The 141516-nt window shown below is 42.8% G+C and overlaps 9 protein-coding genes across 16 annotated transcripts in view; 6 read left to right on the top strand and 3 right to left on the bottom strand.

The window, feature by feature from the left end:
- LOC139578420 (inhibitor of growth protein 5-like) overlaps positions 1–3377 on the bottom strand; it is a 5279-nt gene extending 1902 nt beyond the window's left edge. Inside the window, exons 1-7 of one of the 3 annotated variants that reach the window (XM_071405982.1) lie at positions 2904–3377; positions 1452–1523; positions 1144–1310; positions 928–1039; positions 739–838; positions 510–645; positions 20–193 (exon numbers count right to left, since the gene is read on the bottom strand). In XM_071405982.1, the coding sequence (XP_071262083.1) occupies positions 137–193; positions 510–645; positions 739–838; positions 928–1039; positions 1144–1310; positions 1452–1523; positions 2904–2940 (681 nt within the window). In that variant the 5' untranslated portion in view covers positions 2941–3377 and the 3' untranslated portion in view covers positions 20–136. Of the gene's footprint in view, positions 1–19; positions 194–509; positions 646–738; positions 839–927; positions 1040–1143; positions 1311–1451; positions 1524–1743; positions 1923–2903 lie in introns of those variants that run through there. The other 2 variants (XM_071405981.1, XM_071405983.1) reach the window with 2 other exon arrangements.
- A 13303-nt stretch (positions 3378–16680) lies between these two features.
- On the top strand, positions 16681–25226 carry plekhb2 (pleckstrin homology domain containing, family B (evectins) member 2). 2 transcript variants are annotated; one of them, XM_071405979.1, is made up of 8 exons: positions 16681–16836; positions 17119–17167; positions 17505–17657; positions 17859–17961; positions 18070–18109; positions 21581–21667; positions 23407–23524; positions 23719–25226. In XM_071405979.1, exons 2-8 carry the CDS (start codon positions 17131–17133, stop codon positions 23862–23864), a joined length of 684 nt encoding a protein of 227 aa, XP_071262080.1. In that variant the 5' UTR covers positions 16681–16836; positions 17119–17130; the 3' UTR covers positions 23865–25226. The 2 variants fall into 2 exon arrangements, with proteins under 2 accessions (XP_071262080.1, XP_071262081.1); XM_071405980.1 differs by lacking the exon at positions 17119–17167 and having other exon boundaries at positions 16699–16836.
- Positions 25227–29470: 4244 nt separating this feature from the next.
- LOC139578416 (vacuolar protein sorting-associated protein 4B-like) lies at positions 29471–35064 on the bottom strand. Its single transcript, XM_071405973.1, has 11 exons — positions 34665–35064; positions 34173–34284; positions 33670–33820; positions 33442–33503; positions 32107–32226; positions 31816–31972; positions 31509–31657; positions 31184–31265; positions 30765–30984; positions 30435–30575; positions 29471–30339 (listed from the first exon to the last, which is right to left on the bottom strand). The coding sequence occupies exons 1-11, from the start codon at positions 34683–34685 to the stop codon at positions 30238–30240; spliced, it is 1317 nt and encodes a 438-aa protein (XP_071262074.1). The 5' UTR covers positions 34686–35064; the 3' UTR covers positions 29471–30237.
- Positions 35065–35347: 283 nt separating this feature from the next.
- Positions 35348–40733, bottom strand: LOC139578418 (ankyrin repeat domain-containing protein 29-like). Of its 3 annotated transcripts, none has more exons than XM_071405975.1 (10): positions 40486–40717; positions 38856–38966; positions 38164–38262; positions 37808–37906; positions 37545–37643; positions 36989–37087; positions 36748–36846; positions 36470–36565; positions 36199–36297; positions 35348–36084 (listed from the first exon to the last, which is right to left on the bottom strand). In XM_071405975.1, the coding sequence occupies exons 1-10, from the start codon at positions 40495–40497 to the stop codon at positions 36001–36003; spliced, it is 897 nt and encodes a 298-aa protein (XP_071262076.1). In that variant the 5' UTR covers positions 40498–40717; the 3' UTR covers positions 35348–36000. The 3 variants fall into 3 exon arrangements, with proteins under 3 accessions (XP_071262076.1, XP_071262079.1, XP_071262078.1); XM_071405978.1 differs by having other exon boundaries at positions 38797–38966; positions 40486–40710; XM_071405977.1 differs by lacking the exon at positions 36199–36297 and having other exon boundaries at positions 40486–40733.
- Positions 40734–45295: 4562 nt separating this feature from the next.
- Positions 45296–47786, top strand: cts12 (cathepsin 12). Its single transcript, XM_071405974.1, has 8 exons — positions 45296–45429; positions 45636–45787; positions 45993–46115; positions 46386–46550; positions 46646–46867; positions 46984–47152; positions 47322–47427; positions 47562–47786. The coding sequence occupies exons 1-8, from the start codon at positions 45399–45401 to the stop codon at positions 47659–47661; spliced, it is 1068 nt and encodes a 355-aa protein (XP_071262075.1). The 5' UTR covers positions 45296–45398; the 3' UTR covers positions 47662–47786.
- Positions 47787–48520: 734 nt separating this feature from the next.
- Positions 48521–67734, top strand: lama3 (laminin, alpha 3). The gene is made up of 38 exons (XM_071405972.1): positions 48521–48824; positions 54002–54115; positions 54669–54781; positions 54926–55009; positions 55123–55220; positions 55415–55459; positions 55599–55747; positions 55853–55963; positions 56063–56174; positions 56609–56782; positions 56960–57156; positions 57328–57444; positions 57538–57692; positions 57810–57951; positions 58079–58178; positions 58488–58604; positions 58745–58909; positions 59120–59271; positions 59480–59686; positions 59843–59991; positions 60109–60268; positions 60438–60562; positions 60751–60913; positions 61191–61295; positions 61376–61518; positions 61623–61740; positions 61838–61978; positions 62142–62272; positions 62412–62543; positions 62917–63061; positions 63372–63493; positions 63645–63825; positions 64011–64166; positions 64357–64519; positions 64645–64775; positions 66499–66592; positions 66720–66839; positions 67002–67734. The coding sequence occupies exons 1-38, from the start codon at positions 48579–48581 to the stop codon at positions 67145–67147; spliced, it is 5223 nt and encodes a 1740-aa protein (XP_071262073.1). The 5' UTR covers positions 48521–48578; the 3' UTR covers positions 67148–67734.
- Positions 67735–68430: 696 nt separating this feature from the next.
- Positions 68431–94132, top strand: LOC139578414 (tetratricopeptide repeat protein 39C). 2 transcript variants are annotated; one of them, XM_071405970.1, is made up of 15 exons: positions 68431–69172; positions 71768–71816; positions 72845–72973; positions 73866–73980; positions 74206–74566; positions 77535–77585; positions 88794–88962; positions 89760–89853; positions 89985–90092; positions 90204–90313; positions 90429–90552; positions 90904–91001; positions 91137–91241; positions 91369–91407; positions 91530–94132. In XM_071405970.1, exons 1-15 carry the CDS (start codon positions 69030–69032, stop codon positions 91617–91619), a joined length of 1785 nt encoding a protein of 594 aa, XP_071262071.1. In that variant the 5' UTR covers positions 68431–69029; the 3' UTR covers positions 91620–94132. The 2 variants fall into 2 exon arrangements, with proteins under 2 accessions (XP_071262071.1, XP_071262072.1); XM_071405971.1 differs by lacking the exon at positions 77535–77585 and having other exon boundaries at positions 68434–69172.
- A 349-nt stretch (positions 94133–94481) lies between these two features.
- On the top strand, positions 94482–98101 carry LOC139578413 (uncharacterized). Of its 2 annotated transcripts, XM_071405969.1 has the most exons (3): positions 94482–95152; positions 95252–97094; positions 97280–98101. In XM_071405969.1, the coding sequence occupies exons 2-3, from the start codon at positions 95888–95890 to the stop codon at positions 97912–97914; spliced, it is 1842 nt and encodes a 613-aa protein (XP_071262070.1). In that variant the 5' UTR covers positions 94482–95152; positions 95252–95887; the 3' UTR covers positions 97915–98101. The 2 variants fall into 2 exon arrangements, with proteins under 2 accessions (XP_071262070.1, XP_071262069.1); XM_071405968.1 differs by having other exon boundaries at positions 94482–97094.
- Positions 98102–104139: 6038 nt separating this feature from the next.
- Positions 104140–124198, top strand: LOC139578412 (oxysterol-binding protein-related protein 1-like). The gene is made up of 17 exons (XM_071405965.1): positions 104140–104282; positions 106449–106530; positions 107235–107341; positions 112806–112968; positions 113636–113816; positions 115665–115740; positions 118406–118540; positions 118734–118831; positions 118924–119106; positions 119236–119343; positions 119465–119554; positions 119690–119813; positions 122044–122157; positions 122326–122449; positions 122559–122649; positions 122900–122920; positions 123253–124198. Exons 1-17 carry the CDS (start codon positions 104175–104177, stop codon positions 123353–123355), a joined length of 1908 nt encoding a protein of 635 aa, XP_071262066.1. The 5' UTR covers positions 104140–104174; the 3' UTR covers positions 123356–124198.
- The last annotated feature ends 17318 nt before the right edge of the window (positions 124199–141516 follow it).

Raw genomic sequence — 141516 nt, 5'->3', positions numbered from 1 at the left:
GATTGGCTGGAAAAGGGATAGCTCTTTCAGGAAATCAATGATCATATAGCAATAAACTTGACACTCTTAAAGAGACAGTGTACAATTTTCTATATAATGCACCTCAATAAGTAGTGCTTTTACACAATGTAGAAACCTAAAATCCCTTTTGGCTTTGTAGTAAGGTCAACAAGTGAAACCACTCAATTGGACACAGACAAATTACAGCATTTGGTATGAAAACAACATTAAAATGTAGAAACCTAATCAATATTTTAACTTTTATGATATACAAATGTCTTTACAGGGTTAGAACATTAGTTTTATAGGGCATAAAAGTAACTAGAAATTCATATATACCTAATTTAGGCTATATCTCAATCAATTAAATATTTTCTGGTGCTCCTACATTTTATGTTGTTCTCCTAACTAAGGAATATTTTTTATTTTTTATTATGAGTCCCGAGAATACCACTAATTTAAAAGCATTCTTTGAATAACAAGACAACCAATACCCAATAAAAACTTACATCAGGGTTATCACATCCAATCATCTCTCCATATGACACTTGATGGCACAAGCAGTATGTTGGCTCATTGGGATCAACTGGCATGTCCAAAACATCTGACGGTTGCATTGGCAGGAGAGCAGAACTCAATCCTGGGCTACAGACGTTAACAGATGGTAAATTATATTAAGGGAGTGAGAACCAGGCAGACGCACGTAAATAGTACTTGCTTGTACAACCTTTTCAATACCTATTTTTAAGCTTTTTCTTCTTGGGAGAATCCTCATCCGATGATTTCCTGCCTCTCCCCTTGGGTCCTCGCTTCTCCCTCAGTCCCTGACCTTCACCCTCTGAAGCAGATATTCACAGCAATGGAAGTTAGTTTACCTGTTGTAAATGTGCTGTAGAAGTATTTCCCACCAACAGTCTCCCTGCTTACTCTTTAACCCTCTTCCTTCTGGACTTTCATAGCCGCTCACTTCCAGCTTCTCCTTCAGCTCATTCTCAAATCGGGCCAGGTCTGCATCCAGCCTGCGGATATGCTTGTCCACCTATGACATGCAGACAATTAGATTGGTTTTGCATTATCTATTGACCAATAGTGAAAGTATTGACACATCTTTATGTACTCATATGCCAGGTTTGGAGCACTGACCATTTCATATGTCTGCATTGCAAGCTGCACTTTGTCATCGCTGAACTCTTTGCACTTGCTGTAAGCACTCTGGATCTTCTGCAGGTGCTCAACCCTCTGTTCCGAAGCCAAGTTCCTTACACTTGAGATGTACTCCTCTGCCAGCTTGTCGATCTCTCCTTTTTTCTCTACACAATTGCAGAAACATTTTTATACTGGATAATGAAAGATGCTGAACTATACAATACTGATGGGGCATGAAACCATGTGGTAAATCAAGTGATCAAAACAAATAACATTTTAAATGTGTTTCTTGTGTAGTATTGTACCTTCAGTTCTATTGTCCAGGTCCTGCATCAGTGTAAAGTTTCTCTGTAGTTCACAAGGCAGATTCTCAATACCTGGGGGAATGTATCATGATTGTTAAAAGCAGTCATTCAGTAACTACAATAGTTCATCATAAGAACAAAATACGATTTGATGGTAACACAGAGCTGACAGCTCATGGCTCTTTGCAGAATTTTGGCGATGCTTTCCATTGCCTTTACTGCATAGCCACGCACATTTACATAGGGAAAAAACCTCAACGTCCCTTGTATGCCACGAATTTAGAATAATTACTCTGCCGATTGTCCGCGGGATTGGTCCTTCAGCTGGTGGAAATTTTTGACAAAATATCCACAGGAAAGTATTATTAAAAGGACTTCGAAAAACACAGGTCCATCTGTGGCTATCAATATTTGTTTGCTCGTGACCAAACCAACGTCTTGCAGGTGTTTACATGATGTTGCGCATGTGGCAGGGAATATAAATGTCAAGGCAGGACATGTACTCTAAAAAGTCTGAATATAACATTTCGACCAGTGGAAGGTCCAACCACAGACAACCAGTATAGTAAATTCAACATCCTCTCTTGTTAAGAAACTTTCCAAGTTTTTGCAGTGCTTTGTTTCAGACTTTACCAATAATTGGTATTCACTCTTATTTATTAGGCAAATGGTTCTTGTATTTATTTTCTACACTGAATGCAGTCTGATGAGCGTTACCAAATAACAGGTGGCCACATCAAAATTGATAATATTAGCTGGATCATGACATCTGTACTACCAAATAACTTCAACCTAAATGTTTTCCTGGGAAACAAGATAATGTTTAAAGGTTGGCGGAAGTGAGACCCAGTTAGTGAAACTGTGCTTGTGACGCACTTTTAAATTAAACATCGCGGCCCGTGTATACTTGCCTCCGGGCAGAAAACGAGGTCGCGTCACGGCCAGCTAACTAGAGCAAAGTACATTTTAGGATCATGGCCAACAGACCCTAAATAAGTTACACGTAGCCGTTTAGCTAACTAGAACACCACCTTATTGTTGGCTTCCTACTAACGTTACTAGTAGCTAAATAGGCTGAAAACAGCCCTCATTGTTTTAGTTTTTTTAACCCCTTTTCTCTACAATTTATGCAATTGCTAGTTAGTCTTGTTCCATCCTTGTAACGTTAACTCACAAACGTTAGATAAGGTCAACAATTTAAAACATTTAATCGAACCTACAACTCCAATGACCTAGCGAGTTACTAGACTGCTAACAAAAACAAAGCCAGTCTGCTAGCTAGTTTTAACGTTAGTCATGCCGAAAACATAACGTTAATATCAATACTAGACAACTTGCTTGGCTATAACGTCGCTAGCTAAGAAATTCAAGACGGAAAAACTCAAGATTGGAAATGTATTAAGACAATTTACACAACTGATCAAATTAAGTTAGCTAACGGTAGATACTCACTGTCAAGGTAATGTTCCAGGTATATTGCCGTCGCCATCTTTTCACTGTTAGTTTACAGGGCTAGCAAGTAACGTTAGCTAAACATTTAAGCAAATTTTTCCTAACTACAGTTAGCTAGCATATGCTGCGTTCATAACCAAGTAGGAAGGTGATAATGACTAATGTAGTGTTGCGTTAATACAAGTTGGATACATTCACGTGATTTGAAAAACAAGCTGTGTCAACCGTAAACTACAAGTACAACTAGCTATCATGCTTATAAAACAAATTAGTGTTCAAAACCCATATTAATAGATAGCTTTTTTTATAAATAATGTTTTGTTATTACAAAAATGTCAAACGCTAATATTAAGGTAATGTCTTCGTATGTGACATCAGAGGTCAAATTGTGGGAGAAGTTCATGGTGCGTTCATGACATCGGTGATCTCCAGGTCGGAAAGTCGTAGCTCTAGAAAGATGGCCGAGTTTCCGACTTTGATTCCGAGTTGGATGACCGTTCAAATAGATTTTTCCAGTCGGAGCTTGTTTTTTGTTGTTGTTGTTTTAGTTCCCAGTTGTCTTGAATGCTCGGAAGTCGGAGATTTCAGAGTTACCAGTTGCTTTGAATGCAGCATTAGGGCACGTACAGCTAAGGCGACATTGGGGAGAATTTAAAAGATATATATATATATGGTGTATAGCTTTCATATCAGTGATTATTGGACACAGTCAAGAAACTGCATGAATGTAGGTCCATTATCATTTCTACACAGTTTCGATTTGGTTTCAGTCAAAAAATATGTACAGCACCAGTCAAAAGTTTGGACACACCTATTCATTCAAGGGTTTTTCTTAATTTTTTACATTGTAGAATAATAGTGAAGACATTAAAACTATGAAATAACACATGGAATCATGTAGTGACCAAAAAAGTGTTAAACAATTCAAAATATATTTTATATTTGAGATTCTTCAAAGTAGCCACCCTTTGCCTTGACGACAGCTTTGCACACACTTGGCATTCTCTCAACCAGCTTCACCTGGAATGCTTTCTCAACAGTTTTGAAGGAATTCCCACATATGCTGAGCACTCACTGGCTGCTTTTCCTTCACTCTGCGGTCCAACTCATCCCAAACAATCTCAAATTGGGTTGAGATTTGGTGATTTGATGCAGCACTCCATTACTATCCTTCTCGGTCAAATAGCCCGTACACAGCCTGGAGGTGTATTGGGTCATTGTCCTGTTGAAAAACAAATGAAAGTCCCATTAAGCGCAAAACCGATGGGATGGTGTATCGCTGCAGAATTCTGTGGTAGCCATGCTGGTTAAGTGTGCCTTGAATTCTAAATAAATCACAGACAGTGTCACCAGCAAAGCATCCCCACACCATAACACCACCTCCTCCATGCTACACAGTGGGAATCACACATGCAGAGATCATCCGTTCACCTACTCTGGGTCTCACAAAGACACAGTGGTTGGAACCAAAAATCTCAAATTTGGACTCATCAGAACAAAGGACAGATTTCCACCGGTCTAATGTCCATTGCTCGTGTTTCTTGGCCTATGCAAGTCTCTTCTTCTTATTGGTGTCCTTTAGTAGTGGTTTCTTTGCAGCATTTTGACCATGAAGGCCTGATTCACGCAGTCTCCTCTGAACAGTTGATGTTGAGATGTGTCTGTTACTTGAACTCTGTGAAGCATTTATTTGGCCTGCAGTTTTTGAGGCTGGTAACTCAAATTAACTTATCCTCTGCAGCAGAGGTAACTCTGGGTCTTCCTTTCCTGTGGCGGTCCTCATGAGAGCCAGTTTCATCATAGCGCTTGATAGTTTTTGCGACTGCACTTGAAGAAACTTTCCGGATTGATTGACCTTCATGTCTTAAACTAATGATGGACTGTTGTTTCTCTTTGCTTATTTGAGCTGTTCTTGCTATAATATGGACTTGGTCTTTTACCAAATAGGGCTGTCTTCTGTATACCACCCCTACTTTGTCACAACACAACTGATTGGCTCAAGTGCATTAAGAAGGAAAGAAATTTCACAAATTAACTTTTAACAAGGTACACCTGTAAATTGAAATGCATTCCAGGTAATTACCTCATGAAGCTGGTTGAGATAATGCCAAAAGTGTGCAATGCTGTTATCAAGGCAAAGGGTGGCTACTTTGAAGAATCTGAAATATACCAAATATTTTGATTTGTTTAACACTTTCTTGGTTACTACATGATTCCATATGTGTTATTTCATAGTTTATGTCTTCACTATTATTCTACAATGTAGAAAATAGTTTTTAAAAACTTTGGAAAAACTTGAATGAGTAGGTGTCCAAACTTTTGACTGGTACTGTATTTCAAATGTATAAATGTTTTACTCATACCACCTGCAGGCTAGACAGGACCCCTCGCAGACCGGATCCTTAACGCCACTGTTCTAGCCAATGAGAGGTCAGATATATGTGTGACTAAGAGGCACAAACAACTCAGATATAAAATAGTTTTTCTTAAAGTCTCCGGAATTTCACGTGTATTACACTTATATCAGTACACTTGTAACAACCTGAGCATTATGAAACTTCTATAAGATCAAATAAGCCTCACGTATCAAATTAGCAACTCACTTTTATCTTGACCCATACAAAAACTCCTCACGTTTATTTTCGCGCAGACAGATTTTGGGCGGAGTCGACCCTTGCTTCACCTCTTCCTCTCTGGGAGAAAACAGAGCTCAGGGATGATGCTGCGTTCAAAACACGTATATTTGAAGTTATCAGAAACTCCTAGTTCCCAGTGGGACATTTTCACTTCAACAACTCCAAGTGGGAAACTTCTTTCACCTTTTGAACCAAAAGATGACAATATTCATTTTTTACAATTACAACCTTATATCAATATTGATAATGTAGCTAGTTTGACCATATTGTCAATGTTAAAGAAATTCTCCAGTACTTTTGTATACTTTTTAGCCAGTAGTTCTGAAAGTAGCACTCACTGAGCCAAAAGTGTTCCCCGAAAATTGCCTGCAATGGTTGGAACCGGTTCAAGGAACAGTACTGAAAACAAGAAAATAACTAAATTATTTGTGGAACAGAACCGAAAACGAAGATGATCTGTACTGTTCCGGAACAGAATGGTTATTTAAAAGCATGGGAACCGGTTAATAATGTCATTTTATGTTCTGGGCATTTATTCCTTGTCCAACAAAAATTGTACAAAGCACCTGTGCAAAGCCCTCATTCTGTCACCCAAAAACATATTCCAGCATCTGCCTGCCAGCAATCCTTTTTAAACCTCTAATTTATTTTTTATTTTTTTTACATTTAACTCAACATTAAATTACTTTACCGATGGATAGAGCAGCTTGCTATGGAGCGGGCGAACTATGTACATGCATTGCACAGACAAGTGTAGTGTAGAGTGCGACATGCGAGTGAGGAGAGCGCTGGGCATGAAGCACTGGGCATCTTGTTGTTATTTATTTTACTTCACCTTTATTTAACCAGGTAGGCCAGTTGAGAACAAGTTCTCATTTACAACTGCGACCTGGCCAGGATAAAGCAAAGCAGTGCAACAAAAACAACAACACAGAGTTACACATAAACAAACGTAGTCAATAACACAAAAGAAAATAAAAAAAGAAAATCTATGTACAGTGTGTGCAAATGCTGAAGAGTAGGGAGGTAGGCAATAAATAGGCCCTAGAGGTGAAAATAATTACAATTTAGCATTAATACTGGAGTGATAGATGTGCAGATGATGTTCAAGTAGAGATACTGGGGTGCAAGAGGGTAAGTAATAATATGGGGATGAGGTAGTCGGGTGTGCTATTTACAGATTGGCTGTGTACAGGTACAGTGATCGGTAAGCTGCTCAGACAGCTGATGCTTAAAGTTCGAGAGGGAGATATAAGACTCCAGCTTCAGAGATTTTTGCAATTCGTTCCAGTCATTGGCAGCAGAGAACTGGAAGGAAAGGCAGCCAAAGGAAGGGTTGGCTTTGGGGATGACCAGTGCAATATACCTGCTGGAGCGGGTGCTACGGGTGGGTGTTGCTATGGTGACCAGTGAGCTGAGATAAGGCGGGGCTTTACCTAGCAAAGACTTATAGATGACCTGGAGCCAGTGGGTTTGGCGACAGATATGTAGTGAGGGCCAGCCAACGAGAGCATACAGTTCGCCGTGGTGGGTAGTATATGGGGCTTTGGTGATAAAACGGATGGCACTGTGATAGACTACATCCAGTTTGCTGAGTAGAGTGTTGGGGGCTATTTTGTAAATCACCTAGCCGAAGTCAAGGGTCGTCGGTAGGATAGTCCGTTTTACGAGGGTATGTTTGGCGGCATGAGTGAAGGAGGCTTTGTTTCAAAATAGGAAGCCGATTCTAGATTTAATTTTGGATTGGAGATGCTTAATGTAAGTCTGGAAGGAGAGTTTACACCTAGGTGTTTGTAGTTGTCCACATATTCTAGGTCAGAACCGTCCAGAGTAGTGATGCTAGTCGGCCCGAGGGTGCGGGCAGCAATCGGTTGAAGAGCATGCACTTAGTTTTACTAGCATTTGAAAGCAGTTGGAGGCCACGGAAGGAATGTTGTATGGCGTTGAAGCTCGTTTGGAGGTTTGTTAGCACAGTGTCCAAAGAAGGGCCAGATGTATACAGAATGGTGTCGTCTGCATAGAGGTGGTTCAGAGAATCACCAGCAGCAAGAGCGACATCATTGATATATACAGAGAAAAGAGTCAGCCTGAGAATTGAACCCTGTGGCACCCCCATAGAGACTGGCAGAGGTCCGGACAACAGGCCCTCCGATTTGACACACTGAACTCTATCTGGGAAGTATTTGGTGAACCAGGCGAGGCAGTCATTTGAGAAGCCAAGGCTAATGAGTCTGACGATAAGAATGCGGTGATTGACAGAGTCGAAAGTTATGACATGCATTATCTGAATTAGGCCCACAGATTTATATCTACGGAAGTGCGGCTTTTATAAAGGACCTTTGAATGACGTGGAACTTCAGAGAGTTGGCTTAACAAACGTTGGACCAGAGCTAGCCCTTGATCATGACTCAGTTCCATTACATTACACATAATGCCGCCTAGATTTTGAGAGCTAGACCAGAGCTAGCACCAGAATTGAAATAAAAACACGTCTTACCTTCTTGTAGTAAATGAATCCAATGTGAAACATGATAACTATAGTATCCTTAACTATACTGAAATATAAACGCAACATGTAAAGTGTTGGTCCCATGTTTCATGAGCTTAAATAAAAGCCATTTATGGTTTAAAAAATTTACTCTGCAAAAAAGGCTGAGGCCACCATGGCATTAGCTATCGCTGAACACTGTTCCATGCTGGAATGTGATCACATTGGAGAAGCATGTAGAGCTGCTTTCTCAGACTCCAATGCTGCTACCCACTTCCAAAATGCACAGGACAAAGTGCACAGAAATGATTAATGGTGTTCTAGCACCATACTTTCTGAAAAAGTTGGTCGCAGATGTGGGTGACCAGCGTTTCAGCCTCCTCCTCGATGAGTCCACGGATGTAAGTGTTTCTAAGTACCTGGGGGTTGTGATAAGGTACTTTAGTGACACCAAGCAGACAATTGTACCAACCTTTCTGGGGCTTGTTGAGTTGGAGGGAGGAGATGCCAAATCTATAGCCCGTGTGCTGTTGTGGCTTTCCTTGAAAGGTGTTGTCTTAAAAAAGAGAAACTCCTGGGGATAGGGACTGACAATATCTCTGTTATGATGGGATTAACAATGGGGTCCATAAAGTTCTGAAGGAGGAGTATGGCCTCGAATATCTGGTTCTTATTCGCTGTGTGTGCCACTCTCTGCAGCTTGCTATAAGTCATGCTTCCAATGACACCATCCCCCGTAGTGTGGAGTACTTGGTACGAGAGACTTATAACTGGTTTTCAGTGTCTCCAAAGCACAAGGAGGCCTACAAGGCCATATATGAGACCATCAACTGTGGGGAGAAACCTTTACAGATAACCAAGGTGTGTGCCACACGTTGGCTCTCCATTGAACCCGCGGTTTCACGCATTTTGGATCAGTGGGAGGAGCTTAGGCTGCATTTCGCAGTCACCAAGTTCAGTGAACACTGCTACATGGCTGAGGTTTTATACTCCATGTACAGTGATCCTCAAAACATATTGTATCTGACTTTTTTGAAGTCAGTGCTGGGTGAGGTACAGTTGGCCATCAAGGCTTTTGAGGGAGAGCAAGTAAATCCTCTTAAGCTACTTGACAGCTTGGTTAGCCTGATCAAGTCTGTGAGCAGCAGGGTGCTGAATCCACTGGCAAATGTTGATGTACTCAAAGGGCCAATACATGGATACATCAGTCCCAAACCGTACCTTGGTTACCTTTTTGAGTCAAAGGCAGCTGAGCTCCACCTTGCGCCTGAGGATGAAAACAATGTCCGAAAGCGGTGTGTAGCCTTCACCATCTCCCTCACTAATGAGTTGAGGGTGAGACTACCTGACAACATCGAAGCATTGCAGTACATGTCAGTTTTCAATGTGGAGGAAACTCTAAAGCACAATAAGAGCCCTGGAGAAATAGAAAAAATAGCCAAGCTCCTTGGCTACTCCCCTGCAGAGATAGACAAGATTGTCCAGCAATGGCATGCCATCCATCTTAGTAAATGGAATGAGACAAAAACACACTGGGCTTCTGGAGTGAGATTTGGAAGTTCAGGGATGCAGCTGATATCAACCCGTTTCAAGAACTTGCCATGGCTGCTGTGTCTGTGTTGTCCTTGCCACACTCGAATGCTGAAGCCGAGAGAGTATTCAGCCAGATGAGTGTGGTAAAAAGCAAACTTAGAAATCGGATGTCCTTGCAGACCCTTAACTCCATCCTGTACATTCGATATGTACTGAAGCTGTCTGGTGAGGCTTGCACCAGCTGCCTGATAATGTTTTGCAGCTTTTTGGCACATCAGCTGTTTACTCATTTAAGTCAGCTCCCTCAGTTGCTGAACCTGCCACAGAGAGCCTTGACCAAAATGACGATGACCCACTCTTTCTGTGAGCCAGCACAGCCTGTGTGTGTGTGGAGGGGGGTCTGGGGAAAAAAACAATTAACCTGAATTAGGGCCAGACTAGTTAACATAATTTTCTCACATTGCCATTGACAGTTTTTTCTATTGTCTCTTTTTGGTCCATTTAGATTGTTAATGTAGATTGTATACATAAAAATGTAAAAAAAATTATGGTTAAAAATATTCATGTTTTACTGTGACTTGTTGTAGGCTCCTAAGTGGACCATAAGGTTAAAAACCAAACCAAATTAAGAAAACTAAACTCAAAAATAAAAAACGAAGTAACTCCGCCAGAGTGTCTCTTTTGGGTCACTTTTGCCGGTCCCAAGCCCGGATAAAGGAGGAGGGTTGGAATTGTGACATACAAAAAAAACAAGAATCGACAGAAGAAAGTTAATTTGTAGTTCTAAACATATTTAGGGTGTTTTTTACTCAGCGTCCATCACAATTACATGCACATGGCCAATTATGCAAATTAGGCGATGACGTCATTTAGCGACTTCTAGCGACTTTTAGGACAGCCAACAGCTACTTTCCTTACTGAGTAGTTGGCAACACTGATTTCAGCTGGCAGGCAGGCAGACACTGGAATAAGTTTCTGAGTGACAGTGAGGGCTTTGCATAGGTGCTATGTTGCGTTTTTTTGTGAGACTGGGAGAAAAAAATCCCGGAACGTAAAATAGCGTTTTTAACAGGTTCGTATAAATCACTTTCGTTCTCGGTTCTGTTCCTCTAAAAAAATAGTTATTTTCTGGTTTTCTGTTCTGTTCCTTGAACATGTTACAATCCCTGATGTATAGGCCTGCGCCTCCCATCTGAAGCATACGTTACTGTAGTCAAAGCTAACTAAAAAGCAGCATTCCCCAAGTGAGGATGGCTTTCACTTCAGCAGTAATACATTTACTTCTTTGAGGAAAAGATCATGATCATTAGAATGCAAATTACGGACTCCTCTTTAAATCTGCGTATTCCTCCAAAGCTCAGCTGTCCTGAGTCTGCACAACTCTGCCAGGACCTAGGATCAAGAGAGACACTTAAGTGTTTTAGTACTATATCTCTTGACACAATGATGAAAATAATCATGGCCTCTAAACCTTCAAGCTGCATACTGGACCCTATTCCAACTAAACTACTTAAAGAGCTGCTTCATGTGCTTGGTCCTCCTATGTTGAACATAATAAACGGCTCTCTATCCACCGGATGTGTACCAAACTCACTAAAAGTGGCAGTAATAAAGCCTCTCTTGAAAAAGCCAAACCTTGACCCAGAAAATATTTAAAAAACTATCGGCCTATATTGAATCTTCCATTCCTCTCAAAAATTTTAGAAAAAGCTGTTGCGCAGCAACTCACTGCCTTCCTGAAGACAAACAATGTATACGAAATGCTTCAGTCTGGTTTTATACCCCATCATAGCACTGAGACTGCACTTGTGAAGGTGGTAAATGACCTTTTAATGGCGTCAGACCGAGGCTCTGCATCTGTCCTCGTGCTACTAGACCTTAGTGCTGCCTTTGATACCATCGATCACCACATTCTTCTGGAGAGATTGGAAACCCAAATTGGTCTACACGGACAAGTTCTGGCCTGGTTTAGATCTTATCTGTCGGAAAGATATCAGTTTGTCTCTGTGAATGGTTTGTCCTCTGACAAATCAACTGTACATTTCGGTGTTCAAGGTTCCGTTTTAGGACCACTATTGTTTTCACTATATATTTTACCTCTTGGGGATGTCATTCGAAAACATAATGTTAACTTTCACTGCTATGCGGATGACACACAGCTGTACATTTCAATGAAACATGGTGAAGCCCCAAAATTGCCCTCGCTAGAAGCCTGTGTTTCAGACATAAGGAAGTGGATGGCTGCAAACTTTCTACTTTTAAACTCGGACAAAACAGAGATGCTTGTTCTAGGTCCCAAAAAACAAAGAGATCTTCTGTTGAATCTGACAATTAATCTTGATGGTTGTAAAGTCGTCTCAAATAAAACTGTGAAGGACCTCGGCGCTACTCTGGACCCTGATCTCTCTTTTGACGAATATATCAAGACTGTTTCAAGGACAGCTTTTTTCCATCTACGTAACATTGCAAAAATCAGACATTTTCTGTCCAAAAATGATGCAGAAAAATTAATCCATGCTTTTGTTACTTCTAGGTTAGACTACTGCAATGCTCTACTTTCCGGCTACCCGGATAAAGCACTAAATAAACTTCAGTTAGTGCTAAATACGGCTGCTAGAATCCTGACTAGAACCAACATTTTTTATCATATTACTCCAGTGCTAGCTTCCTTACACTGGCTTCCTGTTAAGGCAAGGGCTGATTTCAAGGTTTTACTGTTAACCTACAAAGCGTTACATGGGCTTGCTCCTACCTATCTTTCCGAGTTGGTCCTGCCATACATACCTACACGTACGCTACGGTCACAAGACGCAGGCCTCCTAATTGTCCCTACAATTTCTAAGCAAACAGCTGGAGGCAGGGCTTTCTCCTATAGATCTCAATTTTTATGGAATGGTCTGCCTACCCATGTGAGAGACGTAGACTCGGTCTCAACCTTTAAGTCTTTACTGAAGACTTATCTCTTCAGTGGGTCATATGATTGAATGTAGTCTGGCCCAGGAGTGTGAAGGTGAACGGAAAGGCTCTGGAGCAACGAACCGCCCTTGCTGTCTCTGCCTGGCCGGTTCCCCTCTCTCCACTGGGATTCTCTGCCTCTAACCCTATTACAGGGGCTGAGTCACTGGCTTACTGGTGCTCTTTCATGCCGTCCCTAGGAGGGGTGCATCACTTGAGGGGTGCATCACTTGAGGGGGTTGAGTCACTGACGTGATCTTCCTGTCTGGGTTGGCGCTCCCCCTTGGGTTGTGCCGTGGCGGAGATCTTTGTGGGCTATACTCGGCCTTGTCTCAGGATGGTAAGTTGGTGGTTGAAGATATCCCTCTAGTGGTGTGGGGGCTGTGCTTTGGCAAAGTGGGTGGGGTTATATTCTTCCTGTTTGGCCCTGTCCGGTGGTATCATCGGATGGGGCCACAGTATCTCCTGACCCCTCCTGTCTCAGCCTCCAGTATTTATGCTGCAGTAGTTTATGTGTCGGGGGGCTAGGGTCAGTTTGTTATATCTGGAGTACTTCTCCTGTCTTATCCGGTGTCCTGTGTGAATTTAAGTATGCTCTCTCTAATTCTCTCTTTCTTTCTCTCTCTTGGAGGACCTGAGCCCTAGGACCATGCCGCAGGACGACCTGGCATGATGACTCCTTGCTGTCCCCAGTCCACCTGGCCGTGCTGCTGCTCCAGTTTCAACTGTTCTGCCTGCGGCTATGGAACCCTGACCTGTTCACCGGACATGCTACCTGTCCCAGACCTGCTGTTTTCAACTCTCTAGAGACCGCAGGAGCGGTAGAGATACTCTTAATGATCGGCTATGAAAAGCCAACTGACATTTACTCCTGAGGTGCTGACTTGCCGCACCCTCGACAACTACTGTGATTATTATTATTTGACCATGCTGGTCATTTATGAACATTTGAACATCTTGGCCATGTTCTGTTATAATCTCCACCCGGCACAGCCAGAAGAGGACTGCCCACCCCTCATAGCCTGGTTCCTCTCTAGGTTTCTTCCTAGGTTTTGGCCTTTCTATGGAGTTTTTCCTAGCCACCGTGCTTCTACACCTGCATTGCTTGCTGTTTGGGGTTTTAGGCTGGGTTTCTGTACAGCACTTTGAGATATCAGCTGATGTACGAAGGGCTATATAAATAAATTTTATTTTGATTTGATTTAGTCTACTGATGACGTTACAAGTGTAATTCCAAAATTAGGGAGAGATGTTTAATTAGAGAAGAATGGATTTACTTTTTCAATGCTAGTTAAGGAATACTACAGTTATCAAGTTTCACATCAGATTTATTAACTACAAAAAGGTAAGACGTGTTTGTAATTATAGTGCTGCTCTGCACACAACATGCTTGTTAGCCCAACTAGGAAATTCAAAGACATTCAAAATTCCTTCATAAAAACCGATCCTCCGTAAATTTAATTCTGTGGGCCTATTTCTAGTAATGCATGTCATAACAAGATGCCCAGCACTTCAAGTCGAGCTTCCTCTATCCTCACCCTCAATTTCAGTTGCATCTCGCGCCCTACGTGACTGGCAGCATAGTGTTTGTCTTTCATTACAATTAAACCATTCTGTTACAGCAAAATAGAATTTGCTCTTAATTACTTATCTATGCAGATTAAATCGAGTACCCACTCCCCAGCAAACTGTTCTAGCTGCACTGATTGGTAAAGTAATTCAATGTCGAGTTAAATGTTTTTTTTTTATTTAAAATTATTTTTTAGAGGTTTAAAAAATATTAGAAAGAAAACGATATAAACCGCTACTTTTTTTGGTTGGAACCGGTTCAGAACTTTATTTTGCTGGTCGGAACAAAATAAATAAATAATGGTTTTGTTCAGAACTAAACGGTTGGAAAATAACTTAGGTTCCAAACCTTGCTACATCACATAAAATCAGCAAAAAAAGAAAAGTCCCTTTTTCAGGACCCTGTCTTTCAAATATAATTTGTAAAAATCCAAATAACTTCACAGATCTTCATTGTAAAGGATTTTAACACTGTTACCCATGCTTGTTCAATGAACCATACACAATTAATGAACATGAACCTGTGGAACGGTCATTAAGACACTAACAGCTTACAGATGGTAGGCAATTAAGGTCACAGTTATGAAAACTTAGGACACTAAAGAGGCCTTTCTACTGACTCTGAAAAACACCAAAAGAAAGATGTCCAGGGTCAATGCTCATCTGCGTGAACGTGCCTTAGGCATGCTGCAAGGAGGCATGAGGACTGAAGATGTGGCCAGGGCAATAAATTGCAACGTCCGTACTGTGAGATGCCTAAGACAGCGCTACAGGGAGACAGGATGGACAGCTGATCGTCCTCGCAGTGGCAGACCACGTGTAACATCACCTGCACAGGATCGTTACATCCGAACATCACACCTGCGGGACAGGTACAGGATGGCAACAACAACTGCCCGAGTTACACCAGGAACGTACAATCCCTCCATCAGTGCTCAGACTATCCGCAATAGGCTGAGAGAGGCTGGACTGAGGACTTGTAGGCCTGTTGTAAGGCAGGTCCTCACCAGACATCACCGGCAACAACGTCGCCCATGGGCACAAACCCACCGTCGCTGGACCAGACAGGACTGGCAAAAAGTGCTCTTCACTGACGAGTCGTGGTTTTGTCTCACCAGGGGTGATGGTCGGATTCGTGTTTATTGTCGAAGGAATGAGCGTTACACCGAGGCCTGTACTCTGGAGCGGGATCGATTTGGAGGTGGAGGGTCTGTCAAGGTCTGGGGCGGTGTGTCACAGCATCATCGGACTGAGCTTGTTGTCATTGCAGGCAATCTCAATGCTGTGCGTTACAGGGAAAACATCCACCTCCTTCACGTGGTACCCTTCTTGCAGGCTCATCCTGACATGACCCTCCAGCATGACAATGCCAGAAGCCATACTGCTCGTTCTGTGCAAGATTTCCTGCAAGACAGGAATGTCAGTGTTCTGCCATGGCCAGCGAAGAGCCCGGATCTCAATCCCATTGAGCACATCTGGGACCCGTTGGATCGGAGGGTGAGGGCTAGGGCCATTCCCCCCAGAAATGTCCGGGAACTTGCAGGTGCTTTGGTGGAAGAATGGGGTAACATCTCACATCAAGAACTGGCAAATCTGGTGCAGTCCATGAGGAGGAGATGCACTGCAATACTTAATGCAGCTGGTGGCCACACCAGATACTGACTGTTACTTTTGATTTTGACCTCACCCCCCCTTTGTTCAGGGACACATTATTCCATTTCTGTTAGTCACATGTCTGTGGAACTTGTTCAATTTATATCTCAGTTGTTGAATCTTGTTATATTCATACAAATATTTACACATGTTAAGTTTGCTGAAAATAAACGCACTGAGAGGACGTTTCTTTTTTTTTTGCTGAGTTTATGTGCACCAAGTCATTGCTCAATCGATCTGCTCTGTGTGCATCTTGCTAGCTGTTACTCAAATGGCGAGGGACTGAAGCTCATTGCCTAGAACTCAAATTGCTAGGGGGCTGGCTCACGTGTAGGAAAATGTAGGGGAAATGGCGGAGCACAGCTTCCAAAAAAGGAGTCGCTTTCAAACTAGGATTTTGTGGCTAATTGTATTAAAACAGTAATTCTGCATGTATGAACTACACATTAACACATCCATCCCAAAGCGGGAGTTTAAAAAATACTAAGTAGTCACCGAAATTCCGGAGCATGTAGTTAAGCAAGCTAGCTAACTATATTATTAGCAATGTTGGCTAACTTATCAAACTAAAATCTTACTGATATAAGAATTGTTTCAACTTCAAAAACACTTGAACACAATCATGTCGGATGTCTGACTTCTCAGTTTCCCATTTCGAACAAGCACGCAACGTCACCTATTGATTATTTCCCCACTAGTAATTAAGAGTTGGAGGGCCTTTTAAGTGGATTTTTCCCTGTCATGTGTTAAATACCACCTTCCCCACTTGGTTATGAACACAGCATTCATTAGCTGAACATTAGCTACAGACATTCATAATTCATGACATCCTAGATTTTCTTTGGCTCAAAAGATACAGATTTGATCATATCCTTATGATTGGATAACTTTAGGGTTTGGCTCCTTTATATTTTAAAAGTAAAGACAATCACGACTTATTATTGTAACATTACAGGGAACGAATAATATGATTGTTTATCGTGGCTTCAATTCCCAGCATTCTAATTAAGGACCAGTCAGCTGATATTGATGATGTCATTCAAAACAAGACAGTTAACTTTTGTCCTCTCAGGGCTTTGAAAAGGACGTTCCACAAGAGGTAATTTAATTACAGATATGGCATGTGTAGCTAGTCATATTATAATCGACAGTAATATGGTCCGAATAAGCTTCAAAGCATAGTTTACCAAAGGGTCAAATGCCAACGTAAATAGATTCGGTCAGCTAACGTTAGTTAGCATACCAGGCACTAGTGTAGGCAGTGAGTGTTACGATGGTTTAGCTAAACTAGCTATTAGATATGATAGCTAAATAGATTTCGCTATATCCAGTAAGCATTTTTTGTTGGTGTTTCCAAATGTTTATAATTGCTTATTTTCAGAGTAACCTAACGATGTCGATTGTGAAAAGTGGCTTCCTCCATCGGCAGAGTGAGTGGAGCTGTAGCTAACGTTAGCTGTACACTGTCACTAGTGCAGTACACAAGTCTGTCACAAACCTGGAGTGTAATCATTACTCCAAACGTTTTGTAACGAAAACTGGCGTTTCTATTGGACATATTCATGTAGGTTCCTCCCTGTTTTCTGAACATGTTCAATAGAACTGCTAGTTTTCGTTGCAGAAATGTTTTCTATAGTTTTCTTCCTGACACTTCACAGAATTTCGTCATGTAGTTTTTCCATACCACCATGGGCTCATTGCTCTTTGGGGCTTAGACCTGTGTTTGCACAAGTGCTAAGAGTATTTAAATATAATGAAATGATACAGGCACTATTCTGCGGCGGTGGAAGAGGAACTGGTTTGATCTGTGGTCTGATGGGCGGCTGGTTTTCTATGATGACCAGCACCGGCGAGATATGGAGGATGAGATCCACATGAGAGTGGACTGCATTAACATTCGCAGTGCAACTGCATGTCAAGGTACTTGACTACCTACATCTGCTATACTTTTCTATCCAATCCTCTCAACTCGCAATAGGACCCCCCCCCCCCCCCCCAGCAAACTTAAGATGAATGCTCTAACTGTAAGTCACCCTGCATAAGAGCGTCTACTTAATGACAAAAATGTATCCACACCAACCCATCAACCAACAGTTACATCCACCTTTTCACTGTCCACAGATCTAAACCCTCCAGAGGGCAGAAGTCGAGATGCCCTACTCCAGATAGTCTGCAGAGATGGACGGGTTATCAGCATTTGTGGAGACAGTGCAGATGATGCACTGTAAGACATCTCTCCCATTGTAATCAATATGACTGTGATTAGTTGTGTGTATATGGGTTAGCCTGCTGAAAACTCAAGTTTATTCTTGTTTTCCCATTGTTGTTTCAGGGCATGGACCATGGCTCTCCAGGATGCCAGAATCAGCTCTGTGAGTTTCTGCTGGTCTGCAAAGACCCTCTGCCTGCATATCCTAGTCTACTTATGGACAGTATTATAGCTCAGGTCTTAATATAGAGTATCAGTCAAAAGTTTGGACAGACCTACTCATTCCAGGGTTTTTCTTTATTTTTCCTATTTTTTACGTTGTAGAATAGTAGCGAAGACATCAAAACTATGAAGTAACACATGGAATAATGTAGTAACCAAAAAAGTGTTAACTTGTGGCTGCAGGGGCAGTATTGAGTAGCTTGGATGAAAGGTGCCCAGAGTAAACGGCCTACTCCTCAGTCATAGTTGCTAATATATGCATATTAGTATTGGATAGAAAACACTCGGAAGTTTCTAAAACTGTTTGAATTATGTCTGTGAGTATAACAGAACTCATATGGCAGGCAAAAACCTGAGAAAAAATCCAAACAGGAAGTGGAAATTATTAGGCTGGTCGATTTTCAACCAAGATCCCATTGAAATCACAGCGAGATATGAATGAGTTTTCACTTCCTACGGCTTCCACTAGATGTCAACAGTCTGTAGAAGGAAGAGGAATTAGTCAAGTCTGCCATGACCTGACCATGCTTTCACCATGCGCGTTCACATAAGAGGGAGCTCTGTTCCATCGCTCATCAGAAGTCAATGTAATTCTCCGGTTGGAACGTTATTCAAGATTTATGTTAACAACATTCTAAAGATTGTTTCAATACATCGTTTGACATGTTTCTACTGACTGTTACTGAACTTTTGGACATTTCGTCAGCTTTTAGGGAACGCGCTTCGTGACTTTGGAATTGTTTACCAAACGCGCTAACAAAAGTATCTAATTGGACATAAATAACAGACATTATCGAACAAATCAAGCATTTATTATGGACCTGGGATTCCTGGGTGTGCATTCTGATGAAGATCATCAAAGGTAAGGAAACATTTATCATGTAAGTTCTGATTTCTGTTGACTCCAACATGGCGGCTAATTTGACTATTGTTCTGAGCGCCGTCTCAGATTATTGCATGGTTTGCTTTTTCCGTAAAGTTTTTTTGAAATCTGACACAGAGGTTGCATTAAGGAGAGGTATATCTATAATTCCATGTGTATAACTTGTATTATCATCTACATTTATGATGAGTATTTCTATTGAAATGTTGTGGTTATGCAAAATTACTGGATGTTTTTGGAACTAGTGAATGTAATGCGCCAATGTAAACTCCGATTTTTTTTATATAAATATGAACTTTATCAAACAGAACATACATGTATTGTGTAACATGAAGTCCTATGAGTGTCATCTGATGAAGATCATCAAAGGTTAGTGATTAATTTTATCTCTATTTATGCTTTTTTTTTTTACTCCTATCTTTGGCTGGAAAAATGGCTGTGCTTATTGTGGTTTGGTGTGACCTAACATAATCGTTTGTGGTGCTTTCGCTGAAAAGCATATTTGAAATTGGACGCTTTGGTGGGATTAACAACATGATTACCTTTAAAATGGTATAAGACACATGTATGTCTGAGGAATTTTAATTATGAGATTTGTGTTTTTTGAATTTGGCGCCCTGCACTTTCACTGGCTGTTGTCATATCGATCCCGTTACTGGGATTGCAGCCCTAAGAAGTTTTAAACCAATCAAAATATATTTTATATTTGATCATCTTCAAAGTAGCCACCCTTTGCCTTGACAGGTTTTCAAACTCTTGGCATTTTCTCAACCAGCTTCATGAGGTTGTCACCTGGAATGTGTTTCAATTAACAGGTGTGCCTTGTTAAAAGTTAATTTGTGGAATTTCTTTCCTTAATGCGCTTGAGCCAATCAGTTGTTGTGACAGGGTAGGGGTGGTATACAGAAGATTGCCCTATTTGGTAAAAGACCAATTCCATATTATGGCAAGAACAGCTCAAATAAGCAAAGAGAATCGACAGTCCATCATTACTTGTAACACATGAAAGTCAGTCAATCAGGAACATTTTAAGAACTTGAAGTTTCTTCAAGTGCAGTCGCAAAAACCATCAAGCGCTATGATTTACATTTACATTTTAGTCATTTAGCAGTCGCTCTTATCCAGAGCGACTTACAGTAGAGCGCATACATTTTATTACATTTTTACATACTGAGACAAGGATATCCCTACCGGCCAAGAGCAGACGCTCTTATCCAGAGCGACTTACAGTAGAGTGCATACATTTTATTACATTTTTACATACTGAGACAAGGATATCCCTACCGGCCAAACCCTCCCTACCGGCCAAACCCTCCCTAACCCGGACGACGCTATGCCAATTGTGCGTCGCCCCACGGATCTCCCGGTTGCGGCCGGCTGCGACAGAGCCTGGGCGCGAACCCAGCCCAGCCTGGGCGCGAACCCAGAGACTCTGGTGGCGCAGCTAGCACTGCGATGCAGTGCCCTAGACCACTGCGCCACCCGGGAGATGATGAAACTGGCTCTCACGAGGACCGCCACAGGAAAGGAAGATCCATAGTTACCTCTGCTGCAGAGCATAATTTCATTAGTTAACTGCACCTCAGATTGAAGCCCAAATAAATGCTTCACAGAGGTCAAGTAACAGACACATCTCAACATCAACTGTTCATAGGAGACTGCGTGAATCAGGCCTTCATGGTCGAATTGCTGCAAAGAAACCACTACTAAAGTACACAAATAAGAAGAGTGCTCAGCATATGTGGGAACTCCTTAAAGACTGTTGGATAAGCATTCCAGGTGAAGCTGGTTGAGAGAATGTCAAGAGTGCAAAGCTCTTTGAAGAATCTCAAATATAAAACGTATTTTGATTTAATACTTTTTTTGGTTACTAAATCAAATCAAATTTTATTAGTCACATGCGCCGACTACAACAGGTGTAGACCTTACAGTGAAATGCTTACTTACAAGCCCCTAACCAACAATGCAGTTTAATAATATATTTAATTACAGATAAGAACAAGCAAAAACTACATGATTCCATGTGTGTTATTTCATAGTTTTGATGTTTTCACTATTATTCTACAATGTAAAAAATAAAGAAAAACCCTTGAATGAGTTGGTGTGTTCAAACTTTTGACTGGTACTGTATATCTATCCAACTGCAATTATAAACTAACATATAGCTTATTATTCACAAGAAACTGGGATGTGAACACAATGCATAGGAGAGTAATATTGTGATACTAACAGTGATGTGAAATATAGGGAATGGTGTTAAGAGACAAGCGGTTTGTCCCCAGACCCAACACACACAGCACTGTCATGCCAAATGTGTAAATAATCTATAGAATGTGTGTGTAAAGTAGTCTACATTTCATACTAAGCACTATTATTTATTTGCTCTCGACTGTCATATCAAAGTTAATTGTTTTTCAAACACCATGGCTGCGTTTACACGGCCAGCCCAATTCTGATATTTATTTTTGAGTAGGTGTGTGTAAACATTTGACTGGTACTGTGTGTATGTGTATATCTCTATATTTTTAGGTGGTCGCACCTCCTCAGATTGGCTTTGCGCAGCAAATTGTTGCTTCTGCCCCTCCTCCATATTCTGAATATGGTCCTCCACCTCCGGTACGTATGTGAGCCTGCTGCCTAGACTTTACGTTTGTAAATATGCTTTGAGCAGTCTAGTGCCTTCAGAAAGTATTAATACCGCTTTACTTACTCCATATTTTGTTGTGTTACAGCCTGAATTCAATCTACACGCAATACCCCTTAATGACAGTGAACAGTTGGTTTTTAGACATTTTTGCATATTTATTGAAAATAAAATACAGAAATATCTCATAAGTATTCACACCCAAGTCAATACTTTGTAGAAGCACCTTTGGCAGCGATTATAGCCATGAGTCTTTCTGGGTAAGTCTGAGGTTTCCACACCTGGATTGTGCAACATTTGCCCATTTATTCTTTAAAAATTATTCAAGCTCTACCAAATTGGTTGCTAGACAACCAATTTCAGGTCTTGCCATAGATTTTCTAGTAGATTTAAGTCAAACTGTAACTCGGCCACTCAGGAACATTGACTGCCTTCTTTGTAAGCAAGTCCGGTGAAGATTTGGCCGTGTGTTTTAGGGTATTGTCTTGCTGAAAGGTGAATTCATCTCCCAGTGTCTGGTAGAAGGCAGACTGAACCAGATTTTTTTCCAGGATTTTGCTTGTGTTTAGCTCTATTTCTTTTTTTTTAATAAAAATAAAAAAAACACCCCAGTCCTTAACAATTACATGCATACCCATAACATGATGCAGTCAACACTATGCTTGAAAATATAGAGCGATACTCAGTGTTGTATTGGATTTGCCCAAAACATAACACTTTGTATTCAGAACTAATAGTTCATTGCTTTGCCACATTTTTTTTTTGCAGTATTACTTTAGTTAGTGCCTTGTTGCAAACATGATGCATGTTTTTGAGTATTTTTTATTCTGTGCAGGCTTCCTTCTTTTCACTCTTGTCAGTTAGGTTAGTATTGTGGAGTAACTATAATGTTGTTGATCCATCTTCAGTTTTCTCCAATCACAGCCATTAAACTATAACTGTTTTTTAAAATCACCATTGGCCTCATGGTGAAATCCTGAGCGCGTTCTTCCTCTCCGGCAACTAAGTTAGGAAGGACGCCTGTATCTTTGTAGTGACTGGGTGTATTGAGACAACATCCAAAGTGTAATTAATAACTTCACTATCAAAGGGTTATTCAATGTCTGCCTTTAAAAAAAGAAAATGTACTTGTATTTTTTTTTTTAAAGCCCATCTACCAATAGGTGCCCTTCTTTGAGACATTGGAAAACGTCCCTGGTCTTTGTGGTTGAATCTGTGTTTGAAATTCACTGCTCAACTGAAGGACCTTACAATTATCTGTATGTGTTGGGTACAGAGATGAGGTAGTCATTCAAAAATCATGTTAAACACTATTGCACACAGTGAGTCCATGCAACTTATTATGTGACTTGTTAAGCAAATTGCCATAACAAAGGGGTTGAATACTTATTGTCTTGAGACGTTTCAGCTTTTCACATGTTTTTCATTTATAAAAAATAAAACATAATTCCACTTTGACATTATGGGGTATTGTGTGTTGGCCCGTGACAACAAATCTACATGTAATCAATTTTACCTTCAAGCTGTAACACAACCAAATATGGAAAAAAGTAAAGGGGTGTGAACTTTCTGAAGGCACTGTAACATGGTGTTTATGCTATATATTGTGGTTTTGGATAAATGTATATGGCTTGCATCAGTTCTCTAGATACCAGGGCAGTAGTGGTAGTCTCCCCAATAGTGACACAAGTGATTTCTGCCTTTCCAACAGGTTTATGTTCCAGACGCTTATGGAGGGTATGCCCCAGCTCCTCCTGTCCATGGCACACAGATCATTTACTCAGCTGATGGGCAGCCCTATGCTGTTGCATACCCCTATCAATACCAAGGTACGCACAGGGTGAATTCACACTTTTTTTTCGTTTGCATGCTCCCGAAGGAATGTCAAAGTTACGTTGATAATCACATTTAATTAAATGTTCCTTTGTTCTTTTAATGGATGTAATCTTTCAGTTACTATTTTGCAATATAGCTTTTTTCCACCATTCTAACTGCAGTTAATGTTTCCCACCATGATTTGTAGGAGCATATCCTATGAGGAATCCCCAAGGGATGAATCAGGTTATTGTTCACGAGCGTCAACGTGACGATGGAGGAGACGTGGCTCTCAGCATGCTTGCTGGAGCTGCGACTGGATTGGCTCTTGGCTCTCTCTTCTCTGTCTTCTAGTGTCTTCATAGGAACCGCTTACAACGATACCCACCCCCAACTGACACACACCGTTCCCACATGTTGGTAGCACTGCAACTTCATCTCTGTAGCCATGTGACAGAGATGGAGGAGTTAAATGTATGTGATGGTTGGGCTTTGTTCACCTATGACGCATGATTGTGATGTGCCAGTAAATTACTCCATTTGTGTCCTTACCAAAACTTTTGATGTATTAATGCTCTAGCACTTTCTATTAGGCACAGTAGCTATTATGCAGCTTGCCTCTTCTTTTGTTTGTACTGTCTGTCCTTTTGTTTGAAACACGAATGTACTTTTGAATAAACGCAAATGATAATTGGATATTCTAACGCACAGTTGAAGGAAAGGTTTTGAGAGAGATATTAAATATCTTTTCAGGTCTAGCAAATTTCAAGTGTTCTGATGTCCCATGTAGTAGAGTGGCCAATAAGAATGTGGAAAAGAGTGTCGTGGCACCTGCCTGAGCGCGTAGGCTACATTTCTTTGTTCCTTTGAGGGTTGAGCATCCTGATTCTTCACCTAAAACCTGTCTTACATCCAATGTGCTTTTGTGAGGGTTTTCCACTTTATCTTTGTAATTTTACTCACCTTCATATGTTTCTTGATTATTGTCATTCCTTTAACATGGTAGGATATTAGATATAATTTAAGGGGAAGTGAACATGGGATTTGTTTTCTTCTTTTCTACAGTCCTTATTGTTTTGTTTTCCTATTACTCCATTGTCAGCGTTAAACCATGTATTTTATTTTATCTCACGTTTGAATGGACTTTCAGGAGATGCATGTGTTTGTTAGGGTATGCACAAGCATCATCAGTTTAATCGCTGCTACAACAGAGAACTGAAAGATACTCCTTGACATTTTAATTGTTTTGAATTTACTCACACTCCCAAAATGATTTTTTAAAATATTTAACTTTTTCCTGTTACTGATATTAATGGCATATTTGACTGATTACATTGTGCTCTTTGGTTAAGTGGATAAGTTACTAGTTAAATAATTGAGTGGCCTCATTGTTTTTTATCACTGAACACATCATAGAGACTGGTTTCTCACCTATTAACCTTTTATATTCAATTTCAAAGTCTTACATTTCATTCAAAGTTATGCCACCTTGTATAGACATTTGGAATACTAGGTTGTTTCCTCTTTTGACATGAAAGTTGTATACAGTAATTTATGATATAGGATATTTATTTGATATCAAATGAAGTAAAAATCATTATACCTTACATTTCAAATGGGAAACATGCTTTGTTATGCAGAATTAATGAATTGTTTATTGCTCTTCAGTGATGTATGACATTTTAACCATTATGTATTAAATTATCATTCAATTCACGTTTGAAACTATATGTAAATCCTAGCAACTTCTGAGTTCCACCTTGGCTCAAGGGAAGCCGCTTGATGTCACATGGGCTGCGTTTACACAGACAGCCCAATTCTGATCTCTTTTCCAGTAATTGGTCTTTTGACTGGTCATTTGACCAATCACATCAGATCTTTTCCATATCTGATTGGTCAAAATACCAATTACTGAAAATAAATATCAGAATTGGGCTGCCTGTGTAAACGCAGCCATGGTGTTTGAAAAACAATTAACTTTGATATGACAGTCGAGAGCAAATAAATAATAGTGCTTAGTTAGTATGAAATGTAGACTACACGCACATTCCTTAGATTATTTACACATTTGACATGACAGTGCTGTGTGTGTTGGGTCTGGGGACAAACTGCTTGTCTCTTAACACCGTTCCCTATATTTCACATCACTGTTAGTATCATAATATTACTCTCCTATGCATTGTGTTTACATCCCAGTTTCTTGTGAATGATAAGCTGTATGTCAGTTTATAATTGCAGTTGGATATATATACAGTACCAGTCAAAAGTTTGGACACACCTACTCATTCAAGGGTTATTCCTTATTTTTACTATTTTCTACATTGTAGAATAATAGTGAAGACATCAACACTATGAAATAACACATATGGAATCATCTAGTAACCAAAAAAGTGTTAAACAAATCAAAATATATTTGATATTCTTCAAAGTAGCCACCCTTTGCCTTGATGACAGGTTTGCATGCTTGGCATTCTCTCAACCAGCTTCATGAGGTAGTCACCTGGAATGCGTTTCAATTAACAGGTGTGCCTTGTTAAATGTTAATTTGTGGAATTTCTTTCCTTAATGCATTTGAGCCAATCGGTTGTGTTGTGACAAGGTTGGGGTGGTATATAGAATACAGCCCTATTTGGCAAAAGACCAACTCCATATTATGGAAAGAACAGCTCAAATAAGCAAAGAGAAACCACAGTCCATTATTACTTTAAGACATGAAGGTCAGTCAATCCAGAAAATTTCAAGAACTTTGAAAGTTTCTTCAAGTGCAGTCACAAAAACCATCAAGCGCTATGATGAAACTGGCTCTCATGAGGACCACCACAGGAAAGGAAAACCCAGAGTTACCTCTGCTGCATAGGATAAGTTCATTAGAGTTAACTGCACCTCAGATTGTAGCCAAAATAAATGCTTCACAGAGGTCAAGTAACAGACACATCTCAACATCAACTGTTCAGAGGAGACTGCGTGAATCAGGCCTTCATGGTCGAATTGCTGCAAAGAAACCACTGCTAAAGTACACAAATAAGAGATTTGCTTGGGCCAAGAAACACGAGCAATGGACATTTGACCGGTGGAAATCTGTCCTTTGGTCTGATAAGTCCAAATTTGAGATTTTTGGTTCCAACCACCGTGTCTTTGTGAGACACAGTAAGTGAACGAATGATCTCCGCATGTGTGGTTCCCACTGTGAAGCATGGAGGAGGTGTGATGTGTGGGGGTGCTTTACTGGTGACAGTGTGATTTATTTAGAATTCAAGGCACACTTAATCAGCATGGCTACCACAGCATTCTGCAGCGATAGACTATCCTATCTGGTTTGCGCTTAGTGGGACTATCATTTGTTTTTCAACAGGACAATGACCCAAAACACACTTCCAGGCTGTGTAAGGGCTCTCTGACCAAGGAGTGATGGAGTGCTGCATCAGATGACCTGGCGTACACAATCACCCGACCTCAACCCAATTGAGATGATTTGGGATGAGTTGGACCGCATTGTGAAGGAAAAGCAGCCAACAAGTGCTCAGCATATGTGGGAACTCCTTAAAGACTGTTGGAAAAGCATTCCTCATGAAGTTAGTTGAGAGAATGCCAAGAGTGTGCAAAGCTGTCATCAAAGCAAAAGGTGGTTACTTTGAAGAATCTAAAACATATTTTGATTTGTTTTATCACTTTTTTGGTTACTACATGATTCCATGTGTGTTATTTCACAGTGTTGATGTCTTCACTATTATTCTACAATGTAGAAAATAGTAAAATAAAGAAAAACCCTTGAATGAGTAGATGTTCTAAAACTTTCGACCGGTAGTGTATATATAGAAATATACATACATCCAAAGATAATTAAAGTAAAACCAAACATCAGTCATTTCAGTAAGTAATAGTTTTATGTACATATATGTTCAAGATCAGAACACAACAAACTGGATACCTCTGGAAAATCCCAGAAAATAATCCTGAATACATAATTATAAGAAAACCCACAGTCATACATGTTAACAGTATTGCCAAAAGAATACATAATGATCATTCTTCTTCTTTTATGAAGACAAACTCCTCCCTTCTTAGCATTGTTCAATGCTATTCACCTCACCCCAGTGACCAGACAATATGTAAACTGCTCAAATGAGAAAATAAAAGACTACTGTACATTGAGGTTTATACTTTTTTTTCTATAAAAGAAAAGTCAGAAGTTATAGAAACACAGCTGTATATAATCATTACCAAGTAAGGAACTATCTGAATATGCGTCTTTTTTTAATAGGGTATCTGAAGTTTCATTGGCTATAGTGGAAAGTGAGAGAGGATATACAGTGCATTCGGAAAGTATTCAGACCCCTTGACTTTTTCAATCTACACACAATACCCCATAATGACAAAGCAAAAACAGGTTTTAAGAAATATTTGCAAATGTATTAAAAATATAAAACGAAAATATCACATTTACATAAGTATTCAGATCCTTTACTCAGTACTTTGTTGAAGCACCTTTGGCAGCGATTACAGCCTCGAGTCTTCTTGGGTATGACGCTACAAGCTTGGCGCACCTGTATTTGGAGAGTTTCTCTCATTCTTCTCTGCAGATCCTCTCAAGTTCTATCAGGTTGGATGTTGAGCGGCGCGGCACAGCTATTTTCAGGTCTCTCCAGAGATGTTCGATTGGGTTCAAGTCTGGGCTCTGGCTGGGCCACTGAAGGACATTCAGAGACTTGTCCCGAAGCCACTGCTGCGTTGTCTTGGCTGTGTGCTTAGGGTCGTTGTCCTGTTGGAAGGTGAACCTTTGCCCCAGTCTGAGGTCCAAAGCACTCTGGAGCAGGTTTTCATGAAGGTTTTCATCTGTACTTTGCTCCGTTCATCTTTCCCTCGATCCTGACTAGTCTCACAGTCCCTGCCGCTGAAAAACTTCCCCACAGCATGATGCTGCCACCACCATGCTTCACCGTAGGGATGGTGCCAGGTTTCCTCCAGACGTGACGCTTGGCATTCAGGCCAAAGTGTTACATTTTGTTTTCATCAGGCCAAAGAATCTTGTTTTTATTGGTCTGAGAGTTTTTAGGTGCCATTTGGCAAACTCCAAGCAGGCTGTCGTGGCTTTTACTGAGGAGTGGCCTCCATCTAGTCACTCTACCATAAAGACCTGATTGGTGGAGTGCTGCAGAAATGGTTGTCCTTCTGTAAGGTTCTCCCATCTCCACAGAGGAACTCTGGAGCTCTGTCAGAGTGACTTTCGTGTAGTTGGTCACCTCCCTGACCAAGACCCTTCTCCCCCGATTGCTCAGTTTGGCTGGGCGGCCAGCTCTAGGAAGAGTCTTGGTGGTTCCAAACTTCTTCTATTTAAGAATGATGCAGGCCACTGTGTTTTTGGGGACCTTCAATGCTGCAGACATTTTTTGGTACCCTTTCCCAGATGTGTGCCTCGACACAATCCTGTCTCGGAGCTCTACGGACTATTCCTTCGACCTCATGGCTTGTTTTTTGCTCTGCAGTGCTCTGCACTGTCAACTGTGGGACCTTATAAAGACAGGTGCCTTTTCAAAATGTGCCTTTCAAAATCATGTCCAATCAATTGACTTTACCACAGGTAGACTCCAATCAAGTTGTAAAAACATCTCAAGGATGATTAATGGAATCAGGATGCACCTGAGCTCAATTTCTAATAGCAAAGGGTCTGAATACTTATGTAAATAAGGTATCTGTTTTTTATTTGTAATACATTTGCAAAAATGTCTAAAAACCAGTTTTCACTTTGTGTGTAGATTGAGAGAATAAAAAAAAAATCCATTTTAGAATAAGGCTAACAAAATCAAGGGGTCTGAATACTTTCCGAATGCACTGCACATTGATTCTTCGTCAAGGCACAACTTGTACAAAACATTTGAAGTCTGCAAAGATGTGGGAAGTACAATTTAAGGGGTCAAAAACACTTTACCAAGGATTATTGCTCACTCAATTACTGATTTCCCTTGAAGATCAATAATCATTGGGTTTTATTACATTATAACATACCCCCACCAACCCATTCCAAAGTACTTTTACTTTCTTTTGACCAGCAAGGCACTCAAACTAACATCTTCTTTCAAAAACAGCATACAGAAAAACAATATGAAAATACTCAACATAAAAACTGATGAAAGAAAATTGTAATCATTAAATTTGCTGGTAGTTAATCATGATATGGTCCTCTTCAATGAGTGCTGCTCCATCAACGCAGAGTCAAAATTACAGGTGTAGCCCTTCTTGGTAAGAAAAATGAATACAAAGAAAGAAACATCGGTAAACAATGTCCAAACACATTACAGTACAACAAAACAGGCAATCCTCATCCATCTTGTCAAACCATAGATGCACTTCAAGCAGTAAAGGACTTTTGGAGGAGTTATTGTAATGCACAATTGCATGCATTGCTTGTTTGATGCCATCAAGGCCAAAACAGACACTTTAGTGTTTTAAAGCATAAATTATAAATACTTTTCATGAATCCATATTATTTGAGACCATCACCATCTTCAACCAATCTATCTTTGTAAAAAGAAAAGTTGTATACTATGGGTACACTATTATGGGTATGTATTGGCAACTAACAAAGTAAGTCAACAAATTAACATACATGAAACATGAAGCCCCTTTGCTACTTGTGGAGAGAAAGTAGAGTAGCAAATGCAGGCCTGAAAACCAGTGAAGAAAAAGGATATGAGAAAGGAAAGTTGTGTTCGCATTATTTGGTTGAGTATTAGCCTTCCTGACCAAAGTCCTCTGTGAACTTCTTGAGTTTGTCCAAGTCCTGCTCGTTCACAGTTGGCTTGGTGTTGTGCAGTGACCTCAGCATATCAGCCTGTGAACAGCACATCACAAGGGTCAGTTAGCATCACATACTTGCTCCCTCGTGTTCAAAATCAAAAATATATATGTTTTTGGGGTTCTTCTCACCATGCAAACAATGGGCTCCATGAGTTTCTCCCCATTAACATCCATCCAGGTCATCTCTATGGCGTCTGGATCTCCTGGTGAGCATGGTGTCAAGAGATCGTCTACCACGAGGTTGGGATGGTTCCATGATGACCCTTGGACCTGGGTGTATGAAGAAGAACGCATGGGCAGAAATGGGACATTGATTTGTGATAGCTGATGTTTCATTGACAGTGTATTCATATGACTCAATGCTTCCTTCACAACTATCAGATGAGGAAAATTAAATGAATTAAGATTCACTGCACCTAGGTGAGCCCTGTCCCTGTTGAATGTCAGACTGTCACATACCCGTTTGAAGTGAGTGGCCGACTGCACCTTCCTGACTGGCTGCATGAGGGCGTCCCTTACGATGACGCTGATGTCTGCTCCAGAGTAGCCTTCCGTCTTCTTACCCAGGGTCACATAGTCTGATTCAGTGAGCTCATTGGGGGTGGAGCCCAGATGCAGCTTGAACATGAAGGAGCGGGCGTGCCCCTCAGGCAGAGGGATGTAGATCCGCTTCTCAAACCTGAGCCACAGAAACACGACAGTTGTGATATCTGATATGGGAATGTTTATATGGAGATGCAGCAAGGGTCATCCCATTATTTATCTCTAATGTTTAACAATCTGTTTAATAAGAGTCACTTGGTCCAAAAATTGTGAATAATACATCTTCACAATAAGATAAAGGACTTGAGATCATCAGAAAATAAATATACACTGACCTTCTCCTAATAGCAGAGTCCAGTGTCCAGGGGATGTTTGTGGCTCCTAGAACCAGGACTCCCTCATTGTCATTTCCAACACCTCAGAGAAGAGAGATAATTATTTAAATATACAGCTGATTCAGTCAAAAGGAAAGCCAAAATCTAGCAAAAACAATTGTTGTTTAGTTGTTCTGGTGACACCGTACCAACAAAAAGGTTCAGTGCCAAACGACATAGTGGCCAAAGCAGTTGTGTCAATACTCAAGGTACAAGGTAATCAGGATCTGAGGCCAGGCTTTGTGTAAACTGTACAGTCTGTCAGCCCAGTGGCTGGCTCTCTCACCCTGCATCTGGACGAGGAACTCAGTCTTGATGCGGCGGGCTGCTTCACTCTCATTCTCACTCCTGGAGCCACACAGAGAGTCTATCTCGTCGATGAAGATGATGGAGGGCCTGTTCTCCCTGGCCAGGCTGAACAGGTTCTTCACCAACCTGAAGACAGAAAGAGTTGTGGAGAGTGAATATGAGACCAAAGGAGAAAAATACAGAGGAGAAGGAGAGAGATAGGTATGTATGAGCAATATCCTTTTAAATACTATATTGATTTGATTGCACAGCAACCTGCCAACCCTCCTTGCCCCATTACTCACTTTTCACTCTCCCCCAGCCACTTGGACACCAGGTCAGAGGAGGAGATAGAGAAGAAGGTAGAGTTGTTGGCTTCTGTGGCCACAGCCTTGGCCAGATAAGACTTCCCTGTACCAGGAGGGCCAAACAGCAGGATCCCTCTCCATGGAGTTCGCTTTCCTGGACACCAAAGACAAATATACTTAGGTATTCTTTATTGAAAACGATTTACTCTTCAGATGCACTGCTGCAAGTCATAATACATCTGTTAATATCTAGAATGTTATGTGTTTCTTGAATTCCATAATCCATACCGGTGAAGAGGTGAGGGAATTTGATGGGCAAGATGACAGCTTCTTTAAGGGCCTCCTTTGCACCCTCAAGCCCAGCTACATCATTCCACTTGATGTTTGGCTTTTCCATGACGATGGCCCCTGTAACATAGATAGAAGTCGGTGAAATGTAGTACGGCAAATAGGGACGTAACAAATGTTAAAATGTTCTTAACGTTTAAAGTGCCATTTTTTTCTGCTTCAACTGAGAGAAGAAAAAGACATGTGAATTCACAATGCAGACATGGTCCTGCGTCTGACCACTAGGGGGCAATGCAGTTCAATCTACCACAGTCATGGCTACCAGATGGCGCTCACCTTACTGCTGTCCCCCACCCACTCAGCAACGAAGGTAGTTAATGCTATCTTTAGGTTCTCTGTGGTGTGCCTCTCATCCATGTCCTCAGTGGTTAGTACATGGGACTTCATGTCCCACTTCTCATCAATGTGATGGCTCGTTGCGGTGATGTATGACAGCGTGTCACGTATGGTGTTTGAGATCTTGACCGTTGTACTTCCAGAGCAATCATTGTACAATTTCTGTACAATTTTTTTTTTACAATTTCACTGTACAATCTTGTAGTCTGGTTCTAGATATGCCATTAGGACATTGCCGCCGACATTCTCTACCCTTAACAATAGCTGCATATCAGCTGCAACGATTTCTGTAATCAGCGCTGTGATTTTCTCACTCCATCCCTTATCGCACTTCTTTCGTGTGATGAGCTTGTTTAATGTCTGTTGTTGGGGGCCTGCGCTGTTGCCAGCAATGGGTTGGGGCTCACGGTCATGGTGTCTCCCTTTCAGATGTTTTAGCGTTGCACCTGTTCTGCCTCTGCACTAGCTCAATTCACCACCTTCTCATTTAACTTCTTAAAGTATTGCCATAAAGGACTTCGCTGCTGTCGCTTCCCTGTCTCACTCTCTGACATTTTTTCCAACTGCTAACAATGATGATGTGTGGAGCCCTTTATATCTGTGGGAAATAATTTGAAAGAAGCATTTCTCCTCCTACTAACTTTACAGCATTGTTGGGTTAAGTATTCGTTTAATTTGTATTTTTCCATTTATGAAGATGATCGGGACCTGTTAGTGGTAGTTTTGTGATAACTGCACTGTGAACATCGTTTTTTCGGTTTAAGATTTTTGCAAACGTTAAAGATCCCAATTTAGTTTAAACGTTCACACCCCTAACGGCAAATAGCGCTTTTTATCATTCAAATCAAATACAGATTCAGTGCCACAAGACTGCATCAAAGCTTTGTATGAGCCACACTAAAAATGCTGAACAGTGAAGTAGCTGATGATATAACTCACCTGAGAGTTGATTTTTAAACTTCTTTTTCTCTGGGTCACCTTCACCTTCATCACTGTCATTCCTGCAAAAGAAAAAGAAAAGTAGTTTGAGATCACTGTACTGATAAGGTGGCCCACCTTTATGCCACACAAAAAGTATAAGCACAGTTCAAAAGAACCAAGAATCAGATCAGAATGAAGGATTGGTGAGGATAATAACACATCTCAGGATTTCTTATGCTCCCTCACCCTTTGTCATCAGAGCCGGACTCCTTGACAGGCTTGGCTGGAGGGGCCTTATCCTTCTTCTTCAAGTATTCCTTCAGCTTCTCTGCTCGGTCCAGGTACTCTGCACACTTTGCCCTGATGCTCTGCTTGGCCTTGTCTCCCTGGGCCTCATCTGCAGGAAGAGGAAATGTAACAGATTGGCATCACATTATGTCCAAGGCTGGGTAATCGTCACACGTGGGTCATTCAATGTGAAAGTGAAACAAAACTGTTAAAGCTGTTTCCTGAAGAAATTGTTAATGTTGATCCATAGCTCCTAATGGGGTCATTCAAAGTTCATTCCAAACTTTAAGGTCAAAGGTGCACAGTTCATAATCATGTCAGTCACACATATATCAGTAAATGAAAGGAAACAGAAAAACAAAGTAGCCTATGTAGATGTTCTGTGTTTGCAGTATAAATGCAAATTAAGAACTTGAAAAAAGAAGTAACAGGAAGTTGAACTGAGATAAGAGACAACTCACATTTAACAACATGAAGGAAGTATTGAATGGAATGCTGGTACAACCGGAGAGCTTCCTCGTAGTTTTTAGCCTTATCCTCCTCTGCAGCCTTGCTTGCAAGATCTATTGCTTTCTGTAACACAATGCATGGGCTATGTTAAAGGAGAACCATAACAAGAGAGGGTAGAGCATTAGCATGACGTCATGATCTTGCGGGGGCTATGTTAAAGAAGAACCATAACAAGAGAGGGTAGGGCATTAGCATGACGTTATGATCTTGTTCCGCAAGATGTCACAAAGGTATGTCAAAATGGCATTAGTAAATGGAAAATCAGTAATCATACACACTTAGTTGATGCGAATTCATTAAATACTTTGGGTCAAGAGAGACATTAACTAGACAAACGTATATTAACGCCATCTGAACCCACAGTAGACTAACGATACAATCCTGTGTTAGCTACAGTAGTTAGCTAACTTGTTTATTTTGTCTCTGGCTGGAGATTCACTCACCTGTAAATTGTTATTAGCCATGGGTGCTGGTTACGTACGATGGTCAAAATAACCCACCGTAGAATTTCACTCGTCTCAGTAAATCAACGTGCAATAGCTATAATACGACGTTAATAGCTCTGGTTAGTGTGTTGTTGTCATTTTGGTGACAGTTCTTTAATTCTTCGGAATCTCTTCCGCATCAAGATGTCGAGTGTCACTTCCGCCTATGGTTTACATGTGACATCAGCACAAAAAGAGACGAGAGCTTTTTCTGACCTATCGTTGTCAATTTACTGCGGTCAATTTCACAGCCTATTCTTAAAATCTATGTGCATTGCATATGCGATAAATAAGGTCAGACAAAGAGCATCAGACACATTTGCATGGATTCAGTTTCTTGGTGATTTATATATACACTAGATGACTATTTAAGGGCGCTGTGTTGAAGCCACCGTGCCTCCATCTTGGCACTCCCCACTGTGGTAATTTCTTGGGGGAAGCTATAAAAATGCATTAATTAACGTCTACATTCGTTTTTGCCACATTTACTCTATTACAGACACCTTAACGCATACTTTTAAATTATATTATGTGAGCTAAACATAAACATTTAAAATATCTAAAAACATTGGTTGTATAATTTTTTGAGATGACTAATGTTACTGTCCCCACTACAACAAAAAATGCTTAAATACGTGTAATTTTGTCATTGAAACATTTAATTGAAAAACCGTAGAATTCCATTCATTGCTATGGAGGACTGCTCCTACTGGAGTGCCAATATGGCCGACCGGTGGCTTCAAAGTCTCTCAATGGCCAAACTGAGCATCTAAATATCCAGAGTTTATATAGATCATTGGTACCAACGGCAAGTACACTGACCTCTAGTGACTTGTTATTATAGCACATGTTATTGACTTGGTCACAGGATAAATGTTTTTTTCTTCTTCCACATTCATCTTTTATTTAACCCAATGTACAGTATTGCATTTACTAAAATTGCAGAAATAAAAAAAATGCAAAATATTTAGAAATATCACAGCACCAGGATACAATATTTTAGAAACTAAAACTATACAGCAAAGTTAGAACAACACCTCAAACGAAAGGATGTACATGGCAAAATAACTCTAGCCACAAACAGATGCATTTTGGTAGTAGGCTACATATTGATATGTCCAGTTACATTTACTCCAAATAGCATTGTATTTTCTGAAGCTGCAATTGAAAGCAAGCACCATATAAGTATTGTAGTGTGACTGAATCCTGTTTGTTTGTTCTCTGTTGTTCGGAGCCCTCAGTGCATTTCTCTCCATAAAACAACCATGGTCTAAGGTGGGAACTAGGATTGTCATCAACTACTTCCATTTAAGATTTGTGGTCGCAGAGCACTCAGGATGCGATCACTCTTTGTAAGATCTGCTGGCAGTTCATTGTTCTGCAAAGAAAACAAAACCAGTCATGAAAAAATAATCAACCAGAGCGACATCCTAAAATGCATCCTTCTCCTCTGCTTTGCTTCTTCTCCCCTGTACACACTGCAGTGATTTACCTTGTTGGGTAGTGTGGGGTCTGCATTGGCCCCGAGCAGAAGGTTTACACTTTTATGATTGCCACCCATGACAGCAGCGTGGAGGACTGTGGAACCATTCTGGAGAAATGGAATGGTGAAGCCACTTAACTAACGGCTGGTTCTTATCACTAAAACACTGATGTTTTACAATACAATGTTTCACAATATACTTCTGAATAAAAACTACTCCTCTGGGTCATGGCGAGACAGGAGACGGCAAAGAGCAAGCATCACTGCCTAGATATCTTACCTTGAGAAGGCCCATTGAAGGGGAAAACTTGAGGAGCTCCTCAATGACACTGTTGTGTCCTTTGAAAGCTGCCTTGAATAATGCAGTTGACCCGTCCTTCAATAAGATCAAAAGAAACATGAGACATTAACATTTTAATTCCCCATTCAATATATAATATGCCTTACACAAAGAAATGCATTTCAATAAATTACTTGATTGAATATATTGATGGAAGACAATCATCTTGTCTTTGTCAACCCACTGTGTAACCACTGGGTTGCTAAAGGACAACATACTTTTCTGTCAGCATCCCGATCTGCACCACGCAGAAGTAAAACCTTCACTACTTCACTGTGTCCCATCTGGGCTGCCATCCACAGGGGGGCTGTGCCATCCTGGAGAGGAGGGATAGTGAGGGAGGGGGGTGAGAGAAAGAAAATGGAGACAAAATACAAGGAGGAAGAGGGTGAGAAGAGAAATGAAGAAGTCAGTCCCTCTATTGAAGTCCTCTATTATTGTATGGGGGAGTGGCCTCACCTCCCTAGGGTGGTTAACTTTGGCTCCAGATGACAACAGTTGACGTATGACAGTCACATGACCCTCCTGGGAAGCAAGGAAGAGTGGGGTGGCACCATCCTGAAACATGATATTAGAAACATGTCACAACAGCAAAGCAACTGCATGACAAAGTTATGCAATGTATGGCTTGTTCATGAATAGTAACACATAGAATGGCACTGTTGTGGGTACAATGGATCTTATAGAAAGGAGAGAAAGAGGCTGATGTTTTGATGATGCAAAAACCACTATTGTCAATCACCAATATCAGAACTAGTAGTGAGCAGAGAATCACTGTGTCAAAATCAATTGTTTTCATACAAACATGTAACTTGGTTACACTGAGTAATCCAATCCCTTCTATGTGTTGCATAAAACAAAATACATCTCATGTCTGACTCAGCGGTAACCTGAGAGGGTCTTCCAGTGGGATTTTGGTGTGTTGTGGACTACAGCATTGGACACTGTGGGGCTCTGCAGGAGTGAGGGAAAAGGACAGACATAGTGAGATGAGATAGGTGTTAGGGATGCTCACATGCAGCTGGTCATGAACATTGGCTCCATTCTTCAGAAGAGTGTCTACCACCTTAGAGTGGCCATACTGACAGGCTGCAGAGAGGGCTGTGCCACCGTCCTGCCAAACCATGAGAACACAGATTAGCAACATATCCTGCAGTGACTGGCACATGGAATATGACTATACACAGCAGGCATCCAACACTGGATCACTGCTGTTAGCATATTTTGTCTGCCTCCCTGTGATGTTCTCTCTCTCGCTAAGTAGGTGACACGGCATACCTTTGTCTGGAATTCAGTTGAGGCACCAAATTCAAAGAGGAGCTTCACTACTTCATTGTGTCCCTGCTGGGAAGCGAAGAAGAGGGCAGTGGAGCCTGTCTGAGGGTGGAAACATGCATTCAATGTCAGGAAGACCTTAAAAAGGACATACACATTTTCTCAACGCTTCAAACATCTTTACTGCTTATTGTTTCTACTTTGACCACATTGGTCTCAAAGCAACATCAATAATGCAACGCTAATTTCAGGCGCTGTACTACGGAAAAGCAGATGGTTGCAGTTTATCAAGGAGCAGCACTAAAACCAAGGTATTTCGTCTAATGACACCAGTGTACAAAAGTGGGAGTATACTTTACCTCTCTCTGCAGGTTAATGTCAGCTCCCTGCATGATCAGCTCACTGGCACAGTCACTGTGGCCATTGTAGGACGCCACCATCAGGGCTGTGGTGCGAAACTGGAAAGAGACCGAGGGATCACAATCAATCAACACCTCAGTTCAGTCAGATCATTGTCTACATGTCATTCAAACTGCACATGAAAGAAACCTGGGGGTCTAGATTTTTTTGTTTTTGTTTTGTTTTGTGTTTTGATTCTCCTCCAGACAACATAATTGCACACACAGCCCTCCAAAGTACCACCCCTTGTCTGATGCTCCACCCAATCATTCACATTCCCTAACCTCTAGAGAAAGTTGCTGAAACATACTTGAACTTATCAGCGGAGACTTGACATAGCATTACATTTCAAATACCACACAACAATAAACAATTAGATGTGACACACATGGAAGCTGCAAGCACCTGAACATGAGCAGACCTACAACACATTATTGAGACATACATACACCTGCACACACACACACACACACACACACACACACACACACACACACACACACACACACACACACACACACACACACACACACACACACACACACACACACACACACACACACACGAGTTGTAGCTCTCTCTTTCTCTCCTACCACAGGTGGTTTATGGGTAAAGCGTGCAGCTGAGCCGCCAGGGCATGCAGCGTCCGTACACTGTCTCTGCAGTCGGCATCCACACGGCCACTGTTGAGCAGTAACTGAAGCAGGGCCAAGTTCCCCTTCCGAGCTGCCCAAAACACAGCATTAGCCAGGGGCGTCTCCTTCTGTAGGACAAACACACACGATACAACATCGAACAGACACAAGTGTCAGATAACAGACCTGTAACCAGACTAAAAGACACTATCTACAGTATCATCCCAGAAGTCTTGGCAAGCAATTTCTTTGCTGGTATTGGTCAGACAATGGAGGTTATAGAGAAAACCATTTAAAATGAGTTGCAGTCATGCTCTTCCTGTTCACAATCAATATGAGAATCAATATGGACAGAGGTTCTTTGCACACGCACGTTGATTATGCTCTTGCATTGGGTATGGTGTGGTTATATGGTCTCTGGTCTGGTTGTGTGTGATCTCTAAGAGTCCAGCTCCCACCCACTTATGTAGGTCCAAATGAATCTGGGTATATTTAACAGACAAGAAAAAACGCAAACATCTAGCAACCCAAAAGTTGTGTTTGAATTTCATCACCATATCATTTTAGCAAATGTTCAACTACATACTACGTTCTTAGCTACTTTGCAACTACTTAGCATGTTACCCCTAACCTTAATTAACCCTTTAACCTTAAACCCTAGCCTAGCTGAGATTAAATTGTCATGTCGCTGCCACCTGGTCTCATAGCATTTTCGTATTATTCTGTATGCGGCAGTAGCCTAGTGGTTAGCACGTTGGGCCAGTTCCCGAAAGGTTGCTGGATCGAATCCCCGAGCTGACAAGGTATAAATCTGTCATTCTGCCCCTGAACAAGGCAGTTAATCCACTCTCGGCCGTCGTTGTAAATAAGAATTTGTTTTTAACTGACTAACCCAGTTAAATGAAGGTTACATTTTAAAAAAAACTGAGACATGCTAAGTTTCGTATGGTATGTTTTAATTTGTGGATGTCCATCCATTTCTTATGATAAATTACAATTCGTATATGTTATGAATTGCAAAAACGTACAATATGTTATGAATTACCAAAACGTATGATATGTTACGAATTCCAATTTGTTGTTGCTAACGTTGGCTAGGTGGCTAATGTTAGTCAGAACAACTGGAAACTTGGAAAAATGCAGGTCAAATCATGATGTCAGTGATCTTCAGGTCTGAAAGTCTGAACTCTAGAAAGTGGGCCGAGTTATCGAATTGGAATTTCGAGTTGGATGACCATTCAAATCGATTTTTCCCTGTCGGAGCTTGTTTATTTCCGAGTTACCAGTTGTTTTGAACGCGGCATATGTCCAGGAAAACCATGACCACGAAGGTAAAGCAGCATATCTAATTTCCATTACGATGTTATTATTGCCCGCAAACCCCCTGCGATGTATTAATTTATTACGTGCGCATAACTCACCACAGGCCTATTCATAACAGCACAGATTAGAAGCCATGTACGCAAAATAAGTAAGCATTCGTAGTGAGTAGATTATATTAGACTACTCTCTCTTCATTCCAAGCATGGTTACAGTAGCCTATGCAGTAGTAGCTGTAGCTCTAGTTTAGATCCCTGTAATATGGATATCTATATATAGTGGAGTTGAGTCAACTCAGCTACATATGCAGGAGAACGTTGAGATTACCTTGAACGACATCCTGTGGACCTCATTCGTGACTCATATTTCTTGCGAATGGGTTGTTGCTGCTAACGTCCCGATGGGTTTAACTGTAATAACGACTGTAATTCGTTTTACCACACTGACTGCTCCAAGGGTGTCGGCGCGCTGTTGAAAAAACAACACGCAGCAAATCCTCTGCAGTGCCGCTCCAGCCACACAGACAGGCGCACGAGTCACGACCGCTGCAGCTATGTCTGATTCGATTTCTTGGAGTCGTTTGTTCAACCAAATGAAACGAGTTCGATTTGGTTACAGTTTCATTTTGGCGGTAGTAGTTTATTTATCCTGAGGAAAAATAGACTGTTATTTTATATATATATTTTTTTGTTACACATAATCCAGTCCTTGCTCCTAATGCCCCTAAACTCCAGAAAGTCAGCCATACAACTGTATTAGGGGATAGTGGGTATGGGTATGGGGAGAACAATTTACCCCAGGTAACGTTCTGAATAAAAGGGCAACTACACCCTCCACATTTTTGGGGGATTTTTCCCAGACCAAAAAAAATGTCTCCTGATGTGGAGACATTGTTGTGGAGCTGTTTGGATGTTTTTTTTGTGTGGCAAAAGTAGAGTATACCCATTTCTCCAGGCACCACTATACCACTGTATTAGCCCACACAGCTGTGGTTATATTTCTTTAGGTTTAGGACCTCATTTTGAACCGTATAGAGACCGCAACTGACATATAGAACAATCTTAAAATGATCTTTCTACTTTGGTTTAGATGCAAGCATAATGATACCTCTAACAAATTAATTTGACTTGGTGAAAATCAGTTTTTTGGACCTAACTTGCTTAACACTTTTTCCATGTGGTTTCTTCCTTCACAAATGAAGACCTCTTCCTAAGTATGTGGTCAAATTGTCAATTGTGTGTATGGTTTCCTAGAAACAACGGTGGCTCAATTTACCCCTTTGGCTCTCCCCTACTGTGTCTGTGCTGTGACACAGGCTACCCTGTATTCTTGGATGTTGAGCAGCTGTTTCAAAGGTATTATTAGTTTGTGCCAAAATTTGGGACTGGAGAAGAAACATGACTGGTATAAATACTATAGTATTTAATGTAGTGTTTTTGCTGACATTACTATAGTATTCCCTGCAGTATTCGCAGTTAACTATAGTATAAATACTGTAGTAAAACAAAACTATAGTACATGCTATAGTAATTAATATAGTGTTTTTGCAGATTGTTGTATACTGTAGAATTTACAGTAGTGTTTTTGCGTCTATAGTATACTGTAGTATTTACTGTAGTGTTTTTGTGGACATTACTTTTGTAACGACTTTCTTCCTGGGATGAAGGAGAGGACCAAAATGCAGCGCGGTTAGTGTTCAACATGTTTAATTAGACAATAAACGGTGAACACTTACAACCATACAAAAACAACAAACGTGAAAGCCGAGACAGTCCTATCTGGTGCAGAACACAAACACAGAGACAGGAAACAATCACCCACAAAATCCCAACACAAAACAAGCCTCCTATATATGATTCTCAATCAGGGACAACGATTACCAGCTGCCTCTGATTGAGAACCATATTAGGCTGGACACAGAAACAGACAAACTAGACACACAACATAGAATTCCCACCCAGCTCACGTCCTGACCAACACTAAACAAGCAAAACACATAATAACTCTGGTCAGGACGTTACAGTACCCCCCTCCTGAGGTGCGGACTCCGAACGCAACTCAAGTGGAGGGTCTGGGTGGGCATCTGTCCGCGGTAGCGGCTCCGGCGCAGGACACCACTCCACCACTGTCTTTGTCCCCCTCCTTAGCGTCCTTTGAGTGGCGACCCTCGCCCACGACCTTGGCCTAAGAATCCTCCCCAAGGCCCCCACATGATTTAGGAGGTAGCTCAGGACAGAGAGGTAGCTCAGGACAGAGAGGTAGCTCAGGACAGAGAGGTAGCTCAGGACAGAGAGGTAGCTCATGACTGGAGGGCGGCTCATGACTGGAGGGCGGCTCATGACTGGAGGGCGGCTCATGACTGGAGGGCGGCTCATGACTGGAGGGCGGCTCATGACTGGAGGGCGGCTCCTGACTGGCTGGCGGCTCCTGACTGGCTGGCGGCTCTGGCGGCTCCTGACTGGCTGGCGGCTCTGGCGGCTCCTGACTGGCTGGCGGCTCTGGCGGCTCCTGACTGGCTGGCGGCTCTGGCGGCTCCTGACTGGCTGGCGGCTCTGGCGGCTCCTGACTGGCTGGCGGCTCTGGCGGCTCCTGACTGGCTGGCGGCTCTGGCGGCTCCTGACTGGCAGGCGGCTCTGGCGGCTCCTGACTGGCTGGCGGCTCTGGCGGCTCCTGACTGGCTGGCGGCTCTGGCGGCTCCTGACTGGCTGGCGGCTCCTGACTGGCTGGCGGCTCTGGCGGCTCCTGGCTGGCGGCTCTGGCGGCTCCTGACTGGCTGGCGGCTCAGATGGCTCGGGACAGACGGACGGCTCAGATGGCTCGGGACAGACGGACGGCTCAGATGGCGCTGGGCAGACGGACGGCTCAGATGGCGCTGGGCAGACGGACGGCTCAGACGGCGCTGGGCAGACGGACGGCTCAGACGGCGCTGGGCAGACGGACGGCTCAGACGGCGCTGGGCAGACGGACGGCTCAGACGGCGCTGGGCAGACGGACGGCTCAGACGGCGCTGGGCAGACGGACGGCTCAGACGGCGCTGGGCAGACGGACGGCTCAGACGGCGCTGGGCAGACGGACGGCTCAGACGGCGCTGGGCAGACGGACGGCTCAGACGGCGCTGGGCAGACGGACGGCTCAGACGGCGCTGGGCAGACGGACGGCTCAGACGGCGCTGGGCAGACGGACGGCTCAGACGGCGCTGGGCAGACGGACGGCTCAGACGGCGCTGGGCAGACGGACGGCTCAGACGGCGCTGGGCAGACGGACGGCTCAGACGGCGCTGGGCAGACGGATGGCTCAGACGGCGCTGGGCAGGCGGATGGCACAGACGGCGCTGGGCAGACGGATGGCTCAGACGGCGCTGGGCAGACGGATGGCTCAGACGGCGCTGGGCAGACGGATGGCTCAGACGGCGCTGGGCAGACGAGCAGTGCAGGCGGCGTTGGGCAGACGGCCGACTCTGACCTGCTGAGGCGCACAGTAGGCCTGGTGCGTGGTGCCGGAACTGGAGGCACTGGGCTGGAGACACGCACCATAAGGTGAGTGCGGGGTGCTGGAACTGGAGGTACTGGGCTGGGGCGGGAAGGTGGCGCCGGATATACCGGACCGTGCAGGCGTACTGGCTCCCTTGAGCACTGAGCCTGCCCAACCTTACCTGGTTGCATGCTCCCCGTAGCCCGACCAATGCGGGGAGGTGGAATAACCCGCACTGGGCTGTGTAGGCGAATCGGGGACACCATGCGTAAGGCTGGTGCCATGTACACCGGCCCGAGGAGACGTACTGGAGGCCAGATATGTAGAGCCGGCTTCATGGCACTTGGCTCAATGCTCACTCTAGCCCGGCCCGTGCGGGGAGGTGGAATAACCCGCACCGGGCTATGCACACGTACAGGAGACACCGTGCGCTCTTCCGCATAACACGGTGTCTGCCCGTACTCCCGCTCTCCACGGTAAGCATGGGAAGTGGGCGCAGGTTTCCTACATGCCTTTGCCACACTACCCTTTAGCCCACCCCCCCAAGAAATTTTTGGGATTTCTTCTCGGGTTTCCGTGCTAGCCGTGTACCTTCATAACGCCAGTTCCTCTCTCCGGTTGCCTCCAGCTGTTCCCATGGGAGGTGATCCTTTCCAACCTTAGCCCAGGGTCCTTCTCCGTTCATAATTTGCTCCCATGACCATTCCTCCTGGTACCGCTGCTGCTGTCGCTGCTGCCCGTTGCCACGCTGCTTGGTCCGGGTTTGGTGGGTGATTCTGTAACAACTTTCTTCCTGGGATGAAGGAGAGGACCAAAATGCAGCGCGGTTAGTGTTCAACATGTTTAATTAGACAATAAACGGTGAACACTTACAACCATACAAAAACAACAAACGTGAAAGCCGAGACAGTCCTATCTGGTGCAGAACACAAACACAGAGACAGGAAACAATCACCCACAAAATCCCAACACAAAACAAGCCTCCTATATATAATTCTCAATCAGGGACAACGATTACCAGCTGCCTCTGATTGAGAACCATATTAGGCTGGACACAGAAACAGACAAACTAGACACACAACATAGAATTCCCACCCAGCTCACGTCCTGACCAACACTAAACAAGCAAAACACATAATAACTCTGGTCAGGACGTTACAACTTTATTATTTACTATAGTGTTTTTGCTTTATTATCTTTGACATAGAAGTGGAGGTGTTCTCCTCCAGGATACCTACTGGAGAAATACTAAAAGAGCACATTTTCCATAACCTTTAGGTAGCACATAGAACCAAAAACAGTTATACCTGGAATCGAAAAGGGTTCTCCTATGTGAACAGCCAAGGAACCCTTTTGGAAAGCTTTTTTCTAAGAGTGTAACACTTAAATATCAGGGTGCATAATTGCAGGTAACCTGTGTAAGGAGAAGTTGTTTTGATTACTATTTAGTTGCAAGCTTGTAATTGGCAGGTTTTTAGAGATGAGCTGTATATAGAGTAGGCTATCATATTTTCTTGGCACCGCTAAGCTGTTTTTGTGATGAGTGCCAAAAAACTGATATGGGCTACTTTGAATAGTGACATGCTGTGTTTACACTCTGTGGCCTGACATTGTCTAATAAGAGGGTTTCTGTCCCCTGTTGCCACCTCCCTCTTGTGTGTAGGTGATGGGGTTTCAGACAGGCCCAAGGGGAGGACACCCTTCATCACAGGCAATAAAAGAGGGGGTGATGACCAGTCATGGTCAGAGTGTAGAGTTAGTCTCAGAACATGAAGACAAGACAGCCCAACTTTCCATCAGGTGAGTGCCAGGTTATTTACATTCATTTAGCCTAATTTCTTATCATGATTGCATTGTTTTAATAACATAACATTCAGAATCGCAGAGCGTTTATAGTGTTTCCATATAATTCTCTATCTAATATGGTATAAATTGCAGCAAAGTAATTTACAACAGAACACAATACATTTGGTGAAACACTTTACTCTGATCATCCATCCTTCCAGTCCAATGGGCCAGCCTCATGGGGAGAGCTGTGCTGCTCTCTCTCCTCCTGTCTGATCCTCTCCACGTGGCGTCAGACTCAGACGAGGAGGTGCAAGAGCCATCAGAGTGGCAAACATGGAAGAGGAGCAACGGTGTATCCTACGACGAGAAGGTTAGATGTTATTTTATACACATACTCATACACACAGACTGTATAAAAAACACATCCCAATAGTTACTGTAGGCTAGTAATCTGCATATTGGCCTACAGGAAGACACATTGTAAATATTTAGGAAGTCATTCCCTCCCTCCCAGACACACACCTTAACAATAATCAACTACTTTATTTGTTTGTTCATTCTGTTCTTTCCTGAAGCGGGATGACATTGAGAGGAAGGCCATATGGGAGGACAACATGAGAGTGATTGATGAGAATAATAACAGTTTTCTCAGAGGGACAAAGATGTTCACCATGGCCATGAATAAATATGGGGACCTGGTAAGTGACCATCATCATCTTCACTTCTCTTTAGTACAGGATGTTATAGTCCAAGGTACTTCTATGAGTTACTTATAATGGTCCACTTTGAGCAATTTTCACTGAGAGCTGCAACATTCCCATTTAAGTTCTCATTTCTGTCCATTTGTATACATTATGAGAGATTGTTCGTATTGCAGTGTATTGAAACAGTATTTTCCCATTATTCATTGATTCCTTCATACATTTCATACTAAATCACTTTGGAATTTCTCTCTCTTCAATGCGTAGACAAGGCACGAATACAAGCGTTTGCAAGGTGCCATGATAAATAGCAAAATAAAGAAAAGAGGGAAGAATGCATCAGCTCGAAAGCTCCGTGCCAGTGCTCAGAAGTTAGGGTCTGTTACCGTTGACTACAGAGCCATGGGCTATGTCACTGAGGTCAAAGACCAGGTGAGGCTTTGCTTTAGAAAATTCTGTAAGTAGAATTTCAGTGCAAACTAGGAAGTGATTTTAAATCCATGCTGTCTATTGATTTCTCCTCACAGGGTTATTGTGGCTCCTGCTGGGCCTTTAGCACTACGGGGGCCATCGAGGGACAAATGTTCAAGAGGACAGGTCAACTGGTTTCCTTGAGTGAGCAGAACCTTGTGGACTGCTCCAAGCCCTACGGCACATATGGCTGCAGTGGGGCCTGGATGGCTAATGCCTATAATTATGTGGTTCAGAATGGGCTTCAGTCCACAGACACCTACCCCTACACATCAGTGGTAAGTGTCTGACTGGGGACATTCCTGACCATGTACACCAATGTTACATAATGTTAATAGCAACATGATTTAAGAAGTACAATGGCTGAGGATAAAACACATTTCTGTATTTCTAGGACACCCAACCCTGTTTCTACGACAGCAGTCAGTTGGTTGCCAGCATCACTGATTACAGGTTCATACCCTCTGGAGATGAGCAGGCCCTGGCTGACGCTGTGGCAACCATTGGCCCAATCACCATCGCTGTGGATGCAGATAACCCAAGCTTCATGTTCTACAGTTCAGGTTGGTCTTCACTGAATTCTTTGACGGTGGTGGACAGCTAAATGTAGTGTTTTGTTTCCCATGACTGTACATATTAACTTTGATAAAGGTTTTTTATTCAATTTTTAAAAATGCATTTGCCCTGTCTGAGTTTGCCTCATTGTAACCAGGGCTATTATTGGTCTAACAGGAATATATGAGGAGCCAAGCTGTAACCCCAACAACCTCAGTCATGCGGTGCTGCTGGTTGGCTATGGCTCTGAAGGGGGGCAAGACTATTGGATAATCAAAAACAGGTGGGTGAATCACTGGTGGGAGTAACATGGTTTACATTCTAACAAAATATAATAAATTGGTTACTTTTTCATATACATATATGTAAGACATTTGTTGTACATGAATGTATGCATGTTTTCCTTTTTCTTCCCAGCTGGGGTACTGCATGGGGAGAGGGTGGCTACATGCGAATGATCCGGAATGGCAGTAACACTTGTGGCATCGCAAGTTACGCTCTGTATCCTATTTTATGAACCACATAAGTGATAAAGTGTCAGAGACAGAACATATCATCTTGGTGTTGGATAGGTTGTCAGAGGTTAATAAAAAGTATTGATTTGGTTTATTTGTGGGGGTGATGGTACCAAGTATTCTGTATTCTATACTGTATTACTCTGAGCAATGCTATGCCTGTATTGCACTGTGATAGAGAATAAAGTTCAATTGAATTGACATTTGACTGCGATTGTTTTTAGATTTCGACCGAATGTGTCAGGCTGGTCTAGAATTTCATGTTCCTTTGAACATTTTGGATTGAATACAGGACTGGATATAGCACTAGATATTGTGCATCAAGGTATCTGACGGTTTGTGTTGAATTTGAAGATATTTCCTTGCACAGCGAGGCATCAAGGTATCTGACGGCTTGTGTTGAATTTGAAGGTATTTCCTTGCACAGCGAGGCATCTTGAGAAAGCCCTTTCAATCTGCCAGAATGTCAAACAGTCTGCAGGAGGCAACATAGGCGTGGGAACATAATCAGTGTGTAAGCAACGCTAGACTGAAGATTGTCTTTGAGTTCCTTGTATTATACTGTTATCCAGTTCACCTGGTTCATAGGTTTACACCTTCCATAGTTTTACAATTGTTAAACGGGACCTGTGGTACAGAGTACAAATAGTATCTATGCCATGCCAACTTACTGCTCCACAAACACATTTGAAGAAAAGGGAGCGGTACCCAGGTGATCTTTGAACCTCAACATGTTCACACCAAACTAAACACACTGATATGCTCAGTCTTCCTTTATGTATACCAGTCTATCTTTATAGGGGCATTCTATCTGGCCCTGGGCTTACAGAGGGAGGAGCTCCTAGGTATTTAGCTCTCATAGTTCCCACAGCTAAGCTCCTCAACAGTGAGGGAGATAGTTTTGCTGTCCTGCAGACGTATGAAAATGACACAAGGGACTGTTTGCTGGTTTGGAGGAGTATGGGGATTATTGTTGTGGTGTGCTTTATTTGGCCCCTGCACAGATGGCCAGAGAGCACCACAGAGACATCCAAACTGTAGGTATGACTATCTGCCTCAGAACCACCAGAGTGGTAAGGATCCTTGGCACAAAGGGCACCCCAGGATCCCTAGGAAGTACTGTGACACCTCATTCAACAACCAGTCAGCTGGAGCCATCATCCAGGTAATGCAGGGCTAAATAATAGAGCTTTGCAAAATAAACCAATTTGCCTGCTATTTTCAACTACTAATGGAGGTTTAAGTTTGTGTCGAACAACAAAAATCGAAAAATGTATTAATGCGATGCACACAGAGATCACAGGGTACACAGACAAAGGGAGAGTGACTTCAAAAAAGATTTATTGATTCCTCTCAAAAGGGAGCAAAAGGTCCAGACGACAGCACTTTTATACTTCAGTCTTCAGGTGGCGCGTTCTCCAGATCTGGGTTCAAATACATGTCTATTTGAGTATTTTTTTAAATGCAGTTATGATATGTACTTTATTGTGTTTTCTCACACAAGAATGTCATAGGTTCTTATCACAGGGTTACAGCAGTACCGTACTTTGGAATATAATCATTATGACACATGAAATATCCAAACATACACTACCGTTCAAAAGTTTGTGGTCAAAACACTAGTCTCAATGTTAACAGGCGACTCCGGGATGCTGGCCTTCTAGGCAGAGTTGCAAAGAAAAAGCCATATATCAGACTGGCCAATAAAAATAAAAGATTAAGATGGGCAAGAGAACACAGACACTGGACAGAGGAACTCTGCGTAGAAGGCCAGCATCCCAGACTCGCCTCTTCACTGTTGATGTTGAGACTGGTGTTTTGCGGATACTATTTAATGAAGCTGCCAGTTGAGGACTTGTGAGGCGTCTGTTTCTCAACCTAGACACTCTAATGTACTTGTCCTCTTGCTCAGTTGTGCACCGGGGTCTCCCACTCCTCTTTCCATTCTGGTTAGAGCTAGTTTGCGCTCTTCTGTGAAGGGAGTAGTACACAGCGTTGTACGAGATCTTCAGTTTCTTGGCAATTTCTCGCATAGAATAGCCTTCATTTCTCAGATCAAGAATAGACTGACAAGTTTCAGAAGAAAGGTCTTTGTTTCTGGCCATTTTGAGCCTGTAATCAAACCCACAAATGCTGATGCTCCAGATACTCAACTAGTCTAAAGAAGGCCAGTTTTATTGCTTCTTTAATCAGAACAACAGTTTTCAGCTATGCTAACATAATTGCAAAAGGGTTTTCTAATGATAAATTTGCCTTTTAAAATTATAAACTTGGATTAGCTAACACAATGTGCAATTGGAACACAGGAGTGATGGTTGCTGATAATGGGCCTCTGTACGCCTATGTAGATATTCCATTAAAAAATCTGCCGTTTCCAGCTACAATAGTCATTTACAACATTAACAATGTCTACACTGTATTACTGATCAATTTTATGTTATTTTAACGGACAAAAAATGAGCTTTTCTTTCAAAAACAAGAACATTTCAAAGTGACCCCAAACTTTTCAAAGGTAGTGTACATTCACAACACAGTACATACTATAATGCATTTAAAAGATCCATACTGTACACAATATTACATTATCCTACAATATAATATCAAACACATTCTGTCTGGTGATAATAGGCTGGTCTAGACACGGAAGCTGTGTTTGAGTATTTGTTATTTACTGTGCCTTCAGGAAGTATTCACCCCCCTTGACTTTTTACAAATTTTGTTGAGTTACAAAGTGGGATTAAAATGGATTTAATTGTCATTTTTTGTCAACAATGTACACAAAATCCTCTTTAATGTCAAAGTGGAAGAAACGTTTTAACATTAGAAAAAAATTATATGAAAAATAAAACACTAATATGTCTTGATTAGATAAGTATTCATCCAATACATGCTAGAATCACCTTTGGCAGACATTACAGCTGTCAGTCTTTCTGGGTAAGTCTCTAAGAGATTTCCACACCTGGATTGTGCAACATTTGCTCATTATTCTTTTCAAAATTGTTCAAGCTCTGGTTGTTAATCATTGCTAGACAACCATTTTCAGGTCTTGCCATAGATTTTCCAGCAGATTTAAGTATAAAACTGTAATTCGGCTACCCAAGAACATTCAATGTCTCCAGTGTAGATTTGGCCTTGTGTTTTAGGTTATTGTCCTGCTGAAAGGTGAATTAATCTTCCAGTGTCTGGTAGAAGGCAGAGTGAACCAGGTTTTTCTCTAGGATTTTGCCTGTGCTTAGCTCTATTTCCTTTTTTATCCTGAGAAACTCTCCAGTCCTTAACCAATTACAAGCATACCCATAACATGATGCAGCCACCACTATGCTTGAAAATATTGGGAGTGGTACTCAGTAATGTGTTGGATTTGATTTGCCCCAAACATAACTGTAATGAACACAATGGGAGACAGAGAGCTGGTTTCAAGCGCAGGGCACAGCAGGTGTTTATTGTAAAGGACCACAGCAGGAGGCAGGTAGCTGGGTCCAGGGGCAGGCAGAAGGCCATACACAGGGGATCCAAAAAGGCAACAGTACAGGCAGGGACAAGGTTAGTAACGTCGTCCGGGAGATCAGGCAATAGGTTGATAACAGGAAATCCAATAGGCTAAAGTACAGGCAGGGAATAGGCAAAAAGCTTCGTTAGTGAGGCAGGCAAAAACTATCATACACGGGAGGAGTAAATTACGGGAAAACCAGCGCTCCGAATAGAAGTGTGTCACAAAACAAACAACACCTCACAATGATGGGGTGCAAAGAACTGAACTAAATAGTGTGTGATAATGACATAGAGGTGTGTGAACAGGTGTTCAGAATTCAGGTCATTGGGATCTGGAGAGTGAGCTGCGTTTAGGGGATCTATGTGTTTGAGAGTGTGAGCTGGAAAGTGGGCTGGAAAGTGAGCTGCGTTCAGGGGATCTATGTGTTTGAGAGTGTGAGTTGGAAGCAGACGTTACAATAACACTTTTTATTCAGGTCAAAAAGTTAATTGCTTTACCACATTTTTTTGCAGTATTACTTTAGTGCCTTGTTGCAAGTTTTGGAATATTTGTATTCTGTACAGGCTTCCATCTTTTCACTTTGTCAACTAGGCTAGTATTGTGGAGTACCTACAATGTTGTTGATCCATCCTCAGTCTTCTCCTATCACAGCCATTCAATTCTGTAACTGTTTTAAAGCCGCCATTGGCCTCATGGTGAAATCCCTGAGCGGTTTCCCTCCGGCAACTGAGTTATGAAGGACGCCTGCATCTTTGTAGTGACTGGGTGTATTGATACACCATCCAAAGTGTAATTAATAACTTCACCATGCTCAAATGGATATTTAATGTCTGCTTTTTTGTTTTTTTACATATCTACCAATATGTGCCCTTTGCGAGGCATTTGAAAACCTCCCTGGTCTTTGTGCTTGAATCTGTGTTTGAAATTCACTGCTTGACTGATGGACCTTACAGAGAATTGTATGTGTAGGGTACAGAGATGAGCTAGTATTTTAAAAATCATGTTAAAAACTATTATTGCAAACAGAGTGAGTCCATGCAACTTATTATGCGACTTCTTAAGCTCATTTGAATACTTATTGACTCAAGACATTTCAGCATTACATTTCTTATTCATTTGTAAAAAATAAAACATTAAACATAATTCGACTTTGACATTATGGGGTATTGTGTTGTTATGTTCTAAGACTCAGGAGAAAGCATACAGCTGCAAAGACAACATATGAAGTCACAAGCACATATATTTATAACCTCCTTCCCAAACAGACCCCCCTTCTGTGTCTAGGATGTTGCTGGGCAGGTGGTGTTATCACTCCAGAACCCTGGCACTCCTCCACGGAGCTCACCGTTCTTCTTATCAGTCAGGAGAGGCCTTGAGGTTAGGGAGTCAGTCCACTACATAATTGCTGTTCTCATACACAGAGCCAACACTTCTTTCTATTCTATGAAATTAGCCATTTATTCATACTAAGATAATATAATGATATAAAAAATATTGATAAAATATAATGATAGAAAACATATTAAGATATAAGACAGTGTTATAGGACAGTAATTTGTGATCTATCAGCTCTAGCATGTGTCTCCTATCCCACCCTTATGGACAGGCCCCCTGTTTACTTTCCCTATGGCCAAATACCATTGCACTGTAACGGCCGTCGTATGAAGAAGGTGTAGACCAAAGCGCAGCGTGGGAAGTGTTCATGATTATTTATTAAAAAAACTGAACACTGAGACAAAATAACAAAATGTAACAACATGAAACAGTTCTGTCTGGTGAAGACACAAAAACAGAAAACAACTACCCACAAAGCATCGGTGGGGAAAAGCTACCTAAGTATGGTTCTCAATCAGAGACAACGATAGACAGCTGCCTCTGATTGAGAACCACACCCGGCCAAAACCAAAGAAATACAAAACATAGAAAATGAACATAGAATGCCCACCCAAATCACACCCTGACCAAACCAAAAAAAAAAAAAAGTCAGTTTCCAACAGTGTGTAGGCCATTGACAAAAAATCTCAGTTTAATACTTTCTCAAGGCACTGTAAACACTTTTTTCTGTGTATTTGACTATGTTCAAATACACATCCCAAAATAATACTTTTATTTTAGTATTGTAATGGTTATTTGAAAGCAAAACAAATAGTAGACCAAATTGCAATCGAAAGTATTTTCAAATACTTATTTCAAATACTATTTTCAAATACCTGAGTTAAATGTATGGGAGTGTATTTGAGTCAGTGTATTTGAGTATTTCCAAATGCATTCCAATATTCAACTACTTGTTTTTTCAAATACAGGTTATCCAAAAACTTGTTTTCAAATTAATTGAAAAGTAATTGAAATATATGAAATAGTACTTGAACCCAGGTCTTGTGTCCTCAAATGTTCCCCATTGTTCTTTGCTCATGTGTTGATTTAGTGGTAGAATATACCACACCTTGATTTACAACTCAAACAAGCAATGGTTTTGTATTGAAATCTCTGGAATTTTCACAACACAAATGTGTCTGAGCAACTTACACAAAATGGGTTGCTTTGCAGGTCCATATTTACATTTAATTAATTATTATGGATAGCAAGATAGCAGATTAACAGTGTATGTCCTCCTGACTAGGGTCTTGTTTTACCTTTCTTTCTTTTTTCTTTTTTTTCTGCCAGTCCAAGCCTTCTTCACTTGAAGAATGTGCTAAATAAGAAGTCCAGGATGGGCCGAAACACGTAGCACTATAGTACTGTTATTATTGACTAAAACGGATCTATATTTTCTATTTTAACTTTTTTGATAAGACACTTTTGCAATCAAAAGGCTGCCTTACCTAATCTGACTTTTCCCCTCCATACAGAGGTGTGGCCCTGGATACTACAGAGAGAGGACAGGGCCTCATAGGGGCCAGTGTGTACCCTGCAACTGTAACAGCCTGTCTAATGAATGTGACGAGCAAACAGGGAGATGTCTGGTGGGTTTCTCTCTCTCTGTGTCTATAAAAAAAGTGATTTATCAGGGGTGCTGCAGCACACACAGCAGCCTTAATTGGTCCCACTGGGCAAAAACAGGTTAAATCAACTTTTTTCCCACGCCATTTCAACAACAAAATCCAATGTGATGATGTTGAATCAACGTAAAGGAATTTCGTCTTTTTTTTCACCCACCTTTTAACCTAAATCCAATGACATGGTGAATTTTTTTGTTGATATCAAATTGAATTCACGTTAGTTGACAACTCAACTAAATGTAAATCAAAACTAGACCTTGAAATGATGTCTGTACCCAGTGGAGTACATACGCACACACACATAGCAGGATAGGTTCCTCCTGACTCACCAGTTAGGTAAACATATGCACTTTTTCTAACCCATGCTGATCCAGATGGATATAAGTCATATCCACAGATTCGTTTTTATGCCAGACTTGACTAACTCTCAGTACTGTGCTATGACATCATGAACCATACCCCTAACATTCCACAAGCCTGCTTCAGTCATAAACAGAGAGGACACTTTATTTTCCAGAACTGTCAGTACAATACTGATGGGGATCGATGTGAGCGCTGCAAGGAAGGTTACTACGGCAATGCTGCCCAAAAGACCTGTCGTGGGTGTCCATGTCCCTTCAGAGCCAACAAGTCAGTTTCTATATGTCCATACACTCTGTCAATGTACAGGTAGCTATGTGAGCACACTTGGTTTTACGTTCCCCAGATAAAATATTGGATGAAAACATATAATTACTATTTGGTACTCAAAAGCATTTTTTTCTCTTTGTGTAGTTTTGCAGTAGCATGTCTGGATATTGGTGCAAATGAAATCGAATGTTTGTGCAAACCTGGCTACACTGGAACCAGATGTGAGAGGTGTGTTTATGTGCTTTTTACAGTACATATAAAAATGTCAATGTCATCTTACCGTAAAAGTATTTAAAACAAGTCTATAACTTTCCTCTCCTCTTCCTCCTCCAATCTGGCAGGTGTGCCCCTGATTACTATGGTAACCCAATGATATATGGAGGCAGGTGCCAGCGATGCCACTGTGATGCTACCAGTACCTGTGACCATCTGACTGGAAGTAAGCTCAGGACCCACTTCAGCCGTACAAGAATAGAGAAAATGATCTATGAATTAAAACAGGATGCCTCCTATATAACGATAAAGCTATAGGCTATAGATTGAAGAAATGCCTGCAAGAAATGTCATGCTGATAATAGTTTGTCTTATTGTAGATTTGGTGTAACTGTTGCTCACTGTGTCTTCTGTCTCTAGAGTGTAAGAAGCCTGATGATCCCGGCACAGATGACCAATGCATAGGTTTGTGAAGCACACAGTAATACACATTCCCACTGTATAGTGAGCTATTGTCCGTTATTGCCAGCATGATTCATATTGCATTTCCTCTCATCCTATTAGACCTAACTAAACGATCTGCTCTTCCTCTCTTTGTGGTCAGAGTGTGACAGCTGTACTCAGGCCTTACTGAATGATTTGGAAAATATGGATGATGGGCTGGAATTGCTAAGGCAGCAGCTTCAGGGCATTGGTTCCAACAGCTCACCAGCCAACCTTAACCAGCTGGAAGGTGCCATTAATGAAACAAAGGTAATTTAACACGGTCTTACTGAGGCGCTCTATATTGAACACCAAATGGTGTATAATGTACACAATTTAACAAGATGATCACTCCCCTCTGGTATACTCTTGCAGGCTCTGGTTGGAAGGTACAGCACTACTGTGGATGCTCAGGGCCCAAAGGTCAATCTGCTGGAAGCAGAAGTTATGAGTCTGGGTCAGGACATAAGCCTACTGGAAGACAAGGTGTCTGAGGCCTGCTATCCATAATCAGATGTCAGATGTAATCCGTTATTTTCCAGAAAAACTATATCCTTTTTACTTGTGTGATCTTACTCTCTCTAGGCAAGTTACTCTCTCTCAGATGCTGAGAATGTCTTGGTGAAAGTGATCCAAACCAAACAGAGAGCCGAGGATTTTATCCCTGAAGCTCAAGATCTTCTAATGAATATAGAAGGTAAACTGTTATTGAAAGTGTTTTAATATGATAATATAATGATACGTCTGTCACGGCTGTTGAAGGAAGTGGACCAAGGTGCAGCGTGGTGAGCGTACATTTTATTTTATTATAAAAAATGACTCCAACAAAACAACAAATGAAAAAACAACCGTGAAGCTAAAGGCTATAGTGCCAACAAACAAAGACAACTTCCCACAAAGACAGGTGGAAAAAAGGGGTACCTAAGTATGGTTCTCAATCAGAGAATCAGCTGTCCCTGATTGAGAACCCTATCCGGCCAAAACATAGAAATACAAATAATGGAATATAGAATACCCACCCCAACTCACACTCCGACCAAACCAAAATAGAGACATAAACAGGATCTCTAAGGTCAGGGCGTGACAACGTCATTGTCATGATAATCCCCACCTCTCTTTTTTCCCTCTCAGATCTCCTTCAACAGCTGAGTGAGGCTAATTCTAGTGTAACCAACATCACTGTGGGAGTGGAGGAGGTAGCCAGGATGATGAAGGTGGTGCAGCGCATGGTGAAGGAGATGAGACAGCTTGGCTGCAGTAACCAGACAGTGACGGCTGCCAGGGAGCAAGAGGACGCTCACAAACGTGAGACAGGGGGCTTTTGGCTTAGTCTATAGTCACTTAAAGTACAGGGCAGCACTTAAATGATCACACTATTGAATAATAAATGTTATACATTATCAATATGACACAAATTCTTGACTCACTGTGTATGATAGATATGATTCACAATGCAAAGTGTAATGCATGTGTCTCTCTCAGTCTTGGACTTCATCAAGAACAATGTGGCAGCTCCATTAGATGACAACCAGGCTGTAGCCAATGAGACGGCAGAGTCCCTGATGACGTCGGTCTCTGCGTTGAGTGATCTGGCAGCGGCTGTGGCAGAAGCAAACAATATGGTTAACAGGACACGGAGCCTCAACTTCAACAGTACTGACTTCCTAAGAATCCTGACGGTAATGTCAAACACTGAGGTGTAAAATCTATTAAATATGTTGTAGATCTCAGATACAATACAAAAAATGTTCTCTCCTTTTTCTGAACATGACAAATACCAAATCATGTCTCAAGTTTCTGTGTTTGACAAGGGGTAATCACTGTTTTCTCTCTATATGTACATTTTCTAGCAACTAAGAGGTGAGCTGGAGAGGAAACGTGATTCAGTGCTTCCTGAAATGAATATGACCAAAGATAAACTGAAGAATATCACAGGCCTTGTGGAAATGATGAAGGAGATGAAAAAGGTATGAAGCAGATGAATTCAAATCGTTTCCAGTGGAAATTCCTATCTCTCTTGTTGTGAAGGAGGCATTCAAAATATAATTTAAATCTTTCAGGAATACGAGCACCTTGCAGCCGAGATAGACGGAGCCAAGCCCAATCTAACCAAGAGGCTGAATGATATCGCTAAAGCAAAACAGAAGGAGGGCATTGTCGTCATGGCAGAGGAGCATGCAGAGGAACTAAACAGACTGGCAATGGAACTACACATGTAGGTTGACAGAGTAAGGTCATTAGGTTGGGGGCCTACTTCTTTATACCTTTGTGTGTTCGTGTCTTTATTGGCTAGTATGGGCCACTGTGAGCACTGTATTCCTTGTTATTGCAGGGCAGTGCATAATGCCACCAACAGCTCTGACCTGCAGCATGCCTCAGAAAGCATCAGAGCCTACAGCAGCATCATAAAAGCCATTGAAGAGGCAGAGATGGAGGCCAACCAATCCAAAGAGGCATCCGACAAAGCTCTGAAGGTGATTATTATACTGGTCTGGATGCTACAGCCACCGTTAACTTCAAATTCACAACAACATTGAAAATACAGTTAACATACAATCAATAAGTATTTCACATATCTCCAGTAACTTTTATATGTTTCAGGATGTGGAGGAGCAAGGTCTGACCAACAGGTCTGAGGAACTAAAGCATAATGCAAGTAGCTTACTGACCGAGGCCATGAATGCTGAGAAGGACCTCAGAGGTGTAATAATCATCCCAATATTTGCTTTTCTAACGACACTAAAGCTACAATAGAAACAAGAATGTATCATGTTATTGACCCCTTCTCAATCCTTCCAGGACATTATATGAGGCAAAGGCTTTGTTTTATGATGTTGAAGAAAGCTATGCACTTTGAACTTGTTAACGGTTTTGTTGGAGGCCAAAACACACTGCAGTATACTGTATACCCTCGATAAAACACATTCCGTTGTCTCCTTTTATATCTCCTTCTGATATTATCTTATCATATATTACCACTTATCCCCCCCCAAAAAAAATGTACACACAGAGACCTCAGCCAAAGTTGACAACCACAAGCAACGTGTTGGTCAGACCAAGAACAAAAGAGAGATGCTGAGAAAAGATGCTCTTGCAGTTACAGAGAATCTTAAAGAGATTCAAAGAGGTTTGTGTATACAAGATGAAAGATTATGCTTGTGTTTTAATAACACACCATGGAATCGATGAGAAAGACAGTTTACACATTCTGTGCCACAACATGACCATACTTATGTTATTCACGTACACTATTTGTTTGTGTTTCAGATGACATTGGGAAGCTCATAGACTCTGCCAAAGCAACTGTCAACGCTGCCAATAACACAGTCAATGACGTAACAGACAGACTAAATAATATCAGCTTGGGACATATAAGGCTTCCTAATGTCAGTTCAAACATTGGCAGTGTGCTCGATGAGGCTGGCAATGAATGTAAGTACTCATGTCAGACACACAGTACATATATCCTGTCATGGTATTGAAATGAACCGTCCTCTAATTCTAATCTAAACTCTGCCTCTACTCTGTAAATTCAAATCCAACTTCAGATTCTTGAATTGAATTTGAATTAATGATACAAAGGGAAAGTGAAAAGAAAGTAGTTGGTTGGAGCTGTTTTTCTTTCTCTCCTGACTGGTACAGTGAAGAAATTGAACGAGACATGGCCTACTTTGGAAGACACCCTCAGCAGGGTGCAAAACCTGTGCTCCCAGGCTCCTCCTAGTGTCAGTATGACAGACAGCATCAGGAGAATCAAGGACGTGATAGAGGAGGCCAGAGACATTGTCAAAAGGGTGACACCACATCTAACCTAAAACACTATAGATTCTTCATTCTATTTTGATTGTTTTCCTGTGAACCTTAGTCCTTACATTTTGTCCTTTCTTGACCAAACGTGATCACTCCAACCATTACACTGTTTTTCTTAGGTCTTTTAGACTGGCTGTACCTGGCTGTCTGTCATATTGAATGTCCATTATTCCTCTCTTGGTGTCTCCCCAGCTCTCTATCGGCATGACCTTCAATGGGAAGGGTCACATTGAGCTCCGCCCCCCCACCAATGTTGAGGATTTGAAGGCGTTTACAGCTGCTGAACTTCTTCTCAACCGCCAGGAGACCAAGCCCACTAGGGGGGACCGCAGCCGTAGGCGCAGACAGAACACACAGGATGACAGAAACCTCTTTGTGCTCTATCTCGGCAACAAGGACGTAAGTGTGCCATCTGAGTAAATAGTGTAGTCATAATATCCTAGAGCGTTAATCTTGGAATTTCAATTGATTCCCTAACTATTTTGATACATTTTGTATCGAAGATGCTCAGTATTTTTTTAACTTTTAATTTATGGCTTGTTTCCCCCGTTCCAGTCATCCAAAGACTTCATTGGAATGGCTGTAAAGAATAACACTCTCCGCTGTGTATACAAGCTGGGTGGAGTCGTACATGAGTTGAACACCGACCACATAACCAGAACCAAAGTGAACTCCACTGTTTTTGACAAGGTCGTCTTTAACAGGTACACCTCTGAGGAATTGTTCTGGATTGCATACTAACTTGATGACATGGGACAGTTTGCCCATGATGGAAACAGCTCCCTTGTAATCCCCACTGTGTTTGTCTCCTATTTCTCTAGAGTTTACCAAGATGCTGAGCTCAGTCTCACACACAGGTTCCCATCACAGTCTGTCGAAGTTTCTAAGGAGAGTAACCGGCCCAACACGACAGTTGGCCTCCTCAACCTGGACACCAACAGTGTGGTCTTCTACGTAGGCGGTTATCCTGATGCCTTCACTGTAATTACATTCCTCTATCCCTTTGCCTCCCAGGTGTTCTGTGCTTCTGCATCATGCTCATTGTTGATTGTTGAATACAGAAGTACACTGTAGACATCAGCGGGACCAGACCAGTCTTATTCTCCCTATTCAAGTATTGTTTTATTTCATTATGCCCTTCTCTCATTAGCCTCCAGTGGAGCTGCGCTACCCCAAATACTGTGGAGCCATCAAACTGTCTACTATCAATGATCAATTCTTTAGTCTGTACAACTTCAAGAATGCCATCAACGTAGACAAACAGTCCTATATAAAGTAAGAACCAACAAAAGGGACCATCACCTTGATTATAAATCTATAAAAGATGCCATACTGTACGGAATGGTGAATGCTGTCCACATTTTCTCATTTAGCCTGTTATGCTCTGTACCATGACCATACATGAAAAAACATCTTTCTGCTTCAGTGTCAGAATGTATCATGCAATTCCTTCCTTCTTTCAGGGTTAGTGTTAGTCTACAGTCAACAGTGCCTTATTATTTTGACGGCACTGGTTACGGTTTGGTTACGGCCATTAAAGAAATTGAAACCCCGAAAAGAGGAGTGCTCAAGTTCCACACAAACAGCCAGGTGGAGAATGCATTACTGTTTTATAAAGGAAATGAGGTATGTATATTTTGTCCATTCATATATCTGATATCAGTTAAAAATATTAATTCAGAATCACACACAGAAACGATTGAATAATTAGTTCAAGTAAATTAATTAAATACCTGGTTTACATTGTAAGTCGTGTAATCAATCAAGCTTACAATTTCATCAAGTAGATACAGGAACAGCAATGTATTGCAGTTGGACATGAATAAATGTAGTCCTTATTGAGATTTTATGGTTGGTGTGTGTAGAGCAATGTCTTCATAAATATGTTTGTTGTATTTCACAGGATTCGTACACTAGTGTTACTGTGGAGAGAGGGTATGTTGTGCTGCAGGGAAGACACGGCACCCAAGTCCTCAATGCCAAGAGTACTAGAAAAGTTTCACTCAATGTAAGATAGTGTCAGGGACTTACTGTACGGTTTAGTTTTATCTGCATAAACTTTTTTTAAAGTTCTGCTTTCTCTCTTAGAATGAACAATTTGTAATAGTCATGGATACAACATTTAAAGTACATGTGGCTGGAGTACCAACTGAGATTGTCAAAATAGACAACATCATGGAAGGTTTCAAACATTTCTACATTGGGGGTCTACCAGCGTCATTAAGAGAAAGGTACAAACTCTGTAAATAGGCTTTCTGTCATCTCTTGCAAGGGATACATGCATTTTCCTGGAATGTCAATTATACAATTATCCATGTCATGTCTTTTCTTTCAGAGATAATGTCACAACCCCACCATTCAGAGGATGTATAGATAATGTGATTTTACAATCTAAGGAGATTGAGTTTAACACGACAATTGGTGTCAGTGTTGGATGCCCAACCTCGCTTTTGGTAAACCGTCTCTTATTTTGTAAATACATTTCAGACTGCACAATGTGGAGGATGTTCTAGTTCTAGAATTTTCATGTACAGTGTATTTTCTTTTCAGGGTGTTCGTGAAGCTACTTTCCACCCTGGTGGCTCCCTCTCAGTGGACCCACAGGATTTCTGGACCACCCCTGCGGCCATGGTTTCTTTGGGGTTCAGGACCATGGAGAATAAAGGTGTTCTTCTCAGGACCAGCGAAGAGGTCAGTCCACTATTCAATAATGGTTGCTCTCCGTGTGTCATATTTTAACCTTAAACACTAGTAAAAGGATAAAAATGAGTTATCAAAATGAATTTAACAGTTTTGTTTTAGAATTATACACTTTTTGTAAACAATATCATCACACCATTTCTTTATCGATCAGCGTCATGGATACCAGCTCTCATTGGTTGATGGCTATGTGATGTTTAACTTTGATGAAAATGCCTTGAAGTCTACCAAGACATACAACGATGGAAGATGGCACTACTTGACTGCATTAAGGAATGGCACACAGTAAGGCATTTTTATTTTCATTGGTCAAGCTGTGCAGAGATGTTTCTCATCTGAAATTGAAATAAACTCTACAATGTTATTGTTGGTTTGTTCCACACACCCACAGACAGACATAACAAAAGCGCTGTGATTTCCTCAGATTGGAGTTGAGGGTTGATAACGGTGATTTGGGTCAGCATCAAACCTCCCCCCAAGACAAGCCCAATGAACAGCAGGTTGTGTTGGGAGGAGAGACCTTCAGGGGCTGCCTGGCTAACCTTCATATCAGGAGGTCTGATTCTAAAATGCAACACTATAGTTATAACGGTAAAACATGTGAAAAAGTCAACTTCTATGAGGTGATATTATGATTCAACATTGTGGTCATTCCAATTCGTGACAATTTGAGGAAAAATGTCCTTACTACGACTGAGATATGTGGTTGTCTCATCTAGCTAAGTTAAGATCAATGCACAGACTGTAAGTCACTCTGGATAAGAGCGTCTGCTAAATGACTAAAATGTTTTAAAAAAAGAAAGAAATGTAAATGTGTTTAAATTATTATTAGCTACAGTGTTTTCTCTAATTAATTAAGTCAGTTGTGGAAAGTAAAAATAACTGATGATGTTCTTTTTGTCATTCTATCTGTTTGTGCTCTGACACAGGCCTGAAGAAAGCTTTATTCCTGCTGACTTCAGCTCATTCACCCAGAAGGGAGATGTGATCCTGGGGATGTGCAGACTACAGCCCCCTCCTCAGGCCATATGGGAGCCAGCAAGCCTTCAAGAGAGGCCCAAGAAACTCAAACCAGTGAGTATGGGAATATTTCCCAAAGTTGATTCAAGAGTATGTTAACCATCAGGCTATTCATGGTAAAAGTATGCAGTAAGGGATATGTTGGCTCTTTTCATTTTCCTGTAAAGTTTTAGGCTCTCACTCAAGCGACAGGGGTGTAACTTTGGTTTGGTCTTCCAGCACAAACGTCTAAAATAATACAATCGTATAATACAGTAATTACAAAGTAACTACACAAGAATAGAGCAACTTAAGGTAAAGTATTACAGTATTGGTTCATTACTAATGTGTATCCTCTCCCCCACCCCCCTCTATCTGGCTGAAGAGATCTGGTGCTGTGCATACTGAGTGCAGACTGCCCAAAGTGTCTGACCCCCAGGCATACCAGCTAACTGGGGCTGCTAGTTGGCTCAGTTACATCATCGCACCTGAAGAACTTAATTTCAGGTACAGCAGGTCAAATGCTGGTCCTCGTATCCACATTCCATTAAAAAAAACATTCTCTGCACATTTATTTTTCTATTATTTAACCGTTATAAGACCTATGAAAACAGACAATCCAATTCTAAATCTGTGGCTTGCTTGTTCCTCTTGCTAGGCCTCACTTCTCCCTGGAGATCAGAACCAGGTCATCTGAGGGGCTGTTGCTCCATGTCTCAGGGAACGGGGACATCTCCCAAGTCTCTCTGTACATGACCAACGGCAAGATCAAACTCTCACTGGGGAAGGACAGAGTCATCCACAACAAGAAAAAGAGCAACGATGGAAGATGGCATACAGTAAGCTGTCTAATAACTGTTGAGATATCAGGTCTCAATATTAGGATAATTAAATGAAGTCATAATAATCATTGTTAGTTTCAGGTCATTCTAAATAGTGCAAAATGTACACTGTACCTCACAGCCACAGCTGAGAGATTTATAAGTGTAAAGCAGCTGATCAGCGCCTGCCTGTGTGTGTGCAGGTAATGGTCAGTGTGGAGAAGAACACTTTCCACCTGGTCGTGGATGGTTTCCGTGTGCCTGATGGTATTCTACCTGCAGAGGAGGGTTCCTCCTTAGCCCTGCAGAACCCGGTCTATCTGGGCAGTGACCCTGCCTCCAAAACCTCTTGGGGTCAGGTAAGCAAGCAGACACAGACTGTAACGGCGTCTAAACAAACCAGACACAACACAATGTGAGGGTGGGATTGTGATTCTCCTGTAGGTTTGTATCTGGTGCATAACTGCCATATTTACTATGACATCTATATTTACATCCTGGAAAATGTGTGCTTGGTTTTAAAATTATGTCCATCTGTATCTCTCTCAGGGTGGCTCTCTTCCCAAGAAGAGTGTGATTGGCTGTATACGCCATTTCAAAGTGTACAATGTTCTGGTTGGTGAACCAGCCGCCAATCACGGGGCCCCGCCCTGCTTTGATGGGGCAACAGAGACGGGGGCATACTTTGCTGGCACAGGGCATGTGGTCTTAGGTGTGGACTTTATATAGTCATAACAAAAAATACTACAATTGTGGTGTCTTAGTTGTGAGCATTATTGCTTAAAACTAATCATCTCATTCATCCAGTAACTCTGACAAAGATACTTTGTGTTTTAGATAAGTTCTTTACTGTGGGCTCCCGTTTTGAGCTGACCTTTGAGGCTCGTCCACGGAACACTACAGGCCTCCTCTTCCATGCCAGGGGTCGTCGTAGGAACAGCTTAAGTGTCTTCATGAGGAAAAACAAGGTTCTTTTAAACCTCATCAACATGTACAGTGGGGAGAACAAGTATTTGATACACTGCCGATTTTGCAGGTTTTCCTACTTACAAAGCATGTAGAGGTCTGTCATTTTTATCATAGGTACACTTCAACTGTGAGAGACGGAATCTAAAACAAAAATCCAGAAAATCACATTGTATGATTTTTAAGTAATTAATTTGCATTTTATTGCATGACATAAGTATTTGATCACCTACCAACCAGTAAGAATTCCGGCTCTCACAGACCTGTTAGTTTTTCTTTAAGAAGCCCTCCTGTTCTCCACTCATTACCTGTATTAACTGCACCTGTTTGAACTCATTACCTGTATAAAAGACACCTGTCCACACACTCAATCAAACAGACTCCAACCTCTCCACAATGGCCAAGACCAGAGAGCTGTGTAAGGACATCAGGGATAAATTGTAGACCTGTACAAGGCTGGGATGGGCTACAGGACAATAGCCAAGCAGCTTGGTGAGAAGGCAACAACTGTTGGCACAATTATTAGAAAATGGAAGAAGTTCAAGATGACGGTCAATCACCCTCGGTCTGGGGCTCCATGCAAGATCTCACCTCGTGGGGCATCAATGATCATGAGGAATGTGAGGGATCAGCCCAGAACTACACGGCAGGACCTGGTCAATGACCTGAAGAGAGCTGGGACCACAGTCTCAAAGAAAACCATTAGTAACACACTACGCCGTCATGGATTAAAATCCTGCAGCGCACGCAAGGTCCCCCTGCTCAAGCCAGCGCATGTCCAGGCCCGTCTGAAGTTTGCCAATGACCATCTGGATGATCCAGAGGAGGAATGGGAGAAGGTCATGTGGTCTGATGAGACAAAAATAGAGCTTTTTGCTCTAAACTCCACTCGCCGTGTTTGGAGGAATAGAAGGATGAGTACAACCCCAAGAACACCATCCCAACCGTGAAGCATGGAGGTGGAAACATCATTCTTTGGGGATGCTTTTCTGCAAAGGGGACAGGACGACTGCACCGTATTGAGGGGAGGATGGATGGGGCCATGTATCGCGAGATCTTGACCAACAACCTCCTTCCCTCAGTAAGAGCATTGAAGATGGGTCGTGGCTCGGTCTTCCAGCATGACAACGACCCGAAACACACAGCCAGGGCAACTAAGGAGTGGCTCCGTAAGAAGCATCTCAAGGTCCTGGAGTGGCCTAGCCAGTCTCCAGACCTGAACCCAATAGAAAATCTTTGGAGGGAGCCGAAAGTCCGTATTGCCCAGCGACAGCCCCGAAACCTGAAGGATCTGGAGAAGGTCTGTATGGAGGAGTGGGCCAAAATCCCTGCTGCAGTGTGTGCAAACCTGGTCAAGAACTACAGGAAACGTATGATCTCTGTAATTGCAAACAAAGGTTTCTGTACCAAATATTCAGTTCTGCTTTTCTGATGTATCAAATACTTATGTCATGCAATAAAATGCAAATTAATTACTTAAAAATCATACAATGTGATTTTCTGGATTTTTGTTTTAGATTCCTTCTCTCACAGTTGAAGTGTACCTATGATAAAAATTACAGACCTCTACATGCTTTGTAAGTAGGAAAACCTGCAAAATTGTCAGTGTATCAAATACTTGTTCTCCCCACTGTATATGGGACTGTGGAGTTGGATACAGTGTAGCCTGAAGTATATTGAAATGTGTGGAAAACTTTGGAATATAATTTTTGCTCTGAATCTCAGGTGGAGGTCCACGTGAATGATGGGTTAGGTGACTACAGTGCATCTGTGACACCTCAACAAAACCTGTGTGATGGCACATTCCATGTTATTGCAGGTACATATCCCTCTCACATCAACCATTGATTCATCCTCATACAGTACAGATACATTTAAACCAGCATATTTTTTACAAGGACTTGGAAGGATCTTCTAATAGCCAGTCCATCTACTGTATTCCTCAGTGTCCAAACAGAACAATGTAGTCCAACTGAACGTGGACTCAGAGTCTCAGCGTACGGTCGGGCCTTCCCACTCCTCCTACACAATGACTAAGGATTCCTTCTACATTGGTGGCATGTCCGGTAAATTCATTCAGCAACACTACCCATTGCATCTCATTAAAAAATCCTCTCTGAATCAAAACACTTTCCAAAAATTGGTAGAGCATGTCAAACCTTGATGAACAGCTTCTGACAGTTCTATAAACACATGAATATGACTTTAATGCTTTCCCCCCTATACAGGCACATCAAAGCATAAAGGAGTGCCAGTCTCTTCTTCGTTTGTTGGCTGCTTGCGGAACATAAAGGTCAATAAAAAGCCTGTTGTTTTTAAGACAGCCTCCAGTGTGGTCGGCCCTGTGAACGTCAATGAATGCCCAGCAGACTAACGGGATGAAATCAATGAGTGTTGCCCCAGATTACCTAATTCGCTGAACCACTGAGATTATCTGTCTATGACTCAGCGGTAAACGGCTGCAAATATGTGTAATAGATAGACACTCACCTCTTCATGTGCAAATTATACCACTGGAGGGCACTGCAGTGCTCTTATAACTGTGTTGTTGGCTTTGCAAGGTAATTCACACTGTTGGGGTTTAAGGCAATGTTTTCAAAGTGTTTCATGAATTGAACATTCACACCTTTTAAATTACAGTGACAGTGACTTTGATGTATTCTATGAATTAACAGGAAGAAATACCTCTCAAGATGAGCTGGCACACAAATGTTATCCCTAGTGAGGCTAAAATATAATTGATATTATTTCAAAAACCATGTCTCACGTTGATCAGTCTACAGTTTTCATTTCAATGAAATTACCAATGTGGAATAGACGTGAATTGATTTTTGTGTCCAGTGGGTTGCTGCTGTAAAAATTTAACTGCAATTGCACAATTCGTTTCAATATACTAAAAGTTAAGGTTTAACCAAATGCTTGTCAAATCCAATAAAAGGAATACCAAACTTAACACCTGAACAATTTTGCCAATATTATGATTGGACTACTCCCATTGGCATGCCATGTAGTCATCATTAATACTAGGAGTGAGAAGATGTTATTATGGGGTTCTAGGCTCTCCTCCCAGGCTGACTGCAACAGTCTACTGAGGTTAGTTCTGCACAAAGCTAGGACCCCCTGGCATGGCACACATCCTTTATTCATGCAGGGTGCAAAAATGTGTGTCTAATGCACGTCTGGGCTTAGCTCATACTGTGACCATGGACTGCAGAGTCCAGACAACATCCTCTCTCTCTCTCTCCACTCTGTCTTCATCTACATCTTGCACATCATATAAAACATAATGAAATGCTTCAATATACTGGATCCCTTTCAGTTGGTTTATTATTCTCCTAGTTGGGGATACACCCTTGTCACATACCTCACTGCACATCACACCAGCACCAGTCTGTGCTTGCAATTCTGGGAGAAAGGTGGCTATATATATATACTGTATATATATATTTTATTACATATCTTACTCTAAACTCAAGCCTGGGAATTGAAATAAACTGAAGTTATGCACGTTTGAACATTATGCTGAAGATATCTTTCCTAGTTTCTGCAAGCTGCATGCCTTCTTGCTAAATATGACATTTTTTCCTTTCAACGATGAGGTTTGTAGGCGTCTGCTCTAATGTGACAGTGCACTGCTGTTGTTCTGAAGCTCGCAGCCAAGTGCGCGCGTATTGGCTGGCTGTGAGGTGAAAGGTTGTTGCTGTCGTCAAATCTGCTCTGAGGACTGGACTCTGGAGGCAGAGCAGGACATATTTGGAAAAGGTACTGATGAGAGGAAATGGGAAGCAGTCGCTGGCAGGGCTAGCAGACGGTGCAATGGCAGGATGCTGATTTGCCACAGCAGGTTTCATCTTTGGAACCTCCCAGAGCCTATACATACCTAGCCCAAAGCTATAGCCTACGTTATGACGACAACCATTTTTTCGACTGACGACGACCATAGCGTGCGGCAGACAAGACAGCAAAACGTCTGGATGAATGTACACCTAGTTTAATCATAGAAATAGCATGTAAATAGTGCCTTTGGTGCATTTGGACGAACCTTGGATGCGCGCCGATTAGTAATTTACCGGTGTTACAGCTTCAGAATTTTGCCCGAAAAGACGCGTCTCTTACCTCATTTGCAAGGATATGTCGGCTCAGTCCCATCATCAATAACCAATGTGGGATAGTCTACGGGGAAGAATCATTTTGAAACCACATTTTGGCCTGTGTTGAATTGATTCATTATATTCAGCAGACGACAGGCATAAACAATGGCGGGCCCAGAGCAGTCCAAGCAGCAGCAGGTAGAGGAGAAAGCTGAGCACATAGACGACGCTGAGCTCGCTCTTCAAGGTATCAACATGCTTCTTAACAACGGATTCAAGGAGAGCGACGAGCTTTTCAGAAAATACAGGTGAGATAGTTTTCCTGCTCTTCATAATTTCATAAAATGTAGCCTATAGTAATATTTGATCATCAGATATCATTGCCCACAGCAGGCCTATTCGTCCAGACTTTCCCAAACTCGCCCCCCCGTTTTGGTTTTGGTTTTGGTTTTTGCCCTAGCGCTACAGCGCTCATTCAAATAACCAACTCATCATCAAGCTTTGGTTATTTGAATAAGCTGAGTAGTCCTAGGGGAAAAAACTAAACTTGCACCCAGGACCGAGTTTGGGAAACCCTGTATTAGTCTACATAATTATTTGAATTGCACAGGTGATTAATTTAAAGGGTGTGCCTTTGTGTGCTCAAACATCAGATTAACTGTACCAACCTGTTTTCAAGGCCCTGTTCAAATACTTGTAATAACCCTCCCAACTTGAGGTGATCACTGATCCTACAGTATGTAGGTATAGGTGCATCATATTTCTTTACCTATGCAATCATGACAGATAGCTCTGCATGATCACCTTGAGGCATTGTTAAGGATTTCCATGGTAGTTAATACAAATTTACCCCCCGGCAAATTGAAGGTTGGACAGAAATATTGATAAAACATCAGAGCTCAGCATATTTCCTTAGAGTCGGTATCCGTCAGAGCCTTCCAGTAATTTACATTCTAGGCCTATACAAGGCTCCGGTACCATTACAGCATTATAGTCTCAGTGTGTCACGGCTGTTTGTAGAGACGGACCAAGGAGCAGCGAATGTTGAGTTCCACATAATTTATTAATAGTGAAACTTAGCAAAAACAACAAAACAAACAGTGACACATACACTAACTCAAAATACAAAATTCAATATCCCACAAACACAGGTGGGAACAAACACTACTTAAATATGATCCCCAATTAGAGACAACGATTACCAGCTGCCTCTAATTGTGAATCATACAAATCACCAACATAGAAAATTAAACCTAGAACTCCACATAGAAATAATAAATTAGAAACCCCCGCAGTCACGCCCTGACCTACTCCACCATAGAAAATAAAGGCTCTCTATGATCAGGACGTAACACAGTGGCCATCAGTAATTCCCCAAACACACTGACCAAGTCCAACACAAAGGCCATTATTGTTCTCTTTGGCAGAACTCACTGGTGCCAAACAGGGTATGACCATGGTTAGGCATAATTGTCCTTTAAATTATGTTTGCACCTGTGGCTATGATTATGTATTATTTGCTTTACCCGCTATTTCCTCTTAAATCTGCAGATTAATGCTACTGAGTTGGTTTAACATATTGAAAATCTACATTTGAGTCTAAATGTAAATCTATCCTTGTCTCTTGAAACTATCCCCATTCATAGCCTAACCCCAAAACAAGAAATTAAATAGTAGTCTCTGCACTCCAGCCTGGCCCTGACATTCCAAACAACAGTTGAATGGATAATGGTGACTGAGAAATGGAAGGGTAGTACACTGCACTCACTGCAATCCAGCTCTGTTTGTGCCAACGGGAGAAAATGACACTTACTGTGCTAATTTTAGCTTTCTGGTTAATCAAGCCTTTCTCCCTCCATGAGTCGCTGATGATGTTGAGACAGGGGAACGGACTGAATGTCTCTCTGTAAAGCACTATGTGTGAAACAGATCTGGTTCTTAGTAGTGGCGAAGATGTGCATGGTTATTGTTATAACAATTTCAGTAATGATTATTGATAATCAATTATGATATTGTTACCTTTAGTTAGTTATCATTAGTAACAACCTTTACCTAGTCGATACTCAAGTGTCACTGGTTATCTTTTCTCTGCTTTATTGAATTATGTTCGGTATGAGGCAGAAGTAAGTCTCTCTGGCTGCGTTTACACAGGCAGCCAAATTCAGATTTTTTCCCCCCACTAATTGGTCAACAGATCTTTTCACATCAAATAATTTTCAGAATTGGGCTGCCTGTCTAAATGCAGCTTCTGTGTCTATCGCTCCCTTCCATAGCAGCACCCACCCATAGCACGCGCTCCAGCAGGTATATTTCACTGGTTACCCCCAAAGCCAATTCCTCCTTTGGCCGCCTTTCCTTCCAGTTCTCTGCTGCAAATGACTGGAACGAACTACAAAAATCACTGAAGCTGGAGACTCATATCTCCCTCACTAGCTTTATTAAGCACCAGCTGTCAGAGCAGCTCATAGATCACTGCACCTGTACATAGCCCATCTGTAATTAGCCTATCCAACTACCTCATCCCCATACTGTTATCTATTTTATTTATTTTGCTCCTTTGCAACCGAGTATCTCTACTTGTACACTCATCTAATGCACATCTATCACTCCAGTGTTTAATTGCTATATTGTAATTATTTCGCCACTATGGCCAATTTATTGCCTTACCTCCGTTATCCTACCTCATTTGCACACACTGTATATAGACTTTTTTTATTGTATTATTGACTGTATGTTTGTTTATTCCATGTGTAACTCTGTGTTGTTGTTTGTGTTGCACTGCTTTGCTTTATCTTGGCCAGGTCGCAGTTGTAAATTAGAACTTGTTCTCAACTAGCCTACCTGGTTAAATAAAGGTGAAATAAAATAAATAAAATGAACTCTATGTTGTCCTTTCTCTTCAGGACTCACAGTCCACTGATGAGCTTTGGGGCCAGTTTTGTCAGCTTCCTGGTGAGTTTCCTCAGACTGCATCTTGACTGCAGGACAGGTGTTTTGTCATGACCCCTTGGTTGCCATAACCTCTAGCTTACTTCCTTCGTTGGTGGTTCACGTCCTACCTCTACTGACATTCTCTCTCATGACATCACTACAAGCATGCAAGCTACGAGAGACAGGGCAAATGTAATTACTCATCCTAACAATGTTAGTGTGCAACGTTACACCATCATAAACCATACAATGCACTGCGTAAGTTAGATGAGGTGTCAGGACTTGACGTGACCCAATTTGTGTAATGGATTACATCATCGTGACCACTATTGTCCATTTCCCCTCATTTATACATTACCATAATGGATGCATCTTCAGCTCATCAAAGGCATTTTGATGTGGATACTCTCGCTATCTCTCTGCTGCAGTGATGTGTTTGTCTCCCTGGGGGGGGGGGGGAGACAGAGATTTTCTGCAGCATGGTCACGAAACAGACCCCGTCACTGCCCCTCATGTCAGAGTTGGAGCACCATGAAGCAAGAGATAATGTCATCCTCCTCTGCCCTCCCATGCAATAAAAAACGCTTGGAAGGACTGTGTGGGGATGGGTCAATGACAACACAAACTGATGCATAGAGGGCCTCACTGAAAAAGCATTCAATTCATCTGACATTAAAACCACATATTTATATAAGGATGAGGGCATACATTGCATATCTTTGACTGACAGTTTGATAAAAGGCAACTGAACAAAGAGATTCTTGACCAAGCCACACAATAGGTTCTGGTTGTCACAGTGTTTCTCCGTGTGCTGTGGCCTAGAAAGAGCTCTTTGTCCTGAGCCTGCTTTGTGATACCATTGCGTAACCCCTGTGTTATAACCCTCCTTCAATCCGATTACCGCACATTTGTTCACAATACACCCCAATGAAATCCAAATTAAAATCGGGTACTTATTTCTTTAATTACTTGCATGAGTGTTTTCTCTGTGCCAGCATTAGCTGAAAAGCTTCAATGTGTTTGTTGTTGTTGTGTGTGTGATGTTGCAGAATGCCATGATGACCTTTGAGGAGGAGAAGATGCAGACGGCGTGTGACGACCTGAGGACCACGGAGAAGCTGTGTGAGAGTGACAACGTTGGCGTCATAGAGACAATCAGGAACAAGATCAAGAAGAGTGTGAGTGGGTGACTGATTACAGACCAACAGACAGGCAGAGGTTTTGTTTACATGGAGCATTTATGTTTAGGATATCCAAGCATTCCACTGGGCACACACTGGTTGAATCAACGCTGTTTCCACGTTATTTCAAGGAAATTACATTGAACCGATGTGAAATAGACATTGGGACGTGCCCAGTGGGATTGGTCATGTAACATGCATAATTCTGTCTTGATTTCTGCTGGTTATACACCATCACATTGTTTCCAGCTGTATCAGTATCAAGAATCAAAGTCAAGATCTTCTATATTGAGCTTAATGATATTGGCAACTATGAGATCATGTCAATCCCACACTCAATGTAATTTGTAACTCTGAAATAGAACGAAGGAATAGAATGGAGACCTGTGTCACGTTCTGACCTTAGTTCCTTTTTTATGTCTTTATTTTGGTTTGGTCAGGGCGTGAGTTGGGGTGGGCATTCTATGTCTGGTGTTCTATGTTGTCTCTCTTTGTGTTTGGCCGTGTGTGGTTCTCAATCAGAGGCAGCTGTCTATCGTTGTCTCTGATTGAGAACCATACTTAGGTAGCCTGTTCCCACTTGAGTTTGTGGGTAGTTGCTTCCTGTTTTGTGTTTGTTTTCACCATTCAGGACTGTTTCGATTTTCGTTGTTATTTCACTTTGTTATTTTTGTATTTTCGTGTTCTGTTCTATTAAAGTAACATGGACACTTACCACGCTGCGTTTTGGTCCGATCTTTCTTACTCCTCATCAGAAGAGGAAGATAATCGTTACAACCTGTTTATGATCAACACAGGGGGCTTCTTTATTACGTAGCTGGACTGGCTGATGGTTTAGCTGAGTGTTGATCAGAGAATTACCAGACTACTGTGTGTTTCTGTCTGTCAGTTGGAGTCCCAGAGGTCAGGGGTCGTGGTTGTGGACCGCCTGCAGCGACAGATCATTGTGGCCGACTGCCAGGTCTACCTCGCTGTGCTCTCCTTCATCAAGCAGGAGCTCTCATGTAATGTATAATTTGTTGAATCCACAATCATTCAATTACTGATGTACTATAGCTTGCTTGATGGCAATGCAGTATATATTGTTTTCATACATTTTCTATTCAATTATATGTAATATGATTATATCCAGTCTACAAATTTTTGGAAACATCTGCAAGTAAAATAGGAATCATGAGAGTTAACTGGATTTGACTGGACTGACTCTTACAGTATCTTCTCTTCAACAGCGTACATCAAAGGAGGCTGGATCCTCCGTAAGGCCTGGAAGATGTACAATAAGTGCCACAGTGACATCAGTCAGCTGCAGGAGACCTGTGTGAGGCGCTGTTCCTCCCATGAGGAGGATCTATCCTCAGACCAGGCCAACCACAACACCCCAGTGGAGGGTGCTGTGACTGCAGAGGCCCTGGACCGACTCAAGGGCTCCGTCAGCTTCGGATACGGCCTCTTCCATCTCTGCATCTCCATGGTACCACCACACCTGCTCAAGATCATCAACCTGCTGGGTTTCCCTGGCGATCGTCTCCAGGGTCTGTCCTCCCTCATGTATGCCAGTGAGAGTAAGGACATGAAGGCCCCGCTAGCTACGTGAGTATGAGTATTAAATCACTTCTTAGAGGGCTGAAGTGCAAGGAAAGACAGAGAGAGAGAGAGAGACTTAGGGTTTGATTCAATCCGTAGCGCTGAAGATCTGCGTTGTAGTGCGATTGACATTTAAAGGCAATGTTCCCAAATCAAATTTGATTTGTCACATGCGCCGAATACAACGAGTGTAGACCTTACCGTGAAATGCTGACTTACAAGCCCTTAACCAACAGTGCAGTTCAAGAAGAGTTAAGAAAATATTTACCAAATAAACTAAAGTAAGAAATAATAAAAAGTAACACACTAACATAACAATAATGAGGCTATATACAAGTTGTACCAGTACTGAGTCAGTGTGCAGGGCTACAGGTTAGTTGAGGTAATTTGCACATAGGGGTGGGGGTAGGTAGGGGTGAAGTGACTATGCATAGATAATAAACAGCGAGTAGCAGCAATGTACAAAACAAATGGATGGGGGGGGGTCAATGTAAATAGTCCGCTGGCCATTTGATTAACTGTTCAGCAGCCTTATGGCTCGGGGGTAGAAGCTGTTAAGGAGCCTTTTGGTATTAGACTTGGCACTCCGGTACCGCTTGCCGTGCGTCTATGACTTCTATGACAATTTTTTGGGCTTTCCTTTGACACTTCCTAATATATAGGTCCTGGATGGCAGGAAGTTTGGCCCCAGTGATGTACTGGGCCATACGCACTACCCTCTGTAGCGCATTATGGTCAGATGCCGAGCAGTTGCCATACCGGGCGGTGATGCAACAGGATGCTGTCGATGGTGCAGCTGTAGAACTTTTTGAGGATCTGGGGGCACATGCCAAATCTTTTCAGTCTCCTGAGGGGGAAAAAGTTTTGTCGTGCCCTCTTCACGACTGTCTTGGTGTGTTTGGACCATGATAGTTCGTTGGTGATGTGGACACCAAGGAACTTGAAACTCTCGACCCGCTCCATTACAGCCCTGTTGATGTTGATGGGGGCCTGTTCGGCCCACCTTTTCCTGTAGTCCACGATCAGCTCCTTTGTCTTGCTCACATTAAAGGAGAGTTTGTTGTTCTGTCACCACACAGCCAGGTTTCTGACCTCCCTATAGGCTGTCTCATTGTTGTCGGTAATCAGGCCTACCATTGTTGTGTCATCAGCAAACGTAATGATGGTGTTGGAGTCATATTTGGCCACACAGTCATGGGTGAACAGGGAGTACAGGAAGGGACTGAGCATGCACCCCTGAGGGGCCCCCGTGTTGATTATCAGCGTGGCAGACGTGTTGTTGCCTACCCTTACCATCTGGGGATGGCCAGTTAGGAAGTCCAGGATCCAGTTGTAGAGGGAGGTGTTTAGTCCCAGGGTCCTTAGCTTAGTGATGAGCTTTGTGGGCACTATGGTGTTGAACGCTGAGCTGTAGTCAATGAACAGCATTCTCCCATAGGTGTTCCTTTTGTCCAGGTGGGAAAGGGAAGTGTGGAGTGCGATTTGAGATTGCGTCATCTGTGGATCTCATTTATGCAGGTTACCTTTGCTTCCTTGGGCAAAGGGACTATGGTAGTTTGCTTGAAACATGTAGCTATTACAGACTCGTCAGGAAGAGGTTGAAAATGTCAGTGAAGACACTCGCCAGTTGGTCCGCCCATGCTTTGAGTACACATCCTGGTAATCCGTCTGGCCCTGCGGCTTTGTGAACGTTGACCTGTTTAAAGGTCTTGTTCACATCGGCTACCGAGAGTGTTATCACACAGTCATCCAGAACAGCTGGTACTCTCATATGCTTCAGCTCAATCGGAAATGACCTTTACATTTCAATCGCGTTATAACGCTGAACTGAAGCGCGTCGGATTGAATAGAGCCCTTTCTCATAACTGAAGGGAATGACTTTCATGTAATGAGAGAAGGAAAGGATTATGTTCTGTTTGGTTCTAAATTAACCAAGTAAAACTCACAGACGATTAGTCAAGTTTAAACCAAGTTTATTCACCCAGCTGCATTAGACAAAATACATATTCACACAAGCACTGATATTTAACCCGTTCTCCTATACTGAGTCTCCTCCTACACGTCTGAACAGCCAATACACCTCTGTTGCTAACCAGAAGATTAGTGATATATGTTCTTCCTCACTTCATCTGACCTCACTTCGGCCCCAAATTGCTCACTCCTCCCCAACTCACGTCTGTCATGTTGACTTGTACCAGACTGTGTCTCTTCTCCTCCCGTAGGATCCCTAATGTCTGACAATAACATATCCTGGTAGAATGTAAACATCATATATTCCCCTCTCTGCATCGGTGCCATGAATAAGGATATTTCATATTTTCAAGTTTAAAAGTCAGTTCCCAACAGTTCCCCCTGTTGAACATTAACTCCATACAGTTCATCATTATATAAACTAGGAAATTACTTATAAATTAACAAACAATGATAAGACATTAACAAAAAAATAAAACATGATTAACATTCACAGTTGTTTATTATGTTTACAAATCCAAGACTTATGACCTCTCTTCTATAATCACACTCTGCACACTCCTATTCCCATTTCTTGTCGGACAACAGAATGACAGCTGGAGCTTTTGGCTTCCTCCATTTTAGCTGTAGGTTTTGACTTTCTCCATTTCAACTTCTGGTTCCTTAGAGAGTGATAGCACAAGACTTGAAAAGCAAAAACAAACACAAAACATAACAGTATTAATAATGTGTGAAACTATGCATAATTATATATAGCAACATAAAATCAAAGTTTGAGAACATTCCCAATTCCCACTCTCTCTTTGCCTGACTTTGCCTTCAGGATACTTTTCTGCTGCTACTTTTCTGCTGCTACTTTTCTGCTGGGTTCCACAAAAATGAAAGCCCTTAAAAACCTCCTCATGCTTTCACCCAGTCTTCCCCCCCAGACCACAGGCTCTCAAGAGGTGTTCCCAAGCCATGTCATTCTCACTTTGCTCCCCTTCTCCTTCTTCCTCCATAGCCACCCGATTTATACGTGCAGTGGCCTTAATCAACTTTACCTCTTCTTGAGGTAATTCAGCACTGTATACACGTTTCAACATCAATGCCCTCAGAAAATGATGTCCCAACATTGCTACTAAAGTAACCCCTGCTACTACTAACACTGCTCATGACTCATACCTCAAAATCCCCCATTTGCTCCGTACTCTAATTCCATGCTGTTACTATAGCCTCCTTCACTTACTGTCCCTACAGCGACTGCTGTGAGAATAGCTACTGCCTGGAATCTGTCTCCTGCTCTTCTATTGTCGTGGTTCACTGATAGATCTAGGACGGACCCTTTCAGATACTCTACCTGTTTCCCAACTCATATCCGGTCCCCTAGCCACCAACATCTCCAATGACCTTCTGTATTCTGCTACAGTCTGTACCTGTGGATAATACTCTCTTGTGCTCAGGTTAGATTGGTCACAATCTTCTGGGAGATATGTCAAGTGTTTGCTGGCTTTTAGAAATGGGGAAGAGATTAATGACTTTGGAAGAATATCCAACCTAACAAAACTCTGAGTCACAGGTTTCTTGAAAGTTGACAATAATGTCTGAAATGCCAACACTATCTCTGCTACTCTCACCATGATCTGGGTATGAGTAACGTTCAATTTAACATCATAATAGTCTTTATATTGTGCACAGTTAGCTGTCTCCCTCTCCTACGAGCTATCTCCTGTAACAATATACATAGAGTGGTGTCATCCCCAGAGACTATCACCCCGACCTTCATTTATGAGCCCCACAGATCTCCCCCAGTCACATTGCCTTCTGCTTACACCCTTATGTAAACATTCTGTCTCAAACACAGGCCTCATATGTACCTCACCTTCTGCTACAAATACATTTGCACATAAATCATTTAATCTAACCTATAACACATTAGTCACTACTATTGTTATCACCATACTAAAACATTTTCAACTCAATTTTTCAATTTCCACCAATTCCTCATCTGGAACAATGATCACTTTTATATCCCACGACACCTAAAAACATATTGACTTGAACAGGGAAGAGAGAAAATACATGTTTAATCATTTCACACCACCCTTGATGCGACTAAGACTGGGTAAAGAACCGTCCATTCTTTCCGTTCTATGCCCATGGAATGCTAGTTTCCATGCCCGTATCCTTCATTTTCATCCTTGGGTGTTAACACAAGACACAGACTATGAGACTTGTATGCAATTAATTTTACCGTATCATCCAGCAATCCATATGTATTGATATGCTTTAACATTAGGATTATGGTGACATTGTAAAACAAAAACCCCTTCATGGTTGAGTCAAGCGATCATCCAGTGAGTTCTCTAATAACCTCCCTTTCGGAGGACACTTAAAGATAAGGCTTCTAGAGAGAAAAACCTTCCTTAGACCCAATACAGTCGCAGTTTGAGAATAGCGCACTCTCTCGCTTTATCCGAATCATAGTTAAAACATTTGATCAATTATCCAACCAAAATTTGAAACGACAGTCCTTAGTGCTGTACTTTGAGTCTATCACTCGAATTCAAACTTCTCAACCTAGCACACATCATCACGGTTAGAATGTACATTTATAAACGGGACCATATATTACCGGTAATAACTCTTCTCATTACAGCCCCGTTTGTCTCTGTTTTTACTGTCGCGAGTGGCATGGTAATGACAGATTGGTATCTCAATTAGAGGTCGACTGATTATGATTTGTCAACGCCGATACGATACCGATTATTGGAGGACCAAAAAAAGGCGATACCGATTAATCGGACGATTTTTTTATATATATATATATATATATATTTGTAATAATGACAATTACAACAATACTGAATGAACAATGAACACTTTTATTTTAACTTAATATAATACATAAATAAAATCTATTTAGTCGCAAATAAATAATGAAACATGCTCAATTTGGTTTAAATAATGCAAAAACACAGTGTTGGAGAAGAAAGTAAAAGTGCAAAATGTGCCATGTAAAAAAGCTAACGTTTAAGTTCCTTGCTCAGAACATATGAAAGCTGGTGGTTCAATATTCCTAGTTCTTCAATATTCCCAGTTAAGAAGTTTTAGGTTGTAGTTATTATAGGAATTATGACGCGTCAACCATTTCTCTCTATACCATTTGTATTTCATATACCTTTGACTATTGGATGTTTTAATAGGCACTTTAGTATTGCCAGCCTAATCTCAGGAGTTGATAGGCTTGAAGTCATAAACAGCGCTGTGATTCAAGCATTGCTAAGAGCTGCTGGCAAACGCAGTAAAGTTTGAATGAATGCTTACCAGCCTGCTGCTGCCTACCACCGCTCAGTCAGACTGCTCTATCAAATATCAAATCATAGACTTAATTATAATAAACACAGAAATACGAGCCTTTGGTCATTAATATGGTCAAATCTGGAAACGATCATTTTGAAAACAAAACGTTTATTCTTTCAGTGAAATACGGAACCGTTCCGTATTTTATCGAACGGGTGGCAACCCTAAGTTTAAAATTGCTGTTACATTGCACAACCTTCAATGTTATGTCATAATTATGTAAAATTCTGGCAAATTAGTTCGCAACGAGCCAGGCGGCCCAAACTGTTGCATATACCCTGACTCTGCGTGTAATGAACGCAAGAGAAGTGACACGATTTCCCTAGTTATTATTGCCTGCTAACATGAATTTCTTTTAACTAAATATGCAGGTTTAAAAAAATATATACTTCTGTGTATTGATTTTAAGAAAGGCATTGGGGTTTATGGTTAGGTACATTCGTGCAACGATTGTGCTTTTTTCGCGAATGCACTTTTGTTAAATCATCCCCCGTTTGGCGAAGTAGGCTGTGATTCGATAATAAATTAACAGGCAACGCATTGATTCTATGCAACGCATGACAAGCTAGTTAACCTAGTAATATCATCAACCATGTGTAGTTAACTAGTGATTATGTTGAAGATTGATTGTTTTTTATAAGTTTAATGCTAGCTAGCAACTTAACTTGGCTCCTTGCTGCACTTGCGTAACAGGTGGACAGCCTGCCTGCCACGCAGTTTCCTCGTGCAATGCAATGTAATCGGCCATAATCGGCGTCCAAAAATGGCGATTACCAATTGTTATGAAAACTTGAAATCGGCCCTAATGAATCGGCCATAATCGGTCGACCTCTAATCTCAATGCATTCTTAGTCTAAATTACTATGAATTTTGCAGTGTGCAGACCTCCATAATCACCCTAACAATTACGGGCACGGTTGACCCCCTCCCTCTTCTCCTGACACTTATCTTTCTAGTGTGTCTTCATTGATTCCTCTTCAGATAGTGTTATAGTTCATCTTCCCAATGGCACATATATAACTCGTGTCTGTCACAGTTGATGGCTCTTGATAATGTCCCTGTCACGATCGTCTTGAGGATAATGAGTGGACCAAGGCGCAGCGTGTGAAAAATACGTTCTCTTTTATTTGAGATGAGTGAAACACGAAACGAACACTTAAAACAAAACTAAACAAAACAACAAACGACCGTGAAGCTACAAACGTAAGTGCAATACAAAAGCTACAAACGTTCTACATAGACAATTACCCACAAACGCATAATGCCTATGGCTGCCTTAAATATGGCTCCCAATCAGAGACAAATGAAAGACAGCTGTCTCTGATTGAGAACCACTCAGGCAACCATAGACATACCTAGACACATTCACTAAACACAACCCCATACACTAAACCCAACACCCCCTTTACCATATAACCACCCAAGACGAGACAAAACACAAACATTCCCCATGTCACACCCTGACCTAACTCAAATAATAAAGAAAACAAAGAATACTAAGGCCAGGGCGTGACAGTCCCGATTTCAATTATCAAAGAAATGTATAATTTCTTATAAGTTCTTATAAGTCTCTCGCCTGAGGTGCCACCACCATTCTGTACAGTTCATTCTGTCTGGTCCATTTTTCCCACCAGTACACCAGCAGCATAAGAGAAGTTTGAACGTTATCTCTCTCCATGCTCACTCCACATGCGCGGTCTCAGGACTGATGGCACACTCCTGCCGCCCGTACCCAGGTTGATGGCTCGGACTCAGGTCACAGATAGGAGTGTTAAAAGTCACTGTCGTATTGAACACCTTTGTCACTCTTTCTTCAGCCGGTTAGGGAGGGTTTTGAGGTTCACACACTGTTCATGGTCAAATTATCCCTTGCATGCATGCATTAAGACACCATCTGATGCCACCTTGCCATTACTTGAGAGAGGAGAGAGCAAAACAACAGTTTTTAAGACACTTTTTAAGACACTTTTTAAGACACAAATCCAGACTATCCATTCACCGTATGATACATTTTCTTAATACCATTATCTCTAAGACAAATGTCAAAGAGCATAACAACATACTTTTACTGTTGAAACCATTTCCAAAATTGGTTCATACTCCTTTATTTTACTGCCGACCTCCCCGAAGAGTTACCAGATCAGGGAGTTAGAACTCTAACCCATCGGGGAAATCCCAACAATCCAGCAGACCCAATCTGGTGAAATTTGTATTGAAACAAAGACAAAAACGAAATCAGCAATACACATATCACAATCCATTTGGAGTAAATGTCAAACCTTATTAATAACATATATTTTTCCTTCTATATGCAGTCTGAACAAAGTACATTTGCATATTTACCAAAGGACCAGGGACCCAGAGAACTAGTCATTTCCCCTTTGAACACGACTCATGATTCATAAACGAACAACAACACTGCATGTTAAATAAAAAATTTATAAATTGTTTATTTGTTAATTGCTCCCATCCCACGTCAAGCCTCAGCCGGCTCGTCAGGCTCCCGCGCCTCAGCCGGCTCGTCAGGCTCCCACGCCTCAACCCGCTCGTCAGGCTTCCACACCTCAGTGGGCTCAGCATGCTCCAATCCCACTTCATGCCTCAGCCGGCTCATCAGGCTCCCGCGCCTCAACCCGGATCGTCAGGCTTCCACACCTCAGTGGGCTCAGCATGCTCCAATCCCACTTCATGCCTCAGCCGGCTCGTCAGGCTCCCACGCCTCAACCCGGATCGTCAGGCTTCCACACCTCAGTGGGCTCAGCATGCTCCAATCCCACTTCATGCCTCAGCCGTCTCGTCAGGCTCCCACGCCTCAGCTGGCTCGTCAGGCTCCCACGCCTCAGCCTGGTCGTCGGACTCCCACACCTCAGCTGGCTCGTCGGGCTCCCTCGCCTCAGCCCGGCTCATCAGGCTCCCGCGCTTCAGCAGGCTCGTCAGGCTTCCACACCTCAGTGGGCTCAGCAGGCTCCAATCCCACTTCATGCCTCAGCCGGCTCGTCAGGCTCCCACGCCTCAGCAGGCTCGTCAGGCTCCCACGCTTCAGCCGGCTCATCAGGCTCCCGCGCCTCGGCCGGCTCGTCAGGCTTCCACACCTCAGTGGGCTCAGCATGCTCCAATCCCACTCCATGCCTCAGCCGGCCCTTCAGGCTCCCACGCCTCAGCTGGCTCGTCAGGCTCCCACGCCTCAGCTGGCTCGTCAGGCTCCCACGCCTCAGCCGGCTCGTCGGGCTCCCACGCCTCAGCCAGGTCGTCGGGCTCCCACGCCTCAGCTGGCTCGTCGGGCTCAGCCGTCTCGGCATGCTTCCACGCCTCAGCCGGCTTGTCCGGCTCCCATGCCTTGGCCAGCCCGACAGGCTCACCCAGGTGGGATGCCGGGTGGCGCCCCTAGATGGGAGGGGGGGTTGTCACGCCTGCTCCCACTCCCCCTCTCTGGTGCTTGAGGGGTGTCAGGCTGCCCATTACGCACACCTGTCACCATCATTACGCACATCAGCGCTTCATTGGACTCACCTGGACTCCTTCACTTTGTTCCTCAGTCTGATCCCCGTGTCATCATTAATGTTGTTTTGTTTCCCCTGTCCAGACACTGTCCTTGTTTTGTTTTATGTCAATCAACGGAACGACTTGATTTGTGTAGTGTTAGCTAGCTACATAGTTTTCTTTGCTATCTTTGTATCTAAGACAATTGTGTAGCTTTGAGTAATTATCGGTTAGCTAGCCAGCTATTTTCGCCTGCCGCGCTGCCGTCCTCCTACCTAGCCAACACTGCTAGCTAACACTGCTAGCTAGCCAACTTCTACCGAATAGCAGCACTGTAGAAACTTACATTACAACGGAACGACTTGATTAGCGTAGTGTTAGCTAGTTGTCTTTGCTGTCCTTGTATCCATGATAATTGTGTAGTTTAGAGAAATTTAGAGAAATTGTCGAGGTCACCTAGCCAGCTTCACTTTCAACAACGCAGCCACTGCTAGCCAGGCTACTTCACCAGCCAGCAGTACTATATCATTTTAGTCAATTAGATCTTTTATTTTATTTATTTTTTTGCAACGTAAGCTTAACTTTCTGAACATTCGAGTCGTGTAGCCCACTTGTCATTCTAATCTCCTTTGCTTTAGCGTAGCCTCTTCTGTAGCCTGTCAACTATGTGTCTGTCTATCCCTGTTCTCTCCTCTCTGCACAGACCATACAAACGCTTCACACCGCGTGGCCGCGCCCACCCTAACCTGGTGGTCCCAGCCCGCACGACCCACGTGGAGTTCCAGGTCTCCGGTAGCCTCTGGAACTGCCGATCCGCGGCCAACAAGGCAGAGCTCATCTCAGCCTATGCGTCCCTCCAGTCCCTCGACTTCTTGGCACTGACGGAAACATGGCTCACCACAGATAACACTGCTACTCCTACTGCTCTCTCTTCGTCTGCCCACGTGTTCTCGCACACCCCGAGAGCTTCTGGTCAGCGGGGTGGTGGCACCGGGATCCTCATCTCTCCCAAGTGGTCATTCTCTCTTTCTCCCCTTACCCATCTGTCTATCGCCTCCTTTGAATTCCATGCTGTCACAGTTACCAGCCCTTTCAAGCTTAACATCCTTATCATTTATCGCCCTCCAGGTTCCCTTGGAGAGTTCATCAATGAGCTTGATGCCTTGATAAGCTCCTTTCCTGAGGACGGCTCACCTCTCACAGTTCTGGGTGACTTTAACCTCCCCATGTCTACCTTTGACTCATTCCTCTCTGCCTCCTTCTTTCCACTCCTCTCCTCTTTTGACCTCACCCTCTCACCTTCCCCCCCTACTCACAAGGCAGGCAATACGCTTGACCTCATCTTTACTAGATGCTGTTCTTCCACTAACCTCATTGCAACTCCCCTCCAAGTCTCCGACCACTACCTTGTATCCTTTTCCCTCTCGCTCTCATCCAACACTTCCCACACTGCCCCTACTCGGATGGTATCGCGCCGTCCCAACCTTCGTTCTCTCTCCCCCGCTACTCTCTCCTCTTCCATCCTATCATCTCTTCCCTCTGCCCAAACCTTCTCCAACCTATCTCCTGATTCTGCCTCCTCAACCCTCCTCTCCTCCCTTTCTGCATCCTTTGACTCTCTATGTCCCCTATCCTCCAGGCCGGCTCGGTCCTCCCCTCCCGCTCCGTGGCTCGACGACTCATTGCGAGCTCACAGAACAGGGCTCCGGGCAGCCGAGCGGAAATGGAGGAAAACTCGCCTCCCTGCGGACCTGGCATCCTTTCACTCCCTCCTCTCTACATTTTCCTCTTCTGTCTCTGCTGCTAAAGCCACTTTCTACCACTCTAAATTCCAAGCATCTGCCTCTAACCCTAGGAAGCTCTTTGCCACCTTCTCCTCCCTCCTGAATCCTCCTCCCCCTCCCCCCCCTCCTCCCTCTCTGCAGACGACTTCGTCAACCATTTTGAAAAGAAGGTCGACGACATCCGATCCTCGTTTGCTAAGTCAAACGACACCGCTGGTTCTGCTCACACTGCCCTACCCTGTGCTTTGACCTCTTTCTCCCCTCTCTCTCCAGATGAAATCTCGCGTCTTGTGACGGCCGGCCGCCCAACAACCTGCCCGCTTGACCCTATCCCCTCCTCTCTTCTCCAGACCATTTCCGGAGACCTTCTCCCTTACCTCACCTCGCTCATCAACTCATCCTTGACCGCTGGCTACGTCCCTTCCGTCTTCAAGAGAGCGAGAGTTGCACCCCTTCTGAAAAAACCTACACTCGATCCCTCCGATGTCAACAACTACAGACCAGTATCCCTTCTTTCTTTTCTCTCCAAAACTCTTGAACGTGCCGTCCTTGGCCAGCTCTCCTGCTATCTCTCTCAGAATGACCTTCTTGATCCAAATCAGTCAGGTTTCAAGACTAGTCACTCAACTGAGACTGCTCTTCTCTGTATCACGGAGGCGCTCCGCACTGCTAAAGCTAACTCTCTCTCCTCTGCTCTCATCCTTCTAGACCTATCGGCTGCCTTCGATACTGTGAACCATCAGATCCTCCTCTCCACCCTCTCCGAGTTGGGCATCTCCGGCGCGGCCCACGCTTGGATTGCGTCCTACCTGACAGGTCGCTCCTACCAGGTGGCGTGGCGAGAATCTGTCTCCTCACCACGCGCTCTCACCACTGGTGTCCCCCAGGGCTCTGTTCTAGGCCCTCTCCTATTCTCGCTATACACCAAGTCACTTGGCTCTGTCATAACCTCACATGGTCTCTCCTATCACTGCTATGCAGACGACACACAATTAATCTTCTCCTTTCCCCCTTCTGATGACCAGGTGGCGAATCGCATCTCTGCATGTCTGGCAGACATATCAGTGTGGATGACGGATCACCACCTCAAGCTGAACCTCGGCAAGACGGAGCTGCTCTTCCTCCCGGGGAAGGACTGCCCGTTCCATGATCTCGCCATCACGGTTGACAACTCCATTGTGTCCTCCTCCCAGAGCGCTAAGAACCTTGGCGTGATCCTGGACAACACCCTGTCGTTCTCAACTAACATCAAGGCGGTGGCCCGTTCCTGTAGGTTCATGCTCTACAACATCCGCAGAGTACGACCCTGCCTCACACAGGAAGCGGCGCAGGTCCTAATCCAGGCACTTGTCATCTCCCGTCTGGATTACTGCAACTCGCTGTTGGCTGGGCTCCCTGCCTGTGCCATCAAACCCCTACAACTCATCCAGAACGCCGCAGCCCGTCTGGTGTTCAACCTTCCCAAGTTCTCTCACGTCACCCCGCTCCTCCGCTCTCTCCACTGGCTTCCAGTTGAAGCTCGCATCCGCTACAAGACCATGGTGCTTGCCTACGGAGCTGTGAGGGGAACGGCACCTCAGTACCTTCAGGCTCTGATCAGGCCCTACACCCAAACAAGGGCTCTGCGTTCATCCACCTCTGGCCTGCTCGCCTCCCTACCACTGAGGAAGTACAGTTCCCGCTCAGCCCAGTCAAAACTGTTCGCTGCTCTGGCACCCCAATGGTGGAACAAACTCCCTCACGACGCCAGGACAGCGGAGTCAATCACCACCTTCCGGAGACACCTGAAACCCCACCTCTTCAAGGAATACCTAGGATAAAGCAATCCTTCTGCCCCCCCCCCCCCCCCCCCTTAAAAGATTTAGATGCACTATTGTAAAGTGGCTGTTCCAATGGATGTCATTAGGTGAATGCACCAATTTGTAAGTCGCTCTGGATAAGAGCGTCTGCTAAATGACTTAAATGTAAATGTAAATGTTATTTATAAAATATTCACTCCCTGTACTTGCTTCTCTTCTCCCAGCGTCTGTCCTCACAGTTTCTTTATTTTCTCACCATGGATGAAGGTCTCCTCCAGAACTTATAGACAACTTTTTATCACTATCCACATACACTCTACGGCCTCGCTGCCACTGTGGCTGGGACTTTCATCCCTCTTACAGATCTCGCAGGGGAATAGCCCCACTAGGGACCTATGCTATACGGAACCTACCCTACACTGTAGTGTCACTCATGGGACCTATCCTTAAAGGAACCTACCCTACACCATATATTTACCTGGATCTCGCAGAGGAAAATCTCCAATCGGGACCTATTCTTAACAGAACCTACCCTACAACATATATTTACGACCGGTCATTACACAATGGGCCGACTGAATAAACTCAGACTCCTCCTAAACTCCTATAATTTTTCAGCCCACAATTCTCATCTCCCCAAGGTGTAGGAACTGTGCCTACCTTGCTGCCAGCTCCTGCTCCACTGATCTGGATTCTCTGGTATGACTATAAATCGTGCTGAACCCTGTTAGGTTCTAAATGAACCTAGTAAAACAGCTGCATTAGACAAAATACATATTCACACAAGCACTGATATTTAACCCGTTCTCCTATACTGAGTCTCCTCCTACACGTCTGAACAGCCAATACACCTCTGTTGCTAACCAGAAGATTAGTGATATATGTTCTTCCTCACTTCATCTGACCTCACTTCGGCCCCAAATTGCTCACTCCTCCCCAACTCACGTCTGTCATGTTGACTTGTACCAGACTGTGTCTCTTCTCCCGTAGGATCCCTAATGTCTGACAATAACATATCCTGGTAGAATGTAAACATCATACATTCCCCTCTCTGCATCGGTGCCATGAATAAGGATATTTCATATTTTCAAGTTTAAAAGTCAGTTCCCAACAGTTCATAATTTTCAGGTCACTGTCAGTTCTTTTTACTGCTTGAATGAGCTGCTATACGTAGATATGATGTCATCGTTTGATAGAAAAGCAGAGCACAGGTCTTGATGTTGATTTGATTGGGGGTGACGTGTTGTGTTATTCTGCATGATCAGCTTCTGCTGACGTGTTCCAGCTCATCTCTTTCCCAGCTCTTGGCACAGTGCTTGTTCCTGTTGTCTCATACATGGCCATCTGTTCTGTAATATCTCCTAAGTATCATAATGGCATATTATAATCATAGGGTATTTATTAATTGTATAATACATGAAACCAGGGACAGGTGTTAGTTGTAAAATATGTCAAATGGGAATATCTGAAGTCATAGAGAATTGAGGACACATTAAATACAATTGCATGCTGTCAGTGGAAGTTGAATGGTGAATACTCGTGACGTAAGAAGTAGGTAGACCTAAGAATAGCGGTAATCACGTACATGCTTATTAGAATGGCTAGTGGTGAAAAAAGGCCCTGAGACAGAAACTACCATTTGCTATTTATGAAATTGAGATGGTGTTTTACCAAATTACTGCAGTGGGGTACAATTTTGTTCTATATGCCATCTTTACAAAGCTTTTCTTTGTCAAGAAAGTCAATGTTTCATATTAACTATCTAGCAAACTTGAATGTACAGTAATCGATATTTAATAAAAACATCTTGAATTGTCTCACAAATAAACATGATTGTTTCCTCTTTCCTCTGCCCAGATTGGCCCTCCTGTGGTACCACACAGTAGTGCTGCCTTTCTTTGCTCTGGATGGTTCTGACACTCAGGCAGGCCTGGAGGAGGCCAAGGCCATTCTCCAGAGGAAGGCTGTGGTCTACCCCAATTCCTCCCTCTTCATGTTCTTTAAAGGACGGGTTCAGAGGTTAGAGGTGAGCATGATGGGGTCATCTGACTGTGAAATAACAGTCTGTTGCCGCTTAGCGTTGTACAATACAATAAGTTGTTGTAGCTCTTAGTAGCTTAGGGCTCTAAAATCCATTACATTTTTTGCCTAATTACATTTAGTTTTTTCCCAAATTTTGTTTTCTCCGTTTTGTTTTTCCGGGTTTCCATTTCCCCCTGGTTTTCACTCTCAAAATCACACTTTTTTAATAGAAAAACAGCTACATTTGATATTCTAAGTCCACAACCATGCTTAAACCACATCAGGAGACTACTTTTGAGGTCTTGGATTTTTTTAGATTTTTTTTTGTTGATATGTAGATAGTTGCCCCTTTAATTCCAGCACTCACCTTGCAAGAGAATGTTGTTTGGTAGAGTGATGGTAGAGTTTGCAAAACAAGTACCCACTGGATTTATACAGATAATCATGATATAATTCTGACAGGTAATTCTGACAGGTACTTTGTAGATTTCGGGAAAGCCTTTCCATCTACCAAAATACTTTTCATTAGCATCGTCGCTAACGGCTGCACAAAGTGGCGTGCCCCGCACATACACCGACGGGGAATTCTCTTTGCCTATTTAGAAAGTTGCATTCTCTTTGTGTTATGATAAACCTGGGCAAATGAATACATGTTCAATAGATTTAGTTGATTCCCTACTAAGTTCAATGCATGTCGGTATTCCGTGATTCCATCCGCATTCTCCTCGTTGCGGATTTTATAGGACCCTAGTAGCTTGTAATTGTGTAAAGTGATGCTATCTCTATCCCATCTATCTCCAGTGCCAAATTAACAGTGCTCTGGTGTCCTTCCATGATGCACTAGAGCTGGCATCAGACCAAAGAGAGATCCAGCACGTGTGTCTCTATGAAATCGGTATGTTTCCCTGACATTCATGCCAACTTTCAAATGAGCACCCACACATGCATACACTCATGTACATTCAGTTTACAGTTGCTGAGAGCCAAATCCCTCTGTTGTACCTATTTGTCTTGTCTTGACTTCAGGCTGGTGCAGTATGATCGAGATGAACTTTGAGGATGCGTTTAGGTCGTTTGAGAGGCTGAAGAATGAGTCCCGATGGTCACAGTGTTACTATGCCTACCTGACTGGAGGTGAGAGAGCCACTGTCCCAGGAACATGTGGACCATTGATTGTCATCGTCTTCATCATCTTCTCAAAATGATCTCACACTCTAACACCCCCCCCCCCCCCCCCCTGTAAAGTATGTCAGGGAGCTGCAGGGGACTTAGATGGTGCCAAGGATGTCTTCAAAGATGTCCAGAAACTGTTCAAGAGGAAGAACAACCAGATTGAGCAGTTTGCCCTCAAGCGGGTGGGTCATTTTCATCCAGATGTGTTTACCATATCTTTATCCACTCTTTGTGAAACTAATAACCATGAACCCTCCCTTTCTCTACCATGGCCTCTCTGCCCCCACCCTACTGCAGGCAGAGAGACTGAGGAAGATGTCTCCCACCAGAGAGCTGTGCATTCTGGGGGTCATAGAGGTGCTGTACCTGTGGAAGGCTCTGCCCAACTGCTCCTCCTCCAAACTGCAGCTCATGAATCAGTGTAAGGGCTGGACCTTTATCAGAGGGGGATCTCCAAGTCAAGGAGTTTCCTTTGACACAATGGGGTGCAAACCACTGTACTAAATGTTGTGAAGTATTTGAAAATTTCTGACCAATGTTGTGAAGTATTTGACCATTTCTGTCTTTGAGACATTGGGCTTTGTTCAGTCTGTATCGCTGAATATCGCTTTCAGATTGAGCGATAGAAATTTAAAGGGGATTTCGATTGCGCTGACATCCTGAATGCAGTCTCGGCCAACGTCGGAACACTGCCTTTATATTTCAATTGGGCTTTAGCGCTGAACTTTTACAATACAGATTAAATAGAGTCCGTTGTCTCCTCTCTTTTCAGTGTTACAGAGTGTGGATGACGCATCGTGCAAAGGTCTGAAAAACCTCCTTCTCGGTTCCATCCACAAATGTCATGGAAATAATAAAGATGCCATCCAGGTAATTTGTTTCCGAGCACATTATTTTACCTTGATTACATTATCTTATGTCAGTACAATCAATTATGTAACTCACTATGTATTTGTGGTCAATTATATAATTCGATTTTCCTTTGGTCTTTCTCCTCCCATCTAGTCGTTCCAGCTGGCTGCCAGAGATGAGTTTGGTCGACAAACCAACTCTTATGTGCAGCCATACTCCTGCTATGAGCTTGGATGTGTCCTGCTTGCCCAGCCAGAGGTGAGAATATGTCAACTCAGACCATCTGTGCGTGTATGTGTATGTGGGTGTCTGTGTCCAAAATTGTATTAAAGTATTTATCTCGATGGACTAATGAGATGTTTTTTTGCATTGTGTTTCTATCCAGACGGTGGGAAAAGGGAGAGCATTTCTGCTTCAGGCAAAGGTACAGTTATCAGATGACATGTATATGAATGGTTAGGGTTTTCCTCTTGGGTTTGAAATGACTACCTAACACAGTCCATTCTGATTGTGAAGTCATCATTTGTTCTGTGCTCTGCCTCTCAGGAGGATTATGCAGGCTATGACTTTGAGAACAGACTTCACGTGCGCATCCACTCAGCCATGGCCTCGCTGAAGGAAGTGGTACCCCAATGACCCCGCCCACCACTGGAGGAATAATGATGAGGCAACGACTCCGTCTCCAGCTGTGCACTTGATGATATGGGAAGCATGGCTTTTACTATTCAAAACCACAGTATGACACTCATCAGACAAAATTGTTCCCCCCCCCCTTTTTCTGATAGATGTTTTACACATCCAAATACAATAAACCAACAATTTCATAGTCAATACCATTTTCTTCTAGTGGAGGGTTTTAGCTCTGCAAACCTTCCTTCCATTCTTTGGACCATACAGAATGGTACATAGGATACAAGTAACTTCTTGAAGATGCACACCTTATTCTCATTGTCAGGTTTTCTTGACCACAGGTAGTAACAGTACAGTTAAACAGTAAGTAACATTGTCTTTTGTGTTCTTGTCATGTTCTTGGGAAGACATGTACAAGAGATGTTCGATTACAACCCATAATCAAGTGGTCAAATAGTTATTTGCCAATTGTTTGTCTTTGTGTTTGCCTCATGTGATAAGGCAAGACAAAGGTTCTTGATTGTATTAGTTGTCGCTGCTGTAGTACCCTCTTATTGACCAATATCCATACAATTATCGCCTCTGGTTTTTCAGAAATGTGTCCTAGATTAAATGGCCCTACTTTGCTTGTCATGATGCCAACAAACATAGATCATTTTTCTGCAATGAGAAAGTATTAGTGAAATTTTATGGTGACAACAACCCCCTAAATGATTGGACAAGAACTTAGTGGCCTGCTACATTGTAGTATTGTATTACGCAGCGTGCCATACAGAGTGTACTATACCATGCAGTGAAAACTTGTAATATTAGTGTCAGGTACCTTGAATTCTGAATAGTATGAAATTGCTTTTACATTCTGACATTCACATATTGGCTTACAAATAACATGCACTTCTAAAATGTTTTGTGACATTTTTGCACAATGCAATATCCAAACAATGTTCTAGATTATTTATTTTAGTTTACAAGCAGTGGGCATTGATCTGCACACTATGCATGCAATGGCAGGGGTATTATTAGTGACCCAAGGACCTGAAAGATCCTTTTCTACAGCTGTGTACTATGAATCGGAACGTTTTTTTCCTGAGATACTTTGGATGACAACAGAACACATTTATATTAATATTTACTCTGGTTTTTAACAAAATCCAACAAGGTCCTTATTAACTACAGGCATTGTAATAATAATGGTAGGTTTTAGGTTACTGTACAAACTGGACATTAAAGCTTGATATTCTGTCGTTTTAGTTTGATCAGGCTTTTCTATCAGGCCACACTGATGATGAGTGAAACATTCAAGACAGTCACAAACTAAATTGAAAGTGCAGGGTATTATATCACTGTTTTTATAATCATTCTGAGGTATGGTCTCCAAGCAATAAAAAGCAAGCAAGAAGAGTGCTCATTTTACACTGGAAGTTTGATTAGCTGTCACAAACTTTGTTTACATTTTTTTTGTCCCACTTCAAATGAATAACAACTGCTTAACTACTTGTACAAGCACTACATAGCACAAATCTTTCATTAGCAAATTCATACTACATGAAGGGTGATATAAACGGTCTTTAATTCATACTACATGAAGTATGATTTAAACGGTATCGAATTCATACTACATAAAGGGTGATATAAACGGTCTTTAATTCATACTACATGAAGTATGATTTAAACGGTATCGAATTCATACTACATGAAGGGTGATATAAACGGTCTTTAATTCATACTACATGAAGGGTGATATAAATGGTCTTTAATTCATACTACATGAAGGGTGATATAAATTGTCTTTAATTCATACTAGATTCATTTTTAAAATGTTTATATGTACCTTTATTTAACTAGGCAAGTAAGTTAAGAACAAATTCATATTTACAATGACGGCCAATACCGGACGACGCTGGGCCAATTGTGTGCCGCCCAATGGGATTCCCCAATCATGTGAAGGGTGATATAAACAGTCTTTACATCTTGTGCGTGCTAAATTAAGAATAACTATTTTCCACCCTTCATATAAAATGGCATATTCTTATGAATGATTTCTGAAGAATCTATATAGATAGGCCTTAGTGTAAACGGCTTGTGAAAGCTTCAATATGATGTGTTTCATTTAAAGTGGGACTCTTTTTCATGTTCAAGGATGGGTATGAACACTTTTTTTTTTAAATCTACACAAGTCAGTCAGTGACCTCCTATCTTCTCCTGTGATTGTGTAAAGGGATGTAAGATTTGGTGTGATGTAAAAGTGTTGACTACTGAGTGTGATCATAAAGTGCTGGTATAAAGTAAGTCCACAGCTGTAAGAGCAAAGTATCTTATAATGACATCAAGTATGAGTTAAACGTCATTATATGTATACCAACAAAAAAAAAGGGGACATTTCTGTCTTAGAAATGTGCTCTATCCACTTTGTTGTGAGGTTGTAGAAGATGATGTGGAGATTGTTCAATTGTAACAGGGTGGTCCTGTGTGGTGTCTAAAGAGATCTACAAACTGTTCAATAAAGGATTGTCAATTAATCCAGCATTTCAAATGAGCTGTTTCTACACTGAACAAAAAATATGAACGCAACATGTAAAGTGTTGGTCCCAGGTTTCATGAACTGAAATAAAAAATCCCAGATATTTTCTGAGGAGTAATTTTCTAAGGACTATTTCTGTCTGTAATAAAGCCTTTTTGTGGGTAAAAACGAATTCTGATTGGCTGGGCCTGGCTCTCCAGTGGGTGGGCCTATGCCCTCCCAGACCCACCCATGGCTGCACCCCTGCCTGTCCAGTCATGTGGAATCCATTGATTAGGGCCTAATGAATTTATTTCAACTGACTGATTTCCTTATATGAACTGTAACTCAGTAAAATGTTTGAAATTGTTGTATGTTGTGTTTATATTTTTGTTCAGTATATTGTAATGCCGATAACATCGGTCTTGTGGTTTAATTTATGCCCATATGAAGAAAAAAATACTTTCTTTGATTAGTTGGCACCATATGGAGGAGGCGGGAGGCAAGTTCAGATGCCATGCATTGTGATCTAAAGCTGACGCATAATAATGCCTTTCCTATGTGGACCACGCCCGTTATTATGACGAACTGCTTATTTCGAAATTCGTTTTACCGTTTTATTACATTGTTACCTATTGGTAAAATCATTTGACATCATATTGTTTTGCGTTTGTAATACGGGAATTTAAAAGAGGACAGTTTCTTCGCAGAGTAAGTTCATTTACTTTTCAGACAAAAGTTGAAACACAGTCAACCTACATAAAAAAGTATCTGACGCTGACGGGTTCTTTATATACGTTAATATAGGCAGATGTATTTGATTGATTTAATTGATATAGTATTTCCATCATAGAATTCTCTCTGAGGTGATGCTCCATTAAAGCCGAGATGTCCTACAGCTATCCCGCCAAAGTCAACGTGCCTCCGGGCTTGAGGACGCTTTTGGAAGGCCTCAGTCGGGCAGTAGTGAAAAGGCGTCCAGATTACATCTCACAGTTTGCTCAGTTGTACTTTGCTGAGCTCTTGCGCTTCAGGACAGGTACACATGTTGTGGAGAATAGCATTCGTTTTTTTCAACATAGGATGAAATCTGTTGCGAAAACTGAAGTAACATATTTTCTTGCTATGTTGTATACAGAAAATCCAACTCTTGATATCAAAGCCCTCGTGAGAGAATTCAATGCAACTAAAGGTAGGCCTAACTAGATAATAGTATATAATGATAAGGCCATGCCCAGGTACCAAAACATTTATCTGAAAAGTACTGTAATAAAGACATTAATAAATGTGACTATCACAAATCAGTTTTTTTAAGAAATTACAATTTAACACCTGACAAGTCAATCATATTTATTTTAATTTTATAGTGCCTAAGTTACCAAGTCATGGCATTGGAACTGAGATTGCTCCACTGGCAGTTCAGAATGAAAGTGCCACAGCAGTCTCTTCTGGTGGTCCATATGTCCAACCATGTGGAGTTTACCCTCCGGTCGGGATTTTCCCAACCATTCCCAGTATTCCAGGAGTGGAGGAGCAGGGTGCTGAGCAGCCCTGGATCCACAGCCAGGACATTCTGTACACCGTCTCAACATTGCCTGGTCTATCAGACTCCAATGAAGCTTCAGAAGTAACCTCCCTAGCAAGCCAATACCTCAATGACAATGGCCTTCAGAGCCTTCTGCAGACAGTTATCTCTAACGTCTCCCCTCACCCCATCTCAGCAGAGCAGACCGATGATGTAGTTGTCTTCCGCAGGAAATCCAGCACCGACTGCATGACGGCTGACTGTGACATCAACTCTGCTGCTTCAGACCGGACCCGGCGAACCGAGTCAGCTCTCTTCGAGAGGGTCCCACTGAGTGAGATCGATCTCATATCCAATGCTGTTCTGATCAGGACACCTTCTGTGCCCTGTGAGTACATGATTGTGGTGCAGTCAGACAACGTCCCGGAGACCATAGTGTTTCAGAGAGACTCATCAGTCAGTAAGAAAATGAGGAATGCTCGAGGAGCAGCTGGTGGTGCTGCCACTGGTGCACCGGGCAACGCCCAGTCTGACTGCACACCCTGTTTGACCCTGCCTACAGCCCCATCACAAATGGTCAAAGATCAGCCAGCCACCAAATTGGTCACGCCCTTAGTGGTGACTGAGGACCCTCAGCTTTTTGGCGGCGGAAATAGGGCTGTCTTAACCCAACTTGGTTGGAATCCACTTTCACCTGGAGACAATTTTTTCTACGAGCACATGGACATAAATACAGCATTACCTGATGAAAATGCCTACAACCCCTACATGAATGAAATGATAGTGGATGAAATGAATGAGGTGAACTTTGGTATTTTACCCAAGGTGTCAGATGAGATGACATGCTTCAATGTTATGGGCCCACCCACCTTCATGCCACCACGTGTTTCAGCAGCAGAAGAAATAAGTGCTTCTAGTTTAGTGTATCCTCCGATTTCAGTTGGACAGGAGGCTAATACACTCTGTTTGGTGCTCCCGACGATTTCCATTGCTCAAGAAAGTGGAGCACTCCCGTTGCTTAGCCCACCATCTATCTCAATGCCACAAGCCATTACAGTCCCCAGTGGGATGTGCCCAGCCATCTCACAACCAGAGGAAATAAAGACCTCCAAGGCAGAGGAAATAGAGGCCGTCCGATCAATGTACCCTCCTATTGTGCCACCCAGTTTACCAAACCCATCTGTACCAGCTCCACAGGAAACAACAGCCACTCTGCTTCATCCCCCATTTTTGGCCCAGGTGGAAACAAGACCCACTTCATTGCCACTCCCCCAGGCCCCAGTTGCCCACATGCATCAGTGCACTGGTCAAAATGCACTAGCATTCCATGTGAATGAGGAGAGCAGAAGAACACCATATATGATTCCATTGGTCTCCCAAAGCATTATGGGAGTGACACAGATGTATGTTCAACCACAACAACCCCAGTTCATTCACAGCTGGTCCAGAGAAGCAGGTAAGTAGAATAGCAGATAGCTGTGAAAGGATAATATAGAATGCTCTTTTTTTATATCATACTGACCCTAATGTATCAATTGTAGTTCATCACTTCATGTTGTTATTTATTTTCTTTTAAGTTAAAATTAATATTGTGTGACATTAACCCCCCTAACACATCTCCTCTTATTATCATCCCTGTAGATTCACAAAGGCCATGTGACACAGCGCCTACTGCGGCCATGCCAGAGTTCCAGTATGTTAGACCTGAAGCATGTGGTAGCAGCTGGAGACTCTGCCACCTGGCACGCCCTGAGTTTATGGCCGGGATGCCAACAGCTGTGGCTTGCCCAGGAGGATCTAGGACTGTGATTGGCCGTGGGCAAGAGCAAGGCTACCTCCCTGACCAGGCCAACTTGCCAATGCACCAGGACTTTGGGCCCCGGTTCAGCTCCCATTACATACATATGTGTGGTGCCAACTTGTTTCAAACCCTCTGCCCCATGAGTGGTGCCTACATGCCAGTCAAACCCCCAGACCATCGCTGCTGCCAGGCTGCCCCTGATGTGGTCCTTCCACACTATACACTGATCAACAGTCCAACTCACGGTGTTGCTTCTTATCTTTGCCCTACTCCATCATCCATGCAGCCCCAGGGTTTTGCCTATGATTCTGTCCACATGTATGGTCCCCACAGTGAAACTGTAAATGCAATGTCATCCACCTTCAATGTGAGCGCCCATGCAGTCCACCAGCAAGGGACAACAGAACACTGCAGAGAGCCCAGTAATATGCCAATGGGTGAAAATCCAAATGAGCAGAATTATTCTGGTATATAAAAACTTTATGTCTCTGTCATTTGTTAGAATGTGTCTTGGAATAAGTGTGACATTTTGTTCAGATTTTCATTTTATCTCTAATTTATTCAGCTCATTCTTGTCTAAATTCCAGGTTAATGACAGCACATCGCCAGGAATGAACAACTTGTTTAATTTGTTCCTGAAAACATACTGAACACCTTCAACATTCCGCAATAAACATAGCTATCTTATGAAATATTCTGAGTTGTGATGTCATGCTCTACAGTTGCACCCATTGAACTAGTAGAATTAGAAGAACTAGAATTTAATCACCAGAACTAGAATTCAAATATATTTTCTGTAGGCCTATTCATATAAATGCAATTTCATGAGGATGGACTAAACATTTTGAAATAAACATCAATGTTCCTGGTAAAATAACTGATCAAATATTAGCTACCTTTACCAAGCTACAATGTTATGAATTATTGTCACCAACTGAAAAAGATTCCCTTGGCAACCCCTTTGGATTTTATTTACTAAAACAAGGGTAATGAAAGCCTAGCTAGATAACTTAGCTAGGTAGTTTGATTTTGTTCACTAAATCTATGATGAGACACAAACAGTAGAACTTAAATATCACTGGGTGGAGGCCATTTTTCATATCTCCCCTTCAGGAATTGGACTCTGGATTTTAGTGGCAGCAGGTGTTTTCACCTCGTAACTGAAACCCAAAATGAGCTGCAAGTGTGACTGCAACGCTGCGTGGGGTGAGCATTATCAGAGAGGAAGAAAAGGGAGAGACACAACGTGGCGGAAAGTCTCCCTCCAGCAGGTGGCGTTGTTTCGCCCACCAAGCAAGGAGTTTTTGCATGGAGGTCAATGAGTGTTGAATTTGGTAACCCAAAAAATGTATGGCTTATTTGCTACGTGAGGTTTATTTGATCTAATATAAGTTTTGTAATGCTTACGTTCTTACGGGTGTACTGATATAAGTAGGACATGTGACATCCCTGCCACTTTGAGAAAAAAACACTATATCTGAGTTGTTGAGATCGCTATGCATATTAATGTTGTGAGACTAGTAGCATAGCGTCTCTCTCCATTGAATACAGGCGCTTGACGTCAACAACCCTCATCGAATATTCAATAGAGGATTACAATAGTTAGATGTATCCACCAATCCAAAGAATAGATAGGCAGGAGCAAGACAGCCCGCTGTGCTGCTTTGTGGACAATGACTCCCATTGTTAGGGCGGAGAGATGTATCTTGTCAGTATATTCATAATCTTTGGAATCATGCATTGGTTTACATCTGCTTAAAGATGCACTATGCAGACATTTCTCTGCCATTTCCTGGTTGCTAAAGTTCTAATAGTTAGCTTAATTTCAGTTTGTAACGAATGCGCTGAGAGTCGGGAATTAAGTACAGGGAGTGAGTGTTTAATAAATAAACAGAACATAAACCACAAACAACGCACTGACATGGAGCAGAGTCAATAACACCTGAGGAAAGAACCAAGTGGAGTGACAGGTATAGGGAAGGTAATCAAGGAGGTGATGGAGTCCAGGTGATTGTCATGAAGCGCTGGTGCGCGTGACACGTGTGCATAATAGTCAGCAGCCTGGTGACCTAGAGGCCGGAGAGGAAATATACATGACACAGTAACCTCTCCCAGATGCGCTGCTCCAGCCGCAGGATGCCGACAAAAGAGAGATCCCTGGGATCAGGAGCGGACCGGTCACCTCTGCTGAAGCGCGGGAACCTGACGAGCTGCCTGACGTGCCAGAGCCTGGCAAGCCAGCTGTGGCATGGGAGCCTCCCGAGCACACTGTTGTCTGGAAACATGTAGCATAGCACTATTACCATCTGTGATTTACAGGAGACGTCAGTTGTCTCGTCTGCCTGTACAGACGCAAAAGGAGTCTCAGACACCTCCTTAGCTATAGCTTCTCTGTACACTTCATACATACAATCCAAAAGTGTGTTTTGGATCGTGCTTGATGTACCTTAAACATTGGTTGGTCGTCATAATGCCTTTGTAGCCTGTAATCTCCTTCACGCATGTTCAACTCACACTGCTTCCTCTTGACTTTCTCCACACTATGATGGGAAATACATGTAGCTAAATAACTTGGCATACTATACACATTTTAGAAAGATAACTCCATCTGAATATGTATAAACAATTACAATTCAAAGCCAATTAGAGATTGAAAGGTGGAGATGAAAGGTTTCACGATAAATCCATTCAGCGATGGAGAGGACAGAGAAGAACTAGAAGAAGAGCTTTTGGAGGCAGCGAGAGAAGGAGACCGTTCTACCCTGTCACAGCTGGTGAGCAAAGTTTAGTTTCACACAATATCTGTTACTTTACCTACTTGGAAAGAATAACTTTTCTCTCAGTGTATGCTTAAAAACATTTATCCTTCATGGTTTTGTATTTTTACCCAACATGCTCTATTTGTTTTAGCTTAACAGGAAAAAGCCTCCAGACATTGACTGCTGTGACCTCTTGGGTATTACCCTACTGCACTGTTCTGCCTAACGTGGTCAAAGGCTATGTGCCCTGAAACTGCTAAACAATTGTGCTAGCCCCAAATCAAGAACAAGAATGGTAAAGATGGGCTCAGAATCAATGAATGACAGGGTGTGCATGAGATGGGTTGCTTAGAAGCTACATGCTATTTGTTTTAACATCAATGTCCTAGTGTAGTGTTCTGTATGACGACTCCTTTTCTCTGACTTGTGCACCAACGACACAGAGATTAAGCAGATCCTGGAAGGCAATTTTCAGTAAGTGGGTTCCCATTGCTTGGAAGGCAGCCATGGTTCGTCCTTTATTTAAAGGGGGAGGTCAAGCTGATCCTAACTGTTATAGGCCTATTTCTATTTTGCCCTGTTTATCAAAAGTGTTGGAAAAACTTGTCAATAATCAACTGACTGGCTTTCTTGATGTCTATAGTATTCTCTCTGGTATGCAATCTGGTTTCTGCTCTGGTTATGGATATGTCACTGCAACCTTAAAGGTCCTCAATGATGTCACCATTGTCCTTTATTCTAAGCAATGTTGTGCTGCCATTTTTATTGACTTGGCCAAAGCTTTTGATACAGTAGACCATTCAATTATTGTGGGCCGGTTAAGGAATATTGGTGTCTTTGAGGGGTCTTTTGCCTGGTTTGCTAACTACCTCTCTCAAAGAGTGCAGTGTATAAAGTCAGAAAATCTGCTGTCTCAGCCACTACCTGTCACCAAGGGAGTACTCCAAGGCTCAATCCTAGGCCCCACACTCTTCTCAATTTACATAAACAACATAGCTCAGTCAGTAGGAAGCTCTCAAATCAAATCAATTTTTATTTGTATGCAGATGATACAGTCTTATACTCTGCTGGCCCCTCCCTGGATTTTGTGTTAAATGCTCTACAACAAAGCTTTCTTAGTGTCCAACAAGCTTTCTCTACCCTTAACCTTGTTCTGAACACCTCCAAAACAAAGGCAATGTGGTTTGGGAAGAAGAATGCCCCTCTCCCCACAGGTGTGATTACTACCTCTGAGGGTTTAGAGCTTGAGGTAGTCACCTCATACAAGTACTTGGGAGTATGGCTAGACGGTGCACTGTCCTTCTCTCAGCACATATAAAAGCTGCAGGCTAAAGTTAAATCTAGACTTGGTTTCCTCTATCGTAATCGCTCCTCTTTCACCCCAGCTGCCAAACTAACCCTGATTCAGATGACCATCATACCCATGCTAGATTACTGAGACATCATTTATAGATCAGCAGGTAAGGGTGCTCTCGAGCGGCAAGATGTTCTTTACCATTCGGCCAACAGATTTGCCACCAATGCTTCTTATAGGACACATCACTGCACTCTATACTCCTCTGTAAACTGGTCATATCTGTATACCTGTCGCAAGACCCACTGGTTGATGCTTATTTATTAAACCCTTTTAGGCCTCACTCCCCCCAATCTGAGATATCTACTGCAGCCCTCATCCTCCACATACAACACCTGTTCTGCCAGTCACATTCTGTTCAATGTCCCCAAAGCACACACATCCCTGGGTCGCTCGTCTTTTCAGTTCGCTGCAGCTAGCGACTGGAACGAGCTGCAACAAACACTCAAACTGGACAATTTAATCTCAATCTCTTCATTCAAATACTCAATCATGGACACACTTACTGACAGTTGTGGCTGCTTTCCGTGATGTATTGTTGTCGCTACCTTCTTGCCTTTTGTGCTGTTGTCTGTGCCCAACAATGTTTGTACCATGTTTTGTGCTGCTACCATGTTGTGTTGCTACAATGTTGTTGTCATGTTGTGTTGCTACCATGTAGTGTTGTCATGTGTTGCTGCCTTGCTGTGTTGTTGTCTTAGGTCTCTCTTTATGTAGTGTTGTGGTGTCTCTCTTGTCGTGATGTGTGTTTTGTTCTATATTTATATGTTGTTTTTAAAAAATAAAATGTTTAATCCCAACCCCCATCCCCGCAGGAGGTCTTTTGCCTTTTGGTAGGCCCTCATTGTAAAGAAGAATTTGTTCTTAACTGATTTGCCTAGTTAAATGAAGGTTAAATAAAAATAAAATTAAGGACACCCTAGATCCCCCATACTCAATAGGCCGACTGCAGGCCAGATCCAGACCCAGAATGCGGTCAATACTGTCGCAACAAAAAATCGAATAAATGTTGCATTATATTTTTTGGGGTGGTGGGGCTTAGTCGGGCCTAGAACCCTGGTATCCTATAAACACACATAAGACATGGCAACACATGTAGAAATGCAGAAAAAAAGTCACACTGCTAAATGTTCTCTCCGCCAACGAAAGGGGTGTGAATAGTTTGGGGTCACATGGTTTGCGAGGTGGGGATTCTTTACTACGCCGATAAATGACAATATCCATCCAGACGTTTGCCACCTTGGAAATGTGTATGACCGGACATTCTCAAAAACCCTATTGACAAACAGAATTTGAGAAGCCCTGCCCTAGACCCACACTAGATTATTATACCTAGTGTGTCTCTCTCTCTCTCTGCCTCATAAGGTTGGATGCAGCTGCCAATGTCCAAAGACAAGGCCGTAAGCCTCTAACCCAAGCCCACTGTTTGGTAGGCCATGATTTTTCTCTCATCAGATTTAACATTGGGGCAGTATTTACTGGAATATTAGTGTAGAATACGACAAATTCAGTAGAGGCTGCTGGGGAGGACGGCTCATAATAATAGCTGGAGTGGAATCAATGGAATGGCATCCTACATATTTTACATTTACATTTAAGTCATTTAGCAGACGCTCTTATCCAGAGCGACTTACAAATTGGTGCATTCACCTTATGACATCCAGTGGAACAGCCACTTTACAATAGTGCATCTAAATCTTTTAAGGGGGGGTGGGGGGGGCAGAAGGATTGCTTTATCCTATCCTAGGTATTCCTTGAAGAGGTGGGGTTTCAGGTGTCTCCGGAAGGTGGTGATTGACTCCGCTGTCCTGGCGTCGTGAGGGAGTTTGTTCCACCATTGGGGTGCCAGAGCAGCGAACAGTTTTGACTGGGCTGAGCGGGAACTGTACTTCCTCAGTGGTAGGGAGGCGAGCAGGCCAGAGGTGGATGAACATATCAAAGATGTCGTTTCCGTGTGGTTGATACCACTCCATTGACTCCATTCCAGCCATTATTATGAGCCATCCTCCCCTCAGCAGCCTCTACTGGACAAATTGTGTTTTACTATTTATTTTTCAGATCAAAGTCAGAGACAGCTGCTTTTTCACCCTCAAGTGCATAATTTCAAAGAGTCCCCCATGAATGACAACAAGAAAAGTGAGATGTGGTTTGTTTTTCTGAATTATTGTTGCATATCAACAATACTGTTTTTCATTGCTTCTGTTTTTTTCTATAGCTGTCATATGTACAAAAGCTAAGGAACATCCTTTTTTGTTAGAACAAAAACATATTGTTTTCTGTTAAAAAAACACCAACCAGTTGATGAACATAGCCTACATTTGAACAAACCTACAAACACTCTCTTTCTAACACACACACACACACACACACACACACACACACACACACACACACACACACACACACACACACACACACACACACACACACACACACACACACACACACACACACACACACACACACACACACACACACACACACAACGCTATTCTCATAACTTCTCATTTGCTTCCTGTCATGAGTCATGTGAGAGCCCAGTTATTAGCCTAAGAGCAGAACATGAAGCAGCACAGTACAGTGCAGTACATCATGCAGCTCAGATGAGTGTGGCTGGACGCTATGGAGGAATACTCTGCCTACAGCACACACTACTGCTCTCGGGTGCAGGGCAGCGAGGAGGACGAGGAAGGAGTCATGAGTGTGGGAGAGCTGACAGAATCACTACAGGTGACATACCAGTCTGCAACTTCTTTACCTTCATCTGGTATCTCTCCTCAACCTTCCCCATCCCCCTGAATGTTCTTCTCAACCTTCCCCATCCCCCTGAATGTTCTCCTCAACCTTCCCCATCCCCCTGAATGTTCTTCTCAACCTTCTCCATCCCCCTGAATGTTCTTCTCAACCTTCTCCATCCCCCTGAATGTTCTTGAATGTTCTCCTTCTGCAATAGAGCTGTGTATTCTCTCTTATTCTTTCACATGTAACAGGGAATTTTAAGATCCTTAAAATTCATGGTTAACTTACACTACCGTTCAAAAGTTTGGGGTCACTTAGAAATGTCCTTGTTTTTGAAAGAAAAGCAATTTATGTTAGCACAGCTGAAAACGGTTGTCCTGATTAAAGAAGCAATAAACTGTCCTTCTTCAGACTAGTTGAGTATCTGGAGCATCAGCATTTGTGGGTTTGATTACAGGCTCAAAATGGCCAGAAACAAAGTACTTTCTTCTGAAACTCGTCAGTCTATTCTTGTTCTGAGAAATTAAGGCTATTCCATGCGAGAAATTGCCAAGAAACTGAAGATCGTCTCCCGGGTGGCGCAGTGGTCTAGAGCACTGCATCGCAGTGCTATGCTGCGCCACCAGAGTCTGGGTTCGCGCCCAGGCTCTGTCGCAGCCGGCCGCGACCGGGAGGTCCGTGGGGCGACGCACAATTGGCTTAGCGTCGTCCGGGTTAGGGAGGGTTTGGCCGGTAGGGATATCCTTGTCTCATCGCGCTCCAGCGACTCCTGTGGCGGGCCGGGCGCAGTGCGCGCTAACTGAGGGGGGCGGGTGCACGGTGTTTCCTCCGACACATTGGTGCGGCTGGCTTCCGGGTTGGAGGCGCGCTGTGTTAAGAAGCAGTGCGGCTTGGTTGGGTTGTGCTTCGGAGGACGCATGACTTTCGACCTTCGTCTCTCCCGAGCCCGTACGGGAGTTGTAGCGATGAGACAAGATAGTAATTACTAGCGATTGGATACCACGAAAATTGGGGAGAAAAGGGGATAAAATTTTAAAAAAAAAATAATAAAAAAAAAAAGAAAAAAAGAAACTGAAGATCTTGTACAATGCTGTGTACTACTCCCTTCACAGAACAGCGCAAACTGGTTCTAACCAGAACAGAAAGAGGAGTGGGAGGCCCCGGTGCACAACTGAGCAAGAGGACAAGTACATTAGAGTGTATAGTTTGAGAAACAGAAGCCTCACAAGTTCTCAACTGGCAGCTTCATTAAATAGTACCCGCAAAAACACCAGTCTCAACGTCAACAGTGAAGAGGCGACTCTGGGATGCTGGCCTTCTAGGCAGAGTTGCAAAGAAAAAGCCCTATCTCAGACTGGCCAATAAAAATAAAAGATTAAGATGGGCAAAAGAGCACAGACACTGGACAGAGGAACTCTGCTTAGAAGGCCAGAATCCCGGAGTCGCCTCTTCACTGTTGACGTTGAGACGGGTGTTTTGTGGGTACTATTTAATGAAGCTGCCAGTTGAGGACTTGTGAGGCGTCTCACTCCTCTTTCCATTCTGGTTAGAGACAGTTTGCGCTGTTCTGTGAAGGGAGTAGTGCACAGCGTTGTACGAGATCTCCAGTTTCTTGGCAATTTCTCGCAGTGAATAGCCTTCATTTCTCAGAACAAGATAGACTGACGAGTTTCAGAAGAAAGTACTTTGTTTCTGGCCATTTTGAGCCTGTAATCGAACCCACAAATGCTGATGCTCCAGATACTCAACTCGTCTGACAGTTTATTGCTTCTTTAATAATTAGGACAACAGTTGTCAGCTGCGCTAACATAATTGCAAAAGGGTTTTCTAAGGATCAATTAGCCTTTTAAAATTATAAACTTGTATTAGCTAACACAACGTGCCATTGGAACACAGGAGTGATGATTGCTGATAATGGGCCTCTGTACGCCTATGTAGATATTCCATTAAAAAATCTGCCGTTTCCAGCTACAATAGTCATTTACAACATTAACAATGTCTACACTGTATTTCTGATCAATTTGATGTTATTTTAATGGACAATTATTTTTGCCTTTCTTTCAAAAACAATGACATTTCTAAGTGACCCCAAACTTTTGAACCGTAGTGTATGTATGGAGGTCATGTTTTCTCCCTCTCCCTCCTCCTCCCTGGCAGTCAGCTGAAGCTTGTCACCAGAAGCTGGAGAAGGAGGTTAGAGCATTCCTCTCCTTGGTGAAGGAAGATGGACTTCCAGAGAGTAAAGCCTTTTCTTTCATAGGAACTCAATTTCCACAGATGTGTAGTACAATACCCTCATTCATAGCATAAATGTTAAATGTAATTGTGCTTTTTAATATATTGCACTTACAACAGAAGCTCGTGCCTAAACCCTATTGACCTACACTGAGTGTACAAAACATTAGGAATACCTGCTCTTTCCATGACATAGACTGACCAGGTTAATACAGCTGAAAGCTATTATCCCTTATTGATGTCACTTGTTAAATCCACTTCAATCAGTGTAGAAGAAGGGGAGGAGACAGGTTAAAGAAGGACGTTTAAGCCTTGAGACAATTGAGACATGGATTGTGTGCCATTCAGAGGGTGAATGGGCAAGACAAAAGATTTAAGTGCCTTTGAATGGGGAAAGCATTGGAGTCAACATGGGCCAGCATTCCTGTGGAACGCTTTGGACACTTTGTAGAATCCATGCACTGACAAATTGAAGCTGTTCCGAGGGCAAAAAGGGGTGCAACTCAATATTAGGAAGGTGTTCCTAATGTTTTGTACACTCAGTGTATCTCCAGGGGAAGACTAGGATGGTGTGATAGTGGCTTGAATTTAGTCTGAATTCAGACCACAAGGCTTTAGTGGTAAATTTGATGTTACCGTTACAAACACTATTTAACTCTTCTCTCAGAACAAAGCTAAAATATCCCGTGGCTGTGTTTGTCCCCTCAGAGCTACCGCCCATGATGCTGCAGAAGATGAGGGAGGTGTGTGAGCTGTCCAGTGAAACTTGCTCGAATCTCAACCACTGCCTCAGCCTCTTCTCCAGACAGGATGGGGTTTGTCACTTCTCTTCTGTGTCTACTGATGCCTTTTTTCCACAGCAACACTACTGTCTCCAGTGATTATGTTAATGTTGCGCTAGTGTTAGTTTTTGGGAAGTGTGTTTTCATTGCTATGGCTGACACTGATGACTTGTGAAGAGCAGAACCAGCAACCTCTGCAAAATCAAAAGAGTTGCTTTGTGAGACGGTATTAACCACAGAAGGTGTTAACCCATGTTCACAGTTAGCCATTGTTATGCAAATGCAGCCCTGAAAGTCCCAGCGGCTTCGCCTTGGCCCCAAATCAGAGCAGGTCCATCGAGTTCATGGCCCAGTGAGTCGCTAGAGCCGGGCCGTGGCGGTGGAAACACAGAAGCCTGAGGCTTTTGTAAAAACGCAGGTAAAATCCTCAGTGGAAATTCGCCATAGACTTATTCTTTACTACCGATACACACAAACACACATACTGAGCAAGGCTGTGCCGTTGGCAGGTAGTTTATTAATGCAGAGGGTTTATGGGAGACAAAGGGGACGGAAAAGGGATGGAGCCGTGAGAAGTGTTTTTTATGGTGATGTTTACAATCAGCTGGGAAATCTCTCCAACACACAAGAATGTAAAGACGAACAAACAGTAACTCATATATTCACAAAGTCAGATTCACATGGAATTGTGAATCTGCTGCAGCTGATAACTCGACTTCTAGGATGTATCACTTCTTCTTTTGTGAATAAGAGTTCAAAGTTCATACCATTTTGCCATAATCAGCTCGCACTGAATTCTGGCTGGTCTAGTAGAAATTCTTCCTTCCAGCATGGTGATTGTCACCTCCACGTTGAAATTAGCCGTTTTAAACGTATGGACACCAGTCCTCATGTTGTTGGGAATTAAAGTTAATTTCATTAGGTTGTAGTTGATATTAGCCCTTTTAAATGTATAGACACCAGTCCTCATGTCGTCGGGAACTAAAGTTGACTTGCGTCGACGGGCTTTTGTAGTGGGGGAGAGAAGGGCTTGTTTCATAGTTCTCAATCAATGTCTGTTCACTTGGCCACGTGGCCACTGAGTGAGCATAGTTTACTTTATGAAAACAATTCTCTCATTTAGAAGCTAAAATTACATTTAATCTTTTCACAAATAGTTTCATATTTAAACATTTCAATTGCACAACAATTCCATGTGAATCTGATAAGTAGAATGTGCAGAATTTCAATGTAATTTTTGTCGTCATATCATCAGATATAGTGTCCCATACACCAACTGATCTGACATCATATTCTTTAAGTACCAACGGACACTTTCAACTGGTTGGATTACAGAAATGTTGTACCTATCCCCAACCTTTTGATGTTACCATGCTCTCTCTATGTTAACAAAAGGCTTTCCAAGAGTCCATTCTGTAGGGTGGAGAGAAAAGGGGGAAAGATATTTATGGGGGCTCATTACAACAGGACAACGTCATGACACTAGCTTCCCTTTGAGAGGGGCTCTACAGCCTTGCAGAATTAGCTTTCTTCCACTTGAGATTGGCTCTACAGCCTAGCAGCGTTAGCTAACTGCCCCTTGAGTGGAGGAGGTTGTTGAGCCACTGTACAGCATGAAACTGACCAGCAGTCATGACCTTGGTAGATGCTGCTCTCTCATACAATAGTGTACATGGACCTGAAGGTGAACTATTAATGAGGCACAGTTTGATATACTAATGTGTCCAAATGCATTTACATCATACTGTAGATTATATCTGATGTTTTGATTCGCAAACTGTTTGTGTTTGTGTGAGGTGGCGTGTCAGGTGGGGTATGTATGTCTGTATGACACTGCATGCAAATAGATTATACAAGGGGTTAGGCATTTTCAACACACAAATGTTTTTTAAAAAGACTACAAGAGAAGTGGTCAATTTCTCCTCAACCCTCAACCATGAAAGACTGTCATGCATATTGTTGATGTTAGTTCTTTGTGTGCAGTTAAGGGCAAGGTGTGGTGCTTTGTTTTGAGCCAACTTCAGCTTTGCTAGGTCTTTCTTTGCTGCACCTGACCATATTACCGGACATCAAGATGGGACAAGATAAAAGCCTGAACTAGTACAGTTGATCTTTGTGCCAAAAATGCAGAACATATTTTTATAACAGACATACCTCTCCCCATCTTCACAACAACTTTGTCAATGTGACAATAGTGACTGTCTGATAGTAATTCTCTGTAGAACTACATCTGCCATTACTCAGAGTCATACTCCAATTCAAACTACTGGAAAGGCAAATGTTACTACTATTGATAAGTGCTACTACAGTACCATCATCTGCTGTTTATAACATAGCATCTCCTGAGGGACGATTCTACTACTGCTGCCGTTGCTGCCGGCTCCTCAATAGTGCTATGTTTTGTGAGCTCACAGACGAATGCCAGTGTCCCACTGTGCAGGCCTATGCTGTGGGAGAAACTCTTTACCAGCAAAGCAAATGGAAGAGGCTGGATTTATTGTGAGTTTATTTGCAGCTCTGGTGCAATGAGCTTTTCTGTGATTGTGTAGTGAGTGTGTTATTGTAGTTGGTTCCTGGTTTGAAGTGTAACTGTTTCACTGTGTCTTACTGCTACTGCATCTTATGGTTGTAGATGTTGTAGTATGATGACAAGGATGATACTGTCATTTCAGTATAACTTCATATGTGATTGGGAATTAGTAATGCTATTACAGTGTTAAAGGGACTAACGATGACAATAGCTGTTGGACAGACATTTCGTATGATTTTGTGGATGAATCTGCAGTTTTATTACTTCAGCTTGAATTTTGTCTCCATTTACTGGTGAACCCTCATCAACCCTCACCAAAGTGAGGGATCATAATAACATAAGACCCCTGGTTATCATATGATGTTGAATATGCTATTTATAAATATTCTAAGGTTGCACAGGATGTGGCTCTGATGATTGCACAATCTCCCGTTATAAAACTGTTCAGCAGATTGGTCCTACTGTAGTTACTGTCTGTGTTGTTACTCTTAATTAATCCATTACATGCAGGCCTTTAGTTATTGACGCTGAATGTTTCAGTGGATCTCAGTGGAGGTCTAGAAATGTACGCTTGTTTTCTACAAAGTCCTCAGAGACATCTGGGTGTTTGTCTATATGATACCTTACGTCATCTGTAAGAAAGGTGAATGAATCATAATACAGGTCTGCTTCCGCTCCCTTCCTCTATTCCCAACCTTACAGGTAAGCTGTACTGTGCATACTGCACCTTCATGACTTTGAGCTGCCCTCACCAGAAACCATGTCTGTTGAAAATGAATACACTTTTTGGGTTCAAATATCTGGCTTTATGCAGAGAAGAACTGGCTAATCCACAGTGTTTCAATGGATGAAAGAAATGCAGCTTTTGGAAAGGAGAAGGCGTGTGGTTATGAGGTACAGTACCAGTCAAAGGATTGGACACACCTACTCATTCCAGGATTTTTCTTTATTTGTACTATTTTCTACATTGCAGAATAATAGTGAAGACATCAAAACTATGAAATAACACGTATGGAATCATGTAGTAACCAAAAAAGTGTTAAACAAATCAAAATATATTATATATTTGAGATTTTTCAAAGTAGCCACCCGTTGCCTTATAACAGCTTTGCACACTTTTGGCATTCTCTCAACCAGCTTCATGAGGTAGTCACCTGGAATTAATTCCACTTAACAGGTGTGCCTTGATAAAAGTTAATTTGTGGAATTTCTTTCCTTCTAAATGTGTTTGAGCCAATCAATTGTGTTGTGACAAGGTAGGGGTGGTATATAGAAGATATCCCTATTTGGTAAAAGACCAAGTCCATATTATGGCAAGAACCGCTCAAATAAGCAAAGAGAAACAACAGTCCATCGTTACTTTAGACATGAAGGTCAGTCAATCTGGAAAAGTTCTAACTTTGAAAGCTTCTTCAAGTGCAGTCGCAAAAACCATCAAGCGTTATGATGAAACTGGCTCTCATGAGGACCACCACAGGAAAGGAAGACCCAGAGTTGCCTCTGCTGCAGAGGATAAGTTCATTAGAGTAACCAGCCTAAGAAATTGCAGCCCAAATAAATGCTTCACAGAGTTCAAGTAACAGACACATCTCATCATCAACTGTTCAGAGGAGACTGTGTGAATCAGGCCTTCATGGTTGAATTGCTGCAAAGAAACCACTACTAAAGGACACCAATAAGAAGAAGAGACTTGCTTGGGCCAAGAAAGACGAGCAATGGACATTAGGCCGGTGGAAATCTGTCCTGGTCTGATGAGTCCAAATTGTGATATGCAGAGTAGGTGAACGAATTATTTCCGCAATGTGTGGTTCCCACCATGAAGCATGGAGGAAGAGGTGTGATGGTGTCTGGTGACACTGTCAGTGACTTATTTGGAATTCAAGGTACGCTTAACCAGCATGGCTACCACAGCATTCTGCAGCGATACGCCATCCCATCTACTTTGCGCTTAGTCGGAATATCATTTGTTTTTCAACAGGACAATAACCCAACATACCTCCAGGCTGTGTAAGGGCTATTTGACCAAGAAGGAGAGTGAGTGCCTGGTGGAGTGCTGCATTAGATGACCTGGTCTCCACAATCACCCGACCTCAACCCAATTGAGATGGTTTGGGATGATTTGGGCCGCAGAGTGAAGGAAAAGCAGTCAAGATATGCTCAGCATGTGGGAAATCCTTCAAGACTGTTGGAAAAGCATTCCAGGTGAAGCTGGTTGAGAAAATGCCAGGAGTGTGCAAAGCTGTCATCAAGGCAAAGGGTAGCTATTTTGAAGAATCTCAAATATAAAATATATTTTGATTTGTTTAACACTTTTTCATGATTCCATATGTGTTATTTCATAGTGTTGATGTCTTCGCTATTATTCTACAATGTAGAAAATAGTACAAATAAAGAAAAACCCTTGAATGAGTAGTTGTGTCCAAACTTTTGATTGGTACTGTATATCTTTATATATTTCTACAGAAGATCAAGTAGTCTATTTGGAAATGTCCTTGCCCATTGTAGTTATCTGATCTCCTCTGCGCCATGAGGATCGTTCTCTGGATGGCCATTTGAGACGGCAGGTTTAAGGCACCTGTCCTCCACTACAGCTAAACATGTATTGTTCCTCTCAGCACAGCTTCACTCTGGCCCTGTGATGTCTGTCTGCTGATCTGAGCACAGTAACAAGAGAAGATCAGTCAGTATGCTGCTCTTGTAGTCTACAGACCTACACAACACAGGTCCTCACAGCCGTACAGAGATCTCTGCTGATATCTATACTCTATTCACTGTATACTGTAACTTGCTTTTCAGTGTTGATATTTAGTATAAATAGATAATCTATGTAGGCCATGAAGTGCCATCAAACGTATACTGTATGATTATTAATTATACTGCGTGCATGTGTGTGCCCACTTATGTGTCTGTGCGTGTGTGGTTGTTTTGTGGCGTGTGTGTGTGTGTGTGTGGGGGTTTGGGGCTCAGGTGCGCAGTCTGAAATTGGAGCAGGAGGTTGAGAAGAATAATATCCTGTCTGAAGAGCTTCAGACTCTGGCTACAGAGCAGCACAAACTAGAGCAGTCCGTTGTCAAGGGCTCCTCTCCACGGAGCGCGCTCAGTGATGATGATTTCTACGATGCTGTGTCTGGTGAGTATGGCTTGTTTTTATTTACGATCAGATTGGAATTGAAGTGAGAGAGCTTGAGATAAAAAACTGGTGTCTTGTTTGACAGTATGATTATTTTATTGATGCCTATAGCTGTTCATGCATTTTATAAACTCAACTCTGGACCTCTAAGCCAGTTCCACAGCTTGTTTTAATTGTTCCCCTCTAATCAGGGACTGATTTAGACCTGGCACACTAGGTGGGTGCAATTAATTATCAGGTAGAACAGACAACCAGCAGGCTCCGAACCACATAGGGTAAGAGTTGACTACCCCTGGTCTAGATGTTTACAATGTTATGCTAAGATGACTTGCTTGCTATTGTGTGCACCAATTTAGTCACAATTGAGCAATACCTACAAACTACTATTTCACTTTGAAAATGCTTTTTTATTCACAAGATGGCCTATGATAATGGTTATGATGATTTTTGCAATGATCGATTGACTGATGCCTTCAGCCTTCAGAGGTTGGTTCAGGGCTCTTTAAATACAACTCTATCCACAGATCTGGTTTCTCCCGTCAGGGCTTTAGTGAGGCTCAGGGAAAGGTGTCAGTTGTTGATAGCGACACAGTCATTCATAGCACTGTCACTCATATATCCAGTCCCTGCCTTTACAACATGACTGCTTACTCCCTTTCATCTCAAGATTCGGACTCGGAGCACTCTCTGAGCGTCTTTGAGGGGGTGGCCAGTCATTCGTTTGACAAGGACGAGGAGAAAGGCTCTGTCCTGTTCAGCAGCAAGCGCAGCAGCCCAACCAGCATGTCTCTGGAGAATCACCATGGCAATGAGGAGGAGTCCCAACCCAATGGGATTGTGAGGCACAGGTGAGCTGAGCCAAGTGCCCCCCCGACACACCCCCTCCTACCCACCCAGTGTCTCTCCCATCCACCCTACATCCAAGCACACACAGGGAACGGTCCTGTTTACAGTACACAGCTGTTTTAGAAGGTAGAAGCTTCAGATTGGGATTAAACCTGGGAAGAAAAGCCACTTTGCCTCTTTGCACAATAAGTTACAGTTAACTGCAAAAATAAAGGAAACAAGAGTAAAGGAGGTATACAAAGTACATTGAAAGCAGGTACTTCCACTGAGTTAATTACGCAATTAAAATATCCCATCATGCTTAGGGTCATCTATAAGAATGCGCAGTTGCCTATTATTTTGACTAGCATGGCTAGAAGAAGAGATCTCAGTGACTTTGAAAGAGGGGTCTCAAATGAGCATATAGAGGTTTAAAGGGTGTGTGTCTCAGTCACCAGATCTCAACCCAATTTAACATTTAAATTAAGGCACCAAAATATGGAATTTCCTGTGGAAGAATGGTGTTGCATCCCTCTAATAGAGTTCCAGACACTTGTAGAATCTATGCCAAGGCGCATTGAAGCTGTTCTGGCGGCTCATGGTGGCACAACACCCTGTTAAGACACTTTGTCACTTTTTCTTTATTTTGGCAGTAACCTGTACCTTTTAAAGTCATATTTATTTTGTTGTTTGTCAAATAAACTTTTGTTACTCCCTTTCTGTTTGAGAGAACCCTTTCTGTAAAAATAAGCCTATAGTAGAGCAGTGGAAAAGGCAAAGAAACATCCTGTGGTTTATGCAATCTCCTACTTTAGACCAGTGTTGGAAATTAGTGGTTCTTAGGACCAAGTTAATACAGAGGTGGAGTTTCTTCCAGCCCCTAACTATCAGAATCTTGTTGTTTACCCTACTGTTTGTTTTCTTGTTGTGTTCCTAGACTACATATGGTGTATTATTTGTGTGTTTTCAGAGTCAGTGTGTGAATAATTTAGCAAGGCAGCTAGGCTGGTCCAGGCAGGAGAAAGGCTCTCATTGAGAAGGCTGAGCGCTGTGTAAAACCAGTTAAACATTGATGAGGTCACAGTGTCATGCAATAATTGGAACTCGGTAGGACCTTATGTTGACTGATCTGAACGCTGATCAGGGCGTAGAAGTGGAGGCCATACATTTTAGTAAGAAAAAACATTAAAAACATAAAAACCTGTGGTGAGCCAAATGGTCAAGCCCAACCTGACTGACTGACAGTGGTAGTTAGGAAGGGAATCAAATGGCATAGTTAGGAAGGGAATCAAATGGCATAGTTAGGAAGGGAATCAAATGGCATAGTTAGGAAGGGAATCAAATGGCATAGTTAGGAAGGGAATCAAATGGCATATTTGATTAATGGGATGTGCAAACTAGTGTATCCACAGGTTTTTATCTTCTTCACATATCTTTGTGTGAGCAAGCATTTGTGTTAAATATACGTAGGTGTTCATGGTGCCAACGTACATTTGTTGGTAAGATTACTCTTGCCTTAAAGAAGTGAAGGCCTCAGGGAGCAGCTATTTCCATGGAAGCTCCTGGACAGTAGTGGTGTAGCGGTGTTGATTGTAGACCTGGGCCTTGGTCCAATATGTCAGCTCTACACATGCCTGAAACTAAACTGAAGGCTTTTGTTGCACTCAGCAGACTATATTCGCCTGAATAAGATATGACTCCTGCATTAGATATAAAGTATGTGTTACATGCCTGGCACATCTCATCGAAAGAAATGCAGATCACTGTACGGTAAGGGTAGTGTCAAAGTCCACAGAGCAGAGTGTGATACTTGTGTCATTTGTACATTTACCAGATTCTATGTTTGTGCGTCTGTATATCCCTCACTCCAGAACAAGTTTACCAGCATCCATGTTCTCCAGAAATGACTTCAGCATCTGGAGTATCCTGAGGAAATGCATTGGCATGGTGAGCTATCAACCAGAAGCACTCAGCTTTATTGTTCCTGTCCAAACCCCCGTAACATGATGAATAATGGGAACCTTCCTGGCCATAATAGTGCCTGTATTGTAGATCAGTCAATCCAATACTGATGTACTGTGCAGTAAGTAACCCACATCTATACAATTCTGTGTGGAGCTTTTCTTTAGCTACAGCCTAGAGCATGTATATAAAGGATCTAGCATGTCATAATCCTGATGTGGAATGTGGTTCAGTAGCCGGGGAGTGGTAATGTACAATGCCTATACAAAGTATTCACATCCCTTGACTTTATCCACATTTTGTGGTGTTACAAAGTTTCCTATTAATAAAAAAAAAAGATGATCTACACAAAATACTTTGTAATATCAAAGTAGAAGAAAAATTCTAACATTTGTAAATACAATATATATGTATTTTTTAATATAGCTTGATTAGATAAGTATTCATCCCTCTGTCAATGCATGTTAGCATCAACTTTGGTAGCGATTACAGCTGTTTCTCTTTCTGGGTATGTTTCCACACCTGGATTGTGCATAATTTGCTTTTGGTTGTTAATCATTGCTAGACAAAAAATGGTTGTTAATATTTGCTAGACAAAAATGTTCAGGTCTTGCCATAGTCAAAACTGTAACTCAGCCTCTCAGGAACATTCACTGTCTTCTTGGTAAGCAACTCCAGTGTAGATTTGGCCTTGTGTTTTAGGTTATTGTCCTGGTGAAAGGTGTTATTCATCTCCCAGTATTTGGTAGATTTTTCCTGTGCTTAGTGCCATTCAGTTTCTTTTTCTATCCTGAAAAACTCCCCAGTTTCAAGCATACACATAACACGATGCAGCCGCTACTATGCTTGAAGATATGGAGAGTGGTACTCTGGAATGTGTTGTATTGGATTTTACCCAAACATAACACTTTGTATTCAGGGCAAAAAGTTAATTGCTTTGCCACATTTTTTGCAGTATTATTTTAGTGCCTTGTTGCAATGTCACGATCGTCTTGCGGTGAGAGAGAGGACCAAGGCGCAGCGTGTGCAAAATACATTCTCTTTTATTTAGAGAAGGGAAAAACTTACGTCGTTAGCTTCACGGTCGTTTGTTGTTTTGTTTAGTTTGTATTCAGTGTTCGTTTCGTGATTTTCCCTTCTCTAAATAAAAGAGAATGTATTTTGCACACGCTGCGCCTTGGTCCTCTCTCTCACCGCAAGACGATCGTGACATGCAAACAGGATGCATGTTTTGGAATATTTTTATTCTGTAAGGGCTTCCTTCTTTTGACTCTGTCAACTAGGTTAGTATTGTGTAGGAACAACAGTGTTGTTGATTCATCCTCAGTTTTCTCCCATCACAGCCATTAAACTCTGTAACTGTTTTAAAGTCACCATTGGCCTCATGGTGAAATCCCTGAGTGGTTTCCTTCCTCTCTGGCAACTGAGTTAGGAAGGACGCCTTTATCTTTGTAGTGACTGGGTGTATTGAGACACCATCCAAAGTGCAGTTAATAACTTCACCATGCTCAAAGGGATATTCAATGTTTGCTTTTTATTTTATTTGTACTAATCTACCAATAGGTGCCCTTCTTTGCGAGGCATTGGAAAACCTCCCTGGGCTTCGTGGTTGAATCTGGGGACTTTACAGATAATATGTGTGGGGTACAGAGATGGGGTAGTCATTCAATTAGCATGTTAAACACTATTATTTCACACAGAGTGAGTCTGTGCAACTTATTATGTGACTTGTTAGTTTTTTTTTACTTTTACCCCTTTCATGTGATATCCAATTGGTAGTTACAGTCTTGTCCCATCACCATAACTCCCGTATGGACTCGGGAGAGGCGAAGGTCGAGAGCCATGCGTCCTCCCGAACCACGACCATGCCAAGCCGCACTGCTTCTTGACACACTGCTTGCTTAACCCGGACGCCAGCCGCACCAACGTGTCGGCGGAAACACCGTACAACTGGCGACCGAAGTCAGCGTGCACTGCACCCAGCCCGTCACAAGGAATCGCTTATGCGCGATGGGACAAGGACATCCCGGCCGGGCCAAACTCTGGGCCAATTGTGCGACGCTGGGCCAATTGTGCGCCGCCTCATGGTTCTCCCAGTCACAGCCGGCTGTGACACAGCCTGGGATGGAACCCGGGTCTGTAGTGATGCCTCAAGCACTGTGATGCAGTGCCCTAGACCACTGCACCACTCGGGAGGCCCGTTTAGCACATTTTTACTCCTGAAATCATGAATTTAGGCTTGCCACAACAAAGGGGTTGAATACCTATTGACTTTTCTTTTTTAATAAATTTGTTAAAATGTCTAAAAACATAATTCTACTTAGACATGTTTGGCCATGGCCCAGTACTGTAAAGCGATTAAATGTCAGTGATGTGGGTTCGGTATGGACTAATTGATGCTTGATGGATTTGTGTGTGAATTCTAACACACACACACACACAGTATGTACATAAAAAAAAATCTATAGCATATCATGATGGGCCTATGAGATAACTGCTCATGCAATAACTGCTCATTCCTGTAAAATCTAGAGACTTGATTATTTAATGGTTGATAGATGGGAATCACATAGTACAACTACTTGTGAACTAACTTGCGCTCTCTCCTTTTCTCTCTCATTCATTACTTCTCTTGTTCTCTCTCTTTTAGGAGCTGTCTAAAATTACCATGCCAGTGATTTTTAATGAGCCCCTGAGCTTCCTTCAGCGTCTGACAGAGTACATGGAGCACACGTACCTCATCCACCAGGCCAACGCCTCCTCTGACTCCATAGAGAGGATGAAGGTACACACACATTTGAAAAATAATCTGGAAAATGGGTTTAATTATAGATTTTTTTTTGTCATTTTTTTGTCCACTTGAATTGAGAGAGACAAGCATAGAAACGTATAATAAATACTGTATGTAGAAAAAAAAGAGCTAAGAAATTGTACATTACATCTCCACATCAAGTCATTTGTCTGTTTTGCATGGGCAGTGTGTGGCAGCGTTTGCTGTGTCTGCTGTGGCTTCGCAGTGGGAGAGAACTGGGAAACCTTTCAACCCGCTACTGGGAGAGACCTACGAACTGGTCAGGTAAGAGGGAGGGAGGAGTTCATCTCTAACACTGGTGATGGATTTGGATGTGGTAAAAGACAAGTGTTGAGCTCACCCCTTTTCTCTGACAGAGAGGACCTGGGGTTCAGGTTGATCTCAGAGCAGGTGAGCCACCATCCACCAGTCAGTGCGTTCCACGCCGAAGGCCTGAAGAAAGACTTTGTGTTCCATGGCTCCATCTACCCCAAACTCAAGTTCTGGGGCAAGAGCGTGGAGGCTGAACCCAAAGGCATCATCACACTGGAGCTTCCCAAGTAAGCAACTTTCACACCACATTCAAACAACACAACAGTTATGTGTGATGTTTTCTCATGTTGCCTGTGTGAAACCAAAATGTATTTTTCCACGACATGTTGTTATAGAGTTATTATTTGTACTTCCAGGTACAATGAGGCCTACACATGGACAAACCCTACATGTTGTGTCCACAACATCATCGTGGGGCAGCTGTGGATTGAGCAGTATGGCAACGTGGAGGTGCTCAACCACAAGTATGTGAAAAATACTGTCACATGCTCTGACTAAGAAGGAAGTGCAATATGTGAATGGGGAAGCATGACTAAAATAAATTAAAAGGAAAATGATTTGATGGTATTTCTGTTTTTTTCACAGAACTGGAGAAAGATGCTGTTTGAATTTCAAACCCTGTGGCCTTTTTGGCAAGGAATTGCACAAAGTTGAAGGCTACATTCTGGACAAAAGGTAGGCAGCTTTGATTTAGCCAGCCTATCAATGTATCTCACGTTTGTAATGTATTTATCCATTATGTTGCCATCTTGACGGAAGTCAGTGATGTCTGCAGTGCTTTAACTGACAGTATGTGTGTGTTTGGCACAGCAAAAAGAAGGTCTGTTCTCTCTATGGAAAGTGGACAGAGTGTATGTACATTGTGGATTATGCTGCATTGGAGGCACATAAGAGAAGTGGGAAGGGGACAGCGGAAAAGAAAAGCAGCACACCGGTATGTACCCCATCAAATCATGTAGTCCATTACATGGTGAACACATGCTTTGAGTTCTCCATCCCTGAGGCTTGTTTTATACTGCAAAGAATGTCATGTGCTGGTGTTACAAGAAGTGTAAATTCCAACCACTTTCACTGTGGTATTTTCAATTTCAAGTTTTTTATTATACTCATATAGCAGTCAATACAAACTGAAATCCACGAGCATACAATATATGGATGGAGAGAACGACAGTTTTTATATATATATATATATATATACACTGCTCAAAAAAATAAAGGGAACACTTAAACAACACAATGTAACTCCAAGTCAATCACACTTCTGTGAAATCAAACTGTCCACTTAGGAAGCAACACTGATTGACAATAAATTTCACATGCTGTTGTGCAAATGGAATAGACAAAAGGTGGAAATTATAGGCAATTAGCAAGACACCCCCAATAAAGGAGTGATTCTGCAGGTGGTGACCACAGACCACTTCTCGGTTCCTATGCTTCCTGGCTGATGTTTTGGTCACTTTTGAATGCTGGCGGTGCTCTCACTCTAGTGGTAGCATGAGACGGAGTCTACAACCCACACAAGTGGCTCAGGTAGTGCAGCTCATCCAGGATGGCACATTAATGCGAGCTGTGGCAAGAAGGTTTGCTGTGTCTGTCAGCGTAGTGTCCAGAGCATGGAGGCGCTACCAGGAGACAGGCCAGTACATCAGGAGACGTGGAGGAGGCCGTAGGAGGGCAACAACCCAGTAGCAGGACCGCTACCTCCGCCTTTGTGCAAGGAGGAGCACTGCCAGAGCCCTGCAAAATGACCTCCAGCAGGCCACAAATGTGCATGTGTCAGCATATGGTCTCACAAGGGCTCTGAGGATCTCATCTCGGTACCTAATGGCAGTCAGGCTACCTCTGGCGAGCACATGGAGGGCTGTGCGGCCCCACAAAGAAATGCCACCCCACACCATGACTGACCCACCGCCAAACCGGTCATGCTGGAGGATGTTGCAGGCAGCAGAACGTTCTCCACGGTGTCTCCAGACTCTGTCACGTCTGTCACATGTGCTCATGTGCTCAGTGTGAACCTGCTTTCATCTGTGAAGAGCACAGGGCGCCGGTGGCGAATTTGCCAATCTTGGTGTTCTCTGGCAAATTCCAAACGTCCTGCACGGTGTTGGGCTGTAAGCACAACCCCCACCTGTGGACGTCGGGCCCTCATACCACCCTCATGGAGTCTGTTTCTGACCGTTTGAGCAGACACATGCACATTTGTGGCCTGCTGGAGGTCATTGTGCAGGGCTCTGGCAGTGCTCCTCCTTGCACAAAGGCGGAGGTAGCGGTCCTGCTGCTGGGTTGTTGCCCTCCTACGGCCTCCTCCACGTCTCCTGATGTACTGGCCTGTCTCCTGGTAGCGCCTCCATGCTCTGGACACTACGCTGACAGACACAGCAAACCTTCTTGCCACAGCTTGCATTGATGTGCCATCCTGGATGAGCTGCACTACCTGAGCCACTTGTGTGGGTTGTAGACTCCGTCTCATGCTACCACTAGAGTGAGAGCACCGCCAGCATTCAAAAGTGACCAAAACATCAGCCAGGAAGCATAGGAACTGAGAAGTGGTCTGTGGTCACCACCTGCAGAATCACTCCTTTATTGGGGGTGTCTTGCTAATTGCCTATAATTTCCACCTTTTGTCTATTCCATTTGCACAACAGCATGTGAAATTTATTGTCAATCAGTGTTGCTTCCTAAGTGGACAGTTTGATTTCACAGAAGTGTGATTGACTTGGAGTTACATTGTGTTGTTTAAGTGTTCCCTTTATTTTTTTGAGCAGTGTATATATATATATAAAATACATCAAAAAGGGTCCAGCAAAAAAAAAAGGGTGACCTTTTCTATACTGTTCAGTTCTCGACTTTGGTATTGTCAGTTGATTTTGGCTGCGGGTGTTCCCGTCGCTGTGATGACAGCTTATGGTTGTAGATAGAAGAGCTTCAGTGCAGAGCTCCCCTCATGTGGGTCGCCACAGCCACAGCCACAAAACCATAAACCCTGCCTATTTCTACAATTTCTCTTCCAATGTGATTTTAAACCTATCCCTAACTTGAACCACATTGCTAACTTTATTTCTAACCCTAACCTTACATTTGTCCATGTGGCCAATTTTGACTTTGTGGCTGTGGTAACTAGTGGAAACTTCTCATGTGATCTTGTTGTGTGTCCTGTTGTCCAGGGCTCTCGTGAGGAATTGGAGGAGATCCCCCTACCAGAGGCTGACACAGTCAAGGTCATCCCAGGCAGCTATCTCCTTTGGAGGATAGCCCCCAGACCAGTCAACTCTACAGAGGTTAGTCGCATCGGAAACCCTCCTATTTAGATGTATGGTTTACTCAAGCACATAGAAATGCAGAGGCTCAGAAACTTCACGATCATAAAGCATATTTTGCATAATCTTCTTCACAGCTTTGTATTTAAATATTCAGTCCTGGAAACGTTTTTTTGTGTGTATTTGTAGATGTACAGCTTCACGTCGTTTGCCATGCAACTGAACGAGCTGGATAAAGATATGGATGGGCTCATCCCAAAGACAGACTGCAGGCTTAGGCCAGACATACGAGCCATGGAGAACGGAGATATTGGTACGAATCATGATAAATGCTTGTGCCTCATATGCAAACACTTTCTTTGAACACACAGTTGATCTAAGATAGATCAGTGAAAACCCTGTGTGTTTTCTCCTTGCTGTAGATCTTGCAAGTGAGGAGAAGAAGAGACTAGAAGAGAAACAGAGAGCTGCATGTAAAACCCATTCCAAATCTGATGACGAGTGGAAAACAAAGTAAGACAATGAGAGAAATACGGTTATGTTTTGACAATTTCAGTTATGTTATACTCTCTGTGTATTGTATATCAATACACCCATATATTTTGAAATTAAGCAAGTGTATAAAAAAAAAAAAAAAAAGGTATCCCTTCATTTAATCCATGTCATTATTTGTATTTGGTTTACTGCTTTATAATAATGCAAAGTCCTACTTTTCTCTTCCATTGTCTTGTTCTCTGTGTTGCACCTTTGCATTGATGTGAAGAAACCCTTCCCTCGGCCCCAGGTATTAGTTGCTTGCTCTTCTATTGTGTGCCTTACATGTGCTCTCCACTGTCACAATGTTGTGTGGTAGCTCCATCTACTGGTGCTAATACATACTGTGCATGCATCGGTTCTGATCTCTGAAATTCAGTTAGTGGCCCAAATGAAAATAAGTGCATACATACCCACTGTCCATTTATTGCACATAACCAACGTATTATTTTCTTTTTAGACTTAATGTTTATGCATGCATGCAGTACTTTATGTTATGTAGATACTAACTCTCATCCATAGAATGACAGGATGAAAGCCTGAACCCCGCCCATGCTCACGTTATCCCTCCTGTGTCTCCAGGTGGTTTCAACAGGGCCAGAATCCCCACAATGGCTCCCAGGACTGGTTGTTCTCCACTGGGTACTGGAACCGCAACTATCCCCTGTTACCTGATATTTACTGATGGACATTAATTCCTTGAATAGTGAGATTGATTCTTATCCACGTCAACTTCCTTATCTATCATGAATACATTAAAGCCTTAATTTATTACAATGAATACACTGTGTATGAAAATAGCAATAATAGATGTATTTGTGATACAAAATGTTCAGCTGTTAAACATGCTTGATATGAATGTAGCATCTATATTAGGTCACATGTTCCATGCAGCCATCATTTTATTATTACTTTTTAGCATAAATGGATCTGTGTGTTCTAATTAAGCAATATGGCACGAGGGGGTGTGGTATATGGCTATGGGCTGTGTCCTTGCACGACGCAACGTGGAGTGCAAGGACACAGCCCTTAGCCGTGGTATATTGGCCATATGTCACAAACCCCCGAGGTGCCTTATTGCTATTATAAACTGGTTACCAATGTAATTAGAGCAGTAAAAATACATTTGTCATACCCATGGTATACGGTCTGATATACGATGGCTGTCAGCCAATCAGCATTCAGGGCTTGAACCACCCAGTTTCTAATTGTGTTTTGATTGTGAATGCTGTAATCCATCATTACTGTGTGACATTTGCACAACCTTGCTCCCTTGATACTATAGGAACACACAGTATCCACACATTCAATCTGTTGCTCCTAATGTAATGTACAGCTGTTTTGTGCCCACAACTTTATTTAATTTTTCTGTTACAAAACAATAACTGCACTCACATATACAGTGGGGAGAACAAGTATTTGATACACTGCCGATTTTGCAGGTTTTCCTACTTACAAAGCATGTAGAGGTCTGTCATTTTTATCATAGGTACACTTCAACTGTGAGAGACGGAATCTAAAACAAAAATCCAGAAAATCACATTGTATGATTTTTAAGTAATTAATTTGCAGTTTATTGCATGACATAAGTATTTGATCACCTACCAACCAGTAAGAATTCCGGCTCTCACAGACCTGTTAGTTTTTCTTTAAGAAGCCCTCCTGTTCTCCACTCATTACCTGTCTCGGTCTGGGGCTCCATGCAAGATCTCACCTCGTGGGGCATCAATGATCATGAGGAAGGTGAGGGATAAGCCCAGAACTACACGGCAGGACCTGGTCAATGACCTGAAGAGAGCTGGGCCCACAGTCTCAAAGAAAACCATTAGTAACACACTACGCCGTCATGGATTAAAATCCTGCAGCGCACGCAATGTCCCCCTGTTCAAGCGAGCGCATGTCCAGGCCCGTCTGAAGTTTGCCAATGACCATCTGGATGATCCAGAGGAGGAATGGGAGAAGGTCATGTGGTCTGATGAGACAAAAATTGAGTTTTTTGGTCTAAACTCCACTCGCCGTGTTTGGAGGAAGAAGAAGGATGAGTACAACCCCAAGAACACCATCCCAACCGTGAAGCATGGAGGTGGAAACATCATTCTTTGGGGATGCTTTTCTGCAAAGGGGACAGGACGACTGCACCGTATTGAGGGAAGGATGGATGGGGCCATGTATCGCGAGATCTTGGCCAACAACCTCCTTCCCTCAGTAAGAGCATTGAAGATGGGTCGTGGCTGGGTCTTCCAGCATGACAACGACCCGAAACACACAGCCAGGGCAACTAAGGAGTGGCTCCGTAAGAAGCATCTCAAGGTCCTGGAGTGGCCTAGCCAGTCTCCAGACCTGAACCCAATAGAAAATCTTTGGAGGGAGCTGAAAGTCCGTATTGCTCAGCGACAGCCCCAAAACCTGAAGAATCTGGACAAGGTCTGTATGGAGGAGTGGGCCAAAATCCCTGCTGCAGTGTGTGCAAACCTGGTCAAGAACTACAGGAAACGTATGATCTCTGTAATTGCAAACAAAGGTTTCTGTACCAAATATTAAGTTCTGCTTTTCTGATGTATCAAATACTTATGACATGCAATAAAATGCAAATTAATTACTTAAAAATCATACAATGTGATTTTCTGGATTTTTGTCTCTCACAGTTGAAGTGTACCTATGATAAAAATTACAGACCTCTACATGCTTTGTAAGTAGGAAAACCTGCAAAATCGTCAGTGTGTCAAATATTTGTTCTCCCCACTGTACATGTGGTTGGGATTTATTAGTTTATAACACTTAATTTCTGATATTTGAATGTGTTATCCCACAGTCCTACTGTTACTGATCTATCATTCTGACTACTTGTATTTTATTTTGTTGTTTAGTCCATCCATGCGCATTAACATGGTGAATTGTTAATATTTTTATGAACATCAAGGTCTATTGCTCTATTGATTGTAGGATCAAAAAATACCTGTACAATGCATACTATTGAATGTTACAATGCTGCTTAGATGATTTGATCTACACTACTTCAAAATCTTCTCATGTCAATCATTGCGGGAGAAAATGAACTCAAGGTCCCACTTCTCCACTGGTTATGGTAGTTACATTTTGTAGAGCAGTAAGCTATGAACTCAGCTATGCAACTATCTGAAGGGACGCTGTATGTACAAGCTAAACAGAAGTGTATCCCGGTCTATTCTCCAACAGCTTTCCTTTTACATTCCTCTATTCAACTGTGAAGAGTTCCCATATAGGACATGGGTCATAATAAAGAGTGATCAAAGGTATGGACTGTTGATATGATTTTAACAATAGGGCTAGTGTATGGTAGAGATATATTGTGTCATTGTCACGGAAGAAAAAAAACTTGGTAACAGGGTTTCTGGTAGTTTGAGGTCAAAACGTCTCCAAGAATGTGTATGATATATGGAATATGACAAAATGTATGGCAAGGTAGTACAATCAAATGATTAATCTGACGCTTTAATTTAGTAAATAAAAAAATACCCCTATAACATGTAACTTTTAAATAAAAATGTTCTCTACAATATGAAATGCATTTTACTTTTGGCATGGCTCTGGCCTGGTGGTCACGAGTTTTAAATGAATCTATGTTCCATACAGATCATTAAGAAGAGTGTTTTGTTCACATGTTTTATTGATGACAAAAATCCATGTAGCCATCACAAGTTGGCTGACCCACGTTAGTGCAAGCCACCCCAAGGTTTACTTAAAGTGACCCTTTTGAAGGGGACACTAGGACGCGCCCTCCTTCCTTCCTCAGCTTCCATCACGTGGCTGAATGGTACGTAGGCTGCGAGGTGAGCAGGTGTCAGGGCTTTTTGCACGGAATGGTCATCCATCGGTACATAGACAGGAACGTATTTCATCGTTGACCTCGGCTGCAAAGGCAGACAATAGGAATCACTGTCTGTTGGATAGTAGCTGCTTGACATCAGGGTAGGGTAAGCGCATCGTAGCCTGGTCACTGCAGGGCTCTCATTCCAGCAATTAGTTGTTGTCGAAGTCCGACAGGATTTGATTTGCGTCTGCTGCTTCAAACGACCAGTAGTGTGAGGCCTGACCCTTACGCACCGTGGCACATGTATGGCAAGAGGCACGGTGCTCTCTGCGGCGCAGTGGCACAGGTTTATTTGAGGTTGACAAACAGGCGAGTAGTCGTATGCGCACTGATTGTGCAGTAAACCTGGGTGGTGGGTCGGTAATCCGGGGCAATAACTGTAGTCTTGTGACGTAGAATAGTGGCAGGCGCACTCTTGAGGATACCTTCGCTGAGCGCAACAGCATGGCGCATGATATTGTATTGGAACGATTACTTTTCCATGACTCTCGCCCTTACTGATATTTTGACCTCTCCATGCTTCGTTGTCATGGCTGTAGTCATGGTTTGTTTCTGGTGACACTTCATAATCTCTTGGGTGCTCAGTATCTTGATAGCCTGACAGACAAAAACAAAGAGGAAACATCACCAACCCATTTTATTATGCCATCTTTTTATACTGCTGCTCTGATTTATGTATTTAAAAAACATGTTTAATTGATCATTCATGGCAAGAAGACAATTAAGTACATTTTTCGAAATACCTTGTTCAGAATGCACAACTGCTGCAGCGTTGAGTGAGCGTCTCTCATCCGTGCACCCTGAAGGTCTAGCGGCTGAGCTCCGGGTGAAGGATTTCCCTGGCACTTGTGCCCATGCATCGATCCGAACTCTTCGTCGGTTAGTGGTCGCAATGACCTGTGTTTTGACACCGTGGCTTTCCCTCTTAGGTCCGGTCGTTGTTGCTGCAGCTCTTTGTCCACCGGGAGACCGTGAATGTGGAATTGTGGAAGCATCTCCTCTTGGAGATGGAAGCCCTTCGGTCATTAGTATTGTTTCACGTTGTTCTGGGGCTTTGCTGAGGTCGTGGACTAACTCTCTTATCTCGTCGACATGTTTACATGGTGTGTCGCGTGTTTCTTTGTAATTTGGTGTGATTAGAGTTACCTTGTTCTCAGTGCATGGATTACTGGCCGCCTGGACAGGTGCGTCTCCGACCGTCCCGTTTTCCGAACCTCCGCTTGATCGTGTATTGGCGGGCTTGTTGGGGGCTCCACCTCGTTTGACTTCAACTTCTTGCCCTCGTGCGTTCACCGACTGATGTTTTACACTGCTTGATTTAAGTCTCCAGTCAATTGTAACAGGCGAAATACCCGGTTGACTTACCACGAGGGCAGATTTGGGTCGTGCGTAATTATCTTGGCGACCGTTGATCTGTACATTGCTCTCCGTTATAAGTGTAGCTAGGACTGCGTCCCCCTTCGCTGTGGACGGAATCCTATTGACCCTATCTGGAATTGAACGTGATGGTGATGTCGGTTCCTCCCTGGTTAATCTCGAGAGCTCTGGTCGTATGCCTTCGAAACCAATCATTTTCAGTTCTTCCTCAAAACCATCGTCGTGTAAACTCTCGGCTAAAAAGAAAGAACCTATGCACGTTAGAGAAGTCTACTCACAGAGATCCAATAAATCTATATGGAATTGTATGGAAGTACTTTTGTATTTGATGTTATAGGCTAGTGATTGTACTACACGTCAATTTAATCATGTGACAAAGGCATTCTTGGTATAATGAAATGTGATTCCTGCCTTGTTCCTTACCCCTATCTTTGTGGAAATCTACCACAAGCTTCTTTATCCCAAAGGACGGGTTCTCTAGATGCAAGAAAAACATCTCAATCATTGTCAATGCATAATCCATGCAATGCATAATGGTGGAGTCCATTTGTTCCTACCATTTTTGAATTTCTTCAGCTCTGTCAGATAGTAAAGAGCGAAGAGTTTAATGTTGTCTGGTCTCTTTTTCAGTACAGCCCGGGACAAACCCTCCAGCATGGTAGTCAGACCATAAGGAAGGATGACATCATATTGCCCCCTTGACATGCTTATGGGTCGCCAAAGCCTCAAAGATTCAGAATAAATATTGGTAGGGGTTGCTATTAGATACACACGAAGACATAGCCTATTTTCCACAGCCACTGATCTTCCACAGCCACTGATCTAAAGTACCAAATTTGAGCTCACCTGAAAATAGTCCAGCCACAGATTAGTCAAGAATTACATGCAAATACCAGATAAATGACGCATTCAATGTTATTTAGCTATGTTCTGCAGACATCAAACACACGTTGTTACTTTTGAGACCGCCAGACTACATATCTATAGCTCGCCAGACTTCTACAGTTCGATCTGCAGTTATGTCATAATAACTTCATAATACGCTACCATTCTGAAATATAATTTTGAGGGCATGTCACAGTTCAATGTTGTCAACGCTACTACAAACAAAATATGGCTAGATTGTGGTGAAATAATGATCATTCATAGTTAAAGTTTTGAATTAGAAATAGAAAATAAGACCCGCCGCACAGGCGGACACATTTAACGTCAACACCAAGGACAGCGTCATTGTGAAAATCGACAGCGCTGTGGTTCTGTGGACGTAACCTAGCTACTCTTTATAGTTTATAATGGACACCAGACAAAACTACATTATTTGTCAAGGAAAAGTTGATTAAATTCTAGAAAAAGGAGTCTTGAGGATGGGTGAAGCATTCCCTCATGGTGGAAGAACCTCTTCTCCTGAATGAGTGACATACTCAATTTAAGCTGGTGTTAGATCTTCCATGGGTGCTGCTCATTGCTACATGTTATAGATTAAAACAACAATATTCCATTCTAATAAAATATGTAAAGGACTGCACCATGCTTAGTTGGGGTGAAATGTTACTGATAAGATAAACTATTTCTAAATCAATCTTACTTGGAACAAAGACATGGTTGGGTAGCCTTCCCCATGAGCCTGCCCCATACCGGTCAATGGCCATTGGACATCATCTGTTGCCTGTTGGGACATGGTCTGGGGAAACATTGTGGCTCTTTGCACTGAGGCAACGGGGTAAACATCGGCCCGTGGCCATGTCTGGAGCTGGCATTTGCCAGTACTGGGTATGTGCTCTGGGGCCTGTTGAGCCTGCTATGACTCATCTAGGAGCTGTTCTGGAACACAGTCCCCTGGTAGGGTGGGTATTGCTGGGTTTACATCGCAGAGGGGTTTCCTGTGGCTTCCTGGGGTGCCCTAGGGAACGCTATCCATGTTGACAGGTAGTCCTGCCAACTCTAGATTTTCAGCAGTGTTACATTTCAGAAGCAGTTTGGCCTTTTCAATGCCTTTGAAAATGGCAAGGTTACCTGCAGTCTGTTTCTCAATCTTCTGGGTTTCATTGTCCGATTTTGTGTCAGTTGAGATGTCATTTTTATCCTCCTTGGTTTTTACTTTCTGTTTGGTGATTGGTGGTCGTGTGGCCTAAATCTCAGACTTCCCCTTTAGACACAGATGTAAATGAACTGTTGCCGCCTTGATGAAAGACTGGGGCTACTATGGAATGAAACAGATTTAACTTTCCTGGTCCATCATTAAGCGGGCCCACCTCTTTGAAATGAAAGAAAAACTGGTGCACTTTTTATGTAAATAAGAATACTGAGATTCATTTTGTTGAAGTATTTGTGTTAATAATTTAACACAAGTTATTTGTCTCACACTGGCCCGTCAGTCACGTTGCTGTACAGCTGTCAGCTGGTTAGCTAGATAGCTAGCAATCGAAGTCAGCCAGTCAACTTCCAGTTCCACGGACAGCGCCAGAGACACCAGGTCTATATCACAGTAGCTTCAGCCCCATGGACAGCGCCAGAGACACCAGGTCTATATCACAGTAGCTTCAGCCCCATGGACAGCGCCAGAGACACCAGGTCTATATCACAGTAGCTTCAGCCCCATGGACAGCGCCAGAGACACCAGGTCTATATCACAGTAGCTTCAGCCCCATGGACAGCGCCAGAGACACCAGGTCTATATCACAGTAGCTTCAGCCCCATGGACAGCGCCAGAGACACCAGGTCTATATCACAGTAGCTTCAGCCCCATGGACAGCGCCAGAGACACCAGGTCTATATCACAGTAGCTTCAGCCCCACGGACAGCGCCAGAGACACCAGGTCTATATCACAGTAGCTTCAGCCCCACGGACAGCGCCAGAGACACCAGGTCTATATCACAGTAGCTTCAGCCCCACGGACAGCGCCAGAGACACCAGGTCTATATCACAGTAGCTTCAGCCCCACGGACAGCGCCAGAGACACCAGGTCTATATCACAGTAGCTTCAGCCCCACGGACAGCGCCAGAGACACCAGGTCTATATCACAGTAGCTTCAGCCCCACGGACAGCGCCAGAGACACCAGGTCTATATCACAGTAGCTTCAGCCCCACGGACAGCGCCAGAGACACCAGGTCTATATCACAGTAGCTTCAGCCCCACGGACAGCGCCAGAGACACCAGGTCTATATCACAGTAGCTTCAGCCCCACGGACAGCGCCAGAGACACCAGGTCTATATCACAGTAGCTTCAGCCCCACGGACAGCGCCAGAGACACCAGGTCTATATCACAGTAGCTTCAGCCCCACGGACAGCGCCAGAGACACCAGGTCTATATCACAGTAGCTTCAGCCCCACGGACAGCGCCAGAGACACCAGGTCTATATCACAGTAGCTTCAGCCCCACGGACAGCGCCAGAGACACCAGGTCTATATCACAGTAGCTTCAGCCCCACGGACAGCGCCAGAGACACCAGGTCTATATCACAGTAGATTCAGCCCCACGGACAGCGCCAGAGACACCAGGTCTATATCACAGTAGCTTCAGCCCCACGGACAGCGCCAGAGACACCAGGTCTATATCACAGTAGCTTCAGCCCCATGGACAGCGCCAGAGACACCAGGTCTATATCACAGTAGCTTCAGCCCCATGGACAGCGCCAGAGACACCAGGTCTATATCACAGTAGCTTCAGCCCCATGGACAGCGCCAGAGACACCAGGTCTATATCACAGTAGCTTCAGCCCCATGGACAGCGCCAGAGACACCAGGTCTATATCACAGTAGCTTCAGCCCCATGGACAGCGCCAGAGACACCAGGTCTATATCACAGTAGCTTCAGCCCCATGGACAGCGCCAGAGACACCAGGTCTATATCACAGTAGCTTCAGCCCCATGGACAGCGCCAGAGACACCAGGTCTATATCACAGTAGCTTCAGCCCCATGGACAGCGCCAGAGACACCAGGTCTATATCACAGTAGCTTCAGCCCCACGGACAGCGCCAGAGACACCAGGTCTATATCACAGTAGCTTCAGCCCCACGGACAGCGCCAGAGACACCAGGTCTATATCACAGTAGCTTCAGCCCCACGGACAGCGCCAGAGACACCAGGTCTATATCACAGTAGCTTCAGCCCCACGGACAGCGCCAGAGACACCAGGTCTATATCACAGTAGCTTCAGCCCCACGGACAGCGCCAGAGACACCAGGTCTATATCACAGTAGCTTCAGCCCCACGGACAGCGCCAGAGACACCAGGTCTATATCACAGTAGCTTCAGCCCCATGGACAGCGCCAGAGACACCAGGTCTATATCACAGTAGCTTCAGCCCCATGGACAGCGCCAGAGACACCAGGTCTATATCACAGTAGCTTCAGCCCCATGGACAGCGCCAGAGACACCAGGTCTATATCACAGTAGCTTCAGCGCAATGGAAAGCGCCAGAGACACCAGGTCTATATCACAGTAGCTTCAGCCCCATGGACAGCGCCAGAGACACCAGGTCTATATCACAGTAGCTTCAGCCCCATGGACAGCGTAACTTAGCTTTTTTACTAACGTTAATTAAATTGCCAGCTCTGGTAGTGAGCTAGCTAGCCATCTATGTTCTAGATGGGTTGCTAGCTAATGTTTAAGGTTAGCAAACTAACCAGGTGTGTCGTACTGTTCAGATGTTCCCATACAAAATAATTATAGCTAACAAAGCTAGAATTACTAGCAAGCTAGATGGCTATAGGGATGAACGACTCCAGGATTTTTGGAGTCTACTCTTGCTCGACTTCCACAACACGCTGAAACAGCTGCGCACACACATACACATCGCCTCATTATTGCAGAGTCCGGCTAGGAAGACTAATTTTGCCTTCGAAAGAGGACTGGCATGAGCAAAGTGCTGCATATTTGTTCATCAAGTTATAAAAGGCCTATAGTTTGAATATAGAAGGTGGTGTAGGAACTAGAATATTTCAGTCATATTTCTGCTGTGCGTAGCCTTGACAGATCCCATGGGTTGATGTGATGTACTCTCTAACCCTATAAGCCTACACTGAGTGTACAAAACATTAAGAACACCTGCTCTTTCCATGGCATAGACTGACCAGGTGAATCCAGGTGAAAGCTATGATCCCTTATTGATGTCACTTCTTAAATCCACTTCATATCAGTGTAGATGAAGGGGAGGAGACATGTTAAATAAGGGTTTTTAAGCCTTGAGACAATTGAGACATGGATTGTGTATGTGTGCCATTCAGAGGGTGAATGAGCAAGACAAAATATTTAAGTGCCTTTGAACAGGGTGAGGTAGTAGGTATCAGGCGCACTGGTTTGTGTCAAGAACTGCAACGCTGCTGGGTTTTTCATGCTCAACAGTTTCCCTTGTGTATCAAGAATGGTCCACCACCCAAAGGACATCCAGCCGACTTGACACAACTGTGGGAAGCATTGGCGTCAACATGGGCCAGCATCCCTGTAGAACGCGTTCAACACCTTGTAGAGTCCATGCCCCGACTAAATGAGGCTGTTCTGAGGGGGGGTGCAACTCAATATTAGGAAGGTGTTCTTAATGTTTTGTACACTCAGTGTATTCTTTGCCACATTATATTTCCCTATTCATAGATGTTTGTTATGTAATTACTATCCTAGCATGTGCCTTATTCCAGAGGATGATTCATACGGGATTCGCTTTTCCAAACTGCCCCCTGTAATTCTTTATATATTTTTTCATTAAATTGACTTATGACAGAAGCCTGGTTTTTATTCTGGACGTGAAGATATTTCAAGTCAACGTCATGTCTAGTCATGTCTGCACCTTCATCGTTGGGATTGCCTGTGTCTGCGACGCTGACTCCAGCAGCGGCTTTGTCATTAAGTTCCGGCTCCTTTCCCTCTCTCTGGATCTGACGGGGTACTGCCTGCTGTGGGAGGTCTAGACCTATCACTGGGAGCAACGAAAGTACGCTATCCTCCTCCCCTTAGGCCCGTGAAGGGTTCAACAAATTGTTTGAGGGGTAGGAATGGGCAAATTTCTCCATTCCCCTCTCAGGCCGTTGTATTGGGCAGTTCAATTGTGAGAAATGTCTCAGTCCCTGGAGCAAAAACGTTGTGCTATCAAGGAGCACGAGTACAGGACATAAATAAGCTGCTCCCAAACATTTTAAACCAGGATCAGGAAATAGAGTTTATCATAGTTCATATGAGATTCAATGACATTATGAAGGGCAGCTCAGAACAGCGGAAGATGGGTTATAAATAACTTATTGGGTCACACCTTGACACCAACAAACTCCCCATAATATCTGGCCCTCTGCTCTCCCAAAATGGAGGCATTGAACGGTTCAGCAGACTTTTAGCCTCCATAACTGTCTACGAGACAACTGCAGTTCTGTGGGTGTAAAGTGCTTTGACAATTTCGATACATTCTGTAAACAAAGCTCGTTTTATGAGGAGGATGGGATCCACCCAAATCATTTGGGTTCCTGGATCCTTTCACAGCATTATAAGGCTGCGTTGAGTCAATGACTTATCAATGACCCAAGCTCAGTTCAGTTAATCCCTACCATTGTATCTCTGAGTTGTCATAATGCTTCAGCAAATGTACATTATCCCAGGGGCATTGGAAGACCTCATTTATGTCCCTCTTACTGCCCTGAATGCCTCTGCTGATCCCACAGCTATTGTATGCAGTAATCATGTGCCTATGAACCAGAGTTATACTGTTAGCACTGAGACAGTGTGCCCTAGTAGGAAGTCCAATGTGTGCAGATCACCCTGTACTAACATAAATAACATGAGCATGTCTACCTCTGCTAAGCTTCCCAGTAAAGCAATGAAAAAACATGTAGCTTAAGAAACAAGGTTCATGAAATCAATAATTTGTTAGTAACAGATGACATTCATATTCTGACAATCTCTGAAACTCACTTAGATGATATAGTGGTAGCAATACATGGTTATAACATCTACAGAAAATACAGAAATGCCAAAGTTGGAGATGTTGCCGTTTATATTCAGAACCACATTCCTGTAAAGCTTAGAGAGGATCTCATGTTAAATACTGTTGAAGTAATATGGCTACAGGTTCATCTGCCTCACCTAAAGCCCATTCAGGTGGGTAGCTGCTATAGACCATCAAGCGCTAACAGTCTGCATCTGGATAACCTGTGTGAAATGCTTGATAATGTATGTGATATCAACAGAGAGGTTTATTTTCTGGGGGATTTAAATATTGACACGCTTTCATCAGGCTGTCCACTCAAGAGAAAGCTTAAAACTGTAACTAGTGCCTGCAACCTGGTTCAGGTTATCGGTCAACCTACCAGGGTAGTTAAAAAAAGCACAGGAATGAATTCATCAACATCTATTGATCAAATCTTAACTAATGCTGCATAAATGTGCTTTTATGCCTTTACTAGTCTATGGGGATATTTTATATATGAATGCTTCCGCTCAGTGTTTGAGATCAATTGACACCCTTTACCATGGCACTTTGAGATTTATTTTATACTGCAAAACCCTTACGCACCACTGCACTTTGTATACCAGGGTTGGCTGGCCTTCTCTAGTCACTCGTAGGCTCAGTCACTGGTACATTTTTTATTTATAAAGCCATTTTGGGTTTACTACCTTTTTATTTGGGCATTTTTATTGTTCAGAAATGTGGTGGGTACTCTCTTCGTTCGCTGGACTTTATCCTGCTAACTGTTCCAAATGTCCGAACTGAATTTGGTAAAAGGGCTTTTATGTACTCTGCGCCATCGTCTTGGAACGCCTTACAAAATACTTTTAAACTGGAAGAACTTGTCCCGACTGGTATTTTTAAATCACTGATGAATGATCTTGAGACTGATTCCCTGACCTGTCAATGTTTTTAATTAGCTGTTTTTGATTTTTGTTATACTCTTGTGAATTCTATGGTTTTTACTAGATTACTTGTAGTTTTTCATGTTGTTTGTCTGTAATTTTTGTAATGACTTGGTGCTGCCTATCTTGGCCAGGACACTCTTGAAAAATAGATTTTAAATCCCAATGAGCCATTCCTGGTTAAATAAAGGTTAAATAAATATAAATAAAATACATTTAAAGCAGTATCCAAGTCCATCAGATGTAGTGACCACAATATAGTAGCCATAGCTAGGAAAACCAAAATTCCAAAGGCTGCGCCTAATAAGAGGTCATACAATAAGTTTTGTAGTGATTCCTATGTTGTTGATGTAAAGAATATTTGATGGTCCGTGGTGTGTAATGAGGAGCAACCAAACGCTACATTGACACATTAGCACAATTGCTTATCCCAGTTACTAATAAGCATCCACCCATTAAAAAATGACTGTTAAAACTGTTAAATCCCTGTTGATTGATGAGGAATTGAAAAATGGTATGGTTGAGAGGAAAGGAATGGCTGCTCAACCAATTGGCAAACGTACTGCAAATTGAGAAATCATGTGACTAAACTGAATAAAAAGAAGGAGAAACTACACTGATAAACAAAGATAAATGGCATAAAGAATGATAGTAAAAAGCTTTGGAGTACCTTCAATGAAAATTTGGGTAAAAAGGCAAACTCAGCTCCATCATTCATTGAATCAGATGGCTCATTCATGAAGGATTTTGGAGGTGATGGCGGCAGAGTGAGCCCCAACTGTTGATGTTCCATAGCTTCCAAGATGGCTTAGCAGTTCAGACGTCATTTTGTCCTCGTATTGTCGTGTCCTGTATATATATATATTTACACCTTTCTTCGCATATCTTTTATATATTTTATTATCCAAGAACTCAACTACAAAAGCTTTCCTGCAACCCGCCTCAACAATTACAAAAACAAAAGTATTATTTACCTCAAATCTGAAAATCCACAGTGGAAGCTAGCCAGGGGCTAATCAGAAGCTAGCCAGAAAGCTAACCAGAAGCTAGCCGGAAGCTAGCCAGAAGCTAATCTGAAGCTGCCCAGAAGTTAGCCGGTTTGCTGGCTAGCGTTGGTGTTTCAGCTGCCCACTTTTTGTGGTCATCAGCTATTCCTTTAGCTCGATAACCTACCGGCACTTTTGTGCAACGCGACTCGGACCGGAGCATACCGGGCCTTTTTTTTCTCAGTGTCCCCGGATTTCAGCCGCAGGCTCTGGACATTTGCACCTTGATTTCGCAGCTAGCTAGCTGCAAACCGTGTGACTATTGGCTTACATCGATCCCGGAGCAAACTTAAATTATTCCGGAGCTAGCCAGCTGAGGAGTTCCATCAGCCATTCCTGGGCTACAGTCACCTATCCGGACCCGTTTTTTTTGTTTTGCTGCAGATACGGAGCCCCACCGGGCCTTCACGACTGACTGCCGACGTTATCTGCCCGAGGGAGTTATCCAACTAGCACCTCCGTCGCGACGTTACCTGAACGTTCATCTGGGGCCCGCTAATCGTTAGCTGTCTTATCGGCTGCTATCTGAATAAGTATATCGGACACATTTTTTTATTTTTTTTATTTATTTTTTGGGTCACTATATCTATTTTGCCAATTGGATTGATCCCCTCTACCACACGGAACCCCACTAATCTACCGACGGAAACGCACGAGGTGTCTAAAAATAGACCTCCATCCTATGCTATCTTGCTACCGATAGCCATCTACCTGGCCAGCTGTCTGGATCGCCGTGACCCCAACCAACCTCTACTCACTGGACCCTTATTGATCACTCGATTAAGCATGCCTCTCCTTAATGTAAATATGCCTTGTCCATTGCTGTTCTGGTTAGTGTTTATTGGCTTATTTCACTGTAGAGCCTCTAGCCCTGCTCACTATACCATATCCAACCTTTCAGTTCCACCACCCACATATGCGATGACATCACCTGGTTTCAATGATGTTTCTAGAGACAATATCTCTCTCATCATCACTCAATACCTAGGTTTACCTCCAATGTATTCACATCCTACCATACCTTTGTCTGTACATTATTCCTTGAAGCTATTTTATCGCCCCCAGAAACGTCCTTTTACTCTCTGTTCTAGACGTTCTAGACGACCAATTCTCATAGCTTTTAGCCGTACCCTTATCCTACTCCTCCTCTGTTCCTCTGGTGATGTAGAGGTGAATCCAGGCCCTGCAGTACCTAGCTCCACTCCTATTCCCCAGGCGCTCTCTTTTGATGACTTCTGTAACCGTAATAGCCTTGGTTTCATGCATGTTAACATTAGAAGCCTCCTCCCTAAGTTTGTTTTGTTCACTGCTTTAGCACACTCTGCCAACCCGGATGTTTTAGCCGTGTCTGAATCCTGGCTTAGGAAGACCACCAAAAATTCTGACATTTTCATCCCCAACTACAAGATTTTCAGACAAGATAGAACGGCCAAAGGGGGCGGTGTTGCAATCTACTGCAAAGATTGCCTGCAGAGTTCTGTTTTACTATCCAGGTCTGTTCCCAAACAATTTGAACTTCTACTTTTAAAAATCCACCTCTCTAAAAACAAGTCTCTCACCGTTGCCGCCTGCTATAGACCACCCTCTGCCCCCAGCTGTTCTCTGGACACCATATGTGAACTGATTGCCCCCCATCTATCTTCAGAGCTCGTGCTGCTAGGCGACCTAAATTGGAACATGCTTAACACCCCAGCCATCCTACAATCTAAGCTTGATGCCCTCAATCTCACACAAATTATCAATGAACCTACCAGGTACCACCCCAATTCCGTAAACACGGGTACCCTCATAGATATCATCCTAACAAACTTGCCCTCCAAATACACCTCTGCTGTTTTCAACCAAGATCTCAGCGATCACTGCTTCATTGCCTGCATCCGTAATGGGTCAGCGGTCAAACGACCTCCACTCATCACTGTCAAACGCTCCCTGAAACACTTCAGCGAGCAGGCCTTTCTAATCGACCTGGCCGAGGTATCCTGGAAGGATATTGATCTCATCCCGTCAGTAGAGGATGCCTGGATATTTTTTTTAAATGCCTTCCTCACCATCTTGAATAAGCATGCACCATTCAAGAACTTTAGAACCAGGAACAGATATAGACCTTGGTTCTCTCCTGACCTGACTGCCCTTAACCAACAGAAAAACATCCTATGGCGTTCTGCATTAGCATCGAACAGCCCCCGTGATATGCAACTTTTCAGGGAAGCTAGAAACCAATATACACAGGCAGTTAGAAAAGCCAAGGCTAGCTTTTTCAAGCAGAAATTTGCTTCCTGCAACACAAATTCAAAAAAGTTCTGGGACACTGTAAAGTCCATGGAGAATAAGAACACCTCCTCCCAGCTTCCAACTGCACTGAAGATAGGAAACACTGTCACCACCGACAAATCCACTATAATTGAGAATTTCAATAAGCATTTTTCTACGGCTGGCCATGCTTTCCACCTGGCTACCCCTACCCCGGTCAACAGCACTGCGCTCCCCTCTGCTACTCGCCCAAGCCTTCCCCATTTCTCTTTCTCCCAAAAACAGTCAGCTGATGTTCTGAAAGAGCTGCAAAATCTGGACCCTTACAAATCAGCCGGGCTAGATAATCTGGACCCTTTCTTTCTAAAACTATCTGCTGAAATTGTTGCCACCCCTATTACTAGCCTTTTCAACCTCTCTTTCGTGTCGTCTGAGATTCCCAAAGATTGGAAAGCAGCTGCGGTTATCCCCCTCTTCAAAGGGGGGGACACTCTTGACCCTAACAGCTACAGACCTATATCTATCCTACCCTGCCTCTCTAAGGTCTCCGAAAGCCAAGTCAACAAACAGATTACCGACCATTTCGAATCCCACCATACCTTCTCCGCTATGCAATCTGGTTTCAGAGCTGGTCATGGGTGCACCTCAGCCACGCTCAAGGTCATAAACGATATCTTAACCGCCATCGATAGGAAACAATACTGTGCAGCCGTATTCATTGACCTGGCCAAGGCTTTTGACTCTGTCAATCACCACATCCTCATCGGCAGACTCGACAGCCTTGGTTTCTCTAATGATTGCCTCGCCTGGTTCACCAACTACTTCTCTGATCGAGTTCAGTGTGTCAAATCGGAGGGTCTGTTGTCCGGGCCTCTGGCAGTCTCTATGGGGGTGCCACAGGGTTCAATTCTTGGACCGACTCTCTTCTCTGTATACATCAATGATGTCGCTCTTGCTGCTGGTGATTCTCTGATCCACCTCTACGCAGACGACACCATTCTGTATACTTCTGGCCCTTCTTTTGACACTGTGTTAACAACCCTCCAGGCGAGCTTCAATGCCATACAACTCTCCTTCCGTGGCCTCCAATTGCTCTTAAATACAAGTAAAACTAAATGCATGCTCTTCAACCGATCGCTGCCTGCACCTGCCCGCCTGTCCAACATCACTACTCTGGACGGCTCTGACTTAGAATATGTGGACAACTACAAATACCTAGGTGTCTGGTTAGACTGTAAACTCTCCTTCCAGACTCACATCAAACATCTCCAATCCAAAGTTAAATCTAGAATTGGCTTCCTATTCCGCAACAAAGCATCCTTCACTCATGCTGCCAAACATACCCTTGTAAAACTGACCATCCTACCAATCCTCGACTTCGGTGATGTCATTTACAAAATAGCCTCCAAAACCCTACTCAATAAATTGGATGCAGTCTATCACAGTGCCATCCGTTTTGTCACCAAAGCCCCATATACTACCCACCACCTGGACCTGTACACTCTCGTTGGCTGGCCCTCGCTTCATACTCGTCGCCAAACCCACTGGCTCCAGGTCATCTACAAGACCCTGCTAGGTAAAGTCCCCCCTTATCTCAGCTCGCTGGTCACCATAGCAGCACCTACCTGTAGCACGCGCTCCAGCAGGTATATCTCTCTGGTCACCCCCAAAACCAATTCTTCCTTTGGCCGCCTCTCCTTCCAGTTCTCTGCTGCCAATGACTGGAACGAACTACAAAAATCTCTGAAACTGGAAACACTTATCTCCCTCACTAGCTTTAAGCACCAGCTGTCAGAGCAGCTCATAGATTACTGCACCTGTACATAGCCCATCTATAATTTAGCCCAAACAACTACCTCTTTACCTACTGTATTTATTTATTTATTTTGCTCCTTTGCACCCCATTATTTCTATCTCTACTTTACACTTTCTTCCACTGCAAACCAACCATTCCAGTGTTTTTCTTTTACTTGCTATATTGTATTTACTTCGCCACCATGGCCTTTTTTATATTTTTATTTATTTATATATATATTTTGTTTGCCTTCACCTCCCTTATCTCACCTCACTTGCTCACATTGTATATAGACTTATTTTTCACTGTATTATTGACTGTATGTTTGTTTTACTCCATGTGTAACTATGTGTTGTTGTATGTGTCGAACTGCTTTGCTTTATCTTGGCCAGGTCGCAATTGTAAATGAGAACGTGTTCTCAATTTGCCTACCTGGTTAAATAAAGATGAAATAAAAATAAATAAAATAAATTCATCACAAAACCGACTGATATTGCCAACTACTTTAATGATTTTTTCATTGGCAAGATTAGCACTTAGGCATGACATGCCATCAAAAAAACGCTAACAATACACATTCAAAGTATATCTGACCAAATTAGGAAAGACAAGAATTGTAATTTTGATTTCCGTAAAAGTGAGTGTTGAAGAGGTGAAAAAATTATTGTTGTCTATCAACAATGACAAGCC

Source organism: Salvelinus alpinus, chromosome 6, assembly GCF_045679555.1.
Source record: "Salvelinus alpinus chromosome 6, SLU_Salpinus.1, whole genome shotgun sequence".
NCBI lineage: Eukaryota > Metazoa > Chordata > Actinopteri > Salmoniformes > Salmonidae > Salvelinus > Salvelinus alpinus.
The sequence above is the reverse complement of the archived record's forward strand: the minus strand, read 5'-3'. Positions and strand labels throughout refer to the sequence as shown.

What these genes read in the sequence shown, in the direction of transcription:
- plekhb2 (XM_071405979.1), top strand. Translation starts at nt 17,131, where the DNA reads ATGTCGATTGTGAAAAGTGGCTTCCTCCATCGGCAGA. An exon ending in GACAGTGCAGATGATGCACT is followed by an intron (nt 17,962 to 18,069) that starts GTAAGACATCTC and finishes TTGTTGTTTCAG; the next exon opens with GGCATGGACCATGGCTCTCC. An exon ending in AGGATGCCAGAATCAGCTCT is followed by an intron (nt 18,110 to 21,580) that starts GTGAGTTTCTGC and finishes CTATATTTTTAG; the next exon opens with GTGGTCGCACCTCCTCAGAT.
- LOC139578413 (XM_071405969.1), top strand. Translation starts at nt 95,888, where the DNA reads ATGACGGCTGACTGTGACATCAACTCTGCTGCTTCAGACCGGACCCGG. An exon ending in CAGCTGGTCCAGAGAAGCAG is followed by an intron (nt 97,095 to 97,279) that starts GTAAGTAGAATA and finishes TCATCCCTGTAG; the next exon opens with ATTCACAAAGGCCATGTGAC.
- cts12 (XM_071405974.1), top strand. Translation starts at nt 45,399, where the DNA reads ATGAAGACAAGACAGCCCAACTTTCCATCAG. An exon ending in CCTACCCCTACACATCAGTG is followed by an intron (nt 46,868 to 46,983) that starts GTAAGTGTCTGA and finishes CTGTATTTCTAG; the next exon opens with GACACCCAACCCTGTTTCTA. An exon ending in TATTGGATAATCAAAAACAG is followed by an intron (nt 47,428 to 47,561) that starts GTGGGTGAATCA and finishes TTTTCTTCCCAG; the next exon opens with CTGGGGTACTGCATGGGGAG.
- lama3 (XM_071405972.1), top strand. Translation starts at nt 48,579, where the DNA reads ATGAAAATGACACAAGGGACTGTTTGCTGGTTTGGAGGAGTATGGGGA. An exon ending in GCATTAAGGAATGGCACACA is followed by an intron (nt 62,273 to 62,411) that starts GTAAGGCATTTT and finishes TGATTTCCTCAG; the next exon opens with ATTGGAGTTGAGGGTTGATA. An exon ending in CACAGGGCATGTGGTCTTAG is followed by an intron (nt 64,520 to 64,644) that starts GTGTGGACTTTA and finishes TTTGTGTTTTAG; the next exon opens with ATAAGTTCTTTACTGTGGGC.
- LOC139578416 (XM_071405973.1), bottom strand. Translation starts at nt 34,685, where the DNA reads ATGGCTAATAACAATTTACAG. An exon ending in CTTCCTTCATGTTGTTAAAT is followed by an intron (nt 33,821 to 34,172) that starts GTGAGTTGTCTC and finishes CTCTTCCTGCAG; the next exon opens with ATGAGGCCCAGGGAGACAAG. An exon ending in GTTTAAAAATCAACTCTCAG is followed by an intron (nt 32,227 to 33,441) that starts GTGAGTTATATC and finishes TCTATGTTACAG; the next exon opens with GGGCCATCGTCATGGAAAAG.
- LOC139578414 (XM_071405970.1), top strand. Translation starts at nt 69,030, where the DNA reads ATGGCGGGCCCAGAGCAGTCCAAGCAGCAGCAGGTAGAGGAGAAAGCT. An exon ending in CATCAAGCAGGAGCTCTCAT is followed by an intron (nt 73,981 to 74,205) that starts GTAATGTATAAT and finishes TCTCTTCAACAG; the next exon opens with CGTACATCAAAGGAGGCTGG. An exon ending in ATGAAGGCCCCGCTAGCTAC is followed by an intron (nt 74,567 to 77,534) that starts GTGAGTATGAGT and finishes CTTCCTCCATAG; the next exon opens with CCACCCGATTTATACGTGCA.
- LOC139578418 (XM_071405975.1), bottom strand. An exon ending in AAGTTAACCACCCTAGGGAG is followed by an intron (nt 36,847 to 36,988) that starts GTGAGGCCACTC and finishes CCTCCTCTCCAG; the next exon opens with GATGGCACAGCCCCCCTGTG. An exon ending in ACCCCACACTACCCAACAAG is followed by an intron (nt 36,085 to 36,198) that starts GTAAATCACTGC and finishes TTTTCTTTGCAG; the next exon opens with AACAATGAACTGCCAGCAGA.
- LOC139578412 (XM_071405965.1), top strand. Translation starts at nt 104,175, where the DNA reads ATGGAGGAATACTCTGCCTACAGCACACACTACTGCTCTCGGGTGCAG. An exon ending in AGCTGACAGAATCACTACAG is followed by an intron (nt 104,283 to 106,448) that starts GTGACATACCAG and finishes CCTCCCTGGCAG; the next exon opens with TCAGCTGAAGCTTGTCACCA. An exon ending in CATGGAGAACGGAGATATTG is followed by an intron (nt 122,450 to 122,558) that starts GTACGAATCATG and finishes TCCTTGCTGTAG; the next exon opens with ATCTTGCAAGTGAGGAGAAG.